The 123,009-nt window shown below is 39.0% G+C and overlaps 5 protein-coding genes across 19 annotated transcripts; 2 read left to right on the top strand and 3 right to left on the bottom strand.

Moving 5' to 3' along the window:
• The first annotated feature begins 7,894 nt into the window (after positions 1 to 7,894).
• On the top strand, positions 7,895 to 22,556 carry LOC102105404 (arylsulfatase D-like). 10 transcript variants are annotated; one of them, XM_014252916.2, is made up of 11 exons: positions 7,895 to 7,994; positions 10,298 to 10,347; positions 10,879 to 11,028; positions 12,821 to 12,942; positions 14,423 to 14,545; positions 17,626 to 18,049; positions 18,836 to 18,972; positions 20,046 to 20,180; positions 20,565 to 20,727; positions 21,009 to 21,130; positions 21,420 to 22,556. In XM_014252916.2, the coding sequence occupies exons 2-11, from the start codon at positions 10,322 to 10,324 to the stop codon at positions 21,785 to 21,787; spliced, it is 1,770 nt and encodes a 589-aa protein (XP_014108391.2). In that variant the 5' UTR covers positions 7,895 to 7,994; positions 10,298 to 10,321; the 3' UTR covers positions 21,788 to 22,556. The 10 variants fall into 10 exon arrangements, 9 of the variants coding, with proteins under 9 accessions (XP_014108391.2, XP_087907969.1, XP_014108382.2 ...); XR_015771946.1 differs by lacking the exon at positions 7,895 to 7,994 and adding an exon at positions 8,217 to 8,443 and having other exon boundaries at positions 20,825 to 21,130; positions 21,420 to 21,437; XM_014252907.2 differs by lacking the exon at positions 7,895 to 7,994 and adding an exon at positions 8,217 to 8,443.
• Positions 22,557 to 24,703: 2,147 nt separating this feature from the next.
• Positions 24,704 to 41,621, top strand: LOC102111426 (arylsulfatase D). Its single transcript, XM_005516490.3, has 11 exons — positions 24,704 to 24,772; positions 27,521 to 27,590; positions 28,664 to 28,804; positions 29,565 to 29,686; positions 30,592 to 30,714; positions 31,581 to 32,004; positions 32,817 to 32,953; positions 34,711 to 34,845; positions 36,272 to 36,434; positions 37,232 to 37,353; positions 40,684 to 41,621. The coding sequence occupies exons 2-11, from the start codon at positions 27,538 to 27,540 to the stop codon at positions 41,040 to 41,042; spliced, it is 1,779 nt and encodes a 592-aa protein (XP_005516547.2). The 5' UTR covers positions 24,704 to 24,772; positions 27,521 to 27,537; the 3' UTR covers positions 41,043 to 41,621.
• Positions 41,622 to 49,472: 7,851 nt separating this feature from the next.
• On the bottom strand, positions 49,473 to 67,523 carry GYG2 (glycogenin 2). Of its 3 annotated transcripts, XM_088051354.1 has the most exons (10): positions 67,385 to 67,523; positions 66,825 to 66,959; positions 61,060 to 61,201; positions 58,921 to 59,095; positions 57,544 to 57,706; positions 56,893 to 57,019; positions 55,788 to 56,013; positions 53,480 to 53,620; positions 51,737 to 51,847; positions 49,473 to 50,083 (listed from the first exon to the last, which is right to left on the bottom strand). In XM_088051354.1, the coding sequence occupies exons 2-10, from the start codon at positions 66,829 to 66,831 to the stop codon at positions 49,922 to 49,924; spliced, it is 1,254 nt and encodes a 417-aa protein (XP_087907480.1). In that variant the 5' UTR covers positions 66,832 to 66,959; positions 67,385 to 67,523; the 3' UTR covers positions 49,473 to 49,921. The 3 variants fall into 3 exon arrangements, with proteins under 3 accessions (XP_087907480.1, XP_014117763.2, XP_087907481.1); XM_014262288.2 differs by lacking the exons at positions 66,825 to 66,959; positions 67,385 to 67,523 and adding an exon at positions 62,479 to 62,525; XM_088051355.1 differs by lacking the exons at positions 51,737 to 51,847; positions 66,825 to 66,959; positions 67,385 to 67,523 and adding an exon at positions 62,479 to 62,525.
• Positions 67,524 to 69,001: 1,478 nt separating this feature from the next.
• Positions 69,002 to 90,011, bottom strand: XG (Xg glycoprotein (Xg blood group)). Of its 2 annotated transcripts, XM_014263508.2 has the most exons (10): positions 89,675 to 90,011; positions 89,345 to 89,551; positions 79,676 to 79,717; positions 79,292 to 79,348; positions 75,471 to 75,506; positions 73,017 to 73,082; positions 72,071 to 72,118; positions 71,413 to 71,451; positions 71,019 to 71,138; positions 69,002 to 70,817 (listed from the first exon to the last, which is right to left on the bottom strand). In XM_014263508.2, exons 2-10 carry the CDS (start codon positions 89,403 to 89,405, stop codon positions 70,801 to 70,803), a joined length of 486 nt encoding a protein of 161 aa, XP_014118983.1. In that variant the 5' UTR covers positions 89,406 to 89,551; positions 89,675 to 90,011; the 3' UTR covers positions 69,002 to 70,800. The 2 variants fall into 2 exon arrangements, with proteins under 2 accessions (XP_014118983.1, XP_087907723.1); XM_088051597.1 differs by lacking the exon at positions 89,675 to 90,011 and having other exon boundaries at positions 89,345 to 89,627.
• Positions 90,012 to 93,860: 3,849 nt separating this feature from the next.
• On the bottom strand, positions 93,861 to 122,643 carry CD99 (CD99 molecule (Xg blood group)). 3 transcript variants are annotated; one of them, XM_014250816.2, is made up of 10 exons: positions 122,470 to 122,643; positions 104,649 to 104,687; positions 104,273 to 104,323; positions 102,823 to 102,864; positions 102,615 to 102,647; positions 101,189 to 101,260; positions 99,801 to 99,845; positions 99,185 to 99,295; positions 98,318 to 98,371; positions 93,861 to 95,748 (listed from the first exon to the last, which is right to left on the bottom strand). In XM_014250816.2, the coding sequence occupies exons 1-10, from the start codon at positions 122,528 to 122,530 to the stop codon at positions 95,723 to 95,725; spliced, it is 534 nt and encodes a 177-aa protein (XP_014106291.1). In that variant the 5' UTR covers positions 122,531 to 122,643; the 3' UTR covers positions 93,861 to 95,722. The 3 variants fall into 3 exon arrangements, with proteins under 3 accessions (XP_014106291.1, XP_087907985.1, XP_014106300.1); XM_088051859.1 differs by having other exon boundaries at positions 98,318 to 98,374; positions 122,470 to 122,640; XM_014250825.2 differs by having other exon boundaries at positions 98,318 to 98,374; positions 99,807 to 99,845; positions 122,470 to 122,637.
• Positions 122,644 to 123,009: the final 366 nt, after the last annotated feature.

Genomic DNA, 123,009 nt, shown 5'->3' with positions numbered 1-123,009 from the left:
GTTCCCTCCCTTAGAAGGATGCAACTGATCTTCAGGTTTCTTCACAAAATACATGAACCATGTCTCTGTGAACCACGAGAACTCCCACATGTGTGCAGAGTGCAAGTTGACAGACTGTTCAGATATTTCTACTGGCAAATCCAGCAATTTTGTTGCTGTCAGATTAGCTTTTTCACTGGCCTCATAAGAAAACTTGTCTTCTCAAAATTAACCTGTTTCTGCACAAAGCTGAGCTTTAACAGATCAGCATTTTCTGATCAAAGCATAAAGAAAAGGAGAATAGTTCATCCCTGGTCATTCTGCCAGCAAGCTGGTGGTACAGAAGGTAGCAAAGTGTATCCAGACCACAATCACACATATACTTCAGTGAGTGGGAGTTAGTGAAGCATTCTGCATTTGGGAGATATTTAAATAAGTGTGATGGGTGGTAATTAGTATCTAGTTGGTTCATACAATATTGCACATTTTTATCAAGCATATATAGCATTTAAGACAGGTTTCTGCAAATGCAACAAGCTATGTGCGTGCTCTGGTTCTTTTTCATGTGGTGTTAAGCAGCGGTGTGGCAAACATAAGGGACTTTTTCTTTCCAGTGCATTTTAACAGAAAGTGTGAAGTTGTGTCATTCTTTCCTTTTTAATAATGTGCAGTTGACAGATACATAGCTGCTTTGAATTTAATGTATGTAATGTGCATCTCATCTCTTTTATATAATGTGCAGTCACACACCCTGCTAACATACAGAGTATATTCATTTTGTGACTCTCCTATATCTGACTGTTTCTCAAATTGTTCAGCATTTGCCAGTTTAAGACTTCCATTTCAGAGGTCCCATAGTTTTGCCAAGATTATACTGCTGGAGCTGACAGTTTCTTTGTCTCTGGTTTGTTGTCCTTAGGTTGAATTATCTTGGGCTATCTTTAGCCCTCAAAGTTCTACTCTTCTAAAGATGAGATTAGGAAAAATATGTTCTTTAGATTTTATTTTAAAAATGTGGCTACTTTTTTTTTTTTTTGAAAGGTCTAGAGATTTTGCTTTGAAAGAAGAAATGTGTGTAATGTGGGTTTTGCTTTGTTTTAAAAATATTTTTCTTCCTTCCTCTCTTTCTTCTGGACTCTCACAAGATCTATGCTTTTGAAGAATATTTTATGCTTTCTCATATTAAGCATATTCTATCTCTGTGGAACTTTCAAAAAGAAGAGGAAAATGTTCCCAGCAGTTTGGTGTCTGGATTACATCAGTAAGGTCTAAGCTTGTTTTTCCAGGTCAGTCCAAACATCAGCGAAAAGGAAGTTAATGTAAATACAGGGGAGAGGGAAGCTAAATATTTGATGCAGAAAGACTCTCATGGAGTTTGCAGGTTACATAGATCCCAGCAGTGATGGGGAAAACAAATTAGACTTGGAGCTGGATGGCAGGAACAGGAGAGACCCTAGATGGGATTTGATTGATTGATTGACTGGTTGATTTCTAATTCACAAGCTCTCTTATTCACAGCTCACAAACAGTAACTCATGCACCTATGAGCAGGACATAGCTGCTGGGGAGAGCTCTTGCTCTTCCTCATCTGCCATGGCACAGGTATCACACTGTGGAGCATGAAAGCCTCAGCACCCCAGCTGCTGCTGCTGCCAGTTTTGCCACTTCAAAAACTGTTTGGGTAAGCTGACACCTTCCAGCTTGGACATTTGGTCTGCACCATCTCAAGGAGTCAGCAGGTTATGAAGAGATTGCCAGACAAACAGGCAAAGACAATGGCTGCAGGTGATAATGGCTGCATAAGGACCTTGAGCCCTTTCTGGCCACTGTGTCGAGCATACATGTTGCCTTTGCCTTGGCTGAACAGCACTGACCCAGCATACATCAGGGGACAACATACAGCATGAGCCATGTGTTAGCCAAAATCTGAGCAGGAAGTGAGTGAAGAGTCACACCATGGGGAGTGCAGTCAGCCACTGCAGCAGGTTGTTCACAGATTTCCAACACTTTTTTTTGATAAACCCCTGAGCAACATTGTCTGAATTCAGTGTTGATCCTTTCAGCAGGATGAGATACTGGCCTCTTAAATGATCCCTTTCCCCTGGCTGAATCTCTGATAAGAAAGCAGGAGTTGTCAGAGGCAGAGAAAGGACTGAAAGTGGTGGGTCAGAAAAGGTCCTGCTGGGGAGGGAAGGATGTTCATTTCCTGAGTGCAAATGAAACATAGGTTCCTCAGTGTGTGCTTCAACAGGATCAGCAAACATTAATGTACTGAGCAGGGCAGGTTCCAGTTAAGCACAGCAAGCTGCTAGTAGTCATCAGGTACTGCATGACCTCAAACCTAAGAGTGTAAATTGAATCAAACCATGTGGCCAAGTAATAACCTTCATTCACTCTCTTGCAAGTTCTCTTTGACTTTTATTTTTCCTGCCCCCCTCCCCAGTTCACTCAGTGGATAGAAGGAAGATACTTCATCCTGTGGAAAATGGGATATCGATGGAAAGTGTTTTAAACTGAAGGCCACAAATATATTTCAAAAATGTTGAAAGGAAGTAGTAAATGAGGCAGAACATGCAAGAAGAGAAATTACAGTATCCTGTTTAAATCAGAATTGCATTCCCTTTCTGTCAGTGAGAGCTGGCTGAAAAGTCATGTTTACTTTCCACTTTACAAATGTTGATTTTTTTTTTTCCTTCTTTTAAGGCTAGAGTTGTTTCAGTTTTGACTTTAAACTATTTATACAAAAACTTTTTTTGGCCAATCTACAGATCCTATCTCTAGTCCTGATGAATGTCAGTTATTCCAATGGCTGCAGGAAATCTTGTAGCACGACATGTATGTGAGTTCTTCTTCCCCACACTGCTCAGGGTACTTGCTTTCCAAAGCTTCTCAGCCTAGGGAGGAGTGTTGATGAGCTCCTTTGAATCTGGAGATTTCCACTTTCAATTTCCCTGGCTCATCAGCCAACAGCCCTTTTGGAAGTCTAAGCCAAGTTCCCCCAGACATAATTTTCAGTTTCATAGCAGTTTGTTCAGTCTGAAATATTTTAAGGAGAACACTCCACAAACTGTGGTTTTGACAAAGCTCTGTTTTGTCTGAAAATTTCCAGACTGCCCTAGCCTTTGCTTTAGAGTTCCTTAAACAAGATTTTTTGCAGGTGGTCACTGAGTGAGTGTTCCTCATTCTCTGTCTGACTGACTGACTGATGCCCTTGTGGTGTTATTTGCAGAAGTGTTGAAACACACAGCTGCAACTGAAATTAGCAGGAGCATGCTTTGAATACATGGAGGGCTGTATATTTCTGCTAGAATTCTACTGTGGAAATGCTACAGCAACAAATATTCTGAAAAAGCCCCAGGGGAAATAAATTCTGATCTGGAGGCAAACATAGTTAGGAGTGTGCAGTCAGCCTAGAGGCGTGCTTTGGAAAAAGTGTGAGGAAAAGTTCTTAAATGATTGCTTGGGTACTGGATATTGTGTGCACTGAATGTGATGGGGATCTTAATGGGAAGGGCGATGTGCAAGTATATAAAGTAACTTCTGCTACAGGTGGTAGGACTGAGACTACGAAGAAAACTTTGGCCCATCTTCACTATGAGCATTTAGCTTTTCATTGAAACATTTGGTGGAGGTTGGAGACAGGTTATCCAGGGGCCTGTTTTATTTCCTCCACTAAAAAAGGGAAACTCCACTCCCCACAAACCTCATAGAAACTACTTCATGTAACTATGGAAGGGCTGGTGACAGTTCTACCTGTGCTTAGAAAGTGTTTGTCTTGACATTAAGGGAACTTTAAAATAGCCACTTCATAATTCCTGGCACCACTGGGGAGCAGACCTAGCAATTTTAAAGGGGGAAGAATAAGAGGGAAAGTTTTGCCAGAAGACAGCAGATAAGCACTGTCTGGTGGCAAACTGCTGTCTCAGGATTTCTTACCTAGCTTTGTGTGTCTTCAGAACAGGAAAGTCATAAGGGTGACAGGGATTTGAAAAACTAAATTAGTCTGTTTTGCAATAAACACTGTTGATTTTTTTTTTCTTTCCTTCAAAAAGTAGATTTACCATCTCTCCACCAGCCCAAGAAGGGAATATTAAGAGCAAATTGAGTGGATGGGATGAAGTGACCAACTGATGTGATGGCAAGTGGGAGAGGTAACTGAGATGTAGCTGTGTGGAAGGGGTGAGTGAAGATGAGACAACGGCAAGAAGACTGTCATGCTTCTGCTGCTGCCTCTTTTCCCCTACTGACTCCATTGCTCCATGCAGCCTTTCAGTCCTGTGTTAGTCTGGCATTTAATGGCAGCTGGTAATTTTTTTGAGAGGAAGTTCATGATGAGTTGTACTTACATCTCTATTCAATTATCAGTCACAAATACCAGCCAAAATTACCAGTGCTCAACCTGTAAGATAATACTGGTGATGCTCTGTTGGGCTGCTATACTACGAGTGAGTCAGGGCTGATGCAAACAAACAGAACAGGCTGATGAGAAACGAGGTTGAATTTGACATTCTTTGTCTGTAAAAGGATGATGGTACAGTTCCCTACCTCTTAGGCAGCCAGAGATAAATCTTCCTCCATCATTGCATGCAATGAGTGAAAACAGGAGAAGAATGTAGTCTTCTACTCTTTCCATCACTTATTTTTTTTCTTTCTGTACTTTTTCTATCCAGGATCCCTTTGTCCAACTTTATTTATTTCTGTACTCTCTTGCATTTATCACTTAAAAAAAAAAAAAATATAAAAAAAAAAAGGGGGGGGGGGAACAGATAATTTTACTGTCTCTGTCGTTAGTTTTTGTTGGATAACCTCACACAGTCATGATGATGATGATGATGATGACCGCTCCCAGAGCTGGAGTCTGGAGCAGCGCGGTCTGTCCCCGCCGGAGGGCAGCAGCTCCCGCCGCTTCCCATCTCATGCTCCTCTCCTCTTCATACCCAGCGCATCACGTCTCGCACTGCAAACGGAAAATAACGAGAAAAACAGAAGGGAAAAGGGAAAAAGAAACAGAAAAGCTTCGGGAGCACCAGTGCCAGTGAAGCGAGCTTTTCTGCCAGATTCTATGATTAATTGTGAGTTAGTTCTACTAACAACCACTGAATCATAGAATATCCTGAGTTTGAAGGGAGTTATAAAGATCGTCAAAATCCAACTCCTGGTCCTGCTCAGGACAGCCCCAAGAATCACACCCACACACACAAATATTATAAGAATTTTGATCACTATTCTAATTTGATTAGGCCCACCTTGTTATTAATTCTCTCTTCCCTCTACTTGCATACCTGAGTCTACAAACTGTCAATGTATATGTAAGATCAGCCTGGTATGAGAAATTATAATTTTTTCACCCATAATTTCCCACCATGGATCCTTCTCCAACCTCTGAACAAATGCTTTGTTTTGTTCTTTTCTTGCTAACCAGGTTGAAAAACAAGGGTGAAAAAGTAATTTTTTTTCTGTAATTTAGAAGCCAATCCTTTGAGAATTTTTCTATAAATCTATTTCCTCAACTTGATTTAATATCATGGAAGCAAGAAGAAAAAGAAGTCCTTGTATTGCCATAAGTATCTTACCTCTTTGAAGGCATTACTTGAGTGCATGTAGCTATCTTCACGTTTTCATTTGTTTCTAATACACCTTTCATTTGAGCTGCAAATCTCTTTTCTGTTAAACAAGGAATAATGCAAACCCCATCTCTTTGATCCTACTCTCTAATTCACAGCTTTAGAGCTGATACGTTGTTTTAGTCTGCTCAAATATTTGCTTCTTTGGAGATGGTGACTGCTTATATCTATTCATTAGTTCTCTTCACAAAGGAATTGTACTAAAACTGATCCCTTAGGATGCACAAACTTCTGGTCTGTGCAGAAGAGTCAGGCAGAATGACAACGTTACTCACCATTGTGGCTAAACAGTGCCTTATTGCTCAATTTTCTTACCCTAATGGTTATGAATACAGGAGATCACATCGACTTTCTTTAAACACTCAGAACAAGGTTCTTCTGACTTAATGAAGACATCAGCATCTGCCATGAGGAGGCCTCCATGTTTTGAGGTAACTATCTGGTACCCAACTGTAGCCCATGGAGAGAAACAGGCACTTCTGTGTCAGTTTGACTTTTACTTATGTAAATTATTCATAGCTGAGGTGAATCATACTGAAAATTACCTTTTTTTCCCCTGTGACTAAAAGACACTCAAATTAACACCTCACACAATGTAACTATCCAAATTTAGAATAAGCAGATAATGGCATATAAAAACAGGATATAAAAACATATAAAAACAGGATAGTCTTCATGGCATGATTTGTAACTTAGCATTGCATGCTCCAGGATGACAGGTAAGGCTCTGCAATTGTCCCTGGGCATCCAGGCCCTGAAGACCTAGTGTGAATCAGAGTTCCAAGAAACAACATCACAACATCATTGTGCAATCACTTTTAGAAAGGCAAGTATGGCTCCACTGTACTTGGAAACAAATAGGAGGTAAAAGTCGCTAGAGGGAGCCCCTTAAACATCATATCCTGCATCAAACCTCACTACCTTGGGCCTTCAGCTCTTAGATGTTGAAACACTTTAATAGCATTACAGGGTATTACTGCCGCCAGTACTCAGTAAAGAAAACGGGGGAAAAGGACAGGACTATGCAAGGCTTCTGCAAAATTCGACATTCGTTCCACATTCTGAAAAAATACAGGCTATTTAAAGATTTCCATGCAGAAAACCAGCTAGTGCAGATTCAGTGCATTGGTTGGGAACAGAATTAGCTTTGCCTAGACCTTTTAAAAATGTCATTTTTAAGCAGCATCAATGAGAGGGCTCATGACCTTTCCCTCCTTCAAAGATCAAACACCAAAATGGGCACAAGTTGTTGCTCTGAAAATCTTTAGACCACGAGCACAACCCTTCTTCCTTTAACTTCACACTGTAGGTATGCCCAGTGACAATTCCCAGCAGCCAGACTTCAACAAGCGTTACTTGGAGCAGCAAACTGGTCTCCTCTCTCTGTGTTTAAAGAGGGCTGTGTAAAAGACAGCAAAGGTTTGTTCCTATCGTGTAACTGCAACCATGCATTCAATATTCTGCTGCATTCTAAATTTAGTAAATAACATAGAAGTTATAGTTTGTGGTTCTCAGTTACAAACTCTGTGGAAATTTGCAAGAAGTAGAAGTCCTGGAAAAAACACAAGGATATGAGAGCAGTGGAGATGGCCCCAGTTGCAGAAGAGGCTCTCTCAGTCAGCAGGGCCCTGCAGAGATTGATTGCAACCTGGACAGAAAAAGCCAGAAAGTGTTTCTTTTTAGAAAATAGGCAGCAGTAGAGGGCATCAGACAACAAGAAATCCTATGGACCTTAATGAATCCTTGAAGTACTCAAGTCTCAATGAGGGGAATGGGAATGAGAGAGGTACAGATTGGGATTCTGTAATGCAGGTGGGGATCAAAAAGCAGACCCTGAGAGAAGTAAAACCAGACACACGAATTCTTCTGTGCATGTTGGCTGTAACCACTCCAGCATGCTAATGTTGTGGTGGGAGGGAACAGGGAAGGGATCACCTATGGTGCTATAACTTGCCTCAGAGGGTCTCCACTAGCAATCCAACCTGAGCATTGCGATTGATACCAGCAACCCACCACAATATCTCCCTTCTCTCATAAGAGACAAAAATGCAGGAAACTCTCTGTTAGTGAAGCAAGATTGCTGTTGGTTAATGCCTCATGCTGTCCCAAAGCACTCAGTACAAGAGGACTCACATAAGAAAAAATCAATATAACCTTAATTTGTCCATCTGAGTGAAGGCTAGGAAACAGGCAGCACTCAGAAGTGGAGCTGAATGACTCATTTTCTGAAAAAGAAAATTCAAGCCTCTTACCGGCATTTCCTCCCCACCCTAGAACTATTTCTCCCAGCGTGTGCAGAGACAAGCACCTCACTGCAGCATGCACTCAGGGTTGCCATAAAGTGAGGCAATTAGTTCAATTTCTATTTCTACAACAAAGAACTGCTGCTCTGTAAGTACAGCGATTTTCTCTTTTCCTTGGTGTAAGTGTGGAGAGGTTTATTGGGAAGTGTTATTTATAGTACCTTTCACGGAAGTGTCTCAGACTCAAAGGAGATCATTCCCATCCCTTGAGAGACTGGTGGTTAGGCAGAGAGCATTTTATCTGCGTCTGCAGCGTTCCCCAGCCTGACCCTCAGTCCCTGTGCGAATGTCAGAGCTGTGCAAACAGCAGGGGGAAGTGCAGCTTGAGACTCCATGACAAGCCAGAACGTCCAGCTGCTTGGAAGCTCTGGCATAGCATGCTTTTCCTGTGGTGAGCTGTGGGACGTGCAGCTAGGGCACATTTCTGGACTGCCTTCAGAGACGCTGCGCAGTAGCAGCAGTCCTCGTGCTGAAAAGTTTGGAATCGTTTTAAGTCACCAGTCTATCAGCTGCCTGCTTTGAACATAACTTTACCAGGTACTTTTTTCCTCCATTACTATGTTGGGAAATACACAGGAAAATGTTATTGGCTATTTGGAATTTATTTTTCCTTCTGTAGATAAAAATATCTCAGGGAAGTTTTCAAAATACTTTTTCCTTTACAACAACATTATTCACGTACAAGACTATGTACAAAGCGAGAGCTAGAATCTATGTGTTTACAAGTCGGGGGTTTCTTTTATCTGTATCAAGTCTACAAAACAGTAATTTTTAAAAGAAATTTTCACAGACTGAACAGTACTGAACTGAGTGGTATTAACTGTGTGACTTTTCACCGAGTGTTGCCAAACTGATGCCACAAGTATGTACTGTTTTCAAGAAGAGTGTATATGGTATGTCTGAAAACGTGAATATTTTCTCTTATGGGATTTTAGTATCTTGTAAGTATTTTGTTGGAAAAGTAAAAACTGATTATAAACTTTGACTAAATACAGGAAAACTATTGATAAAATGATTTTATTTCCAAGCTATTCCCCCTAGGATTATTAAAATACATGGAGAAAGGGACAAAAACTAAATACTTTGGAGGAGGGATTAACAGTGGGAGAGGGAGGAAAAAATTTTGCTTTAAGCCAAATTCAGTTTGGATAGCACAGGGACTGCTTGCTTGCAGTTTCTCTGCCTGGATTCCCATCACCTTTCACTGAGGAAATGGTTTGACAGGGATAATACCAGTCAGTATATCAGCCTTCTGCTATTTTACAGGCAGCTTCTGGGGAAGCTCAGCCTCGAGCTCCAGGCTGTGCCTTAAATCTGTGTGTCTACTGTGAAACACAGGCAGTCAGTGACAACCCAATGACACAATTAAATCTGATTATTTCCAACTCCCTTTTACTTCAGCTGTTTTGGAGGCTCATAGCGTGTAAATATTAGAGATGGCTGAGGTGTTCCTTGTACATTTCCTATAACTACTTAGGATGCAGCAAAGGCACAAACTCACATGCAGGAAACTGAGTATCTCTAGATAGCAATGCTGCATCAGCTCTGGCACTTGTAAGCAAGTGTTTGGATGCCAGTTTTCTAAGCACAGAAATTTAATTTTTCCCATTGAAGCTTTTAGTACTGATGGATAAAATGCAAGAACTATTAAACTATTAACTAATATTAACTAAACTGTTTAATACATCATTTCTGGAAAACAAAAATAAATAGGAAACAAACATAATTCATAAAACTGAGATGCTTGACACAGTTCAGCCAGATGTGAGATAAATTTCAAATAAGTCTGTTTTAAAGCTTTAGAACAAAGCTGACTTGGCCCCTACTTCAAAGTCTTCAAATAGTTTATCTCACTGTCCTGACAGTGAAAGGAAAAGTCCCAGAGAAACCTCTTTATTCTCAGAGTTAAATAACAAGAGGTCACAAATTCTTCCAAGAAATTACAATTGTTGGAAAAAGATGACTAGAATTTTTACAACTAAAAAAATGCATCCGGATTACAAGCCTGAAAGGAAACTTAGCACATTATGTGAAAAAGCACAATGCTGCTATTGTCTATGATTATAGAAAAATAAATTATATTGAGGACTGTATTTTAAAATATTTTTTCCTTTCTGAATAGTATTTTTTATATAGATGATTCATGTAAGAAAATAGAATTATTTTGAGATAAACTTCTTTACACAAAAAGAAAAATCCCTCTGATAAGTGAAGGGCTAGCAATAAAAATATCATTAATGCTTTTACTCTTCTTCATTTAGGGTCTGATCTGAGGTGCACTGGAGTAAATAAAACATAATGTTAACAGGCTTTGAGTAAGCTTTTAATCTATTTCTACTACATCTACTACTAGGAAGGTGTAACTATGACAAAGTATTCTTCGTTTTGCAGGACTTGAACACTCCAAATGCAGAAATGATTTGGCAACTAATGTCTCATTGGTAAGAAAAAAGCCATGAGTTACTGTTTTATCATACTTAGATCTAAAGTGAGTGAAGCTTAATAATGACGTAATGCGGTGTTACAAAAGAGTAGCATTGTTTATCTCACCATGTGATTTTTGCTTGTTTATCTTGTTATTAAATTTTTCACAACCCAAAGATCCCAGTCCAGGCAAAAGCGATGTCAGAGGAAGTTGACCCCATTCTCAGCTTCCCAGAACAATTCTTCATAAACATCCAAAGCCATGAAGCAAAATCACTTGTATGCCATCTGCTGCATGTAAATTCCAATGTGAGACCGCTCACAGGAAACTTGGAAACAATCAGGAAAGGAGATTTTAAAGTTATGGTCCTGACATTTTCCTCTTCATTACATCAGTTTGGGTGAATGATAAACACTTAGCACACCCTCTGTGTCTGGGCAGAGTGGTCTGCTCTGCAGCCAAGCTCACATTTGAGGGTCTCTGGCTATGTGCAGGAGCAGTGATCAATGGCCAGGTCACTGGCTTCTTTCCCTCTTCTGTGTTTCAGGTCACCCCTGGTTACACCCCTGATTTTTGGTCTGCTTCTGCAAGCACCATTCACACAGCCTTCCACCATCACACAGCCAAACTTTGTCCTTTTGCTGGCTGATGATCTTGGCATAGGGGATGTAGGTTGCTATGGGAATGATACTATCAGGTAAGGAAGCTGACCTTAAGGGTGAAGAGCTGGTGTGATATTTAGTGTAAACCCAAAATCCTCTGCCCAGTATTATCTCATAGCCTGGAGGGCATTCCCAGGGCCAGCTCTGCTGTGTGGTGTTGCTTTACTATGGGAATATGACAACCATTTTTGTGTATTTCTTAATTGCCTAACACTTAAAAAACAGCTATACCCAAAGATAGAAATATTGTCCCCTCTTTTAACACACAGGCCTCATTACCTCTTTTTAATTCTGTTACTGTTCCTTCCCAGTCTCAAATCAAAACACAGTTAAATGATTGCAATGAGTAATGTTACCAGGAACTATTTCTCTTTCCAGCATCAAGGACGGAGAATTTGCCTTCCTTTTTGAAAGTTGTGCCACAGTATTGCCTCCTGGCTTGTAAGCTGTTTGAACAAAACCAAATTTGCTACAATTCCTCCCCTCATCCAGCAAAGTTCTGGGAATCTTACCCTGAAAGGCTTCAGTCAGCAAGTTCCTGACAGGCAGCTGGTGATCATAGGTAACTGACAGGGCTCTGCAGAGCCAGGCCTCCACAGCATCGTTCCCAAGGCATGGATTTTCTCTTTACACATTCAGGGTGTACCAGCAGGGTGACTAAGTATCTGGGCTCTCTTAGCAGCTGGTTCTCTGCAGTGCAAAGAATAGCAGGATTTTGAAATAGCAGTTTAGGAAGAGACCTAGTGCTCCCTTGAGGAGGAATATTTATCAGCAAACTGAGATGGCAATTGTGCTGAACTACACCAACTGCTTTGCCAGGTTACCCCAGACTGGACCTCTGGCAAAAGGCTGTAGAGAATAAGAAGTCTTGTTGCAGATGTTTCCTGGCAATGTGTCTTTGAGAGAGGAATCCATAACAGTACAAGTACAAAGCAGCAAAACATCCAGGATCTTTCAAAATCCTACTGAAGGTTTTGCCTACTTGTGAACACCATTGAACTGACAAACATGAAATCAAAATTGTAAAATTGGAGCTCAATCTAATTTAAAATAAAAGTACACTCTTCTCACCTACTTACTCACACTGTGGCTTAATTCATATTGCCATGAGAGATTGCCACTACAGCGTGAAAACACGCAGGATTTCTTTCCATTTTTCTCCTTTTCCCTACAAATGTCATGAGAAGTACCTTGTTAGCTTCCTTATCTGTACTGTAATTCATGTAGCGTCTTGTCTAGTCAACCACTGTCACCCTGTGGCAACTAAATTACCATTACGCTGATGCACAGGCTGATACACTGCTCTGTAAGAAGCAAGTTTAAGAAAGGCAGCTCTGGAGGAATTAAAGGTCTTTGCTGTGAGGGCGCTGAGGCACTGGAGCATGTCCCAAGAAGCTGTGGATGCCCCATCCTTGGAAGTGTTCAAAGCCAGGTTGGATGGGGCTCTGAGCAACCTCATCTAGTGGAAAGTGTTCCTGCCCATGGCAGGGGGGTTGGAACTTCGTGATCTTTAAGGTTCCTTCCTGCCCAAACCATTCTACAATTCTATGATTTCTGCAAGGCTTTTCATAGGATGGGGAGGAATGGGGGGGAAGAAAAAAGAATGGTTGTCTTTTTACCATTAATTAATCCAGATACTGATTTTTAATTAAGAAAGAAAAAAAGAAATATTTCCCAAACACTTGAGAAAATTAAAATAAATTATAAAAATATTCCCTGGCCATCTTCAAATAGAAGAAACTTCCAAAAATAAAGATAAGTATATAATTTCTTATTCCCTTGAAAGACTCTCTGGATGATATCTGGCAGCGCTGGTTGCGTTTTTAGGACCCCGAACATCGATCGCCTGGCAAAGGAAGGAGTGAAGCTGACCCAACACATCGCTGCAGCTCCACTTTGCACCCCCAGCAGAGCAGCTTTCCTCACTGGCAGATATCCCCTCCGATCAGGTTTGCCTTGCAAAGCCACACACCCTTTAAACATTGCTTTATTGCTGGAGAGAGCAATGTCCTACAATGGGCACAGAAGAAATGAGGATGTGCCAATAGGGATGTCACAGACACTCCATCCCTCACTGAGACACATGAGGTGTCAGACAATTATTAAATTATAATTAATGTATAATAATATTCTATAGTTTATATAAATTTATAATACTTTAATAATTAATTATTAAAGGCTAAGTACCTTTGAGGTGGCTTCTGTATTTGTAGGGTATTTGTGAACTGATCTGGGAGAAGCAGAACGGAGAAGAACCAGCTCTGCAGAGCATCTTGGTCTCCCACAACACAAAATTTTGGTTATGTTTTGATGTTCTGTTGTACAGATTGCAGCCAGAATTGACCCAGAGCAAACTGTTACATTCTAAAAAGTCATTACACAAAGTATGAAGAACTTACAAAGCACTAGTTAAATTAATTTCTGTCATAGGTGACTCCTCATGAGATGTCAGAAGCAGCTCAGCCCTGCAGGGATCAGGGTAGGCCTGTGCACATGTGTATCCATTCCCTCCAGTCAAGGTGCAGAACAAGTCATTCATGGGAAAGCTTTTTATGTGTCTGTCAGAATTAATCTGTCCTAGCACATAACAGTTTGACAGCAATATTATTTTTCCCAGTTGTGTTTTTGAAGAAAAAACACCATCCTCTCAAAATGCATCCCTGAGATGAAGAGGTATGAAAAACAAATAGCTCTACATGTCTCCAACAGCAACCCTCAAATGTTTGTTCTATTGCAAATTATCTTCAGAGCCTTCATTCCTGAGGCATTTTGAAGCTCATATGTCATCCTACTTTTATCATGACAGCTCCCACTGAGACTGGGAGCTTGAAAACACACACGAGCACATACAGACCCTTTGCCACTGTAATAACAGGGCCAGAGATGTTCAGTGCTACAATGACAGGCTGAACTTCACATAGTGCTGGATGATGGGGTTATGCCAGGATAAAATACTAAATGGTAGGGTGTAAACCTGCAGGTGAAGAGAAGATGGATACTTGGTGGGGCTCAGAGATCAGATATCAGCCATGTCACTGTGCAAGGAAACCCTGAGCTCCCTGGCAGCCCTCAGTGAGCTGGAGTCTGAGACTGACAGGGAGTCTCCCCACACTCCTTCCTGCCCTCACACCCACACTAAGCAAGTGCATTTCATACTGCCTAGGTGCCACCGTAAAATATAAAATCTCCTACATGACTGTGCCATTCCAAATGAAATGAAATAAAAAAAATAAAATCTCAATATGAGATACAAAAAAGTAAGAATAGGTGCTATGGTGAGTCTTAACTCTTTCTTAATCTTGTCCAGGGTCTTAGATTCATTTTCCCAAACAAACAGCATTAGGACAAACATTTAACACTATCATTTCAATGAGATCAGGAAACAAAAAAGTATGTACTTACTCAGATTGTTTTTTATTGCATTTTTAGGGATGGATGCTATAAATGATTACCGTGTTATTTTTTGGAATGCTGGCTCAGGAGGGCTTCCTCCAAACGAAACCACTTTTGCCAAAATACTGCAGCACCAAGGCTACAGCACAGGACTGATAGGTATGGGGGTGCTCTTCTCCTAAAGATGTTCTTGAATGTGTTTCACCTGCACATCTCACTCAAACTATTTGTTTTAGTTAGGAACTGCTCATACTTCAGTTGTAGTATATTTATTTCCTGATTAAGAATAATATGTAAAAAAAATGAAAAGTACCTCTCTTAAAAGAACAAGGATATGATGAAGATGGAAATTTTTACCATTGACCCACTTTCAAGCACAGCTGTGGTTGTTAAAATACATAACAGAAATTATGAATATTATTATACCAGGTATAAGCTAGTTATTCCAATATTATTTCAGTAAAGAACAAAGTAAAAATATCAGTGCCATTTAAATATTCATGATGATGTTTTACACAGTTCAAAGCAGATTCACACAACAGGGAACAGCTGCTACTGAAACATTAGAGACAGTTAATAGTGTCACAAGATTGGGCCTTTCAGAAACAGAAACAAAGCAATTATTTTTTTCTTCAGTCACAGCCTTCCACTATAGCTCACCAAGATTTAAGTACAGCCCAAAACCACTGCCTTCTTCAGCATCAATGTGAATTTTATTTTACTTCATGTTTTGTAATGATATTTTTTAGTACAGTTGTAACTTTTGGTCATCATCTTGTTTCAAATAATTATTTACCTTGAATGTGTCATATAGTCGCACAAGCTGATAAAGCACAAACATTCCTAGCTGATTTTTATCTGAGCATGTAAAATGTCAAAATCCAAAATCTGTACCTGGCACATAAAAATATTAGCTGCACAAACCAACTGAATTTATTAATAAAACTTCCTGCAGAAACATATTTATATTCATTCAGCAGAATAAATCTAAACCACATGGGACAAAACTAAAAGAAGCCTTCCAAGCAATTTAAATTCTACATTACTGAAGCTCCATCTCCTGTTAGTTTGGTAGCAATTTTATTTCAGTTGTTTTAACCGGCTCATAAAACATCTTGGTTTCAGCATGTTATCACTAGCAGAACAATCAGATTTGTTTCCACTCTCCCCAGGGAATTGCCCTGCAGCTGAGCTGTGCTGCTTGCCTCGGAGAAGCAAAATGGGGAGGCATCTTCCCTGTGGGCATCTCAGCTAAAAATCACACTACAGATGCCAAAAAGCATCACTTAGATTAACCAGATTGACAGATCCTGATTAATTGCACCACGGGGGATGATGGAAATCCCCAATGATAAGTGACACACAAAATACCACAAGAATTTTGCATTCAAGTCATGAAGCAAAAAATCTTAGCATCCACCCACGTCACCACAGCTGAATGAGCACTAAGTAGTCTCACCTGAATTGTTTGTGATTGTTTTGCCCTGAGCACAACCAGTTTAATTGCAAAGTTAAATCCTATTAATAACCTGCAGCTTGAGGTGATAATGAGATTTTTTTGGAAATGCTTTGAAGGTTCTTTGTAGTCAGAAAACCAATGCTGTATAACTAATGCCCTCAGAGATTAATTTATCTTAATTATACACTTAGTTTAGCTTCTGGAGATTTGATTCTTTTCTATCATGTCAGAAACCTTTATCGACCTCAGCTGGAGATTGAGGTGTTGGAGTGCATCTGAATTCCAAGAATACTTTAGCTGCACCTGTGTTTATGACCAACACATCTATGTATTGGTTACAAACCTGTTTCATTCTAGAGCTAGCTCTAAATGTGTCAGGAGGTAAACTGAGTAGAGATTTTAGCTGAAAGCAATTCATCCCTAGAACTTCCATCCTTTTTTTTTATTTTTTAAATACTTACAGCCAAGAAGCAGCAATTTTTCTCCTCTGGGGTAGTTTTTCTGCTCCTATTGTAATGCATTGCAATTCTATTGAAATGTACTCAGGGTGGCTACTTAATATGTACAGTATTTACATATATCAGTATTTATATATATATATATGTATATATATATACATTACAGTATTTATATATATCAGTACATTATATGTACTGATAACACACAGAACCATTTCTTGAGGATAACAGCATCCTGGAAGTGCACAGTTCCTGTCTCCACAATAAGAATTAGTTTCAATTTAGTTTTAGAGTAAAATTTTTAATGTCCATTTTGATCTGACATCCAAGATCTGCACAAAATTCAGTTAAACCTCTGATGAATGGTAGATTTTGTTCACTCAGTTGAGACATTCTCATACCTTAGTGTTTGAACAAAATGAGCCAACTTGCTATGTCACCATGTAAGTTCCTAATCAGTCTATTTGAATAGACTGGAGGGGAAGAAAAAGCATGGTTTTGATGTGCCATTCAAGACAGTAGTTGGTATGTTCATAATGAAGAACAAATTGTGTTGCAAAAGGTCAAAGGATGGTCCTTCTTGTATATGAAGACTTCAGTATTTAAAAGAAGTAGGCTTTAACCTTTTAAAATTTGATTAAATATGAATAAATGGAAAAATATTTAAAAACAAACTCTTATTCTTATTCAGTATATGGAGCTATAATGACCATCACACTTACAAATGTACAGCTTCTTGAGAAATCCTGATTTCCTGAGCTCAAATTGTTCTGGATCCAGTAGTTTGTCTGGCAAACAGTTGCTTGACTGCTCTATCCGTATCTTCCCTTATCAATCTGGCACCAACACTGAGTGTTGCTGTAGTCCTGACATCAAGCACTCACAGGAGCAAGTCTGTGTAGCACTTTGAAGGTAAAAGGAACAACAAAACAAGTTGGTTTTTTTTTTCCCCTAAGCTTACAAAAGGACAGCTTCCTCCTCTTTGCTACTTGACAAGTGGCCAGGAAGGCTACAGGAATTTTTTGCTCAGTTCGGAATTTTTCTCAATTTCTATTTGCTTTTATAGGCTTTTTTTTTAAATGTTTGATCAAAACTATAGGGCATGAGTATATATACAGAACACAAATAAATGTGCTGAAAAATTATAAATTATAGAGGTTTACTTTAGTCAATCCCATTGTATAACTACATACTTGGTATATTTCTGTGTAGGATGAAGAAGCAGAAAACAACCAACCACTTTTTGAGAAATGTTTTGTATAAGGAAAAGTCCATTATTTTAAAATATTATCTCTTTATATTTTAATAACCTCTGTGTTCAGGGAAGTGGCATCAAGGTGTTAACTGTGAATCCCGCAACGACCATTGCCATCATCCTTTGAAACATGGATTTGACTATTTCTATGGCATGCCTTTTACACTAATAAGTGACTGTCAGCCAACAGAAACACCAGAGATGGACAGAGCCTTTAGAAGGAAACTCTGGCTTTCCACTCAAATGATTGGCCTCATTACACTCACCGCTGTCCTTGGACGACTGACCGGCTTGATTTCAGTCCGCTGGAAAACACTGACCTGCCTTGCTGGGTTTAGTCTCCTGTTCTTCATATCCTGGTTCTCAAGTTATGGATTTGTACGGTACTGGAACTGCATTATGATGAGAAACCATGGGATAACTGAGCAGCCAATGGTGACAGACAGAACTACGTCCCTTATCTTGAGAGAGTCCATTTCATTTATTGAAAGGTGAAGTGGACTTTCTTTGACCACAAATTTTCTCATCCTTGCACATTTTGCTACTTGTAAAGAGCACTTTCCTGTTTCATGTCTTCATACATTTTTATAATTTTTATAATTTCTTTTATAATTTTTTATAACATTGTGTAGGATTATAAGTACTTTTATTTTTATTCATTTTAAATAATATCAATAGTTATATCATGTAATTCAAAAGAAAAAAAACAACCTACTGTTTAAAGGATGCCCTTTATTCCTAGGTTCACTAAAGCTGATAATACTTACCAATTTCCATGGGCTGTATTGAATATTCCTAGACTGTATTTAAGAAATATGTATATCTACCAATGAGACCAATGCTATATCTATCAATGCTAAAGCATTGCAGCTTTAAGGAACGGCAGGTGATGTCAGAAATGTGTGTGTGGGCCAGGGAAGGAGAAGCAGAGCTCTGATGTAGTCTTATCATATGGACTGATAAGTGGGAAACAGCTGGCAGGAGATGAACCTGCTGCCTTTACTTCAGTAGCACAATGGTACTTTTGCGATTCCAGAAACTGGATCTTCAACCTGGAAGTTTTATATCTATGACTCAGGGTAGAAAAAGAATAATTTTATACAGGCCCAAAATTATTCTATGACATCCTAATCATTGGGTCGTAACATCTTACAAAGTAAGGTGTTTCTGAAGGGATTGTTGAAATATCTATACAAAAATAGTATCATTTTTCACTACAACTGATCTGCATTGAGAACATTCCTTCCAATAACACAGTGTTGATTTCTTTTTTGTAGAAATAAGAACAGACCATTCCTCCTCTTTCTTTCCTTTTTGCATTCCCACACTCCTCTCCTCACCACGGAGAAGTTTATTGGGAGGAGCAGACATGGTTTATATGGAGACAACGTAGAAGAGATGGACTGGATGGTGGGTAAGTTAGCATATAGTAATGTCTCCATCCATCTAATATCTGTATCTAAATAAAAAGTTTTATTAAAAGGACAAGAAAGATTATTAAAAAGCATGTAAAAAAAATCTTAATAATTTAATGAACATCTGTCAATCTTGTGTGAGCACTGTTGATTTGTAGTGTTGGTTTGTTGTTTTTTTACTTACTCCAGTCTTGGGCCAAATGTTCACTTTTCTTTTTTTTTTTTTTTTGTCAAGTGTTTACCAGTTTTAACCATGTCCTCTTAGCTCCTGCCAAGGAGCTCTCCTGTTCTTCCTTCTAAATATGTGAGAATTATTTCATTTTCTATGATTAATAAAGACCAGGTCATCTCAGCCTCTTATGATCATTTCTAAATAGGACATGTCAGAAGGTGATAAAACCGATAAGCAAATTAATTTCAATTGAAAAAGAGCAGGCTATTTATTTGTGACTGCTGTATTAAGCACAATACTAAATATTTTTCAGTCACAATCATAAATACAGAAATGTTCATCAGGATTACCTGGTATGCCCCCCACTATAAGATTCATGTTATTTTTCAGCCTGTTTTTCTGGAGGGGAAAGAGAATTATTTATCATTCAGTCATGAGGGACAAAAAGTACCCACATTTGCAAAAGAGAGTAAAGTCAGGTACACATACAGAGAGGAACTGGTTTCAAATCTAACAGTCAAATAATTAGACACTGTAAATATAACTGAGGACATCAGAAACAGCTCAAGAATTACTTTTCATTTTAAAGGAACTTTGTTATTAATGCATATTATATCTATTCAGTAATGTAATGGAAATCCTAACTTTGGTCTAGACAATATGAAGGTAACCTTATGTTTTTTCCATATTTTTCATGATGGCCACCAGCGATGCAGCCACTAACTTTTGGGGGCTTTAGATCATAATTTCTTTCCATATGATAACTACAAATCTCAGTCTTAAAAAATATTAAACAATGGGTGGCCTTGACTTGTAAATGCTCACAAGTCAGAGGTTAAAATTTATGTAGTATGAGGGATATTCCTGCTTTTTAATATACCCATATTCTTGCACTTATAGGCCAGGTTCTAGACGCTGTTGACAAGGAAGGCTTGAGACATACTACACTGGTTTACTTTGCCTCTGATCATGGTGGATGGCTGGAACGACAAGAAGGCAAAAGGCAGCTGGGTGGCTGGAATGGAATATACAAAGGTAAGAGCTGCCAGGGACAGTGACAAACCAGCAAAAACTAGTTGAAAAGCTTAGGACACCCCTAAGGCTTAAGAAAGACTGTACACTCGAGAAGTAACACTGGTTTGTTACCAAGAAGCAAAAATGTCTTGCTCTAATCAAGCATGTAGCAATGTAGTAAATTCTAATCTGGACAGGTGTCCTTTTTAAGCATGAATTCTCAGATTGTCGGGGTCTGGCCTACTGAACACACTTTCGTTAATGCTCAGTAGGAGCTTAGCAGCAAAAACAAAAGAGTAAAGAAGGCTCATCAAGATAACATGATAATACAAAAAATTGTGCAAAAATTCTCTTTATTTTAAATCAAATGTATTTTTTTTTTCTTTTTTTTTTATTTTATGAAAGGTGGAAAAGCTATGGGAGGATGGGAAGGAGGAATCCGTGTCCCAGGGATATTTAGATGGCCAGGAGTGTTACCTGCAGGCAGCGTTATTGATGAACCTACAAGCCTTATGGATATTTATCCTACAGTAGTTCATTTGGCTGGAGGGACAGTGCCTCAGGACAGGTACAAACAAAAGCATCTTTCTTCTTCCTTCTTTCCCAAAACAATGGAAAATCTAGTTTGGAAACACATTTTAATAATTTGATGTTTTCTTTTTCAGTCCTGCTGCTTTTCTAGACACATCAATGTCTACGAGCTCTGTCACCTCTTCTCTACCTTTGAGATTCAGCCCCTACCTGCCATCTCCTGCAATCCTCTTTCTTGTCCAGAGCTGCCTGTTGCAGCTGGAGGTGTGCAGAGGAGGCACAGCTCCCCTCAGCCCTGTGGTCTGTTTCTCATGCTAGGGTGATTGATGGCCGGGATCTGCTGCCCCTACTGCGAGGCACGGTGGCGCACTCGGAGCACGAGTTCCTGTTCCACTACTGCGGCACTCACTTACACGCTGCACGCTGGCACCAGAAGGACAGTGAGTACACAGCTTCTTTCCAAAGAGTTGGATCCAGTCTACAGGAGGGCACGTGGTTCCAACAGGTTGTTTTTTTTCTGGGATTATGTTTTTCCAAGTAGTTCAGGTGTAACGTGGTAAAGAACTTGCTAGCATTGCCTGGATTGTACAGCACCAGGAAAAATTACAGTATGACTTTAACTAATAAGTGCAGAGCTCAAGTGCATCCAGAAATGAACTTTAGAAAAACATTCGTTCTTCCCTGTGATAAATGATAACCAGCCTTCTGTGATTCTTTCTTTCCTGCCAGCTGGAGCTGTTTGGAAGGCTCATTATGTGACTCCCATCTTCAGTCCTCCTGGAGCTGGGGCTTGTTATGACAGAGGATTTTGCCCATGCTTTGGGGAAGGAGTGGCCCATCATGAGCCTCCATTGCTGTTTGAGCTCTCACAAGACCCTTCAGAAGCCAAACCTCTCTCGGCTGACACAGAGCCCCTCTTTGAGACTGTCATAAGGAAGATTGGCAGAGCCATAGAGGAGCACCGCAGGACTCTGACTCCAGTGCCAGAGCAGCTCTCTGTGTCCAACGTGGTGTGGAAGCCATGGCTGCAGCCGTGCTGTGGGACATTCCCACTCTGTTGGTGTGATAAGGAAGATGACAGCACACAGATTTTCTGAGATGCATGTCTAATGACACATCCTGTGCCACTGAGTACTCTGCTGACAAAGATATCAGATAATAATTGAGTTTTTTCTTCTCCTGGGAAGCAAAGTGGATGAAAATAAAGAAGAAGAAAAGGAATATCAATCAGAAGTTTTCCCCTTCGTTCTTTGCCACTAGCTAAAGGTTTAAGGAAATCCTGGTTTTGCAGATTTGAGTATAAGAGAAAACTGTAGAGGTGTGTTCCCAATATCTGACTAATTTATGCCTTCTCAAGGAACACAGTTGAAAAATGCTGCAGAGAGCCAAGTGCACAGTGCTGAGCAGGCAGCAGTAAGAAATAAAAATAAACCTCTAAATGTTTGCAGTTGTGTCTCTATAGCCCACAAATCACAGTTCTACTCTATTTAAACATAGTAATTGTAGTCATTACTGCTTCCTGTACTGCTCTATTATCTCTGTTGAGATGCTGCTCCTCCTGAGGTGGAGGAAATCTGATGTAGTGAGGGATTTTCCTCGAGTTGTGAACTTGTGATCTGAGCTTTATCTGGGTAAAAATAACCTATGTCACAGATAATATGAGGTATAAAATATTAATGTGCAGTATACCTCTGCAACAGTTATATAAGTGAGAGAAGCATTCTGCCCATCAGAAAGAGGTCCTGCAGCATACTGATTTGGCAAAACAATTTTATTGCATATAAGATGCTAATAAAAATGTTTTTAATTAATAATTTGCAGTGTTTTAATGTCAGTTGTAGAAAAATAAAGTACATTTGAGAGTCATATTGGAGTAAAAAAATATTTGGTAGCAATATATATATTTTTGCAAGCTATAACTTGTATAAAGGGATCGTGCCAGTACTAAAAAAACACATATACCCAAACCAACAGAACAAACACCTTCAGTGGTGTGACCCTAGGCAGACTTTCTAAGGAGATATGGCTTTGCACTGCATTTTACAATGAAATTACATAGATTTTAGGGCTTTGAACTATATTAATGGCAGTATTTTTTTAGTAGTAGATGAAGTCCAAATTCATAATAAGCGTCCTGCTAGAACTCTAGGAAGACTGCTTGTTGAATTTAGTAAATGGAAAAAGGTTTTTGTAGTTTGTTGTTTTGCTTCTTTTCCCCCCTTTGAATATCCCTGCAAACAGTTTACTTGTTTGGCCAATTTAGTAGATTAACACTTGTCTTCTTATCTCTTAGGGATTTTTTTTTTTTTCCAAGATCTGAGATAGAAGCAATTTTATGAAATTTTGTATGTGTCATTTCAGTATTTATGTTCATGGCTCTATGTTCACTCAGAAAGCTTGTCAAAGGGAGAAGGAGCTAAATGAATGCCAGCGTTTGCTTTTAGTACTCAGACATGAGTGAAAAGCCAGAAAGAAAACAACAGTATAAAATACACAGTGACTCAAAAAAAAAAAAAAAGTTTTTGCTGGAAGAGAATTTTCCTATTTACAGCATGAAGTAAACAGCAGCTTTCTGTGCTCAGGGGCAGTGAAAAACTGGTTAGCTGAAGAGGAGGAAATATTGCTGCACAGATAAAAATCATCTCCCTCCTGCTTTGGTGTTACTTATTTGCCTTTTTTTCGTTGTTAAAAAAGGGGGTTGTTTAAAATTTAATTCAGTGGAAGACAATAAGTAATCATGGCTGTTATTTCAGTGTAAGGTCACTAATGTAGTGGGGAGAAACAGAATACAAGGTCTGTGCTTCCAGATGGAGTTTTGCTAGCAAGGAAAAATGAGAAGGTGTGAGATTTATTTTTTTTGGGGGGGGTGTGGATGTGGAGGGCTGGTGAGGATGGTAGGGACAGTGTAGTTTCAGCTTGCATTTCTAAGTCGTGCCAGAAGGAGCATGGGCCCATCTTCAGTGGTGAACACTTAGAGGGAAAGATGTAAATAGTAGAAGAAATGTTTAGTGATAATTTGGATGAAAGCCAGTGAAACTTAACACTTGTGTTATTAGCAGTTTTCAAAGATCTGCAATTCCATAAGCACAATGTAATTCTTGAGAAATATAATTTGTTTCAAGTCTTTGCACCAGAAGCATCACAAGCTGTTAAGCAGTCACACAAAATAAATATTACAGTCAAATAAATATGAATAAAAGTAGCCCAGTGTCACAGCATAAAAATAACTGAATATAGTCACAAGTGCAAGGAGGTAAAAAAATAAAAAGCTGTCTCCAACCCTGGTTATCCCTGCCACTGGATTATATGAATCTGATAGTTTTAGCTGCTTCATCTTTCCATATCACTGACTCCTACTGACTTCTCTAGAACACAGTCTTAAATTCAGCAATAGCTGTATTCAAGTAGCCCAGAGAACCAAAATGTCAGCAAATAAATAAGGCTCCTCCAAGTAATTGCTCAAGACCTTCTGAATTGTAAAATGTATTACACCAGAGTAAAGATCTGAAAGAAGGGGATGTATAGTAAACACTACAAATAAACACATCTTCAGCACAGGTATGCCTTCCTTTCTAGAAAATTCAACAAAAACAGAAGAACAACTTGACAGAAGAAGAAGAGGACAAGCTAGTCCTTTTATCTCATCTGGAAGGCTGGAAAAGCTGTGTGGGAGAAAGAAAACCATTTGTAGCATATCCTGTTATTATTTATAGAATATTTTCTGAAGCACTGAAACTGAGCAGTGACAGACTTTATACGAATTTTCTCAGAATTAACTGGATAGGGAATCTAGAAGAGACAGTAGCCATGTCGTGCTAGTATTTAAACAATAAGGACTTTGTACTTTGCCTGGAATTCATGTAAAATCTGCATAGCTGTTCCCATTTGATGGCTGTTCCAGTTTAGTGGCTGTTGCTGGCAGGGATCCCAGTGTGTCCATGCTGGAGAGAGGGGGAAGGGAGAGCAAGAGGAACGGGAGTGAGTTCCTGCCTGCTTTCACCTGCAAACCTTATAGCAAATCAGGACTGCTGAGCACATCCAGGAGCAAGAGGGATTTCAGAACAAGAATAACTGAGAAGAGGGTTTGTTTTCCACATTGTTAAAAGGGGTTGGCCTTTTTTATTAGTCCTGATGATCATTTTGTTTTGGCTTACTAGGTTACAGTGGGAACTATTATCAAATGTATTCTTGGATTTCTGTAAGAGATTGCTGATTTTTAGTGACTGCTGTTAGATTTATAAATTATGTTGTGTTTTCTCATTTAACAGATAAGGAAACTGGACAAGCCCTAGGGCCCAGTAGTGGTTTCAATGCAACTGTCAGTGAGATGTCTGCTTTCAGAATGAATCAAACCTTAACAGAGAAATGTGAATACGTATATTTAAATAGTGGTGGGTTTTTTTAGTTAGTGTGGTCATTCTAGTAGTCTTTTAGTAAAAGAAGTGCTCCTAAAGTGGCTTGCAATAAATCAGCTAGTGCCACATCCAATGGTATTTAGATCTTTTTATACTACCAGTATGCCTCTGTTCAAGTTCACAGTTTTTCTGTGGGACTCTACATAAGTTTTCTGTCTAAATACTCATGTGCCTGCTATGACCAGCTGGCTGTGATGCAAAAACCTCTGGGGAGAAAGTGGAAGACAGCAGCACTGTCCAAGTATGAGCTTAGAAAGCTGATCAACACCTTGGGAAGTCAAGGGATTTCCTAGATGTTCAGATCTGTCTGGTTCTTTTGCTCCACTACAGCTCACAAGGGCTGAGCCTCAGCTACTTGGTGTAGACTGAAGATTATCATTGTAATAGTTTTGGCTTAACCGTGTACCACAAGCTCTTTAAATGTAATGCTGCCTAACAGTGGCTGGGAAGGCAGAGGTCTACCTGTTGTTAAAGCACTGTGAAGATACTGCTATTACAGGTGATGACCACAGCCATCAGCCTTTCCTTGTTGTCACAGATTAGTGGCTTCAGGCACTTGCCACATCATTGCTCCAGCTCTGTCCTACAGGACCAGAGTTCACTGGGGCCTCGGGGGAACTGCACCCAGACTGTGGCAGTGAAACACCACTACACTGCCATCTCAAAAAGGTTTGACATCCTGGTAGCAAGTCCTTTCCTTCATATTAATACGGCCTGCCTTTTTGATAGTGGGGTCCTGGCATCTGCATTCCCAGCAAGTTCTTGCTTCAAACAGCCACTGCATTGAGTCAGAGAGACCTTGTGCCTTCCCATTAGTCTGTGACTCACTATGCAGGGAGGATGAGCTTTCTGTAGTGCCTTTGTTGTTCTAGGGGGTTTTGTTGTTTGCTTGAAAGGGTTTATTTTTGTTTCGCTGAGGGATTTGTTTGTTTATTTGTTCTAGTGCTGGTGGGTTTTGGGTTTTATTTTTTAGTTTTTTTATTTCCCTTATAGTCTCCACCATAGCCAAACAAACATCTAGATGTTGCCTGAAAAAATCGTCAATGGGCCGCAGGTTCTTACTTTTTTAATACTTTCCTGGTCAGAATAACAATACTGCACTTTTTTCGCCTTATGGCACATCCTCTGAAATGCATAACGCAGGATTATACTCAGCTCTGGCTAGTTTAGTATTCCTCAGAAATTCAAGGTAAACTGTTGTGTACTAAAAAGGCAGAAAAAAAAACTCTCAGAAAATGCTGCATTTTCATTTTTGGAGAAAAAAAGCAACAAGTCTTTCATTAGTCAAGACAGAGCTTTTCAGTTCTCTGTGTTTAGCAGTGACTCTGTGTTTACAAACATCTTGAGTTGTTATAGCAAGTAAATATTCTTATTACTTTCAATCTCTTCCTTGGTACAGGCAACAATGTCTTTGTTCTTGTGATGTTTTGAAATAGAAAGAAGTGTGGAAAAGCAGGGGTATTGCATGGATGGGATATTTCTAAGTTTTTTTTCTCTTTTCTCAGTAATGGAATAAATGGAATCTAATTTAGCTCAGTATACTCCACAAAACTGAGCATGTGACAGTCCCTGCTGGAGCGAGCTTACCATGTACTTCTGCAGGACTGCTTGCACAGTCCCAGTGCAACATTTTCTGCAGATCCCTTAGGCCATTCACAAGGAAAAGGAGTGCATTTCACAAGCCATTCTTTTTCCAAAGGGACTAGGTGTGCTCTCTAATTCAGCAAGCAGGGAAAATCACTTCCACTCATAAAATTTGCCTTGCCAGACCAAAAATAAATATTTAAGAAATGAAAAGATTGTTTCTAGATTTTTAAAGTCCAAGTTGACTTCATAGAGTTGGCAAGTAGAAAAATTGGCTTGCTAAGTTAATAAATGGCGTTAAGCTTTGGAGTCCTTTAAGAAAATAATCACAAAGGTATTTATGTTTCTAGTAACTTCTAGTTTCTAGAAATTTTTAGTAACAATTCAGATAGAAACACCTTCTTGAATGTACTAGATGGCATCTAAACCAAAGAATAATACAGCCTCTTTCCTCAGAATAACAGTGACAATATTAGTTTCCAGAATGGCTTTTATTTGATGTATTTTTTTAGTTTATAAGGACACAGTAAAGGTTAGATTCTTTTCCTTAAAGTTGGTCTGAGGTTAAATAAAAAGTGAGCTCTCAGTTTTATGCCATTTGTAAAATGGTGAAAACATTCATCTCAGTGGACACCAACAGTTCTGTGCATGTATTGAGTAATGGGCACCTCTAGCACTTTTTTAAAGCCACTAACATTTTGTCTTCTTTCCAAATTCTCACAAGTCTCCCTGGAGTTAGCAGCAGCTGGAAAAGAGGCAAGACCTTGCAAAACTGCATGGAAAATCACCAGAACTTCTGGGGTTTGATTTTTTCTTTTCCTTTTCCATCAGCATTTATATGACCAATTATGTACCTGTTTCATAAAATGGAAAACTATGAAGTTTACCAGGGAAAACAATGGTAAGAAAGACATTCACTGAGGCTCTTTCCTGGATTTTAGGTGTTGTGCTTAAGAAAACAGATAATTTATTATTAACAGAGATATATTAAGCAGATAATCTTACATTTTCCCTGTTACCACCACCCCAACTCAATGAGGAATGAGTAGCTAATACAGGTTTGGCTCCGTTGGTATTTCAAAACCTATTAGCCTACTTTTATAAGACATGGAGGTTTAGGAATATGTATAGTGTATGGTATAGTTACTATACATTTATCATGTTGTAGTATCTACTAATGAATTAATGTCATATCTATTAATGAACCAGAAGTCAGAAGATGTGTTCTAGCATATGTATTTTACTTCAGGTGAGCATCTGTAAGCTTCCAATTGCAAACACTTTGAGCACCAAAACATGCAGAGATATTCTTGGGGTCTCCTAGGAAGATAATCGAGTTTAAGCCTGTTGCTGCACCTTGATTTTGCAGAAGGTCCCATGGCTTGAAGAGCACTTTCCCGACACTGTGTATAGCAGAGGGTGCAGTAAATGCCACAGTCAAGACATTGCCATAAAGACCAGCATGACTTCACACCAATCACCTTTGTGTTCCTGTCCCACTCATTCCAAGAGCCTTAACTGGAGCACCCTACAGCTCCATACAGAGGGTGCCTCAGGACACTTGTAGTATCCAACTACTCATTCTAGTGGGAACATCCACAGAGAGCAGTGCAAATGTCAATAAAGAAATGCAGACACAAAATTCCTGTGTGAAAGAATAGTAATAGTAATAGTAATAGTAATAGTAATAGTAATAGTAATAGTAATAGTAATAGTAATGGTAATGGTAATGGTAATGGTAATGGTAATGGTAATGGTAATGGTAATAACAACAACATCCCCAGAAAATAATACTAATATTATAAAACTCAAGGACTTGTGTATGTATTCAGGAGCTCCATCTGCTGGCACTCTTTGGTTGCTGTTTGCACCTATACTGAGTCCCCATAAAACTTTAAGAATAGTAGTTTAAAGTCTATTGTAAAACTTACAATTGTTTTTTTTGTAATGTTACCTCTTTACTTTTGCTTTTAGGAGCTACCTAAATATTTGGCTAATTTTATACCTGTTTCCAAAAATCTGTGTATCAAATCCTTCAAAACCTAACTTTTTACTGATACTAGCTGATGATCTTGGTATTGGAGATGTGGGTTGCTATGGCAATGATACAGTAAGGTATGAAATAAATTATCCCTTCATGGTAAACTTTATTTAAAATATCTACAGATGATATTTAGCATTAAAATTCATTATTAATTTATTAGTTTATTCAGATACACTTCTTTTCAAGCTATGTACAAAATGCATGTTCTACAGTAATTCCTACAGGAGTCATAATTATGCAGACATGCTTGAGAAACTTTCTAGGACTTAGAACTTTTCAAATGTGTTTGTGCACTCTACTTACCAGGCATGACAATAATACATACATTTACATAATTCCAGGGTTGAAATATGAAGGAATGAGATTAAAATTTAATATCTGTCAACAACTCTAGTAGACTTAGTATGAAATGACAGGTCAGTCTATGCAATATATGTATCCCTAGGGCAATTATCAATCTGTATATTGATTGATTAAGAGAATGATGTCTTTGTTCTAGCCTATTATTGTCTTGGATATTGTGTTGTGAACAGGCTCTTGTTCCCTGTGGTGCTTGGGATTCTGGTGTGGGACATACCTGAGATACCTTGCCTTTTTCCACCCTTTTTTTTTCTAGTTATTAATAAAAATATTTATACCCATTGAAAACTCATTTCTAAGGAGTCAAGGTACCTCAAAAATACATATAAAACACAGAACTTTTCTAGCTGAGTAGTAGGTAAACAGGTATTTGTAAATTTGACGGTGACTGGCTCAACAAAACTAGGGGGAGCTGTATGCCGTGAAATGCTGTGCAATATGTTTTATCAGAGGTGGGATTTTTCTCTTTAGGACCCCTAACATTGATGGCCTGGCAAAGGATGGAGTGAGACTTACTCAGCACATTGCTGCAGCAGCTGTCTGTACTCCAAGCAGAGCCGCTTTCCTGACTGGCAGATACCCTATCAGATCAGGTTGGGCCTCTCTCCAATGGTTTGCTGCAGTTAGTCTAATCACTGTTGAAATTAAAAATCCCCTTAAATAAACCTTGTTAAAGAACAGTTAATCTTGGGATTTGGAGTCTCAGTGAAATGGGCAAGAATTAGAGATGACTAACGATTGACTTCTATTGGAAAATCCCCATATAAAACACATTATGTGCAGCTAAATGACAACACAGAAATGGACAAAAATCCAAACAGTTCAAAGCACTCAGAGGTAGAAAAAGAAATAAAATTGTGTGATGTCGAATGTTCAGCGGCACTAGGATTATTACTATGAAATGTAATATTTTTAATATCCTGGCAAAACTTTTCACAGTGAAATATGTCAGACTGTAGAATAGTTCTCAGCAATTGTGCCTTAAAACAGATTTACTTCAGCTATGTAAAGTTATGACAGAAGACAGAAGACTTCAGCCATTCCATTTAGCAGTAATAATCAGTGTATCTTCTAATGTAATTCTGATTCATTTAAGGAGAAATGTAATTATGCACTGTACATTTCAGAAGTGTCCTCCCCTAACCCTATAAGCCTTCTGTTCTAGATAAATCTCATTTGCTTTCTTTGTTAACATCATATTTTGACGGAAGTTTGATTGTAAGAAGTTGCCTAATATCCAAATGTAGGTGTCTTCCTGCCATTTGTAGACACCCCAGCATAGCTGAGGTGTCTGCACTGGTCTAGCATATAACGACGTGGGACTTGGAAAAGACATAATTTTGGAGGTCAAGCAGAATATCCTAGGACATAGGAACTGATTTATAAAAAGGTACTAGACTTAGGCAATGGAGTCCCATTCATTAGAAAGCACAATCTGAGAAGACTGGAAATCTGAAATTTGGCTTGTTTTATTTTAAAGACTATTATTCCTCTCCAGGCATGGCATCCAGCACTCAGCGGCAGGTTCTCTTCTGGAATGGTGGTTCAGGAGGGCTCCCGCCAAATGAAACTACTTTTGCCAGAATACTCTACCAGCAAGGCTACTCTACAGCACTTGTAGGTATGAGACAAAGAAAGTTGTTGCCTTTTGTTTGTTATTCTAATTAAGTTACTTCTCTAAATACATTTTTTTGTCAAAATGTCCAGGATCAGTTAAACAGTTTTTTTGTATGCATAACTTTCAAAATCAGCGGGATTTTTAGAACATTGTCCACAAGTCCAATGTGAGTACAGTGTATCTGGTAAATCCAGAATGAGGTGCATGTAATATATAAATACACACTGCAAATGGAAGTAAATTCAAAGGAAATAATCTTGTTTGCCCAGCACAGATTGCTTTAGGATGAACCAACAGAGACATTCACTCGTGTTAGAGCAGAAAAATGTCATCTGACAGTTGGCACTGAGACACCACAGTGGTCTTAATTATATCAATTTCAGCACAATGGTTAATCATATTGACTTCAGCAAGGTTTTTAACACTGTCTCTCACAACATCCTCACAGGCAAACTCTAGAAGTGTGGACTGGATGAGTGGACAGGGAAGTGGGTTGACAACTGCCTGAAGAGCTGATCCCAGGGGTTCATAATCAGTGGCACAGGGTCTAGTTGTCACCAGTGGGGTCCCCAAGGGTCAGCACTGAGCCCACTATTGTTTAACTTATTCATCATTAATGAAGATAATTAGGGGACTGAAGCATCTCTCTTATGAGGACAGGCTGAGGGAGATTGGTCTGTTCAGCCTTGAGAAGAGACGGCTGAGAGGAGACCCCTCAATACCTGTCAGTATCTGAAGGGAGGGTGCACTACTGTTCCCTAAGTCTGTCCCCATTCTACACCCACTCCTCCCTTGGCTGCACTTTAACTGAGAAATGCAGGCAGACACACCCTACTACTGGATTTAAGATCTTTGTTTTTTATTTTCAGGGAAATGGCATATGGGTGTGAACTGCAAAACCAGCCATGACCACTGCCACCATCCTTTAAATCATGGTTTTGATTACTTTTATGGCATGCCTTTTACCCTTGTGAACGAGTGTCAAGGCACAGATGACCCTGAATTGGCCAAGTCTTTACAAGAAACATATTGGTTTCATACTCAGATGATCATCCTTGCAGTATTTACTCTTGTGATTGGAAAATGTGCCAATTTATTCCCAGTAAAATGGAAAATAATAATCTGTCTGGCCATCTGTGGTCTCCTTCATTTCATCTCCTGGTTCTCCAGCTATGGTTTTACCAAGTACTGGAACTGTATCCTGATGAGAAACCATGATATCACTGAACAACCGATGAACCTACAAAAAACTACTTCTAATATGCTGAAGGAGGCAATTACATTCATTGAAAGGTAATCAGCAGAGGTGGAGCAGACTGGGGGGAGCAAGTGACACAAAGGGGTCCTGGCCAAATACTGTGCCTTCTGCCTATAGGAACATAAAAATGATCTTAGGGTGGTGAATGGACTGTCACAGAAAGTGTCATATGAAGTTAATGTTTAACAAACAGAAGAGTGAGAGTTTTAGTTTTGTGGGCTTTGGTTATTTTTTTTTCCCAAAGGTGTCCTTCATTTATTATCAGTAACCTCAATTAGAATTGAAAAAAAACACTAAGTCTTTAAAAGTGTGTTAAATCTGGGCATACCCATATTTCTGTCAGGGTTTAGGGGTAGTGTGCTTGTTTTTTAAAGGAAATTTGAGGTAATATAAATTCCTTCACTAAAACATTGAGCATAGGTAATTTCAGGTTCCTAGGATATCCTACCTGGCTTGATGTTGAAGTGATATGTTTTCACTATGGGTGATATCTGCCCCTTCCATGAGGACACTTCAGATGCTCAGTGATGCACATCCATGTTTAGGTTTAGGCAAGTGAGTGCTGTCCTCCTTGTTTTCAGGAATGTGTCAGTCTTTTCTGCACATGTCTAATTTGGAACTGGAAAAAGAAAGGATCCTTTACTCTTTTGGTCTTAACATAGAAAAAAATATCTTTGTGGGATATGTTTTAACATCTCTCTGTCTCCCAAAACCTCAAAGCCAAAAAGATGTCAAAATAAAAATTGTTTAGATCACAACAATTAAGAGAGTAACTGCAATACCATTGTTATATTTTGGGTTGAGTGACAGTTTGAAGAGAAATTACTATTGTTTTCTTTTATTTCAGAAACAAGCATAGACCATTTCTTCTCTTTGTTTCCCTTTTACATGTTCACACCCCTCTCATTACCACTGAGAAATTTCAGGGAAGAAGCAGGCATGGCCTGTATGGAGATAATGTGGAGGAGATGGACTGGATGGTGGGTAAGTGTTGGTCTTGAAGAAAATTCTTCATTCACTTGGATATAGAAAAGATATTAAAGGGTTGATCACCAGACTGCCTTTTGGCATATGTAAAAATCAGTGAATTCACCTTGGTTACACAGTTGGTTTCAGAGATTGTCATACCATAACCAAACAATACCTCTTTTTTATTTTCTTAAGATGAAAGCTTAAACTTTCCTTGTAAGGATTTATTCTTTATCTTTTTTTAAATGACATGCTTCTACACTGAAGTGTTAAATGCAGTCAAATAGCCAAATGTGTCCCTGATCATGTTTTTAATCAAAATTTGTACAATATTTCTCCAGCTCTGGTCTTAGATGTAAAGAGTTTTTGCTGAATATTAAGTTATATGATGGTTGTTTTGTGTACTTATGCATTTTTATTAAAAAAAAAAAAAATCAATCAGAACCCTCTCCTAGCCAAAAGTCCAAGTTAGAAAGTTATGGAGTTTCACTTAAATTGTATGAAGTCAGTGAAGACTCACTTAGGTCATAATCTAGGCTCTTGAGTACTAATCAAGTTAAATTTCTGATTGGTTTAATTTGGTTAAAAACTTAAACTTTACTTAGTTTTGCTCTTTCAATGAGAAGGAGAGAGATAGCTATTGTATTTTGTCAAAAATGAAGACTCTATTAACAAAGAAATTGCCTCCTATCAAGGCCATGATTCAATTCCTGAACTTTTTTCCCCCAATAACCATGTGTACAAAATCACAATTTGAGTGGAACCTGGTTGCTTTCAATGGACAGGCTGAAAACTCCTGCAGGATCCAGTTGAACCAAAGGGCCCAGCCATGCTCCTGTTTCCTCAAGAAAGTCAAGATATAAAGAACACGTAGTTGAAACAGGATAGAAGCTAGTGAGGACAAAACTCCAGAATTGGACAGCTCTTGATTTGGTTGCAATTCAGAACCAATATACCTACACTCAATTGAAAGAATTTTTGTGTTTGGTAAGGTAAATAATTAGTTTCAGCAAGGACAGACAGGAAAGGAAAGGAACTGTAAAGTGGTGTTCAATGGCTTTTGATTTTTTCTCGTGCAGTTCTGCTTTTGCTGCTGCTTCTGTAGGTATGGAAGGTGTTCTTGGCAAATATATTTGATACAGAAGATGATGAAGACAATCAATTGAAGATAAAACACATTCTATATAAACATATGATGGGATCAGTACAAGTGACCTCAGCCACTCCTTATAAGGCTTCCCCTCAAGACCCTTCATCATCCTCATGACCCTTCTTTGGATGCTCTCTAATGATTTTATACCTTTGTTATACTGTGATACCCAAAACTGCCCCCAGCACTCGAGGTGAGGCTGCCCCAGCCCAGAGCAGAGCAGGACAATCTCCTCCCTTGCCCAGCTGGCCATGCTGTGCCTGATGCCCCCAGGACAGGGTTGGCTCTCCTGGCTGCCAGGGCACTGCTGGCTTGTCTTCAACCTGCCATTGACCGGGACCTCCAGGTCCCTTTCTGCAGTGTTGCTTACCAGCATCTCCTCCCCCCAGTGCATGCACATAACAAGGATTGCCTACTCTCAGATGCAGAATCCAGCACTCTCCCTTGTTAAACTTCACATGGCTGGTGATTGCCCATCTCTGATTTGTCAAGGTCTCTTTGTATTGAACGTGGTAGATCATAACAGAACTCACTCAGGCAAATGGAAATACTCAGTCTTCACTGAATGTGGAGTCAAGACCTAAAAAATTATTATAATGATGATGTTTTGCTTTGTTTATAGGCAGGCTTCTGGATGTTATTGACAAAGAGGACTTGAAGAATACCACATTCATTTATTTTGCATCTGATCATGGAGGATTCTTAGAAGCTCACAGAGGAAATTCTCAGTTGGGTGGATGGAATGGGATATATAAAGGTAAAATTCCTATAAAGGCATGAAACTTCCTCTTAAGAAAAGATGGAAAAATATATCCAAAGAGACTATATTAAAAAAATTACATGATGAGATTATAATATTGGATTGTAGAGCTGAAACAAAGGGCATCTGCTATTCATAGGGTTGGAGCTGAGTGGAGGGGCAGGACCACTTCCCTCAATATGCTGGCAAAGCTCTTCCTAATCCACACCTGGATACCCTTGGACTTCTTAGTCCCAAGGGCACTGCTGGCTCATGGAGAGCTCGTTGCTCACCAGGACAGATCCTTCTCTGCAGAGCTGCTGTCCAGCAGCTCAGCTCCAGCCTGTAATGGGGCTAGTCTTCCCAAGATACAGAGCCCTGCATTTGTCTTTGTTGAATTTCAAAAGGTTCCTCTCCACTGATTATCTGTGCCAGCACTGGCAGATACCATGATGTCTATTTTTCATACTACAGTTCTCCAGTTTCTCACCCACCCTATAGAAGTTTCTTCTAGACCCTCTATGACTGGCTTGCAACACAGTGACAAAAGCTCTGTGGAAATGAAGATTTATGGTATATTTTATATGTTCTTCCTCCAGATTACTAAGCCTTGAAAAGCCACTGTAACATCCTGGGCAGCTTGGTACTTACTGTATAATGAAGTTTGAAAGCTGCAGCCATTACATGTTTCCCCACAGAAGAGTCATGTGCACATTGACCTTGCTCAGCATCACAATTCACATTGTCTAGTACTAAGTTACTTGATGAGCCACACAATCAATGTTTGATACAGTTGGGATCCACCCACACACACAGTCATAAATGTAAAATTCACCTTTAGTTCTTAATATGAAGATCCCATGCCAGTTACACATGCAAAATGGCAAAGAATCTCACTTGAATAGCTTAGAATCTGATCTAAGGAATTCACCTCCACTAGGGGAACATAGTATTATTAGTATAATATATAGTATTAATAGCAGGAGAGTCCAGAGGGAAAAGACAAATGCCATTAGGACGTTCAGGATGAGAGGACAATGATGAAATCATGACTGCTTAGTGAGAAGGCAAGAGGGGATACAATATCAATTTAGATATCAATAATAGAAAGACATAACTATTTATGTCCACATACAAGGGATATGCCAGTGGGACAAACTAGCAAGATTAAAAAATACAGTTTAATTAATAAATATCTATAAAATTCACTCTTGCTATTGGGAACTGTATATTAAAAACAAGCAGATAAATAAGCCACACATAGAAATAATGAGAAGAGCCACTACTGAATCACAGTCTACTGTTTTCCAGGATTTAGTATGTTTTCATTAAAGATGCATGAAATATTCTGAAGTTTTTAAACCATTTTCTTATATATGCACAATAAACATCTGGTATCATCTATTCTTTTATATTTTTCACACTTCTCCCCCTTCTATAACAGGTGGAAAAGGAATGGGAGGATGGGAAGGAGGAATCCGTGTTCCAGGCATAGTTAGATGGCCAGGAGTGTTACCTGCAGGGACAGTGATCGATGAACCTACAAGCCTTATGGACATTTATCCTACAGTGGTTCAACTGGCTGGAGGGGCAGTGCCTCAGGACAGGTACAGAGGTGGCTTCATAAACCATATTGCTTCTCTTACTTTATTTAGACAGAAGCTGACTGTGTCATCCTAACAGCCACACATTAAACTCTCTTTGTTTCTAAAACAGGCAATTCTCTAGCTTTCTTTTTGCACAACTTTCTCCATCTTGTCTGCTTATGTGAAAAAGACAAAGAAAAAAACCCATATGTTTTATCAAGGGTCATTTAGCTAACTCAGTTCTCCTATGACTGAAAAGTAGTTTGGTTGATTTGGGACACTAGGGTGACTGAAAAAAAAACAAGACTTCTCTAAAGGACATGAGAAATTGAGGGTGGCTAAGTCATTTTAGCAAAAGAGCATAAAAGTACTGGTAAATTGTAGCTAAACACAGTTACAACCCAGACTGCAACTGAATTGCTAGGAAATTCAGTAAGTGGCTTCTTTTTTTATTATTATTTTTATACAGTCTGGAGGTCACAGAGCTGTCAGAGATTTCCATTTCAGGTGGCAAAATTAAAACCTGTGAACTATGCCCTCACTATTGTTATCACTTCCAGGAAAATTACATAATGGTGACTGATCTCCCTAGGCAGGATGTGTGAACTAGCTGTAAATGCAAAAACTTCTAGTAACTGTTAATTACTTGTCACCATACATTCACCCAATTAAAAATCTCAGGGCTCATTAGCTAACCAGTACATTGGTTTAGTGATGACACTTGAAATCTTAGTGCTGAACACACAGAGTACTGCTCATGCTTCAGCTGCAGACTTTAAATTCTTAAGCTGTCTGGTGACTCTGGTCCTCTCCATCAGGGTCATGGATGGGCACACCTTGCTGCCCCTGCTGCTGGGGACAGAGCAGCACTCCAGGCACGAGTTCCTGTTCCACTACTGCGGTGTGTTTCTGCATGCAGTGCGCTGGCACCAGAAGGACAGTGAGTACAAACATCCCCCTCCTGCGGGTCAGACATGATGTAATGTCCTCTAGCTTCCAATGGAATATCATGTAGAAATGTACATGTATATACAGATATATATATATATGGAATGTGTTCACTGCCTCAAATTTCCTGTTCTTCTGCAACACCTCATTGTTAGTTGTCCTGCCTTGCCTGAGGTGAAGGAGTTTGCTTCCTGGGAAGTAGACCTTCAACAATCTCTCACTATTCTTAGAGATCTCTCTTTGTTTCTCGATAGTGCACACCATATTTTGTGAACACAGAATGTTTCTGATCAGAGAGAGCTGTGTCTGACTGCCCCAGTTCCTGCATATTTCTGCTGGAAGAGTCATGCCACACTTCCTTAGTGAAAGGCTAAATTCATACTCCAATCACATGGGACATTTGCAGAATTTCTTTTCAGGTTCTCCTGATGTTGTCCTTACCTAAATTGCATTGCTTGTTCTTCTAAGCTATGTAAGTTCTACTTCAGTAGCTATGCATACAACATGCAGATGCAAGGTGGATTTGGTGGCATTTCATGTTCTTATGAAGCCACGTGCACACCTAGATTTCTTATGCAGGACTTGCTAAAACTTTTCTCATCGAACTGTTTATGGCAAGGGGCCAGAAAACAATGCCATGTTTTGCATACAAAAGACCAGCTAATCAAATACGTAGCTCAGCTTTCAGTCAGGCCAAAAATTCTGATTCTTTTTTCTAGCTGTAATTTCTTCTGACTGGGCTGAGCAACAGTCTGTTTTAGTTCATTTGCAAGTATGTCACCCTCATATTACATATTTATTATCTGTTAACATCTTGATCAGCCTAGACACAAAGCCATTGTGTCTTGATGTCACCCAGGCAGGACCTATCCTTTGAGACCTTCACTGAAGTCAGAAGAATCCTTTGTTTATATGTTAAAGAGTCCTTTCCTTTACCTCTGCACCATGAGCCTTATTAGTGACAGTCCATTACTTTCTGCTAATTAAACTGATTGATTGTTACGAGAGGGGTTTGAGACATGTTTGGAATGAAGCAGCAGGATTCCTTTCTCTTGGATATATTAAATTAACACGTTGTCCTAACATGCACATGCATCCTTCAGATTCTGTCAGAGCTACCTCAGTAGCAAATTGTATATCCCTCTTTGCCCCTTGGGGATCAGTAATGCGTCTCTTGCTTTTATCACCACTAATTTCAACTACCTTTTTTTTCCTTTTATCCTTCTGTAACCCAGCTGTCTACTCAGCTCACCAATACAGGTTAATTAAAATCAGCCTTGCTCTATCCTTCAAAGTGAGCTAACAAGGACTTATCTGTCTCCTACTCTGCAACTCCAGTAATTATTTGCAGCTGTGAAAAGGGAAAGTTAAAATTTAGAATCAGAAAAATTCTCCCCAGACACTCTACACTCACTACTCCAAATTGCCATACAGACTATAAATTATAAAGAATTCACCTAACTTATTTGTGGAAAAGAATGATTACTTCAGTTTTTCTGAGTGCTGATCACAATTCCTGTGTACATCTGGATAAATCTATCTGTACATCTCATATTTAACTAATAAACAGTTATTTTAGCAATATCACAACAGCACTCCAACCAGAGCCAGATACTCAGAAAAAATGCATGTCCCAGAGAGTGCTTGTTTAATTCCTTGCAAAAAATATCTATACTACCTGACCAACAGACATAAGAAGCAAATCCCATGCTCTGGGCACCCCTGATACCACAGAGGATGCTTGCACTTCCGTCATGAGACAAACATTCTTTTAGTAACAAGACAGGGATAAGCTTGAGGATGCAGAGGACATCCAGCCAGCAGCAAAGCAAATACTCAAGGAGTATCAGCCCTTGTAAGGTGTCAGAAAGTTGAAATATTTTATCTTTATTTCCTGATCCATGATATTTTGAGCTGGAAAGGGCCCATAAGGATCATCAAATCCAACTCTTAAGGAAATGACCCACCTGGGGATTGAACCCACATCCTTGCCTATAGCACTACCATGCTCTAGCCCTTTTTCTTTCAGAAAACATTGTTTTTCCCTTCTTTCACAATTTCAGAAATTGAGATATCAAACATTCATCCTCATTTTCTTACACCAAAACATTTCAGAACCATTGAGAGAGCATCCCTCTATAAAACCTCTATAAAAGCACAGCTGCAGGATGTGGAAAATGCGTGGTGAAAATAGAGATACAAACCCAGCCAGCTAACCAGCAATGGGATATTTTAATATAAGATATTACCTAAACTTTAATATCTGTTATTTGTTCCCCTTCACCTTTTAAGAAGTTTTTAAATTTATTTATTCACAAAATACTGTTCTAGCATACTGACAAGAGAGAGACTGGAATAAAGCTGCAGGCTTCAGACATGAAGAAGAACGCTGGACACAAGAGAAGAAAGGAAGAAAAAGTTCAGCTGATTCCATTGTACCAAAAAGAAAATTCCATGTAGGGACAATGCAGCTGTCAACTCTTTAATGCTTTGAGCACAGAAGTGACTCCAAGCTGTGAATGTCCCCTTTCTTCTTGTCTCCTTTTTCAGACATAGTGTCTAATTGCTGTCCTCTTGTTGGGCACATCCTGGCTTCTGAGTTCAGTGTAGTGCTTTCTAAATATGGGGTAAGGAACAGGAGAAAAAGGAGGAGGGAGGGAGAAGTAAAATATCCTGATGAACTGCATTCAGCTGTAGTCCTAGTAATTTACCACTTTTTCACCACAAGTTACAAACCTGCACTTATCCCATGGTCAGTACAAGAGTTTGATAAAGTACAAGCTCTAAAGCTGTGAACTATTTGCCTTCTTCACTTTAACTTAAAAGCTAGAGTCCAGATTTTACTGTTTTAAAGGCCTGCAATTAACCTGCACCCTTTCTGGAAGTGTGCTGGAATATGAGCAGAAAAATAAGATGTGATCAGTTTCTGCCTAAATGTACTTCTTCACTCAGACAGTGAAGAAGAGCCTGAAGAAGAGCCACCTATCAATATATACACACAGAAATTGGGGACTGCATTCTCCATTTCCTCCCCTCCAAGAGGCATGAAAATTTTTAAAGGGAAACAAGAAAGTGGGAGACCCATTGTACTGCAAACATTGGGCTAACCATCCATATACTGCACATGGTTCCCAGAGCCAAGGTGTACCCATGAGCCACAAAAACCATTTGAGTTCCTGCCACCTTTTCCCTGTACACAACAGCCATGACATAAGCTTCCCCTTGGAACAACAAACATGAACAAACATGAACCAAGCTTTCAGGGACCACCCACCAGCTCCTAATGACATTAAGCTGTTTAAATGTGATTCTTCTGTGACAGGTGGCACCGTATGGAAAGCTCATTATGCTACTCCAGTGTTTCAGCCAGAAGCTTCTGGGGCCTGCTTCAGAAGAGGAATTTGTCCGTGTTTTGGGGATGGTGTAACCCATCATGACCCTCCACTGCTGTTCAATCTCTCACAAGATCCATCTGAGGCAAATCCTCTATCAGCAGACACTGAGCCCTTGTTTGACACTGTAACAAGGAGAATAAGGAGAGCTGTGGAAGAGCATCGCAAGACACTGACTCCAGTCCCACAACAGCTGTCTCCTTACAATAACAGATGGAAGCCATGGCTGCAGCCATGCTGTGGGACATTCCCATTCTGTTGGTGCCATGAAGAAAATAACAAAGCATAGTCTAATACCAAAGTCAAAGTACAGTTAGCTTTAAAGAAATTCATAATTTTTCACGTTCATGTGACTACAGTCATAAAGAGATTAGAGATAAAGATTAAATTATAATAGAATAACTAAAAGGGACATTATTAGTCCCTTAATTAGTGATCAATTAAATTAATTAAATTTAAAATCCCTGTTAGTGATTGTTTTTGTTCAACCTTTTCTCTTACCCACAGAAATTAAGTAAGCCTGTGGTTTAAAAAAAGATTAGGGGTCATCTGTATAATCTATCCCTGAAGTGAATAATTTAGGATTAAATACCAAATAAATGAAACAAAATTTATTTTCTTACTGACTTACATTCCAAGCAAATGATGACTGATAAAAAAGTAAATTTTTACTAGCAGATGTTTATACAGAAAATATGCTTGTTGAGAGAACAGGACTGAGCCCAAGAGGGTAGGCCTATCCAGGCCTTATCTATTAAATGAAAAAACCTGTTGCACAAAGATGAAAGGATGATGACAATGAAAAAAATAATGAAAAATAAAATTGCACATTTAATTTGGAAATAAACCAATATGCATCAGAAACAAACACCTACTAATTTACAGCAATTTTATGCTTTATCATCTGTATATTTGTCTGTCATGTAAGAATTCCCAGGGAAAACTGAACTGACAAGTATGTTTTAAAAATTAGATAGCTGAAGTTAGTATCTCAAGATCAGCAGCAAAGTGCCTAGCTATTCTGAAATGTTAAACCACAACAATTCTTACTGAAAAGTGTTATCCACATATTTAAGTCATCTCACTTATGAGAGCATTGAAATCATCACCCTGCTGCCTTGCGAAGATTGCGAAGCTGAGAATGCTTGGGACCCATCTGAGACCAGTTCATTAAGCCTACGTGTCCCACTTGAGTGACAATGCATCTGATTTCATAATGCCCCATGAAAAATATTCTTTGTTTTGTCAAAAAACACCTTGTTTTCAGCAGGAGGTGGTAAAAAATTTTACCTCACAGAATAATCGCTTCTGTGTCCAGGTCATCTTCCCCAAGCCAAAAAAGTGCCAGCACTCTGTACAGTTATTACAGAAAGGGAGGGAATTAAAATATCTAATCCTCTCTTGCTGCCCTTAGTTTAAATAAATTACTCTCTCAAGATATAATCCCAACCATGGTCTTGCATGGATTTTGTGTCAAATCAGATTTTCAAATGGAGGTTCCCATAATTTTTCCTCCCCCCAAAAAGTAGATTGTGGGCAAGAGACTCTGAGTCAAACTTCTAAGTCTTCCTGAACACTGTAAATTCAACTCCTACTAACAGTCACTCAGGCTTTAAAAAGTAACAAGGGGTGGTAAGAGCTGCAGAGCAGGTACTTTAGGTGGTATTTCTTTGCTTGCTGTCTTGGGGAGCCACACCAGTGCAGCTCTAGTCAGGACCAAGGTAACCTGTGTGTCATTTTTTTGCCTTTTGGAAGCAGGAAGAGACAAGAAGGCCCATAGCAGGTCTCTCTCTCAGCTCCTGATCTGCCACAGCAGGTCCCTTTCTGCAGCTTTGGGACAGAGGAGAGTGCATGTATGGATTATACACCCTTTGCAGTGTTTCAGGGAACCTCCCAGCTCACACCTCCAGTGTGCTGGGTCAGAGGTGTAGTGAGTTGCTGCTGTTTAAACATCATAGGTTGTGATCATGATGCAGCACCAAATACAAGTCCCAAAAAAGCTGACCAGGCATTTCTCCAGGTTATTTGCCATTTCATCTTTTCTCTAAAAGGTCACCAAGAAAGTTATGTGGAAAACATTCCACATAAATCATAGGGCATGCATGAAAATGACCTGATTGGATACCTCAATGCCACACTTAATAGAAATATCTCAAAATGTGTTTGTTCTCACTTTTGATAGTGTTTAAATCTGCCCCAGCATTGCCACACTCTTGTCAGATTTGACACTTTTCTGTGGCTAACAAGGACTGAAACCAGAGCAACTGCATTTCACTGGATTCATGCAGGGAGAAAAGAGCATAAAAGATCACACATTTTAAAGCCAGTTTGGCTGATTCAGAGATGGAGATAAAATCCTACTGCTCGGTGGGGAACAAAGTCAAAAGCTGTCAAGCCAGTCAGTTCAGTAGCATCTACATTACCAGTTAAGTACAAGGCTAAGGTTTTCTTTCTCAGTTCACTTCACTGGATTCCCCACTCACCTACTCCAATCATTAAGTTAGGTATCAGGAAAAAGTTTTTCACACAGCAGGAGGCTGAGCACTGGAACAGGTTCCCCATGGAAGTGGCCACAGCACAAAGCCTGCCTGAGTTCAAAAAGCATTGGGACAATGCTCTCTGGCATATGGCGTGGCTCTTGGAGCATCCTGCACAGGGCCAGGAGGTGGACTCAGTGATCCTGCTGGTCCTTTCCAACTCAACACGTTCTATGACTTACACACAAGAACATGCCCAGTCCCACACTTGGCCATGATGAGAGCATTTACCAGAGGATGGGACAGTGTTCAAGCACCCACTCAGCTTGCAAGCATAGATCCAAACTTTAGGAAACCAGACTAGGAAGGCCAGTACTTCAGCAACACTCAGAACTCCATCTCCAAACACAGTGTGAAAAAAATCACCCTGTATAAATGTAAACATTAAACATTTGTCTTACACCTCGTTCCTCTGAAAATTAAATTTCCTGAACTGCTGTATAGAGTCAGATGCTAAAGAGTCATGTAGATATCCACACTGCCTTTCTGACATCCAAACACAGATAAAATTATCTTGGATGGCATCTGTGGAAAACTAGAGGCGCTTTCAGGCAGGAGGAGGAAAAATTAGGGCTGACAGCATAGAGAACCAGCTTTTGTCAACTGTTAAGAGGCCTCAGCCAGGCACAGGGAAAAGTGCTTTTCCCACACAGAGAGGGAGAGGGCAGACACTGCACATAGATGATCTGCAGGCGAGAAGTAGAGCAAAGTAATGGGAAATTGCTAAGTAGGATGCACACCACTTCAAAAAACAGGGGGAGAGGAGAGAAAACTATTTTCACTCCTAAGTTCCTCTCACTGTCTAAAGCTAAATGTATCTTAAAGCGTACAGATTTTGAGGAGACAGTGGTAAGCAGGAAAAGGAGGTTAATTATTTTACCTGTTTCATGCATATCCTAGCCATGGTTTGGTTGCAAATCTCTGTCTGTATACACTTTCAGAAGAACATGTAAGCTCTGCAGAAGCTGTTCTTCTGATCTTCTGGAAAATGTATATTTCCCGTAAAGCAGATGAACGCAACATCACACTTGAGTTGTCCTCATGAACCCTTTCATATAAAATGCATTAATAGGCAAAAAATCTGTCACAAAATCTTCTTGAATAATACTGGAAGGATGAAACTCTAAATCAATTCCTTAGGTATCCTTGAAAAATCATCTATGATATTTCTCAAAATATATTATTAGAATAAAGCCTAAATTGGATGCTTTCTCCCTTCTTTTCTAATGGTTTCCCCCTTTGCAGAAAGGTACAAGAACTACATAAAATGGCCTGTTGGGAATACCTGAGACAACTGGCCAATCTCCAAGCCATTGTTAGCTATACAAGAATATGCCTACACATGGTTTAATATAGACACCATAGAGAGGGAAGTATTAGCCTGCAACAAATGAAGTTTGTTTTACTGAAAGAGCTGTGGCTGCACTGTGTAAATGTTTGACATTCATGTTGTATGAAGCTGACTTCCACTTAACTCCTTTGATCATTTTAAAATGACATTTAGAATTGTTGCATTAGACTGACTCAACAGAGCAATTGTCAAGTCTCACAGGAGTGAGACAATAAGCTCCTGAGAAGCCTCACTTCACCGTGTTTAAATATTAGACACATTGCTTTGCTCCCTGCTGGGACTCAAGGGAGTGCCAGCACACAGATCACAAGATCCTGTCTTCTAAAGAAGCAAAATTGTTGTGTAGCAAATAAACTGAGAACGGTAATTTGAGCTCAAAAGTTATCCAGGTTCATTCCTAAGATTCCTAAGAACTCTGAGTACCCTGAGAGGAATTTACATAAATGACCAAGGAGAAAGAAAAAAACTTTTGCTCATGACAGGTTGTAGGTTAAAATACACACACACACAGGCATACACATAGTGTTGAACTCAATAAGACACTAGAAGATTTTTGTAGGGTGTTTTGATTGTTATGTTAAATAGAATCAACTCCATTAAAAAAATGAGATTTATTCAAAACCTAGTTTCTTATTGAATTACCATACTATTGCATCACTTAAATTTTTTGAATGCCAGAAAAGAAAGCTTAAAAAACAAATTGCAACTCCCCATGTTGAGATAAATGAGGTTACTAGAGGATCCAAACAACCCTGGCTTCTGCTCTGGCATTTGTCTAAAAGCTGTAAGTAAAAGGTTTGGAAACAGAAAGAATTAATGAGGTTTGAAAAGAAGAAAAAAAAAAAAAAGCCTCTAAACTAAACAGAACGTAAAACAGGTGCCCATCCATGACATATGATTAGTTTTGTTCCAAGTATCTAATCCTATGAGAAGGCTCTGAAAATCTTACTGCTCTAAAATAAACAAATTTTCTGTTTAATGCATTTATCATTGTTCAGAATGATGCACTGTGGCATAAAATTGAACAAACGCTTCTCCAAGGCAGTTAATGTTATGCCATCCTGAAAAGTATTAAAATTACCACAACTAGGAGACTGGCTGTCTTGGAATTTTAAAGTTTTTATACCTCTAGTTTGTTGAAAGGGTTCTGACAACAGTCAGAGTAAAATTCAATAAAAAAGTTCTTACAACTCTATTTTTTTTTCTTTATTAATATAACTCTCAGTTTTCTAGCAACTATTATTTATACATTTAAGTCAATTATATATTATTGTATTTTTTAGCTACCTTTGCTATAATTATGGTATAATGTTATTAGAAACCAAAAGTTTACCAGGATGAAAAATATAACTTGAGTGTCACACCTTTTAATTTTTAGCTCAAAAGAAACTATTTATAAACCACCCAACTCAGCATAAACAGAATTTTAGCTGAAACATTTTGCAACCAATATACTGACAATGCAGACTACTTCAATGAGCAGTCTAAACTGGAACGTATTTTTGGAGGCTATTTAAGAATTCACTACCATACATTAAATCTCATATATTGGGTTGATAAAAACCAACCAACCAAACAAAAAAAACCAAATCAACAAAAATTCAAACCACATAAATAAAATCCCAAAATAATGAAAAGAAAACGTGGGGGGGAGACTGGAATGTGAGATTTGAATTAATGAGATAAGAATTAAGAAAACAGGAACATTTAATGTTATGTTCAAAGTCATAAGAATCAAAGCAGTTTAGATTAGGAAAGCAACTGAACCAGATCCATTAAGGAATAAATAGGCATAGTGCAGACTTATTGGTGAACAACAAGCTGTTTATAGCAGCACACAAAAGTATCAAACACCTGCTACTAACCCAGCCTCCCATTCATGGATAGAAAAATCAAGGTGTAGAAAGCCAAACAAAACAAAGCATTTTTTCAAGTGCCAGCTTTAGAAAAGCCAGTGTTGTGAGCTGACTGATACAGAGAGACAAAGAAAACTTATTTTGAAAGAACAACCCAGATGGAAATGTCCTCACAAAGCACTAGGCAGTAAGTCAAGTGATATTTCAGGAAAACCAATGTCCTTTTCCCGTAGGCTAGGAAAGTGCATTAACCCACATGTCTAAAATTTTCAAGAATTTCCCTTGTGGCACACCCACACTATCTCCTTCTTTTACATGAAGAGCACCCAATAAAATTGTTGTATGGCAAATAAAAGCTCTGAATAACTCCAAGCACATGACAGAAGAATCAGCATGTTTTGTTTTAAACACAAGTTGTCCTTTCTAAATACAAAGTCTACAACAGAAAGCCGTAGTCTGGCCTTGTTTAAAGATGAATAGTGCCACCAAAAATCTTACATTTCTTAACTTTCTTTACCCTAAAAATACTCGAGGCTATACCACAGTTAAATATGCAAAAAGAATTCCAGGTGAAGCTAGGTAGTTGTTTTTTTTTTTCTCCTCAAGACACATTTTGACTTAGCAAACCTCGGTGCTGTGGCTCATGGCCACATGCATCCCCTAACGCCCCTCAGACCTGCCTGTGACCTCAGGACTTCAAAATGATGGCCATAAAAGCCCAGAATGCTGCCTGAAGCACAGCACTGCATTCACATAAAAAATTGTCCCTTTTCACAGCCCGCTGGCAACAGTTGTGTGCTAGAAGCACTACAACACTACATTACCAATAACTAGTTCAGTTTTTTGTGTGTGAAGACAGGACACAAAAATTAGGGCAGGGCTTTTAACAGCTATACTTTTCCATGAAATACAATAAACCAACTACTGTTTGCCAATTCAAGAGATCCTAAACATCATAATTATGCATATCTGTAGAAATAATCATTACTCTCAACTTCTAATTCTGCTCAGCACGTAATGCTAGCATCCCAAAAGCAATTAAATAAGATTAAAAAAGAAATTAAAGTAACTAGTTATTCACAAGTAATATTCCCTGGCACAATGTAAACAACCTATAGCTCTTCATCATCTGATAAGCACGTCTTCATATGTCTTTTCAATTTCTTTTATTTCCATTACATTATTGTACTACAATTCTTTGCAAAACATTGTATAAGCCACACCGAGTACCATTGTACATATTAACAGTCTGAAATGTACTCAGTCATGTATTTGATTACATTCATATGCATATTTTTAAAAACCTTCAGTTGCTGATTTCACATCAGTAATTTTTCTTACATAATCTAATCAGTGTACCAAATAAGTAGTTAATGTAAAAAGCACAGCTGTATGAAGCATGAGTTCACATTGCTGACTACAGCTTTATTTAGTCTTCAAAAGCTATTAGGATTGTATTAGCCATGATATTTATAAAGCAGAGGACTTTCTCAGCAGTGCACGAGGATCACTAAGAAACAGGGATAATCAGAAGATCAAATGCCAGGTGAGTGAAGGTACACTGCAGCTGTCATCTCCACCTGCTGCACTGGGCCACAGCACCAAGAGGTAGAATACACCCACCTGTGTTAAAGTGTGAAGGTCACCTACCCAGGAACACGGGCTATAGAGGGTGCCAAGGTTAGTCAGAGAGAGAACTGTTCTCAATTTCTCTGCTGCCCTTAAACACCTAACTTGACCTAGAAGATTGTATTCAACAGACACAACAATAGGATTCCCCATTTAAGAGCTTAAGGGTAAATGAGAACTAGATAAAATCAGAAGTATTCTACAAAAGTGAAAGCAAATCCATTAATGTGAATATTACAAAGTAATTCTAAGATACTCAAAAGTACTTTTTTTTCTTCTTTCAAGGGACCTTTTGATTCTTTCATTCCTTTCCTGATTTGTGCACTTATTCCCTGCCCCACATTCTCATCCTTTTTGATGGAAGAAAAAAGAAGTAAAAATTTTTTCTTCCCTCCTATCCTGCCATCCTTTTATCCTGCTAGCATCTGTGCATAATGGTACACCATTGCTTTTAGACAGAATTCCCAAAATGTTTCATTAGGTGTCTGTCTGCCAAAATTCGTGATGTATTTAAACCAAAATATTTCAAGTCCTGCAACATCACTGCAGAATTCTTATTCCAGTATTGAGCTAGGTTACAACTAACTGTCAAATATATTATTATATTAGCATAACTGTCATGACTCTTTATTTAACAGTTTTTTGCTTTGAAAAAAGTATTTTACTTGTTTGTTAAAACAAAGTCACTGAGATGAGTCAAGTACCCAAATACAAAAATCATTCCCCCATAAGTGTCCTTAATATAAAGCAGTCTCATCAGTAGATTTTCTTCTGGAATTATCCTCAGAGATTTATTAGTTCCCACACACAGCTATTGTTTAAGAGATCTTCAAAGGGCCTGTTTATTAAAACAAGTACCAATTTTGCTTTCAGTTGCACTCAAATTGCCTTCAGTATGGGGCAGTAATGGTAAGCCAAAGAAGGCCTTTTGCAGCTGCAGTTTGAAGTACTGTAAACAAGTTTATAAAAAGCACCAGAAGGTTTACACCATGCTGTCAGCATTTCTTCTCCTGACCACACAACTCAGAATATGCAACTAAAGCTTACAATATTTAAAAAAGCATCAGTATCCTATGGCAACAATATAAAAGGTTAGCATACATTATCACTTTGTTTTGAAGAGTTTTAAGCCACACTTCCTCACACTTGCTATGGAACTGAGCAGCTTCCTATAAGTAGGTAGAGCATCCACCAGTGATCTCAGATGGACTCTGAAGTTCCTCTAATTGTGTCTAAAATGTGTTTAAATTAAAAAGTTTTATTGCAGACTCCTATGAAGTCAGCTTTTTATCACTTCTTTCCTGAATTGAAGCCTACATCACAGTTACTCTTGAAATTTGTGTAAATTTGGTTTCAACAATAAGTTCTTTTTATTTAAATACTTTATAGCAACTTCTGGAAGTACTTTGGGAATAATCTCAATTTGGGAAAAGTCCAACTTCCAAAACAATTTCAATTTCCAACATGTTTCCTACACATGACTGTTTCTGCAGAATGCAGATGGTACACCAGGGAAGTGTGATAAATACATGAGAGTTCATACTCAGAAAGGTACCATTCATTATGCTTTAGAAGGCACTGTGTGAGTACAATGAAGATGAGACACATGTAACAATAAAGTTGAGGCACATTTATCAGTTAAAAACCAAGATTCTGTATCTTTTAAGGTCCTCCAAGAATGTATAAGGATCCATAAGAACCTCTAACTGGTGTCAGCTAAACTGGTTAAGCCAAGTATTCATGAATTGAATTATAAAAAAAATCTATCACGATGGGCATAACAGTACACCCCGTCTTAGTGTAAAAATGCATCCAATTTCTTTTTTATGTGTTCAAAAGCATCTTTCCCCATATAGTCCATGCGCCCTTCCTCCCATTTTCTCCGCTCGTCTTCTGGAGTTGGTTTTGCTGGTTTGAAGTGAATAGACAGCTCTGAAACACAATGTGCAACCTCGTTCTGTGGGAAGAAAAAGAAGAGTGAGAAAACAGTCATTTGGCTGTTCTTATTTCAATATTGTGAAGTTAAACCTTAAATGATAAACTTCACTGTACACTCCCAGTTAAAACAATAAAATAATCAATATTCAAACATTCATTCCTGTTTTAATAATGTGACCTTATTTTCCCACGGTTTTAGTACTTTCTATGACATCATTGAATATACCAGATCTTGGCATACTCAGCAACAATACAGTGAAAATATTAAAATACTGACTGGTTAGAGTAGAATATCTGCTACAATAAAGAATTTACAATTTATCTGTTTAAATCTTGTCTCCAATAGGCTTTCATATTAACATGCATTTCTAGAATTTTTGGTAATTTATTTTATTTGAACACCAGTGAGATCAGAATTATTTAGCAGATGTCAGACACCTAGTTCATTAAATTAATTCAAAAGATGGACACTATTCATTATACCAACAGCTGGTTCATTTTGAGTGACACTCCAAAATTGTAAATGCTGGTTCAAAGTCACATCATCGTAGGTGCACAAATGCAAGACACATTATTAGTGATAATTTCTACCACATAAAAGAAAAACTGTGTCTGCAATTGACCAATGACAGCAAAAGGGGAACATCCCAACAATTATAATCTGTAATAAAGATGAGCTGCAAGGACTAATCAAGGCAGCCACTGAAAACCTGCTTTCAGTGGTACTCTAAGATGCTCATAGGAGAACACGTCATGCTATAAACAAAACTGAAATCGACTATAACAGCTTTCTAGCGAAGCTCTCACAAATTCAAGGTAAAACCATTTCAGAATAGAATTTAATGGGCAGGAAACAATGTCTGAAACTGCCTAAATTCCCTGGAAAATCCATTACTCTGCCATTTTGGGGCAGATAAGGCACAGGATTGTGCAAGACAAGGTAACCTATTTCAAACAGCCAAAATGCAGTAAGGTGTGAAGATTCCTTTCTTTATCATTGGCAAGATTTATCAACAGCTACCAAGACTTTATTGAGACTACCAAAATCATCATGTTTTTAGAAATTAAGAATTTTAGCTTGGGCCCAAACACCCCTGACTACACAGGAACAACAGGTTTTTTTCTCAGTCTTAAGGTATTTCACCACAGTGTTTCAGAATCATACAAAAGCCCTCATTCGGAAAGTGTCTGTGTTGCGTACCTTACAAATCCTCGACGCCAAGTGTGCCCACATGTGCAAGTGCAAATAAATACAGTGCAAGATCACAAAGGAGAGCCTAGTCACTCAGGCTCCTGCACATTCCCTTTCCACTTGCTTGGAAACATCACTTCAGCAGGTAAAAAAGCCCACAACAAAACAAAACAGAGCTAACAAACACAAAATACCCAAACAGCTTTGCTTGTGTTAATATTGGAGAACTAAAATTAACAGCATGCACTGACTACTCAGGGGTTAGCACAGGAAAATAGACATTTAAAAACTCAAAGTTTTGAAAAGAAAACTAGAAAGGGATCACAACACAGTATTAAGTTAAGGAATTACACGGCTAAAAGATTAAGGAATTTATTTGCACATTGCATTAAAATTAGTTGAGCTTTCCCAAAGTTATATTGGCAGCAAAGATGTACATGCAGCTATCAATAGATGTTCAATGCACAAAGCTACATGTACCATTTCTGAGGTTTCCTGAAATGCAGGTTGAAATACAGGTTGTTCTGAAGGTCTGTCAGGCTCAGAGAGATGCACGTTAGAATCTCTTGGTTCGACTTCATACACAGGTTGCTAAAAATACAGCCACTGAGGTTTTATTAGGAGAATATTTTATCATAATTTCTTTTTCATGAGAATTTATACATTACAATAAAATCACTTTCAGTCTTGGGGTAGGGTAAAGCAATGGATGGGGAGAAAGCAAGGAAACACATTATCACCAAGGAGAAAATTCCTGTCACCCAGCTTTAGCTATCAAAAATGTCACTGAATCAAAGCTCCTACTATAATCAATCTAGGATAATTACCTCCAGAAGGCAGCTCATCTCATCCTAAAACTAGTTCAAAGTACTGTCATTTTTCAGCAACTACAAATCCAGCCTGAATGAGGCCAAACTTCAACAAGAAAAATCCCATTTCAGGATATTAGCTTGCTCTCACATAAGCTTTTTATATGCATGAAATAAGAAGTATTCCAAAACAGAGGTAAAATATATTATCAAAAAAATATTGTCCCAACTATTTGCTTTTGACAGACAACAAAACATAAATTAGTAGAAAGACCTCATTCTAGAGTCTTTCCCCCCAAAACAATCCCACAAGACTATTGACACTGAGCAACAAAAAGTGGAGCAATGGTATTCTTAAGTAAGAAGGGAATCAGGCTATTACTTTCCAATTAATATGGTCTAATAAGCCAATCCTAGTAATCAAAATAGTAATAGAAATTTATATTTTAATGAAACTACTGTAGGTGAACGTTATGATTTTTTTACCCCAAACAAACATGTCCCTCTGTAGTTTGAGCCTTTCCAGTGAAGTCAGATGCATAAGGCACGCAAGAAAATACACTCTTTGAAAATAAATTATTCTTAAGTTATGGAACTTCAGCCCCTTCACACTCAGAGGGGAAAGGGAAGAAGGGAGAGGAAAGAGGGGAATAAGGGAATACTTTATAGAGTAACTATAGTCTAAAGAAATGAAGGAAAGAACATCTTAAAAGTTGTCTTCATCGTTCTAGAGTGTAGTTCACAAATTACTATGCAGATGACATTAGAACACTATTTTTTTTTTCTCCCAGTTGTACCATGGGGTAGTACGGTTTATCACCCAATATGTAATGACTTACACCTGCAGAGGCATTGTGCTATTCTCTCCAACTTAATTCTAGCATGCAATAAGGAGATTCAGTGCAACAGAAACACACAAATACAAGAAAAGTGACAAAAGAAGCAGAAAGACTGCAATATTCATTAGTGGATTTTTTCAACACTCTCCTTGTTGCTCAAGTCACAGAAATTTGTGGAACAGTTTGCTGGGTCAACACTTGTGGGAAAAAAACTTTCTACAGAGGAATGATAGAAAGGATTCTAGTTTTAAATATATTAATTCACAAAAGTATTAATATTCAAAATACTACTTTGGTAGCAGATTTTTTTTATATTACATTTGATTAAGTACTTAACAACTTTGAATAAATAACCTCTTCCTAAAATGCAAAGCAAACTCTTTCAACTTCCAGACACATCATACATGCATTACTAGAGATTAAAGAAAATACGTAGGCTTTAGATTATTTTTAATGCTAGTGAGAAAATTCAATAGGTACTGCTAAATTGAAGGTATGATCTTCCAGATCAGAAGTATAATGAAAGAATCTCCTTTGACTTTGTTACTGCATATAATAATACACAACACACTCACAGCTTTGAAAGTGAGTTCCTCAGCTGAGCATGCTGTGGGATTTACTTCATTTGTCTGCTCTGGGAGCTCAGGCTTTTGCAGAGAACTGGCCACGTAAGAACTGACCTTCTTCAGGGTAACTTCAACTCCATTGAAAGCATGCTAATGAAAACAAGAACATCTTACCACTGAAATACAATTTTTCAGGACAGTAATAAATCATTTACAATAGTTGCACTTCCTCACAGGGTTTTCACCATTAAAAGAACATTTTAATACATGCAAAAAAAAGTATATGGTCCTAGATTCAGAGCATGCTGCAATTTAGGTTTTTGCTTTTTTGCACTCATGAGTACACCAGCACCATGAAGTAAATCCAACAGGTATTTCTACCTTCATTTAGCATAGTTGAAATATTTCCTTAATACTCAATGACTTCAAAATTAAAGCATGTTAAAGTATAAGATCAAAAACTACCCATTCCTTCCTCTGCTTTCCAATTTGCCATGAGGTTAACAAGTCAAATTATTCTCAGAGGCTTTGATGGTAAATATTCAACTGATCTTATGGGACTATGCAATTAGTTAAATTATGCTAATAATTTAATATTACAAAACATTAAGAAAACATTTACATATGCATAAATAGGAACTAATTTGTCGTGTCTGGGTACAAAATTTAAAATTGTACTTCTATACATTTCTTCATGCTACTGGTTTCTAAGAAATCATCTATTTACAAACAGATGGTTTTTATTCTGTTCATGAAAAGCACACATTGTTGCATTTCCTTTGAAGAAAAAAAAGCATAGAGTCAGTAAATGTCTGATGACATAGGAGTACTATACATAACATCTTAAATGCAATTAACACTGCTTTTGCAAACCTGATTTATTTGTTATGATGCCATAAAACAAGTTATAATGTAGTTCTGAAAAAGTAAATTTTATTACAGTTCAAGATCTAGTTTGATGGTCTATATCAATTTAGCTACAAGAAAAACAAAAGTCTGATTGTTTCCTGGACCAGATTGCCCCTTCTCTGGCTAATTTTTGTCATACTTTTGTATGCACATACATTACCTAAAAACTTTATCAACAAAGAAGATGGCTGCAGGATATCTTTGGACAGCAAATAGTACTAGAAATCCTTCCTAAGTGGCTACTTTGGTACTAGCAATCAGTGCTACTACCAACCAAAAGACCCTAAGTTTTCCCACACATATTGGGATTGCATGGCAAGATTTTGGTAGCAGGGTGATTTCAGGAGTAGCTTCTGTGAGAAGCTGCTAGAAGCTTCCCCCAAACCCAATGGAGCCAATGCCTGCTGGCTCCAAAATGGACCTGTCACTGGCCAAGGCCAGCCCCATGGGTGATGGTGGTGGTGCCTTTAGGATAAGAGATTTAAGAAGGAGGAAGTGCTCCAGGTGCCAGAGCAGAGATACCCCTGCAGCCCATCATGCACCAGGATGTCCTCCTGTAGCCCATGGAGGTCCATGGTAGAGCATAGATCCAGCTGCAGCCCATGCTGGACCCCACACCACACCACAGCAGGCTGATGCACGAAGGAGGCTCTGACCGCATGGGAAGCCTGTGATGGAGCAGGCTCCTGGCAGGACCACTGGACCCATGAAGAGAGGAGCTTGTAGTGGACCAGGTTTGCTGGCAGGACTTGTGACTCATGGGTGACCCACACTGGGACAGGCTGCTCCTGTGGGACTGCATCTCACAGAAGGGAAGTCTGCACTGGAGCAGTTCATGAAGAACTACAGCTCATGGGAAGGATTCATGTTGGAAAAGTCCATGGAGGACTGCCTCCCGTGGGAGGGACTCCACACTTGGAGCAGGGAAAGAGTGTGAGGAACCCAACCCCGGAGGGAGAAGGAGCAGCAGAGACAACATGTAATGAACTGACCATAGTCCTCATTCCCCATCCCCATGTGCCATGTGGGGGAGGAGTCAGAGAAAACAGGGAGTAAAGTTGAACCCAGGAAGAAGTGAGGGATGGAGGCATGTGTTCGAAATTTGTGTTTATTGCTTGTTACTCTATTTTGATTTGATTGGTTATAAATTTGATTAATTTCCTTAAGTTCAGCCTATTTCACCATTGATGGTACCTGGTGAGAGATCTCTCCCTGATCCAGACCCATGAGCCTTTCCTTACATTTTCTTTCCCCTGTCCAGCTTAGGAGGAGAGCAATAGAGTGTTTGTGGTGGTGCTTGGAGTCCAGCCAGAGTCAGCTTACCACATCATATAATTTCTTCCTCTAGCAATTTTCAGAATGTTTGGTTTTGATTCCAATATATTCCCACTAACTCCTTATCAGTTACCTTGCATTCCTCAGATTCTGATTCTTCCATCTTTTGAACACCTTTTTCCAACAAAGGCAATATACTGGCACTGTAGATATTCCACCAGAGGGCAAGAAACGACAGTTGGTGAAAAGATCCAGAGGTGGTGCCATCCTGCATAACTCTCTTTGTTTGAAGGTTGTATTTGTAGTTCCAGGGCTTTGTTGCTCCCATGAAGTGAACAACTTTGGCATCTCTACCAAAACTGTAGAGATCAAACATACAGGTCTTTTTTATTTTTTTAGCTTACATAAACTCCTAGAAGGAACATGATTACTCACAGGTGAGGCAATTTAATATTTTGCAACAGCTATGCATTTGAGATGATACATATTTTTTTTCTTTTTTTCTGTCTTCCTGGTTTAATTAATCTTGTTTAACATACAGAAGACAAAAAGCTGCATTGCCATTTACTTCCAGCTGCTGATTCTAGTAGAAAAGTTCATGAAGGCTTATGCAGTACTATTTGCAGTCCTCCTTCATTCTCTATTCACTAACAAATACATATCACTTCAAATACTTAATCACCAAAATTGGGTATTACTGATTACATATTAAAAATTACTAATAAATACATTGGCCTAAGTTCATCTTCCAATGAGAGTGTTTTGTGCAACTGGAACAGAAATTCATGACACCCTAAATCCTACTTGCCCTTTGCCTGAAAAGTTTCTCAACTGCATTGTCTGGAATCATATAATTAGTAGGACAAATTTCATGTCATAGAAGAACCTAGGGAATGGATCAAAAAAATTTAAGCAACGCCAACTGCTTCTCTAAGAAATTACTTGAGAACAAAGGAATGAGTTTAAAGGTAAACCTGTCAGAACCTAATGCCAAAGTAATTACATTTTGTCAAAAATGAAAGAAGCTTCTTGGAAAGAACATAAAAGACAGTGTAGCCAGCTCTGAGACTCTCCCTGTGTCCCATTCACATTAAATTTAAGCTTCTATTGCATGGTTTCTACATAAGATCATTTGTGATACTGTAATTTATAGTCAACAAAATATGCCATTATTATTCTCTTACAAAAAGGATGTTTGTTAACAAATTACAGAGGTTTACAGAAGTGTGGTTACTTACTGAGTGAAAGCAGGAACATAGGTGTATACAGAGCTGCTGCTTAAGTTATAGAGGAAAGGCAAGTGTTTGCCAATATCTGCTGTTGCCCAGTTGCTGAAGAAGCTGTTCAACAAGCCTTGATCACCTCCTGAAGAATACATAAGAGAGGATTACCAAAACATGTGTACTCTCAAATTTGTATAAAAATTTCACATCCAAGGATGGGAGTGAGATTGAGGATCAAGACTGGTGTGTTCATGGGACTCCAAATTTGACTTGAAAATATGTCCATATGAGCATGTACAAGTGAATAATACCTGATTCACTCTGGTGCAAGTTCAGTGCAAATGAAGTCCTACTGTAATATAAGGAGAAAGGAATAGTGTTTGGTCTCCCTCAGAGCAGAAGACTGAAGATCAGCTGTATTTCTCTCTCCTAAGCCAGACAGCAAAATTAAAACTTATGGAGCAAGACTCAGACACAATGTCCCTTCACTGCCCTTTTCTGGGAAGCACAGTCCAGAGTAAGTCAACAGGTCTTAAATACAGTCTAAGAGACAAAGTTCTGCACCTTGAATTCTTACATAAAGCCCAGAGAACCCCTGCCTTCCTCTGTTCTGCCTGATAGCACGGAAACTGTCTTGCACTTCATCCCTTTCACCCTTCTCCTTACCATCAAAGCTGCCATGTTCAGCAGCAAACTGGAGCAGCAGGTTGTAAGTCTTCAAGGAGGGCTGGAACACAAATACACCGCTATTGAAACAGTCAGGCCAGCCAGAATCAGGAGCTGCAGAAAACTCTTCCCAATCAAACAACTCATCAATGTTGCAAAGTACCTTATGGAGAGTAGGAAAAGAGAAAAAAACTCTGAAATGTTTGTCTAGAACAAGCATTGTCAGATTACCAATGGAGTAAATTGATAGTTTGACCGAGTGTATGACTTTCAGAGCATAAAAGCAGTGCCACTGTAAAATATGTTAGGGGTCAGAACCTCTGTTTTTAATATAATAAGGCAACATTAATTGTGATTCTCCATGATTTTTTTGATAAAATGCAGAGCCTGTGAAATTATTTCATGAACCTTGGAGACCATCCAAGGTCCCTTTAAATACTATACCATGAAAACACACAATTTCCTTCTTTCTTAACTCACCTGTCCATAGTCCATTATTTTTGATAACTATAAGAGAACTGAATGAAAATTTGGAATCTAAATCATTTTAGTAAGTAACAGACTGATTAAAGGGTAGTAGAAAAACTGTCTCTTGCTGTCAATTTTCTAACTAACTTTTTTTCTTTCAAGCTTCACAAGGAAGTGGGAAAATCAATCAGGTTAAGGTACAGAGAAAGTTTGTAGAAAGACAGCTGTGCAGTCACTACAAGTCAGGACCCCACCTACAACTGAGCCACTATGAAAACCAGAAGAAAATTTTTTAGACATAAAATTATTTAATTGAATTTTTGAAAAAGACAAAAATTTGCCTTCCTCCTTTAGCATTAATGTAAAGGAAGAAATAAAACTTCCTCCTTAAGAAGAATAACTTAATTTGGTTTCTAATTCAAATACAATCCTATTAAATTAAGATGCACCCCAGTCTTTCAAAGTGAGTCATGAAAGCTCAAGAGAAGGCTGACATGATTGTCCTAGCCAAAATTATGACCATTTTTATCTCTCTACGTCTAAAAACTTTTAAAAAAAGTATTGTCTGGGATTTTTTTTTTCTCTTTTAAAACCATCCTGCCTTCCTGACCAGAATAATTCCATATAAAAGCATGTGAGAGAGATCTATTTTAAACTTCTGTCAGAAGACCCAGTGCATAGACTGAATCTGTGATCTCTTTTGGAGGCAGTCCTGAGGCTACTTTCCAAACTGAATTTATTTTTATGCAGCCAGCACAACTGTTAGAATTGCTGAAACGTGCCAGGATGGAGGTCCTGTGACCTTGTGACCACCAGTAAATTGGGTGACTTCACAGGCCACTAGGCTGCCTGACAAGGAAGCATCCCACAATCAGAAACAAATGTTTCCATGGCTCCCACTCCACTCACCAAAGTGTCTGCATCCATGAAGACACATTTGCTGTAATGAGTAAGAGTCCAACAACGAAGCTTAGTGAAGGTTACACCCAGTTCTGGCCTCTGCATCAGAGCCAGATGGACTGAGTCAGCGCTGTCAAGCACATCCACCTCAATCACTTCATCAAATACACTGCTGAGGACTGACCTACCAGAGCAAGCAGTGGAGAGAAAGAGGGGAATTTAGACAAGTTCATCAGAGATTGCTTCAGGCCTGAAAACAGTAACACACATCATGACATTAATTATGACAACAGCCAAAAACTAGATTGATTGTTTAGAGTAAGAAGTCAGAAGCAAAAAGTCTTTGCAAGCAGCCTACTGAAGAGGCAGCTATCACTTAGGCCATAAAACATTGTTTCTTCTGCTATGGGGGCCAGCACATCTCAAAAGTGACAGCTGCTGTTTGAAGGAAAAAACAATTCTTATTTTAGTCTCTCCTATAGAAACACCTACAGAAATTAAAGCAGCTTTCATCCTGCACAACTGATTCCAAAGAACAGCACCATACTGTGCTCCCTCTGCATTTTACAGGATGAGTGTAGTAGTTTAGATTCGCTAATTTGAGTTTCTTGGCTAATGCACTAAATAATGTGGTGGGTTTTAGCACTGGTTAAAATCACCAGGGCACTTGCTTATTTTTTGCTGTGAGATATGGATTAAGGAAAGGGCAAACACACTTAAAATTTAAAAGGTATAAATAAACTATATTAAAAGGATTACAAGAATAAGAAACATCAGAATAAAACTTTTAGAATACTTTTCCTCCCCCTGCTTAGACATGCACTGCCAGCACACTCATTTGTTTTTATTGTGCCCAAGTAAACACTGCTTCAAAACTGCACGTTCTATAAGGTGCACATATACTTTCTCACCATATATAGTTCCTCACTACTATGTAGCATCTCAAATGAGACATTAAGCTAAACATTTTTTTCCTATGCATGTATTTTATGGGAATTCTATAGGTAACACCAAAGTAGGCAATTTTCCTTCAAGAAGCAAGAAAAAAAAACCTTTAAAACACAGCTTATTTACTTACACTACGTATTATAATCAAAGTCCTCAATGTCTCACAAACACAGACAAAGAAAACCTGTGCTGTTTGAAATCTGGATTTCAGGATCATTAGCTTTTGCCCGATTGATCTTCAAGGAACAGGAATTAACTGGCAAAGAACTAAGTGAAGTACAGACTATTAGAAGTTTATCTCAGTGATCTACATTTTTTTTTAAATGTTATCCTTGATTTAAAATACATAATTTAAATCCTTTTATTCCCACTGAATGGACATGAAAAGAATTACAGACTTATTATCAACCCATGCATCAGATGGATACAGTATTCCCTTCAGGAAGGTTACAGTGTTCTGACAATGCCCATATTTCAAAATTCTTTAAAAACAGATTGTTGTGCATTCAGTCATAGCAAAAATGTGAAAATATATTTATTGAGCCAGATCCATTGCAAATAAATTCACATAGCATGCAGAAAACAGGAGCTTGCACACTTCCTAAGACACAGCAGAAGTAAAAGTTTAAGTTGCTATGGCATGGCATGTGCCTTTTAACAAGTGTCATAGTCCTCCAGATAACAGGGCTTGAGTGCAGACTTAATAACATTTCTGTAAAAGCTATTCTGCAGTGCTTGTAAAATCACAGCACAAACTGCAAAGTGATTTATACAAAAAAGCAAAGAGAAAACAATTTCTTATCATGATAGCTGTGCACCAATATTTTAAGAACGTGAGTCACGTGAAACAGAGGTTTATGTAGAGATCTGACATCACAGGTGGTTATGTATTTTGCTCTAAGAGAGAAAAAGGTGGGGAAAAAACAACAGTAGTGCAAGACACTAAAACCTTAGTTCCAAATTTTCAGGTTAAGTTCTCTATCGTAAGAAAAATTCCAGCCACAAGCTCTACTTCTGCAAGCTAATTCTTAGTAGGCTTAGGAGCTTATAACGGATGTTATTTGAAATCACTAGCCAAGAGAGATGTTCTAGTCATAATGCTGTGAAATTCACAGAAACCTATTAAAATCTTTCATGCTATTGCTTATTTTTACACTGAAGAATTTCCATTTAAACCTCCAGATACACATTAATACTTACCTCATCCCAATGGAAACCTCTGGAGTAATTAGAACTGCCAATTTTCTGGATGTCTTATGGTTCCTCAATGACTGTCCGAGAACAAGAGCACCTTGACAGTACACATCATTAGTTGCAAGGGTCACAAAGGCTTGATCTGTTACTGCAAAAAAATATTCAGAAGAGTCACTTCACAGCTTTAACATAAACTCTTTTAGCAGGCTCCCTCCTCTTCCAGATAAACAACAATCTGTGGCTTATAACAACCTGCAGTTCCTGTGATGAGTTCTTTTCTCTCACAGACTCCCCTCAGAAGCCACAATTGAATAGAAAATCCAGTGAATGTGAGCACAGAATGTGTGTTTCTGATTTTTATTATTTTTATTTGCCTGATTTACACAACGGCAGGTATAAAGTTTTTGCACTAGCCTTAAACAGATAATTTTTTTTTCAGGTCTTATTGCCTAAACACGATGTCAATCAAAAAAGCTGATCTGTACATATTTAAATTTTATATTTAATGAACATAGTATAATACAGCCAATAAGGAAAATGTTCTTGTTTATACAGTGCAGAAAGCTAAGGAACAAGATGTTGAGTATTAGTCAGAAATATTCTTTCCATAACACCACTGAATCAACCCAACATTATTTTTGCTCTGCCTTCTTTGTACTGGTGTACCTGGTGCTGGCTGAACAAGTGCAGAGAAATCCCTATCAAGATCAGTACATCACCCAGAAGCAGAGAATTCCTACCTCAAGCAATTCCAGGGAATTTAGGAGTGTTCCTTATTGTCAGGAAACACATGAGAAAACAAGTTACAATAGAAAACAAAGCAACCTACATTCCTGCACAACAGGAGAAAATGTATTTTGTAGAGAATCCAGGCCAGTGGTATGGTCACAAGGGGCTGCTTCTTCAGCTCTGCCCTGTGACAGGACCACCACTATCAGAGCTCCCCTGGGGAGAACCTGAAACTCATCAAGGTGAACAGCCCCCCTCAGAGCAGAAGGGTGATACACTCTAGTCTGCAAAATTAACCAGAACAAGACGAGCAGGTCACACAGATGAAGGGAATTCCACTGACCTCTACAGAACTTCAATAAACACTTGTGTTGAAATACTTCTTCAGAGCAACCATCATCTTAATGGACAGGCAATTGCATTAAATAAATTAAAACAACCAAACAATACCAACATAAACAACCTGTCATACAGTTTCCAGGGTCTGTGAGAAACACTAGGAAAGAATCTCACAGAACTAGTTGCAGAGAACTCAACAAATGACTTCATGGCTGCCTCAGCCAGAGGCTGCCAAAATGAATGAGTTCTAATCCTCAACCGTACCGTAAAGTATGGTTGATGCCCATGATAAGCTAACAGATATTAAGTATTTTTATCTTTCACATCCTCCAAATCCAGACCAAAACACAGACTCACCAGTGTGCTGCCTTTTCCCCTCTACTTTTTGCCCTCTTTCACTCATGTTCAGCCAGCCAGCTTCATCTCAAGAGCATATACCTTACATTTGCTGACATTGCCACACATCCCTGCACCTAAGAAGAATCCCAGTAAGTGTCAAACTTGGCCAAAAAAACCCCAAATCATCCACCCAAACTTAAAATAGTTTGCATTGCCCACAGCTGAGCAAACTCCAGTAACATTTCCAGACAAAGCAAATGAAGAATTGAACTTTCAAATCTCCCATTATAATAACAGCTCAAGCAAGTTTCGGGTGTTCCAAAAATCAGTGAATAAGGAGTTGCATTAAAACAACAGACGTGAAGTAAACTGCTGCTACCGCAGTTTTCCAGAAGGTTAAAGGAATGAATATAAGCATCCCTAAAAATCAATGTAAACCAGAAAACCACTGAAGGCTACTTCAGCAATAAAATTACTCTGAAAAGACACAAAAAGTCAGGAAAGCAAAGCAGTTTTATGTTAAGCAACAAATATCTTCAGCCAAAGAAAGGTAATAAAAGAACTACTGAGAGGAATATCGGAGTTCAGTTAATATAAAAAACAAATTGTGAAAAGAGTGGGAGTTCCTATCTTAAAATACTGAACACAATATTCACATGACTTCTGCAAATTCTTTTGGCTACAGAAGCTGAATCTTTACTTAAGTAATACATAGAAAAGTACACAAACTACTCATTAAATGCTTCAGCAAGCTGGTATGGAAAATTACCACATCCTCCAAATGCTTTCGTGCCCTGCACCCCTGTGGTCATAACCACAAGGAAGCAAACTGGTAAAAAGCTGCTGCTTCTAAGAAACTCTTGCTGATACCTCACAAAGAACAGAAACTGTCTGTTTTGAGAATCAGATGTGGGATACATCTTACGGCTTTCTTAATACAGTGAATCATCATAGAGATAATTAAATAGATAACCAAGTATTGACTAAAAATATTTAATGTTAAAATATTTCTGGCACAAAAAGAGAAGCAAATCCTTGTGATTTTAAAATCAAACAGGGGCATCACTAATTTATTAAGGATCCATAGAGAGTTTAAAACAAAAACATTTTATCATTACTTTTTCTTTCATCTAATCCTTGCTTTCAAGAAAGGAGTGTTATTTGACTTGTCTTGTTTATAAATTTTTTTGAAATATAGCCTATAAGTAAAAATTTTATTTTTATAGCTGAAAGTAAGGATCAGGTTTTTATATACATTTTTGGAAGTAAATGGTTTACCTGAAAGTTTCCATTTAGCTGAAATCAAGGACAGCACATTAAATCTACTCTACACAGAATTTCACTTATTGACTTTAAAAGAGCAAATCATCTTTAAGTTTGAAAGCCAGAGGTGTAGATATTTAAATTCATTGCAACTGGGTATTTTTTTTTTGTTTGGTTGGGTTTTTTTGGGTTTTTTTATGTGTCAAGGAGACAATTAAGCATAACTTTAATTCTTGAATGACTGAATGACAATATATATATTTTTATGGACAACACCTATTGTTAGGGGAATTAAGTTTTCAAGCAAATTGTTTTCAAGTTGTGGACACTTATGGCTAATACAATACCACTGGCTATCAGTGAACTATGAGAAAAGAAAGTGTATGATTAGAATCCTGTCATAGGAGTTTATAAATCTGCTCATTTCTCTTGTCTGGATTACCACAAATCACATGATAATGCAAGTAAAGAAACCATTAACACCAGTAGTGGCTCCTCAGTTTTATTACCTAACAATATTTTCTTAGAACAAAACAAGGATCTTCAAGGAATTAACTTGTTGAGTTATTCTAGAACCTGCTCTGCAGCTACACAGAAAAGGCAGCAAAAGTAATGCGAATCACCACAGTCAGGGTGATCTTATGTGGAACTTGTTACAGCTTTTTTAGACAAGATCATCAACTTTTTATGCTACTTACTCATGGAAGTAGTACTTCTGACACTGCCAGAAGCAAAATTCTTCGACAGGCGTGAAAACTAATTCTAGGGCACCTAAAAGCTTTATTTAGAATATGAAAAGAGCAAACAGACAGGGTGGTGCTCACTTTCATGTTCAAAGAGAAAAAAAGAATTAAAAAACACCAGATACCCATTTTTAGAATCAGGAGTGACTGACAATAACAAGCTCTGAGTGACCCAAGTGCACCTTCCAACTTCAAGACAAGTTTAAGTAGGTTAGGGAGGGTTTTTTTCATAATCCATTAGATATAGCTTTTAAATCATATTTTTATATTTCTTCTGATAGACAGGGGAAGGATAAATGTAATGCAGCTGTAGCTCCTAATGTAACAATTCAAATTTGCCAGGCTGCCTACTGCAAAATGGCAACGTATCAGACACTCCTGTTATGATTTTTCTGTAAGAACATCCTAAGCAGCACATTGTGTCATCTTATGCATAAAAATAAGAACAGATAAATCAATAGCTAAAAGCCTCCAACAGTCTGGTTAAATCCCCAGTGCCTACTGCCATTCATACTAATCAACATTATACAACTGCTTTCTTAAATTCCTCCCTGATACTATCTGTTACTCTTTTGTCACTTCCCTGCTTCTACTCCAGAGACAATCTGCAGGACGAGCAGGCTGCAGCCTGGACAGCACTGAGCCAAAGCACCTATCTGAAATCCCAAGTGACAGTGACACAGCTCCAAATCACAGCACGTTTCCTGACAACAATTCCGTTACTCCATCTGCCACACGAAGGGCTCTGTGGATCTTCCCCCAGCAGCACCCCATGAAGGTGTGTTAGACTCCCAAAAAGAGAACACAACCTGTAGGCTTCTCACTTCTCTGGTCTAGCACAGCCATATCCTGGAACAGAAAGCTCTGCTCCTCCTGGCACCCACAACTTCATAAGCACTCAAGAAGTATTTTGTTGTAAGTATATAAAATGAACAATAGTATCAGACAATAACCTGAGTCAGATTCCTATCAAAAATTATTATGCAAGTTTCCAGCTAAGAGGCAGTTCTTGCCTAAGTAAACAAATGACAGCTGGCAGTTTTAATTCCTGTGCTTTCTTAGGTCCAATAGTAGAAACATTAACATTACTAATGAAATTAAACAACACTTTACACAGACCTTTTTATAAGAGAATTTAAATTGACAATGAATGGGATACAGTATTTCTCTTGGCCTAATGAAGTTCTGCCTCATCCAAAACCAGATTCTTTCTCATCTTTTATTAAAATTATACTGAATTTTAGTAGGCAAGATTACGGCTGTTGTGTTGGAAGAGCACTTGACTCTAGCTCTTTGTAGCTTTTATTATGTGCCTTTCAGTTAAAAACTGTTACATTCTGCTTCAAGATTCTACAATGTTATTCAACAGTTGGTAAATGATCCTCATGAAAACTCAAATGCAACAATATCTTAAGATGCAAACAAGCATAGTGCCCAAAACTAGTCCCAAAACAGTAATATTCTGGTTTGAAAATTAGTAATAATTGGTAATAATTATTAGAAATAATTGCTTAGGCAATCCAGAGGCAGCACAGGGAACTTTATGATATGTATCAAGTCAGATGTTTCTATTCTTTCCACACCTTCCTTTCAATCAAAAGAAAAAACACAACAAAAATCAAACAAAAAACCCAAACTTAAAAACCCCATTCAACCAAACAAAACCACAGTGCTCTAATGCTTTTTTTTTGCAGATTCATTTTCTGCATCTTCCCAGTGCTGAAGTGCCACGTACATGAATTCAAACTTGGCAATCACCAGTCCAGATGACTGACACCCTTCAAATGGTTCAATAAACCAAGATTTGTGGGAGGTGGTCCTCTCAAAACCGAGAAGAAAGGAAAAAAGTTGAGTATGTTCAAGAACCAGAACAGCACCTGCACCTACCCCGTGTGATTACCCCAAAACCAAGTAACTCATGGCTTTAAGGATGTGATTAAGACCAATACCACTGCTGTGTAAGGAGGGGCAGGAGAAAAGTTTCTCTGAATCTGCTTTAGGCTGAGGTAGCCAGCCCCAGCCTGTCACCCTGGGGAGCCAGCAGGAAACCATGCAGAGACCTGAGCAGGCCAAGCTGGACATACAAGCAGAGTACGTCAATGAGTTCACCTATTTCACCCCATCGCCCAGACAGTTAAAATCCTCCTCTGGAGCTGCTCGTGACAGCACAGCTTTCTGCTGATCAGAAAACAGCAGAGGCCCTCCGGCACGTACGAAGGGCATGTAAGAAGGGCACCGGCATGTAAGAAGGGCAAGAGCCCGGTGGGGGCTGCAGGCCGCGCTGCCCATCGCCGCGGTCAGCCCCGAGAGGCTGCTGCAGGCCGGCCGGGCGCGGTGCTGGCTGCTGGGGGTACTCACCGGACATACTGTGCCGCCGGGGCCCGGCCGGGCAGGGCTCGCCGCCTCACCTGCGGGCGGGGGGGGCGCTGACCGAGCGATGGGATTAGCCTCCTTCCTGCTGGAGCGGCAGGTGAGCTACATCCGCAGGGACTCCTGCGCAGCAGCAGCAGCAAAGGCATTAGCGGCGGAGACCATGGCGGGGGGGGGGGGGCGGCACGACCCACCCCGCCCCCGCTGCGGGCTTTACTGCCAGGGGGGCACGCTCCTGCCGCCCGCTCCCGGGGCTGCACGGCCCCGAGCTCGGCCCGGTCCCTCAGCCCGACCCGGCCCGCGCACCTGCCCAGCGCCGGGCGCGGCTCCTCCAGCGCTCCCGCTCCATTGGCCCAGGCCGGGATGGGGGAAACCCTCGCTCCCCTTCCTCCCGTTCCCTCCCGTCCCGTTCCGCCCCCTGCGCGATGCTCTGGGCTCCCGCCGAGTCTCAGCCGCTGCGACAAAGGCTCCGCGCCACGCAGGTCCCGAGAGGAAGAGACACGGGCTGGGGACGCTCCGCAGCGCAGCGCCCAGAGGAAAACACCGACCTCTGAGATGGTGAAGGCGGCAGAGCTTGGAAAAAGGAGCATGAGTAGGGTGATTCCAGAGTGGTATGTGGTCACCCAGGTACACGGGGGGCACCGTGAATGGAGGGAGTCTACTCCAAACTCCCTGGGGCCTTCGTATCCCCTACGGATACACACGGTCTGATAACTTGTCACCCAGATAAGCAAGTAGATGTTTTCAGTTTCAGGAAACTTCTGCTATTCAGAAGGCTGTAAATATTTTCACAAGTGCATAAACAAATGCACACTTGCTTGCACAGCATGTTTTTGCCTCTAGCTTAGAAGTCATATAATTGTGACGTAATTCAGCCATACAGTGTCTCTTCAAGGTAATTTTAGGCCAATGTGGTTCAGCCAAGGCATTTTTGTGTCAAAATATGCTGTGAACATCAGTGTCTATGTAGCAGAGGTCAACTTTCAGGTAGTGTGCTGCTGAAAAAAAAATGCCCAGTGGTAACACTCAACTATTTAAAACTTTATTTCCAAGAATTTGCAAGAGATCTCTGTTGCCATTCCAAGCTGAAGCTTTTGTTCTATCACACCCTGGGAGAATCCTAAAGGTCCACTGGAGAAGAAGGTGTCATTGTTCTGTAGTCATGGTGAGGTGTTTAAAGGAAGGAAGGATGGGCATAAACACATAGGAAATGAATATTTATTTATCCAAGAGAAACAAAATTCTCAGGGATCTGTGTTCACTGTTGGCTTATGTAGACAAGTCAATGAGACAACGTGCTTATCACCACCATGATTACTGTTGTAGATAATTTTACTGGCAGATCTATTTCAGCTGGGGGACTTGGTGACTAAAAAAAAGCATTTTCTTAGTAATAAAAGTGATGTCTACATTTAGATGATAATCTGTTTTACTTGTGTGCCAGCAACCTTTTTTTACAGTATAGAGTAGATTATAAGTATCAGAGCCATAACACAATCTAGAGTTCTGATGTTCTAACAGCCAGGTAATATTCCTTCCTACCTTCCCATTCAAATTTAAATACACTAGAGCTCCCTTACATAACCCCTCAATTACCTGAAGTAATAGCAATAGAGATAGTTACTACAATAATTATAAATTTGTTTTTATCATCATCATCATCATTCTAGTTAAAAGGGATATTAACATCTAAAAGTCTACCTTGCACACTGGTATATTGATATATTGGATATATGCTGACAAATTAGACCAAAGAGCTTCAGGGGGCTAAACACTTGGGTAGTCAGGGTTTATCCATTCTGATTCATGAGTTCTGCTCAAATTGTCCATAATAAATCTGGGTTTTGGCTATTAATATCAACAAATAATAAATTATTTTGAAAATATTATGAAAAATGTTAAATAAATTGTCATAGTATAGCAAAACCAAAAATGTTGCACATAGATCCTTCTCTAGACACTTAAAAAAAAAATAGAGAAAAAAAAGAATAGATAGTTAAGCTGTTTTGATTATACTGGGGTTTTTTTCTCCTTTAATTTTTCTTTAGTTTGAAGCATTTCCTTCTTTTCCCTAGTGGGACACATTTGAACCTGTATATAGAAGGTACCAATCCTCATATGTCACAGAAGGTAGCAAACAAAACAAACAAAACTTGGGTCATATCTTAGATAAAACACTGTAGGTGTTTATTGAAAATATTGAAGAGAAAGAAGCAAAATATATATTTTCATGGTTGAACAAACAACTGAAGTTGTAACAGCAAAACACTTGCTGTTTGATTTCATTAATCAAATCTTCATGTCTATCTGAATAAATATATGTCAATCTGGATTAACTATTAACATGGAAAATTAATATTTTAAAAGAAACATTAAATGTTCTTGAAAACCATATTAAAAATATTTTTTCATTCATAAGTTGAAAGTGATAGCCACAAAGGTTGTTTGTACGTTTTTTGTTGTATGTTTGTTTGCATGTTGTCAAGATGTTTCTATGTTTAAACTGATGTACGTCATCATTTCTTCCAGGATCAGAAGAAAAAAAAAAAAAAAGTGGCATCTAAGCAAGCAACTGATATATATCCATTTAAAATACAATTTAGATAAATAGTATTTTATTTTATGAAAAAGTATTTTTTAGTATATGTCTTCCTCTCAGTGATGTAATAAACACAAAATCACATTCATCTTCATTTAAATGGAATTGCGCTAACAAAAACCATGCTCTGCTATAAAATGAAGATAAAACCACACCAATTTCCTTATGCTTCAAAAAGTTAGCTAAAATGGTTGTGTTGCAGAATTATGTCAGTAAACTGCTAGCTTTGCCAGCTTTCATCTGTATTTCATTCACTTGCTGTTTTTTTGATCCAGTTAGCTAAATGAAGATAGAGAGACAGGAAAAGTGTCAGTTTTTGTGATAGGTTTGTCTACATTGTTAGCATAGCAAAGTCAGTCAGGAATGAGGGAAAGACATGAAACAGTCTAGCTAGAAAAACTATGTCAACCACATCTCCACATAGTATGAAGTTTAAAAGTCATTATGACTTAGATTTTAGAGGCTGAAGCATCACACACTCATTCTAAATGAAACAGAAAAAGTTTTGTACCAATTTTCCCTCTTCAGAAGTTAGGAATAATATGTTTTTTTTTTTTAAAAAAAAATCTTGCTAAATTAATGCCTTCAAAGGTTCCTAGAGTCAGGCCTAAGTTTTCAAGAAGAGAAATTAAACTTAAGTGAAATTCTAGTTCCTGAGAAGAGCCAACTACTATTTCAGTAATTATCAAATAAATAAATAAATAAAATTAGCATGTCTTTCTCTCTATTGTATTTCAAACAGTGGTTTGTCAATATACATAATCTTTTTTATTATTTATTATAAAATTAAGAAGGAATTTTCTAGCTACAATTCCTTTCACTTTGCCAGTGTTTAGACATAAATACAAAGTAAATGCATTCAAATTTTTAATCCTTTTGACAACTACAATTTTTCTTTAAACGTAGTAAACATTACAGAAATATACTGGAGAAACCCAACAAGCATGAAAGGAAATAGCAAAGTCCTTATCCCAATTCTATCAGAAGAATTAATTTTTTTTGCTAATTTTGAAAACAGAAAAAAAAATTATTTGGTGACTCAAATCCTCACAAACCCAAATCTTTCAATTTTTAGCTTAAATCAAACTTGATTTCTTTGTACTTAAGATAAGTTCTGAGTCAAAATCTGTATCCAGCCCTTATGAACGCAGGTCAGAAAGTTCAATACAATCCCTGGATGTTTTAAGCATATCTTTGATGACATAAAACTCAAGGTGCAAAAGTGACATCAGGTTAGAGAGAGCAGGATTACAATGTCTCCAGAAAACGGTCATTAGAGGAAGATTTTCTTCTGTCAGAATGGCAATGTAGAATGTCACCAACTAAAGGAGCCTGTGATCAGACAGGAACTCTTCTTGCAGTGGTTTACACAGTAGCCCCACCTGAAAAATGAAAATTGAACATTCAGTATTTCCACTGTGGGTGTTCTTTGCCAGCTTTTCTGAGGCTGATCTGGGCCACCCAGGCTGGTTTCCACACAGAGAGCCACAGCTGTCAGGCACCTCTGTGGTGGCAGAGACAAGTGTTTGTCAAATTCCCATCTACTTCAGCACTATATCAGTGGAAAACTCTTTGGGCCTTACCACGTGGTTTGAAACAAAGTTTCTTATTCTTGTAGGCGCTGTAGGCTGCTATTGATCCAACAACCAGTATTACAAAAGCAGAAATTACAGGAGATGTAACTCCAGCTATTAGACCCGAATCTGTGAAAAAAGAAAGAGAATGGGTTTTTTTTCAGAGGCACTCGAATGGTTTGTCTCAAGTATATTGTCTACTAAAGTGTGGCTTTACCAAATTATGAAAATAGTTTGGTGAAACTATAGAATTAGGGAGATGAATAGAAATTGTGTTTTATTACAGCTGATGTGAAGATTATGTCTTAAAGCCTAGTTTATTATATATGCTACTTTATCATTGTTTTAATATTTCATAAAGATCAGAAATCAATTGTAGAATAATGTAAATTATTTACTATACCTGTGTTCCCTCCATGATTGAAATGATGCTCTTCTTCTCCTGGAACAGAGGGTGAAGTTTCATCAAAGAAAAATTTGTCATCCCGTTTTGAGAACTAGGTATTTACTCAGCAAAGTGTGACATACAAAGGGCAAAAGGGGTGGCCCAACAAGTCTACAAGAGAGGAGTTCCCCTTCCACTCCCCACTGATGGCTGGCAGAGGAATAACTGTTCATCCTCTTGACGCTTCCTTTTTGGGAAAAATGTTATCATCTAATAGAAGGACCATGTGTAACAGGCTACATCAAGCTGATTTCACAGGGAGGCCAGTGTACTCTATCTCTTCTCTACTATCAGACAATCAGATCATTTATCAGTAGTTTACATCAAGATTGTAGTCTTGGTCCATCTACTTCAGCATGCCCCTTGCTTTTGGACTTGCTGAATTCAAAGAGATAAAAACCCACAGGCTTCTGGCATATGCTAGAATGCTAAAAAATGTATTGGAATACTCAGGCTCAAAACCATGTTTTTTCATGGAGGATAGCTAACCTAAATAAAAATAGCAGAGTCTGGTCCTATACCTTCAAAGACAAACAGATTATCACTAAAGCAAAATCAACCAGCTCCAGTTTACAGGTGCTAGGAACACGTTGCAAGGGAAATAGGCAAATGTTACCTGGTGGTAAAGGCTTTCCATCAAGGAGATCTGAGTCATCAAAACCTCCTGCAAGATAAAGATTCCAGTTGCAAAATTATCTACAATGGTAGCCCCTTCACCTCCCTTGTCCACTCCTTTTGTAGTGCTCTAGGGAGAGGTGAGGGACCTTTGAAATCCCAGGACCGACATGATGGATGGGTCACATGTCTTACACTGAACAGCCACCTACCAAAATTTACCTGAAAGCTGAAGTACTGACATTATTGGTGTCTATGTATTCTGTGTCTGTTTTGGGCACTTGTGGGATATGTGGGCTTGGACTCTCTGTAACACAAATCCTTATGTAATATGGAGATCTGGAGTCCCAGTGATCCACAAAGCAGAGTTGGTGGGTCCTTTCCAGGAAAGACTCCTGAAAGACCTGTCCACAGCTCACCACTACAGCCATGCCCAAAGTATAGGTACAGGGTGAGAGACAGAATAGATATGCCACATTTACTTCATTTAAGCAAGTGTCTGTAACCAAACCCAAATGCAATACAGGCTGCCCAGCCCCATCTGCTGTATGTCCCAGGGCCACCTCAGATGCACATCTCAAACTGATTTGAACACAGGTTTATCCTTGCCCTGTGGCTAGATGTCAAATTTGAACCTTTGCATAGTTCAGTGTATACATGCCCAAAATGAAAATGCAAACAAGATTAAATGTTAGTCTCATGCCACTTAAGATGCAGTGTCTCACATTTTGAACAGACAGAAAAACTTTGTGGTATCAACACTAACATTTAGAAAAAAGCTTTCTCAACTCTGGGTCAGAAACAGTGACTACAAAAGCAATATGTAGGGAAAGGATGATGAAAGCTATTACTAGAGAAATAAGAGATTAAAATATTTAAAATGTCTGCTCTGAGTAGCTCATAGATAGCTCATAGCACTACATTTTCTTAAGAGGAAGTAGTCTTACCAGAATTACCGTAAGTTCCTGGGCGTGGTGGAAGAGGTGGGTATAAAGGTTTTCTTGAGATGTCACCTATTAATAATTAATATTGTTAGATGATTAATAGGCAAAACTGGGAACTGTAAATAAAAACATTTATACCAATTTCTAATTTTTCCTGCCATGAATTAAGAAAAGCACCTGGTCAGTAGTTAAGAAGATTTAAGCGCTATATCAACAAATAGCTAGCTACAAAAACTGACTTGGAAGTGAACAGGGAATAGTTTCAAAAGAAGAGAACGATTCACAAAAAAAACATTGAGGGAAAATATTTCATGTGTATCTGGCAAGTGCTAACATTGTTTAAAGGTGACAGCTGGGAGGTGCAATGTGCCACTGTGGGTGTCAGTGGTGCAGTTATTTAAAGCTAACAGAAAGCTGATGTTCTAGTTTGAACAGGAGGCAACAGGTTATCTCATTGCCATCAGCAGGTATTTATGAGGCCTGCAGATTAGTTTCATCTAATGGATGCTGAATTTATCTAATGCATAATGGATTTTCTGCTCTTAAACTGTGCAAAATGAAATCAGACTTCAGCTTTGCTGTTGTTTAGGACTTTGTGCTAGCATTTAGCCTTAATTTCTTGACAAAGGATTAGCAAGAGATGAATTGGATAGAGCAGGAGGTCTGATGATTAAAAATAGTTTCCAAACTGCATATATAATGCTGAAGAGCTCACTCAGGTCAAAGCTTGACAAATTTAATATCATGGGTTGCTGCTCTGCATGTATAGAGTCGGTCTTCTCTTGCCATCCGTTTCTCAACAAATTCAACCACATATTTCACTATTCTCATAGCCAGACAGTGAATCTAACTCTGCACTGATCAAAATTAGGTCACAGAAATAAATAGCAATTTCCCTCTCCCTCCTTTCACCTTTCAAACATGCCAGTTGCCCTATGACTATGTTTTCTTCTTGCCTAGCTGCTAAATACAGTGTTTCTGTTTCTGAGCATCATTTAGGTTCTGATCCAGAAAATTATTTTGGTGTATGCTTAATTTCAAGTGAGTTTAGCCTACAGCCAATGGGTTATAGGTAGAGTCATAAAGCTTTGCTGAATCACTTTGCCCAATTAATTGTATTCAGTAGAGGAAGGACTTGTTCTGTTCCAGCTCTCCATGTAATAAACTAAGACTCACTGTGGCACACAAGCAGAAAACCACCAATCCCACATTTAATTTCTATCATGATGCTGCACTTAGTCTTCTCTAAGCATAAGAAGACATATTGTGTGGCACAGCTGGTGAAAAAATGTCTTCAGAAGTACTGATAACAAGATACATAACTTTAACCTGATTATACCATGTATGAAGGTCAGTTAAGAAACTGAACTGAAAATGGAACAAAGAAATAAAAAACAATGGAAATACAGTTCTCCCCTTGGAATGAAAATATTTGGTTTCGTTAAGATACTTAAGCTATTAATTAATATTTTAGTCAATATCTTTAATCTCATTAGAGTACTCAATAAAAGCTTGCAGAAATGGAAGAATTTTTACAGGGAAGAGTACATGAAAATATAAACATGGCAATTATTAACAAAATTAGATTCAGCTTGGTAAAATGTGGACTACTATGTCATTCAAACAAAGGCATGAAGTGATACAGGGGAACTTGGAAATGGGAAAAATCCTCCCAATATTAAAGTGTTCACCCATTCTCTTGAGACTGAAATGTGAGTAAATCAGATCACTGCAGCTAGTTCAGAGGGTCTGTGCAATTGGCTGAGAAGCAATTTTTCTTTTGTGATTAAAAGTGAATTTAAGGCTGTGATTAAAGTAGAATTTTAGGCTTTGATTCAATACTAATTGCACTTCGGGTAACTGCAGTATTCAAGAACCTTTCTAGAGTACTTTACATCCTTGGTATATCTCTAAATACCCTAAATAAAATTTGTTGTACAAATTCCCAGCGTCAAGGATTTCATGTCTGCGCTGCTCAATAGAGTAGTGTGAATACTGCTGAGGTCAGGTCTGGGTGTTATGGGAATATCTGGAAATTAACAGCATGTTACAACAGCTTGACTGCTTCAAGCTAAAGCTGTATTTACCAGTGCTCATCTCTGAAACATTCCTTCCTGAATTTCTCATTTGCCATCAGCAGAGCTACAACTGGGCCATGTTTGCTCTCCCCAGCCATGCCTGGGGTGCTCTGCCATGGTAGATCAAGCCCCAGCTAACTTGAGTTCATGCAAGGTAGGGCAGCTGGAAGCTCTCAAAGGTAGCTGGGACCAGGTGCTGTCCCCACTCTGCATGACGGCCTCAGGCAGAAGGGCTGCATCTACATGAGTTGTAATAATGCTCATGACCATAGCACCTCCTGCAGTATTGAAATCACTTTTTAAAGATTAGGAAGAGGTCAGAAAATGACTATGAAAGTAAAAAATCCCCTTGTATTCAAGAAAACAAGGGAGTACTCACCCCCACCAAGAGCATCTCCCAAATTCAGATCATTGTCTAAAAATGAATAGGAGGAAGATGTAGAAAAGTGAGTTACAAACAATTATTGAAGGAAATGAAATGTTATTTTCATTAGAATGTGTACAACTGTATGTTTGACAAGCACCTTTTTCAAGTCAGTGCCACAGATTCAAATAACTCATCACACTTTTCTTGAAAGCTCTAATAGACTCTAACATCTACCCACACACTGACAAATACCACAGTATTTTCTACTCAAAATACCAAAAAGTTTTTTTTCTGTTTTAAATGATATCAAAATATATCTTACTGTTGAATAAAGATCAATACCTCTTTAATATATTTGTAAGTAAAAAAAAATAAAATTAGTTATGTTAAAATATGTAACTGTACCCATTCTTAAAATATACTTAATTATTAACATTTATATCTGTGGTTAAAATTGGTATATGTATGTTTGGCTTAAGTGTACTTTATTGAACTGCAAAAACTGAATTCCCATTTCAAAAACAAATACTAGGGAGCAATAAACCTACCTGGGGAGAGATTGAATCAACTAATTTATGTAGCACTGAATACCCATTTCAAAAACAAATCCTAGGGAGCAATAAACTTACTCAGGGAGAGACTGAATCAACTAATTTATGTAACACTGAATACCCATTTCAAAAACAAATCCTAGGGAGCAATAAACCTACTCAGGGAGAGATTGAATCAACTAATTTATGTAAGGGTCATGGTGACCCCTTGCTTCAGGCAATCATATACTCCTGTCTGAGATTGGGAGACACTCTGATTTTATTTGCCTGAGCTGTAAAGTTTTTTAAATAGATTTAAATGTCTGTATGTGAAAGTTACCCAGTAAACCAACAGGCTGTGACCATTACCCAGCACCATACACGTGTCTCGCTGTACCTGGGATGGAATCATTCCATGCAATAAACAATTTGTCCATGAGCTGCAGATGCGTAAACAGGGGCTCTGTTTCTGACACACAGGTGTGGAGACGAGTATGTGGGTGGTATTTTAAGGTGTGTATGGAATGATGATGTGTTCTGAAAGAAATACTTTAGATGAATGCTGTAACTCCAAAAATCTCTTTCTTGATGGTTATATGTGTGGAGTGACACAGTGAATCAAAAGAAAAGGGATAGCAAAACCTATGTAAATTTTGGTAACAGTGCTTGTTGCCACAGAATATTAGACAGACTCTCAGTGAAACAATTTTTTTCATTATATATGTGTCAGAATTCCTGAAACACAGGAATGTCACTATGCAGAAATCTGCTTTCTTCTGTTCTTCATACCTAGGAGGAGTGGGAAGCTGCTTTTGCTTAGTATCTAGTCTCATTTGGGTAACAACTCAGAAATGCTTTGATGTCACCAGGAAATCTGGCAGGAAAATAAATTCATAATACATGACTTGGTTTGTTCTTGTCAGGTGTAGATCCTCCCTGTGTCTGCCCAGCAGAGTTTCATTTAAAAAATACCTTTACCTGTCAAATATTAACACTGTAAGAAGCAATAAATTGAAAACTGGACTCAATTTATTATTGAGATGAAGAAGTCGGGTAAAATGCAAGTTCTGCTCTGGAGGGTTCATGTAGAGACCTGTTGCAGAAATGCTAAGGTTGATATGAATGACATAAAAATGGAAATGCATGTGTGTACTGGGACCAGAAAAAACAGCAAAGTGTTAAAAGAATAAACAATAAAGGTCACTGTACCCAGCAGTAAAACTGAGGAATGTGTTGTTTCTGTCAAAACCAGCAGGCCTGTGCTCTGATGACAGCACAGATGACTTATCAGCAGAGGAAAAGCAGAAAGGCATTTTAACACCAAAGGTTACAGCATATCACTGCTTTTCTGATCATCCACACAGAAAATAAGTCTGTGCACGTAGCCTGTGTACTCCAAACAAATGAAAAAAAAAGATAGTGGGAAGCAACCTGACCAAACGTCCAGAGACACTGGAGTGAGAAATATTATGAGACAAAGGACCTCTCTATAATATCTGATTACTCCTAAAGGATATAAAAGGTCTGTGGATTCTACTTGTCATTTCTGAACGAGAAGAAGAACAGAGACAGGATAAGAGCTCAGTAGGTGGCAAGCTTTGTCTCATATTGCACCAATGCTCACCAGACCACCTAAGCACACACATCTTGGTGCTCACGAGCATGTAGGTGTGAGGATATGGCTGAATTAAACAGAATGCAGAAACAATTCGAGATTTTGTAAATAAACATTACCTTCCATTAAATTTTGTAATGAATTTTGCTACACAAGGGAGGTGCCTACAGGAGAGCTTCAACTCAGGCAGAGGTGCATGGGATGCCCAGTGGACATTGCCTGTAACTGGCCTCAGCTGAACAAAAATCTCAGTGAGCCTCACTTCTGAATGAGACATAGCAGAAGTTAAGATGAAACATTAAACAGATGCTAAAACATACTTTTGTACCATCTTCCTGCACTTTCCAAATCCAATAATTGATTTGTAACACTGTGGGATTGGGTTTTTAATAAGTGTTAATTGCTTTTTTAAACTCTCTGCAGTCCTCTGTAGAACTGAAGGAAACTCTGAAATAGTCTGAAAAACATGGAGTTCTTCCTGCCCAAAAATTAGTGGATTTGGTTAGGGCAGATATTCATCTGATCATATCTATAACATATTTAGGAGTCTGTAATAATAAAAATTCCTTTCATCTGACTGAGGCAGCTTCAGTGCAGATATTGACACCCTAAGCTACCTTTAAACATGACCAAGGATAAAGTATTTTAGGGCACAGTTCAAATAACTTGAAATGTTTACATTAGGATGGGAACAAATCCACATTTGGTGCCATATTTTTAAAAAGACAGATATTTCTAATTTAGGCCAGACAAAAATTTTCACAAATGAAGTGGGAAGGAAGAATGCAGCCATTAAAATATATAATGGCTACCACTTTCACAAAATACTGCCCCGTTTGTTCAAAGAGGGCACCAAAGAATTGTGTGGAAAGTGTCACGACTTTCATGCACCTAAAATCTTATAGCAAAGTCTGTCCAGAAAAAGACCTAAAGTTATTGTTTGTGGGGGTTTTTTTTTGTTTTGTTTTTTTGGTGTTTTGTTTTTTTTAAAATACAGCATCTGCCAAGCATTTTGTTTGATAGACAGAAAGTTATCCAGTGTAGTTTAGTTGAAAAAAAAAATAAAAATCTGTGTTGTCCTAAATTGTTCCATCACAAATGAAATTTTGCTCTTGTTTGGAATTTGAATTTTTTCAAAATTAACAAGTGTTCATTGGAATTCGTTGTTTGGCATTCTCAGGACTACAGCTTTCCACTGTTCAGAAACTTTTTTCCTTTCTGACAGAGGTGGTTGTAGCAATCAATACTAGATAATATGGATCAAATACACAGTAAGAAGAAAGAATAGAAATTTGGATTCTTTTCCAACTCTGTTATCAAGTGTCATGAATAAATATACAAAAAGTAAAGATAATAAGGAAAAAAAAGTAGAGGAACCGTTAGCCATTTTTAGCGGCAGCTACCCACTGTTATACTCTCAGGGAGTTCAGAACAATCTAGAAAAGTGTGAAGAAGGTCTTCAGGAAATAAAACACTATCACTTGCCACCCATGCTTGAGCGCCTTACTGGAAGCAGTAAAGACATGTAATTGGTAATTGTCAAAAGAGCACTTATTTTACTTTAAGAAGACAGCTGTTATTCACACATTATCTCAGGTAAAGCATAGCAGAAAATATGATAAAGAATCTCATGTGAAAGTTTCTTACATATACAGAATCAGTTTTATGCCCCAATATTTATTACTCACTGAACACAGGTCTTGTCGGTCTTCTGATCACTGTAGGCTTCCTGGTAATTATGTCATCTGTTGAGCACAATGACATGCCAATAAACATTAACAGCTTCAACTTTAACAAAAGCAGCTATCTGCAAATGTAGAGAGATACTTTCAATAAATCTTTATGTGTCACAGCAGAAGCCAAAAATGAAGGAATATGTTTTCAAAACAATTTTTTTTGTTTGTTTGTTTTAAAGATTTTAATTTCACGATAGAAACACTGAAATCTAGCATTCTCCAGTTCTGTGTATCTTTAACACAAGTAGTAGCCACTTCATATTCCATTCCTCAAGGAAAAAGACTTATTATTAGATGTAAATGTCATAGTAAAATAAGGATAGAAGACTTACATACCAGGGTGATCAAGGGCATCAGCTAAATCAAAATCACGTTGACCTAGAAGAAATGTGACAGAAGATACTTAAGTCAGCAGGAAGATTTTCAAGACTTCCAGACCTGAGGGCTCTGCACAGAGCCTCTTACATCAGTAAGAGGCAAAAGAAAAACCCATCCAAAAAGCAGCAGGCTCAGAACAAGCTGTCAGTTGTCATCACTGTGCAGCACAGTCCCGAATGACTGTGAGAGGAGCTCAGTTAACTCAAGGAAGTTATTTGTTCAGGTAGGCCAAAGAGAAGCTGCTCTCTCATGTTATCATATTCACCTGCTGTGCGAACACCCCTTTGAAGAAAAACAGGTTGCCAGTTAGAGGGCACAGGTTTATTGCCAGGAGACAGCTGAAAGTAGCATTCAGCAGAGTACTTGTGAACCAAAATCATTAGGTGAGAATTTTTAATATCTTCATTATTATTTTACTGGCTCAGCTTAGCAAGAAGATTTACTGTCAAGCCTGCCTTGTGATCACTTGCAAAACAAATCAACTTTGTTTTTTTAAATCTTACTGTAACATGGGCCACAAGTAAAACTTATCAAGATGTGTTTACCTAATTTAGTTTCCTCCATAAATTAAAAAATCAGAAAAGGGAAAAAAATTCTTCCTTTTCTCTGTTAGGTTACAACAACGTCTTTAAATGTCACAGCAGAGTAATTAGCATCTGTAGTTTTGAAGTTAGCAGGCAAAGAAAACTGAAAAATATTTTTAATGTATAAAGTGAAATAGATGACTTTGAACTGAACACACTCAGTTATTCATGTGAGTTTTACTTTCAGCTCTACAATCTGCCACTTTCCTTGTAATATACAGGCTTCATGAAACACATTCGCAGAATATGTATCCAATAGTTTTCATCCAGGGTGATGCATCATCCTTGTGTTTGCATTCCAAATATAAGATCAGCCTACACAAACCCACAAAAATTATGACATGCTGTGACTTCCCTAAACAGAAATGCATTACTGTGCTCTACCAAGTAAGCCTCAAGCTGCACTTGAGCTATATATGTCTATCATCCCTTTTAAAAGGCTTAATACCAAACTGTTCATTGAGGAGTTTTTCTTGGCAAGTCTTGAACACTTCACAGCAAGAAAGGCATCACTGTTGAAGTGCAGAAGCTGAGGAACAGAAAGAGGCTGCCAGAGGTTTGTCAGCACAGCAGTGCTCAAGGTTCAGCTCAGCTCCTTCATCTTGACAGGTCCTGTACATCTTCATGGCATTCTTCTCATTAATCACTGTTCCTGAATAATAGCTCTTGCTTGTGTTAAAGAGCTTCTAGAAAGATTAATTATCAGTGGTGAAACACTGTGTGAGCCTCAAATAACAGTCAGATCGGGAACACAAAGTAGAAATGTTTTCATTCCCATGAGGATTTTAATGTAAGTCTGTGAACTTAATTATAGATGGGGTCTGATTAAGAGATAAAACAAGGCTGGAATACAAAGTAGGAATGGCTTCTATAACAAAATTGTCCCAATAAAATATTAAGAGGACTATGTTTGGTGAGTAAAAACAGGTAACAGCATAAGACTTTCCCAGAAATGTTATCAGAGTGGCATGTTATCTCTTTATTATTTGATTTGTTCTTGCAATGTTGCCTTGTCTGGCCACCTCTCCCTCCTCTGCCCAGGCCCTTCACCCAACATTGCCAATTTCAGTAACTTGATTGGGTCTTCAGGTGAACAATATTCATGGAATCATAGAATCACAGAATGGTTTGTGTTGGAAAGGATCTTAGAGACCATCTATTTCCGACACTCTCTGCCACAGCCAGGGACACCTTCCACTAGACCAGATTGTTCAGCGACCTACTCAACCCTGAACATCTCCAGGGATGGGGTATCCACAACTCTGGACAACCCCTTCCAGTGACTCATCACACTCACAGTAAAAAACAAGTCTTCCTAATATGTAGTTTAAAACTATTCTCTTTCAATTTAAAGCCATTATTAAAGCCATAATCTAAGACACTGACAAGTTGGGTTTTTTTAATATGAATCCATTGAATATATAAATATGTAAATTAAACAAGTTGTCTCATCAGAAGATACTTTCTGCTTGAGCCCTGAGTGCACCACCAGCCCTTGCTGGCCCTGAGCCTCTGCCCATGGGCTGTCACCCCGGCCATGGAACCCTTTGATCTTGATGCAGACATGCTATGCACAGGTAGACATCCTGGCATTGCCTTGGCTTATATGGTCAAATTATCTTTTTTCTGAAGCATTTCTTCAGTGCCAGAAATACAAGAAACTTAAGCTTGACAGTCCTTTGATTTTGTCCTCTGGTAAAATCCTCATTTTTGATCAGCATCCTGAGTACTGGAGGAGGCTGTCTGAACTGAACCCCATTGCCTCAGGATACCACCAGCATCAATGGCTAAAACCATTTCTTGTTTTAGTGAATCATCAGGAATAAATTTTGTAGCCATAATGAGAAAATGAGTCATGAAAAAAAATTTTGTAATACCAAAATGCTGTTGACCAAACCAGCTTCTTTGTTACAGGGCATGACATGCAGGAACTAACAATATGGAAAGCAAATACTGAGGTCTTAATGCTGTAAAGAGAATGTGCCAAAATCATCTTGTGAAGGAAGAAATACTGTGGAAAAATTTCAGGTAGAATATTTATTTGAAGTTAGGGAAAAATAAAAATAGAAGGTGGAATCTAATCAGATTATGAAATTCAAGCAAGATGATGCAAATGCTTTCAATTGCATGAGAACTAAAGCAAAACCACAGACTGAAACCATTATTTTACATTACAGTAACCATTACAGTAATTTACATTACTGCCTTTCTTCTGGACAATGCAAACATTTCCCTCTCCTACTGCATGTCTGTTCTGTTATGAAAACGGTATGAAAGGCAAAAGATGTTTTGAGACTTCAAGGGAGAAGCAGAAGAAAGCTACAGAAATTTTAAGAAGAGAAAAAAGAAGACTGAAAATCTCTTGCAGGAATTATTCAGATGGATTTTTTCAAAAATTATTTCTGATAATAAATCAAGCAATAAAAAAAAAGGACACCAATACAGAATGACTGCCTGGGAGCAAGACAGGAATCTCTTTGACTATGTGAACATAAACTTTGACAGATGGGCAGTTTGTGCAGCATGGTAAATTATACTGCAATAAACCAAAAGACTGCTTGGACTTAGATGTCAGCTTCCTCTGATAATAACATCAAATGACCACAAGGAGTAGGATTCTGTGGAGCAGAATTTTAAATGCTCATTTCCATTCCTCACTAGGTACACAGACTGTACCTAGACATTTTTAAGAATCTTATTTAAGGAGGATAATGGTTAAATAGCTGAACAGCTCAGACTTTATCCACACCAAACCATATTAAAGTCTCAAAAAACAGCTCTCAGTAGGAGCTGCAGTCACTTCAGAGAACTTTGAAATAAATGACAATGGAAATGAATTAGTGAAGCTATCCACAGAACAAACAGGCTGAAATAAATTAATTCTCCACTTTTTTTTTTTTTTTTTGATTAGCTTCCATAATAGAAGGAGTTGGGAATCTACTGATGATAATGAGAATGAAAGAAATTTTACTGAGGCAAAAAGAGCTTTGTTCCACTGGTTTATTTTTAATTGGCTGGGGTTTTTTGTTTTTTGCTGTTAGCTTTGTTGTTTGTTTGTTTTAAGTTTTGTGCAGGTGGTATTTCAGAGTTATCTCTGCTATTACTGCTTTTCAGCTAGTTCTTGGCATTACTTCTAACCTTTCTTCTGGGAGTATCTCTGTTTTGACAAAGACATAAAATGACTGTAATAAAGGTTTTTGTGGGTGGTCCTCAATGATTCATAACAGAGAATTTGAGAAAAATGCTCGTAAGTCTTGTCCTCAGGCATGACTGCATTTAGTGTTCACAAATTTTGAATATTAGTTTTCTGAAAATGTGACCCAAATATCCAGTCACTAAAATGCAGACAGCAGCACCTTTTGTCCATGGTTTAATTTGTTATCTAAATGTTGAATGGATCCACCACACTTTAACTCTGCTTGATCACAAGGGTCTGAGGTCCCACAGCTTTTGAGTTGAATTTATGAGGAACAAGGCTGGATTCTGCAGGTGAGTGTTACCAGTTTGTCATGACAACAGCAGTCAAGTTTTCTGACAAAAGTCTGCCATGACATCACTGCAGTTTTCAATCTCCATATGAACACAGCTTGTGGCCCTTAAAATGATGCAGATTTAAATAAGGCAGCAATGAATATTTCTAAGTGAGGATTGGATTATTTGACAAACAAAATTAACGTCTCAGATTTTTAATTAGCATAGCCTAGTATTAATAAGGAAGCCAAATTCCATTAGAAAATGTGTTTGTATGTGTTTATACATGTTTCTGGACACACACCTAAATGCATATATGTACATGTGTGTTAGATAAATCATTTTGTCATTAACATGATTAAATTAATTGGTTTTGGGTGCATTGCTAGTAGTTATATGTTTGGGATGAGATTACCTGTGTGACAAATAAATTAGAAGCAACTAATTTCTAATTCTGAGCAAGATAGAAAGGAAGAATAAGTTGATTTTACAGTATTTAAAGACTTGAACAAGTATGATTTCTTCAATGTAATTAAATAGGAATTGTGTACATGAATACAATGAGATTAAAACATTATGAATCTGACAGAGACTGAGAAAGAAGTCTGTGACTTAAAAATGAAAAAAAAAAGTTTTCTAAAAGAGATCAATATGTTACCAAAATCACTCATGAGACTCATTTTATGTTTTTTTTTTTAAAGATGAAATTGTAAGTTATTCTTTGCACAGGCCATTTCTGATTGTAATACAATCAAGAAACCTATTTTCTCCATAATGAGAAAATAGGATGTATTTTCCCATGTGTGGGACTTAGAACATACCCGTGCATTGGTCCAACTTTATTCAGGAAGCAATTATGTTTGTTTAAAGGAAATTACTCATTTCTGGGAGAACACAAAGGTTTACGCCCCAGAGTGGACACTGTGGACAAAATCTCAATAAGCAGGTACTATGGCTTTCATGTAATAGCGTCACAATCCATATGTCCTGATGATGTTACTGTAGCTTGTTTTTCCTTTAAGGACCTTTAGTTTCATAAACAACAATTTCCATTACAACCCCTTAATGCTGGGGTGGAAAATGAGTATGCTTTAAAATCTATAATTAAGATCCAAGGTCCAGTATACAGACCACAACATGTGGACCTTATTATTGGCTTCATATTTTTTGCTAGGCCACTTTTGGTTTTAGTTTAAATGCAAGGGAAATGAAAAGGACTTGCTTGTTTATTCATACAACAACAGATTTAAATAATTACCAGCCGGTAAGATGCATTAATAAAGGAGTGTCAGTACTGCTTCAGCTCTGTGCAACATAATCTCACCAAACACAGAAGAAAATCTTTTAGTTCTGTGATACATGCCTTTCTGTTCAAAGGTAACTGATGTTCTTTATGATCTAATATGCCCTGCATATATAAAACAAAACAGATATAATTTTTTGTATTTTGCTTCAGAGTGAGTGCAGATGGTGTGTGCTGTAAAATTCTAGGCAGAGTAAGAGAATTGGGATCTCCCATGAAGGAACAACTGCATGTTTCTGTGCACCTTACTCAGATTTTCAGCTTTGTGTCATCAGGCAAAAGAGCTTAGCCCATGGTGTGGGCTCTTAATCCAAAGCTTCTCTCTGTCACTACAGCTTCATGCAGCTGCCAGCCCTTTTCAGCTATTTGGTCTGAGAGCTAATGATGTTTGGTCAGAGGGCTTAATGATGGTCACATTACATGAGAACTGTACTCGAACAAGAGACCTGTATGAGTATTCCTACTGAAATCCTTAGTGTGGCACAGGCAACAGCCGTGTTGGGCTCTCGGAGTGGCCACTCTCTGCCTAAGTACTAGCTGGCTAATCCCTGCTTTCTCCAGTGAGCAGTCTGGAGACAACAGAGGGAACTGAATATAATATAGAGAGTCAGGGAGATGCCAGGCTTTGCTATTTCTCTTGCTCACAGAGTGTGTTTTAATGTTCCTCTTCCCACTTTCACACCAGGTACACTGGTAAAATGCATGCAAAATAGCTCTTGACCTTCAATATGGTTAGCCCCTGATTCCTTCACCATTGGTGTAACCAGGGATGTAAGGAAGGACTTCAATTTATCTGCTAATCTTAGTGCCTACTCTGGCATTTGCATTCATTTTTTTCTGTAGCATTGTTGTCCTTTGAAAATATATTGCTGTGATTTAACTTTTACATAAATTCTTCATGAATTAAAAATCTACTGATAACAGGCAAAGCTGATTCAGTGGAAGTGGGACTGTTATATTTTCATAATCCATCCAAGCCCATTCTTTCAGCTGGAATGGTGTGTTTGCCCTCAGAAGACACTGTACTACAGGTCAGATTTAAATAATTTTAGTGTTTTCCCACAATGTTCATAGATGTCAGCCTGTGGAAAGGAAGGAAGAAAGACTCTAATCAAAACAAACTGTATCTCTCTCCTCCTACTATGACGCAAAATGCCACAGAAAGGTTTATTTTTATTGTTTTATAATCCTGAAAGAATTCTGACATTTATTTGTTATTTATTACCCTCAATGGGATGGAAATGGTTTGGCAATTGATGGTGCAAGTAAGTTAACAATACACACTCCAGCAGGCTGATCACTGCTGCCAGGCTTGCAACATGGCAGTGATGTTTGAAAAGTGAACCTGAGAAGCTGAGTAACTACACCAGTTGTTTTCTCTTCCCAAGCTCTGATGTTGCAAGAGTTCTGCTGTTGTTAAGTGTTTCAACCAGTTCAGGTATGTGGATTTTTCAAACTGCAATCACACCCTTAGCTGATAACACCGATGTGACTATGGATAATCACAGTTCAGGTCTTGGAAGTGACATACTTTTGTCAGGCAGCAAAAGAGAATGTGTTGAATCTGTAAGTGTTTCTGCACATCCACACACCTCACACAGAAGTCCTCACTGAGGACTGCAGATACATGGAGCAGTAGAAGAAAAACAGGACTCTTATCTCTCCTGTTCTTTAAACTCAAAACTACATTATTCACAGAACTAAGTCACATAGGGTCTCAAATTCAAACAGGTCTACAATTTTCTCCCCATACAGTGCACAGCTGATTAACTGAGACTACAACTGATTTTGAGTCAAAAACTTTGTAAGCCTTATTTGAACAGAGGTGCATGGCTTACAGACTAGCAATAAATGCTGCTCCTTTTACTTATGTAGCATTCAATAGCTGATGGAGTAAATGTAAACCATCTCAGATATATGCACTGTCTTTGTTACTGGCTAAACATGTGATCTATCAGTCAGCATTAAAGACCATGGATATATAGATTGTATCTCATTGGGAACCTGAGGAGCATTCTGAGCAGTCAGGTCTGAGTGAGAGTCTCAGCTGCCTTCCAAGTCCACATAGGGGAGAGCCCAGAGGTTGTACAGCTTCCCCACTGCAGGTGTGCACACGGGTTTGTGGCTCAGATGGGACCTATGTTTCAAAGAGATGCATGATCTCAGTTACCAGGGAGCAACCTGAGCTGTATCTGAGCACACCTGAAATGGGCAGTGTAGACACAGCCAAACCTGAATTACTAGAAATCAGCCAAGCTGCAGGAACTCATGAGGGCTGTTACTGTGAAATTCAGTGGAAGAGGTTTCTGTGAAGTTTATTTCATTTTGATTGGGCTAAAAGCCTCATAGACAATTAGTTGTTGAAGCTCAAATACATAGGAGACTTCATGCAACCCAAATCTGAAAATTCCAAAAGCTAGAGTGCAGCTAAAAATGGAATACTGCAGTGAGCATATATGTTTCTGAACTACATCAGATTTCACTTTCCTTGTGCAATATGGTTCTTGGTTCTGTTATGCTTCTGTCGGGATGTGTCCATCAAGGTAGTCTAGCCAACTAGATAGCTGGACATAAAGGAAATGCTGGATGGTCAGAGGAATGGTGCCATCTGTGTGGTGATCCAGTACTTTATAGATGCTATCACAGAGGATTACAATTTAGAAAATAATTAAGCTGCCTATAAAAGGGTGAATCATGCCATAGACATTCTTTTCATAAGAACTTAGACCAGCTTTTCACCAGCACTGCCAAGCCTTTCTCATACCATGTCTTGATTGGGACTGAGAAGAGGTTCTTGTAAATATCCCCTGAAACATAGTAAATACTTTGATGATAAAATCCTGTGGCTGTTGCCACAGACTTACAATAATTAAGTTTGCTTGTCAAAATGGATTAAATAGTTTCCAGATTCATAAGGCTGTGCCCAAAGCCCACAGCAACATTCAGCAACGACTTCTCCCCCAAAGCAGAGCCTGAACTGACTCTAAATTAACACATGCATAAATGAAGAATGATTAGGCTGACTACCCTTGTAATTAAAATGGTAGAGTATATGCAAATTGGCCTGCTCATGCTCAGATTGTCTAAACAGAACTATTCAACATATGACAGTTACAGAACAAGAAAGTCTGCATGCCAAGAGGTGAGAGACTGCATGAATCATCACTGCTTACAACACAACATGCAGGCTAGCACAATCCTACTGCTCAGCTCTTTCTATGCCATGCTAATTGCTGAAGACCTCTAAAAAATTCCTCATTTGTTAAAATCAAACCACTGAACTAAGTTAGGAAAGTATTTTTCACTGCCCATCACTGCAAGATATCCTAGGGACTTCGTTTAAATAAGGGGTGGTGGGGGATCAGCAGAAGGTGCTATTTTGGAACTAGTGATTAACAATTGATTTCATCCTGCAGCCAACACTGTACTAAAAATTTCTGCAGAATTGCTAATATACAAAAAGGAAAAGGTTATAAGTACACCACATAGCTGATGCACACAAAGATAAGTCTATCTGGTTTGACCTCAAGAAAAGTTTGAAGAATATTTTGCTGAAAGAAACTACGTTTGAACATAGTGAAAGGACTCAGTATGAAAAGGCTACATTTTCCCTCTTGCTATTTATTACTCAAAAATTATATACAAAATGTATTCAATTCTCAGTCCTGCATGAAAAAGTATGTTTGTGTGTGGAATACTTTTACTAAGGTTAATAAACTATTAGTCTATAATTATTAAAGCATATGCACCAATATAAAAGCATGAACACCTTTAAACTGAATCAGAATTTGTTTTTACAAGAAAACTCACAGGTTTCAAAATATAAATAACCAAGAAAGGCTTTAAAACATGCCATCATAATTTGACTAAGGATCTCTTTGGAAACTGTAAGTTCCCCTGGAAGCTCTCATTTTACAGCTTCCATTTAAAGAAGTTTACAGTCGAGCCTAAGCTTGTGAATCATTTTAGGGAAGCAACACCAGCTAGAAAATAAAAAATTATAATGAACAAACTTTAAGCAGCATAGCTATTATGAACAATCATCCTGGAGACATGTGCCTCTTTAGAAACTGGTGAAGTACACAAACACTTCTGAATGCTTCTCATGAAACAGCAGCTACAAAAAACCCAAAAAATTCTAGCAAGCATTTCCAAATAAACAAGCATCCCTTTGAGGGGTAGGGATCTTAGGCTTGTTTTGTTTTTTGGGTTTTTTTTTCATTTTTAATAATCTAGCCTTTGAAATAAGCCAAGGTAAAGGTCACTTACCTCTTACATAGACTAGAAGGAAGCCAAGGCACAAAAGAAAAATTCTTCTGAATTTCTCCATGCTCCTTTATTCAGTGCTTCGATTGCACCAGTTGTTTTTTTACAAGCAATGATAGCAGATGTTGCAGCTGCAGTGCCAAGGTTTGAGGGAGACACCTGGAATCAGCAGCTCTCTCCGAAGAGGTTTCTCACCACCACACCCAAACTCTGCAAGAGAGAGAGAAACCTTTTTGTGTACAAGGCAAGTAAGAAAAGCAAGCAACTCTGCTAGAGCTAAGCTGTGAGCAGCACATTAGGCACCACCTGTGCTCCAAGAAACTTATTTATTACCCAGGCAGGAAGCACAGAGAGCTGGGGAAGCAGTGGCAGCACCCAATGAGGAGGGTGCCCAAACACTCTGGATCCACCTCCTATCCAGAGGGGAAAGACAACCTGTTTGACATCCTAGCCTTCAAAGTAGGGTGTGGTGCTGTGGGAGCTCAAGTACCTTGTAAGAGAAGACTGTCTTTCTCTGAAGCGTGCTTGAAAGAATCACTCAGACATACTCTGTCCTCAAAGCAGCACTTCACTTCTTGTTTCTTGGCTCAGGAATAACAGCTGAGAGAAGCAATCCTGTCAGCCTTAACCCCTTACTCGGGCCACCAAATTAAAGATAAATTAAATTAAATTTAAAATATGATGTTGGACTACTGAAATGAAGCATGCTCCGCTCCCCAGTGGATGCTTATCTCCACATTGCCCATCATGATTGTTTCTATTGATCTAGTTTGTTTATTTTAAATATAAATATTCATGCATATCCTACCTGGCAAAAGATGCCTGCTGACTGTGATGGTATAAAGCTTTGGAAAATGAAAAAAAACTTGCACCTATCTGTACATGGACAAACTTTTAAATACTGATGTGGTTTAAATCCAGTTTTGTCATAGCATCATAGTTATCTCGTGCATCTCTCTAGCAAGCACATGTGCCTACAGTCTCGTCCTTTGAACTGGATTGCAGCCATCACCCTAGTGCCCAGCAGCAGCAGGGTGACTGGTGTGCATCCTCCCTTGTGCTTGGGGGAGAAGCTGCAGGGGGTTTTGTCAGAGCTGTTTTGTCATAGGGCAGCAAATAGCTGAGGACTCTGCCACCATGAGTGGCCAGTCTGAGCACTCGAGGTGTTTCTGGGTGATTCAGTCTGTGGGGCACAGGCTGCCCCCAGCTGCATTTCTGTTGAGTTACCCAGAATGTATAACTGAACTCCTGCTTTCATGCTAACTACAAAAAACAGATGCAACAACATAAAATGGACAGATAGAACTTGGTGATACTACATCCTCAAGAAGCTTGATATTCAAGTAGGTCAGCTCCCTCCCTCTCCCCTGCTGAAATTTGAAAAAACAGAATGGTTTTTAAAGGTCTGGTTTATAGCTACTAACAGAAGCTCTAAAGTTTAATTTGGGTACAATCATTCCCCATGTCAGGGCAAATTGCTGTCTCAGAACAGTTAAGGACATTTAGGCTGAAGAGGTGACTTTTTCAGACAGTTAAAACAAGAATTGTACCATGAAATGAGCAATCCCATAAAGCCACTGTTGTTGTTTGGTTTGTTTTTTTCCAGAATGGCAAAAGCAGGCCCACATGTGCTGATCTCCATACAAGTGATGAATTTGCCCAAAGGGAACAGGAATGTTGGCAAGGTTAGGTACTAGTCCCAGGCAGGTCCAAACAGCTTACACACGTTCAGTAGCTTTACTTCAAAACAGTTGTTCCTGCAACTGAAGTCTTCCCAAAATGCATTGTCTCACCTGTCTGCTGATACAACTTCGTTGTGATATCGAAAATTCTCAGATGAAGTTTGAAGATGATGCATATTTTGTTCAGTTCTTCTGAAGCCAGCTATTGTTCTATCTAGATAAATAACAATATGAAGGTGGGTGGCACTGGAAGGAGCAGATCTAGTGTAGGAGTCAGGATATATTGAATGCTTATCTCTCTCCTGTTCTTGGGAGCGTTACAGGAACTTCTTAAGTTCCTGCACCTAGAGGTGCTGTCAAAAACATGAAACAGCTTGCCCTAGATAACAAGTGAAAAATATTGTATACTAAAAAGAAATGTAAGAGCTAATACCTGACCATAAATCACAGTTTTAGCACTTGAAAAATCATTGACCCATCTTTTCCTGTGTAAAAGAAAACAAAGTTCTCTCTACGATCCATCTGAAAAGGTGGATGAATTGCCTATATATTTTACTTGTCTTTTAAGGAAAACCCCAATATTTTAGAAGGGCAAATGGAGGTAGGAAAGGAGCCTGTGTGCCTGTCTATTCTCTACACCACATACTTTCACCACATCATGCCTCTCTGAGATGAGAAAAGCTAAAAGGGAAAAAGAGTTCAGTCACAACTCATCACAATGACATCCCCATCTTGTAGTCAGAGGTCAGACATTGCTCTCTTTGGCATGGGTAACCTGCTGTATGTGTCTGTGGAGATGAAAGAACTGAGTTATACACTAGAACTACTTGGGAATGCCACTAATATCCTACACTACTCATCTTTTTTCATAAGAACAGAAGTACTTTAATTAAAATACAGAAGCATCCAGATATATAAGCCATTAATTTAAATGTAAGCCAAACACACAAGTGAATTGGTGATACAATTTCTTGGCAACAGAAGAATACAATTACTGAGTACTAGGTAAAGCTTCAATGATTTTTGACAAGCAGGTGGAAGATATTTTATTCTTGTGGTTATTAAAGTACTCCAAATGCAGAGATTTGGGAAAACCATGGGTTTGCTCCATTTAAGTCCTTTTCCCACTCCTAATGTCTTCATTCCTTTAAATGGGTCTTTATATCTGTGTAACAGAAAAGAGCAAAAAGGAAGTAATATTTTCAGCCTATGAAAAGGTTATAGCTTGCTTCATAATATTCTCAAGGGAAAAACACACATAGAACAGTGTTTTTGAGGGGGTGACCAGAAGTAAAAAGTGAAAAAAAAACCCAAAAAAACAAACCCACAGAAAAGCATCACTGAAAGTGTAATTCAGCCCAAGATACACTGAAAACTGAGTGCACTAAAATGTTTTTCTTAGCATTCAAGATTGGGCCCAGACACTGAAATATGCACAAGAGCTACAGCAAAATGCTGCCAAATGTTATGCTTAAGATTTGTTTGCTTTCATTTGCACAATCCAATGAATTCATCTGGATATCTTTGAATAAGTATTTGAAATGAACATTGCATTTGAAAACCATCATAACATTTTTGAGGCAGTCTTTTCCACCAATAGGATGAATAAACTGCCACTGCAGCTATCTTGAAGAAGCTAAAGTGACATTTTATTCCACAACAAGATCCTGCTTTGATTATTTTTCCTCCTATTTGATGATTATTCCTCCTATTATGATGGTAACTCCTCCTCCTGCTCAAAGGGTTGAGAAACTGGGATAAGAAATGGAAGTGGTGTGCCACAGGAATGGTACCATGCTCTTTGTTGCCATCCATTTTAACTCAGTTTGATGGTAAAGGTGCCTCATGGGGATCAACTTGGACCTAGAAAGGACAGTATTTTTTCATTCCACTGTAGTCTGATTGAAACGTGTATAGAAACTACGTTAATTCCCATATCTGAAAGTCAGTAGCAGCTCATAAAGCCATGATGGGCAGCAGATGATCTGTGGGACATGACTCTAGAACTACTTCAGTAGAGTGGTGAACAGTGGTTAACTGATAATGTTTCCTGTCCCAACCAGAGGGAGAAATAATAAATTAGGATATTTAGCTCTACTAAATACATTCTGCAATGTAATGGCAGTTGAGCAAGAAAGAAACAAGATCAAAGTTTCTGTGGGTAGTGAGGCAAATAGAAATGTAGCAATTAATACCCCAATAACTGTGAGTGAACTGCTACCTTTTATCCAGGTGGCAGCAGCCAGTCTTTCTTCCTTCTTCCACAACTCCAGAATGTGGAACCATAACTGGACAAATCAGTAAGTTGGAAAGATCAGTAAATGTGTTGCTATTTAGGCACTTGGCAACCCCTGCTTTGCCTTCCCATTCAGTTATGGTCCTCTCACATCAGAAGGTGAGACAACACGTGGCCCTGCAAAAGCATCCACTGCTAAAGGATCTGATGTAATTGGATGAGGAAAACTGAATGCCATTAAGTTTGCCCATACTAAGATGTCTAAGTCTTAGTTTCAGTATTCTGAAATAGCGTATTTAATTCTATAGCATATTTTCAGTAGATTCTGAGTTACCAAATCCTTTTCTTCAAAAGCTATGCCTGTCCTTCACACAGACAGATGTCTTCTCTACACTTCACACAGGTAAGCATCTCCTGTAAGTAGCTCAAAGCTTTCTTGCTCCTGGCCAACTCCATTCCACAATGATTAAAATGTCTGTACAAAATAAACCTGAGCTGCTAATGGAGAGGAAGACAAACTATCTATCTAAAGGATCCTTCCCTAGGTGAGTGAGCACCAAGTTTTTTATTTTCAGAACTAGTGAGAAAAAGAACACCTAAATCTTTTTATTTATTTATTTATTTTTAGAAAAAACACAATGTTGATAGGTCTTAATAAGTAATTTTTAGGCTCACAAAAGCTGAAAAAGGATTCAAGAGTCCTGGTTAGCTAAAAGCTAGTTTGAGGTCCTCCTGCCATTTTATCCCTAAGAAACATCGACTTATTTTTATTTACTCTACACTTGGCATAGATATATCTGTTTATTCATGTAGGCAAGCAGTACATTTCTTTTCTTTTTATTTACATAAATCAAATGTTTATGTAGGAATCACTTTTGCACTCTGAAACACACTTAAAGGCTTTAGCATTTTATACTAAAAACAGACCTGGGGCAAAAAAGAGACTTAGAAATTAAATCCATAAGAAAATACTAAAAATTGTGTAAAGCTTTGTTGCAAGCTAAGAAACATGTACAAGAAATTCTCAGATGAATTATCCTTGGCATACATTCATATTTGAATGTACAGATATATTTACAGGTTTAATATCCAAATTCATTAATTTCTAAGTTCTAAGATGTTCCATGAAATGTCATCTTCCTGTAGAACTTTGTCAGGTGGCCGAAGCCCATTAATAAGACACATATAGTAAAACTGCATAAAAATTTAAAGCAATTAGAATGAAAGAAAATCAAACTGGTCAGACCATTCCTTCCTGACAGAACTAATTATTATTACAGATTTAGTCCTTTAGCTGTTGTGAGTTGTAGTTTTCCATGTTTCCACAGATCCTTGAAACCTTCCTGTTGCTTTCAAGAGCCACAGCACAGGCCACAAGTGCTTTCAGAGGAGGATGCAACCATAGGTGATCTTCCTAGGGGAATCCTTCACAAGTCCAAAAGCACTTCTCACATGTTTGTTATTTCTACTGTTCAGTGGATGCCTGTGGAGTGAGGTTGACTTGTTCTAGTCAGACTTGCTGTAGTTTGGAACTGTGGTACTGTTTCTGTCCCTTACACAGGTATGATAAGCCTTCTGAATTCAACACTATTTTCCCGTAAGCTTTTTGCTAGGGAAGTCTGCAGATAATCCCCACCCCCAAGTACTCTATCCACAACTGTTTAGACAATGCCAAACATCAATGTCACCAGAAAGTCCAATTATGCTTCTGATCTGCAAAGCAGGCTTTTCCACAACTGACCAGCTCCGTACTTGCTAAGCAGGAAGAGCCAGAAAGGGTGAAGGCTTGGTGTGCATTGGGTTTTCTCAATCTGTACCAGACAGATGCAATGAAAAAAAATCTAAATACAAAACAGAATTTTTGTCTCCTGAATGCTCAAGCACAAGCATCTCTTCCCTGGCAGCTGGCCCAGGCAGCTACGCAGATTGGATCAGCAGCACCCGCACCCAGATCCACCATCCATACACAGTGAGCCGCTTGCTTTCAGGTGCCCACAACATACTCCAAGTTGGTTGGTTGGTCCACTCACTGAGTACAGGTTATTTAAAAAATGTTTGTATTGTCTGAGAGCAAAAACATAACAAAAAACATAACTGCATATTGGTTTTGGAGAGGTAAGGAAAAGTTAAACACACTGAATGCACTTGACAAACACCCATTTGTCAGAGGAGTCAAGGAAAGATGTAAAGGCACAACATACTTCTATACTCCTGTCATTAAGGCCATGTATTGGTGTGCAACAATGCTTCACAGGGCTAACCATACAGAATTACTCAGGTCTAAGTCACAGTCCCAGAGGTGTTTCAAACTAGAGCTGTTTTCTCATGAAACTTCAGCAGGCTCTGCTGTTCATATTATGCTTTTTGGTTTCTTTTTTTTTTTTTTTTTTTTTTTTTTTTTTGGCAGAATGCAGGTTGTTTATCCAGTTCCAAAGATCTGTTCCTCACCACTCTTTCCTTAATTTAGTTCTCCAGGAGTGTGCACTGAACTGAAAAGAGAAAAACAATTCTAGATTAGTGCACGAAGTTGGCATACAATGTATGTTATACATTATTATGTAACAGTTTATGCAGTCAACAACTTTCAGAAGATGTCTGACACTTCGCGATGAATTTAGGTAAGCAGAGGCTTGTTTCTGTGAATCCAACAGGCTGCCTAGCAAGGGATATTACATCCCAGATTTCTTACTCAAATAACCACATCCTACTACATCAGGGAAGTGATCTACACTTGCAGAGTAACACAGTTCAGCATTCAGTTCTTGCACATACAAACAGGCTGCTCATTCAAAAAGTAAGCTACTGAAAGCAAGTTCCTGGGTTCAGGAAGTCAAAGATAGGTTTACATAAAATTTTAAAAAGACAGACCTATTCTGCTATGCCATTTGACCTGGCTTAATGAAAGACTGCTTCTGACTGGAAGCCATGTAGGTACATCTATTACCAAAAGCAGCCCTAACATCTGCTGCCTCCCACAACTCAGATCAGGAGCAGCATGATGACCATGGCTGCCCAGTCTCTTATCTCAACACACGATCATGCTTGTCTGCAAAATATAATAGAGGTATGAAATTTGGGATGTAATACGACATCAATGTGTAGGTAGAAATAACCATATTTGGTAACATCCCAAGTGTGACTTTACGGGTTAAAATAAGGTATGCATCACCTGATGAATTTCACTTTTGAGTTCTGGTGGATCTCGGCCAGAATTTTAGCATAACCCAATGATACCTCGTATTTTAACTGCCTTTGGTAGAGGACTTTTCTTCCCTAATGCACAGCTGAATTGAGGATACCTGAGTCTCTTCAGTCCTTACAGCCAATCATAAGAAAATGTTTTGTACTTGAGAGTTTTATATATTTAACAGTTTTAAGTATTTACAAAGAAGATAATGAACCAGATAAAAGTTTGTAATAAACTGATGCAATACCTGAGAAGAATAAGGCAAAATTAATTTTTTAACTATTAAAAAATACAGAAATAGTTCTGCAGGTTTAAGATTAAACTCCCAGAAGAATATACTGCAAATATATACTGCTTTGAGATTTTAATACTCAGTACTCCAAAACCAATGTACTTCAGCATGAGATTATAGTGCTTCTTCCTTTGTTGACCAGTCACAAGGGCTAGAAGGCTGAGTTTCCACCTGTACCATTTCCTCCATATCTATCCACAGATTCCTGGAGCTTATCACCTGCTCCATTAGCCAAATCCCCTACACAACCACATATGGAAGGGTTCTCAGTGTTTGTTTCTTTAAAAGAGATCCTTCCACAGCTCTCACCTTTGTAGAAAGATTAATTGTATTATGGTTCTTTCATACAAGAATTATTCTCTGTTCACAACAGAGAATGCTTTAATTATAATATGCTAGTGAGTTCAGTCCACTTTGCCTCCAGTATAGTTTAATCTGTGTCCAAATATCATAAATTTTTTAACATACATTCTTGCAGTGTTCTGTATCAGTTGATAATTATAATTAGAAAATATTCTAATCAGAAAAAATATACACTAATAAACTTCCAACTGCAGTTATTCATCACACTGACAGGGCAGGCTTGTATTTTCACAATTGCCTATAATGATACTTTTGCAGAGAAAATTAAATTCTTCACTTTCTCTAAGCTCCTACATTTCAACACATTCTCAAGGCAATAAACCAACCTGTTCAACAAAAAAACTAGAGAAAAGTGGCCATATTGTCAGAACCAAATGCCTGATTCAGTTCTAAGTTTGTTGTCATGGTAAAATCATAGAATCACAGAATCATTTATGTTGGAAAAGACCTTTCAGATCATCCTTTTTAACTCTTACCCTAGGACTGCCAAGTCCACCACTAAACCATGTCCCTACATGCAACATCTATATATCCTTTATATATCTTTTCCACAGATGACAACACCTCTGCTTTCATGAGGAATTTCTGAGCAGCCAGTTCCAATGCTTGACAACCCTCTACATGAAGAAAGTTTTCCAAATATCCAATCTAAACCTCCTCTGACAAAGTTTGAGGCCATTTCCTCTTGTCCTATCACTTGTTACCTAGGAGAAGTGACTGACACACACCTGGCTACAACCTCCTTTCAGGTGGCTGTAGAGAGTGAAAAGATGACCCCTGAGTGATCTTTTCTCCAGGCTGAACATCTCCAACACCTCCAGACACTCCTCATAACGTCTGTGCTCCAGACCCTCTCCAGAACCACTGCCCTTCTCTAGACATTCTGCAGCACCTCAGTGTCTTTCTTGAAGTGAGGGGCCCAGAGCTGGACACAGCAATTGAGGTGTGACCTCACCAGTGCCAAGTACAAGGAGACAATCACAGCCTGTGATTGTGGCCTGGTGGCCACACTATTGCTGATACAGGCCAGGATGGCACTCACCTTACTGGCTACCTAGGCACACTGTTAGCTTATATTCTGCCAAAATTGTTAATTTTTAATTTTTTTTTAACAAAACAACACAATTCATTTTCTCCAGTATGTTAGATGTCAATAAAGCCCATTTAATAGGATCCCCACCAAAGAGCTGAACTTCCATAGAGATTCTTGTCTTACCAGGTGGCTCAGATTGTGCTCCCCTATGGCTTTCCATATTCACATTCTCTTCATCTGCTGGAATAAAACCAGATATTTAGCATTCAAATTCTCTTATATTTGAGGTTCTTGATAGATAGAGATAATCTGAGAGAAGAAACAGCAGTGAAGAAAATGGGCTACTGATAGTAGTTGAGTTGCCCTGTTTTATCTGCACATTAATTGAAACATGCATAGTAGAGATGTTATTCAGTTTCCAAATTTCCCAAGTAACATAACAGCAGTGCCTGACCGAATGACTGCTCTAGCCCTTCACTAAACCGAAAAACTGAAACAGACAAAACCAAAGCTTCTGCCCCTCCTATCACCCACAGTATTCCCCCCAAGCTCTCTGATCCAAGCTGTATCTTACTTAGGTGGAAAGGAAGCAAGCAATAGATGACTGCAGAAGAATCATTTGGGGATAAACATTGGGTAAATTGTCATAAAACTAGAAATAGGCAAGCATCTTGTGAAGATACAAATGCAAAATTTAAAAAATTAGAAACTACAAAGTATTTTTCAGCATGAAAAAGTCTCTAATCCCCAACCTCCACTTGATTCTCCTTAAAAAGTACTTTTTGCAGTCTCTCCTGCTTATCTTTTAGCAAGAAGTACTTTTATTCTAAGAAATGTACAGCTTTAAGTCCTCCTAGTTTTGAAACTCTAATTTTTGGGCAAAGAATTCTTCAGTCTTAGATGACTAGCAGGAAAGGTTACTCCCCGTGAACATAAATTCACTGAGCTATTACAACTACTTTATGCAGAGGATCAATTTATAGCCCACATATAAATACAAAAATGCCTCTCTTTAGACAGTAGGAAACAAAACTAATTTGGAATTCTTACCACTTTGCTTGAAACAGAGTTTCTTCTTCTGGTAAGCAATGAAGCTAGATACTGTTCCAATTAGAGCAGCACCCACAGCACTTACAATTCCAGCTATTGCTCCTGGAGAAGCTAAAAAAACCCAGAGACGTTTGTATGCATTTTTCAGAACTGAAAGCCATGTCAAAGTATCATCTCAAAATAAACCCTGTGAACACTTCCAAAAACCATTAAACTGAAATTACATGAAATTGTAATAACTCTGTGCATAATGAAAAGGGAATCCTCTCATTTATAACCACTGATTTCTTAGCAATGTCCATTGTTAAGGAACTTAACCATGCCTGTTTTAAATTCTACTAATTAAAAAAGCAACCCTTTCATAGCCATATCTACTCTGTATGCATGCAACCCCTTCACCAGCATCTCTGAGACCTTAACACTTAGGAGTCATTTGTAACACAGAAATGTTAAAGCACTGAGGAAGCAGAGCTTAACAGCAGAATTCCAGATTGCACAAGCTTTTTAATTGTAACCCACTCCCAGTAGTGACCATTCTAGCAGAAGATTAGCAACCAGAAACCCCGAGAAAACAAGCTTCATACATCCAAACACCATCATACACACAAATTCATGCATTTACCCTCTTCTTGGTCAGTTTTTGGAGTTGGGCCCTTTCGCTCTGTAAAAATGAATGGAAAGTTTACATTTTATATGTCTAAAGAACACTCATCCATTGACAAATGTTTTGTCAATTAATTATGCAAAATTACAAACCATCTATTACATCCGTACAGTGCTAAATTGGCACTGAAACTTTCTGTTTTTCAAACCATGGCTCAGAGCAGTGCCAACTCCAGCCTTGAGTGCTCAGCACTTCTACAAAATGAGCTCATAACATTTGTGAAATCTGGTTTAATAAGCCTGTGCACCACCACAGAGAACTCATACAATTTCAATTTACTAATTTACTAATTCAATTTACTAACTCTATCTGTCATGTGCAACTCGTAACACTGAGGCAGGAGCCTGTGCAGATGAAACCACCACACAAGTCTCCACAGATGTTTCTTGCCCCTTCCAATTTTCAAGTACTGCCCCAAAGGAACCTTGGAAAGGGAAAGCTACCAAAGAAAGCGGCACCAGTAATCTCTATCTAGGACAACTCTCCAGAGAGTTAGCACATCCCAAACCTCATCAAGATACTTAAACTAACTCTGATCTGGAAATAGTAAAATTGCAGCAACTCACCAATTAGACATAGCAAATTGCCAACAAAAGTTTGTCAAGCTGTGAAAATCAGGTTTTATACTGCTCAGAGTATAGAATCATATGGTGGGAAAAGGACCTTAGGGACCTTAGCCATCACTGAGCTTCAAACCTCCCACAGGCAGGGACACCTTCCACTAAACCAGGTTGCTCAGAGCTCCTTCCAACCTGGTCTTGAACATTTCCAGGGATGGAGCATCCACAACTTCTCACTTCCTCACCTCTCACCTATCCTATCACCACCACCACAGTAAAGAAGTGAGGACAAAGCATCACTTGGAAGTGAAAAGATCAGTTCATCCTGTGGGACAAAGGAAATCCTCGAGAACACAAGGTGGACCCTCTTCTGGCCCACTCCTAGACTTCCCGACTACAAGCACTAAAAGACACTGAGAGTATGTCATAGAAGATCAAAAATAGCACTTGAATGACCTTAAAAACTGTATTTATGGTTAATTTTGAAATAAGTACTGCATTCACATTTCAGTTTTAGAAGCCATCTTTCTTAGTGTAACAGTAAAAATCACTGAAAATTTTTGCTCTAGACCAGTTTTGCCTCTTAAATATTTGGGGCTTTTTTTTTTTTCGGCAGAGACAGAGCATATTACTTTTGAACTTGAAAGTATGCTCTTAAGTTTCAGATACCAGAACCAGATGTGTTACAAATTGGAGCATGTCTAACCAGCTTGTGAGCAAGCTCTAATCAAAAGCTCAGATAGCCATAGAAACAATATGAAGCACAACCTGCTATCTTACCATTGCTGCCACTGCCATCACTTCCTCCTTTTGGGGAATTGCCATCCAATAGATCAGAATCATCAAATGTGTCTATAAAGTAATGCAAATAACATTGCCATGTTTCAAGTTCAGTGAATAAGACACACCAAGGCATATAATAGCATGGAAATTTTCTCAAGACCATTCAACTGAATTTGTGGCGATTTTAGGCTCAGCACCAGAGTCACAATATTTAACTTTTTACAACCCCTCACGATGTCAAGTCCCTTCAGCTCAGCACTACACAGCTTGACAGCAGAGCTCCTTTCTCTGGACTTCCTGAACAACTGAGAGAAGTCAGTGTCCAAGAGCAGGTAGTACTGCACAAATCAGGCTATGCAAGCAAGGAGCGCTATAAGCCGCTTAACTCTAATAGCCCAAATCTCACTGTACTGCAAAAGCAAAGAAAGAACGTGGACAGAAAAGGACCATTTACTTTTAAGGCTGCAATTGAGAATGATTCTTCAGAGTTGGGTCTTTAAGTCACAAACAGTCCATATGTACTTCCTTTCTCTGATGTATTGCAGGACACTGAAGTAGTCCCTCTCCATTTCCACTAAACCCTACCCCGTGGAGCTTTCCTGTCTCCCTCATGGCACCTTCTCCTCCTTCCCTCTGCTGCCAAATGAATATTTAGTTCACACAAAGCAAATGTGTTTCAGGCAGAAAAACTAAAAATATTGCATCAGAGGATGTTTTAGTTGGGTACCAAAGGCACTGTACTGAGGCATGCAAGACTTAAATTCAAGTACCTGCTGCAAATCAGTCTGGTGAAAGAACAAGAACTGAGGCTTGCATTCCAGGGCTCTTTACTACCATGTTTGTGAATAATGGCATCATCACACCTGCACCCATCTGAAGCTGTTTCATTCTGGGTTAGGCAAAGATGGAAAGGACCTCTAAAGGTAGAGGGAAGGACATGTATTTTAAACCTATCTTTCAAACACAAATATTTGTATTTCTTGATGGCGCCTTTAAATTAAAAAAATGAAGCAACCCTTTAACTTGGAGCTTTAATTTTGATCCTTTGAGAATAAAGATCACAGGCAGTTGCTACTTACTTTTGAGCATGACTAGAAGGGATTCAGTTTGTAAAGGAAGAATTCAATCCAATATATGGGTGCTTCACCAAAGGCAGCCAAGAACAGCACTGCCCCAGACACACACACACACTGTCCCATCCTGCCTCTTCCCCACATCATCCTGTTTTTAAGTGAAAGTGACTTAACAGGTTTGTTATGGAATCTGAAGACTTGTGCAAAGCCTATTTGCAAGACAACTTTTTCTCAAACTTCCGTGTTTGATGTACGCCACACCTGACATACATAGCAGGCAATTATCAAGGATCAATTATTAGCAGTGTAACTGACACAGTAAAATCAGAAGTTTGTGCTAGAAGCCTTACCAGAGCCTTTAGGTCGATCTTGCTTGGGGTTATCTAATCACAGAAGAGAGATTTAGGAGAAAAAAAAACAAAACAAAAAAACACAAAAACACAAAAGAAAATGTTAAGATAACAAAACCGGACTATAGTACAGTAATGTTCAAAGGGACTAGGAGAGATTAACAAACACTCTTTTGCTGTTCAGAAATTCCTGTTAGATCAGTCTTACCAGTGTCTCTAGGATTTGCAGGAGGTTGTGGCTTGGGATCATCTGTAGACAAATAAGTGTTGGAATAAATGGAACAAAATTACTAGTGTGAAGAAACCAAAAGCAAAGCATGTAGTAACCTTGAAAGATGATCTGACCTAAATATTGTATCAAAACTTCCCTATGTAATTTTCCTTTCATTAACTAATGCTATGTTTCTTTGGTTATTTTAGCTAAACACTGTGTTTTAATGCCACTAATAGTTTTCCTGCTACATTAACCAGCATGTCATATCCTTGCTAGGATGGAACATACACAAAAAAACTCATTAAGTCTTTTGCAGCATTTTAATATGCACATCTGATTTCAAAGGCTGAACTTTAAATTTTTCTACCAGGTACAGATTACTTGGCTGTTTGTTTGGTTTTTTTTTTAAATTACCAGGTTTTAACCAAATATAATGCTTGATACCTCACTTGAAAAACAAAGTTCATAGAATAGAACTAGACATATGGTCCCCACAATGACACTTCATTCGGCTTGCCAGAAAATAGGAAAACAAGAGAAATTATCTCTCTACATCTTTGTCACAGCCTTCACACTAGAAAGAGTACTTTCCTTCAAATTATTTATAACTGATTAATGTTTCCTTGTGCTATGAAAAAATACTTCCTGAAATGGGAGAGATTATTTTGAAACTAACATTTACTTCCAGAAGTAATAGTTTATGGAGTTAGTGCCACCTAGTGAAAAAATAGCAATGAGACAAGTAGAAACTGCCTAAGAAATTATTGCAATTCCTACAGTTTTGATGATTCAGATCCTTAATATTAACAAACATAACTAGGCTTTAATTATTTTTATTGATAGTCTGCTAGCTTAATCAACTCAGTGCCTTATACTTAGGTCATAAAGGATGGATAGACATTGCACCAGGTACATTTGAGCAGTACCCAGGAAAATATGATACTTCCCAGAATCATGAGCATGGAGTAAGTCAAAATCATCTACAAAGAAAGAAGGGAAGTTTTAATGCAAAAAACTGAGGTAGTCTTAGACTATTTTTTAAACAAAATGGTCCTCACAATGTTTTCTCCAAAAATAAAAGCATGCTCAGTCATCAGTGACTCACAGAAAAACCCCACAGAGCTACCAGACATTACCTGCCAAGTGACTCGCTGCTTTTGGAGGTGATGGGACCTGTCAAGGGCCAGCTCAAGGTGAGCAAGTACCAAACATGTATACTGAAAGCCAACAGAGGGGATTCTTGCAGGGTTTTTAATCTTGCAAAATCACAAAACACATTTCTGAGAGCAGTATCCAAAATGAAGAAATCCTTTTGCTGTTAGGGAACTGGTTTTTTTTTTATAGAAATATACCTCACTGACTTGAAAAATTCAGGATCTCAAATTGGTATGTACACTACACTTGATTTTACAGTAAGAGGTGTTACAAGCCAATTAGATCTCACCTGGATCTGATGATGGTGTCTTCTGAGTTACAATAGGCTTCTTTGTACTTCCTGTCAGATATGGTATGGGGAAAAAAATAATTAAATACTACTTAACACACTGTTCAGAAGCTACATGAAGGACCAAGGACAAACCTAAGTACATGTCTATACAACAAAATGCACAAGATCAAATCTATACAGCAAGACAATTTTGCCTCAACTTTAAGTCTTCAAAAGATAAATTTGAGTTCTATGTGGTCAACATCTTGACAAACATATGGCTGAATTGTTCCACTGAGGTTTAAAAAAACCATATGTAGCAAAGCTGTCATGCTTGGCCATGCAGTAATACTTAGAAATAAGTCAAAAGAGCAGCCACAGTTTTTCTGCCTACCTTCGAATAATGCATCTTCTAAGGAGAAGTCACCTTGGCCTGTAGAAGATAAAAGAAACAGTAAGGACACTGCTTTTCCTTACTCAAACCAAATATTCAATAAAGTCATAAACTTGTCTGTGATCAATCTTGAGAGATGTTTTCTGCTTCCTGAGTCAATCTTGAAGAATATTTTGATTAAGGGTTAAAGACAGACATTCTTCCAGGTCACTATCTATATGTCTTTCCAGGAAAAAAAAAAGAACCACACTAAAAATTGGCTCTATAGAAATGACCTGAAGGATTGGAACATACATTCCTGAAGCCAATAACACACTTTATTTTTGCCACTGATATTGTATGATTTCTTAGTGCCATCCACAGCATATTCTTTCCCACCCTTCTTTCCACTGAACAACAAAATAAGCTGGGGGACAGCTCCAATGCATGAGAACATACAAGACAGGAGTGTGAAGAAAAGCCTTGGAGCACATTAAAGTTATGTAATGGAGTTAATATCTTGGCATTAAAAATTAATTTTCATGGGTTTATAAGACCTGCATGTCCCCCTAACTAGGGTTACCAGTATGAAGTTAAGATATTAGCACATATGATTTTGAGCAGCCTTTTCAACCTCCTAAAACACAGTTAAATGTAGCTGGCATCACTACGGGGCCTCCACTCCAGGCAGATTAGATTCTATTTTCAGTCCTTAGGAAAAGAACACTGTCTCTTGCTGTATTAAGGTGGTTGCTAGAGCTACTGCTGCTTACCCAGCTAACTGCAAACACACCAACTCAATACAATGACACAAACTGGTTTCACAGCACGAATGTAGCGGTGTGATCTCAGCAGCAGAGGCTTGTAAGGTAAGTTGATAGCTAAAAAAACTGCTTGGGGTGTTTCTAATTTTTCATCATCCCTACTTTCACTGAGGCACGGAATAAGAAAAAGGCCTGAAAGTAGGTATCAGCTATTCAAGAGAAAGTCATTCAAATATATCGCTTCAGCTCCATAGAAGCTGGAAGACTTTTTCTACCTACTGAGTATCAAGCCAGCCAGAGCACAAATTATTTCCAGACAGAAACTACCTTAATTCAGAAGATACATGCATAAAACATTTATGTGTTTGGCTTTTCCTCTAAGAACGTAACCACCAAAGAGGCATCAGAACCAGCTACTGCAAAGTCTGAAGAGAGGAATAAAAACTAACATCAAAATTAAACCACACGCATCTTTGACTTACGTGACAGACCAAGTTAAGACAAGTCATGAGTCTAATACCAGGCAAGGCATGATGGATGCTTATATACCTGGTGACTTTTTTTTTTTTTTTAAATAGGGAAGCAACCTGAATGGAATAAAAAAAAGTGTGCACTCTGGCCAACTGAACTGCTACAGCAGAAACTGAAATCTGAAGTCTAAGAAGTGATCCCCATACTGTAACATTTGAACTAAACCCACCTTACTCATAGTCCAGTAAGGACACAGGCCTGCCTCGTCTGTGACAGGCTCTTTCATGGAAACAGAGGCAATTGGTGGCTTTACTGTAGTGCACAAGCAAAACACATTTAAAATCTCCTGGATAAAACAAGTAGGTATAGATCTTGAATAGAAAGCAAGAAGATATTTTACTTGGTGTTCCTTATTTCAGGTGGAGACTACAAGCTGTGTTAGATCACGAGAAACTACTTCACAGAATGCAAAATATTTGCAGGCCATTTATCTGAAGTCTACATCAACTTGCAATACAATTTTATAAACCTCTGTAAAATTAGCAGGTGCTAAGACACAAATACCAGTTACTTCTGAGGTTACTCCTTTGGTTAGACTACACTGATAGTAAAAGATTTTAAAATCATAGAGATTTGGAGAGTTAGAAAGAAAGTTAGGCTTGGCAAGCCCTGGGAAAAGTGTTAAAAGTAGGCCCTGGGAAATGTTAGGCCTTGTGCTTGCTAAGATCATGTGAAACTGCACCTGTGTAGTCAGTCTATGATAAATGATACAATTGTTAGATGTGATTAGATACAATTACTGTTTAAAGAATCATGAAAAACTATGTTAGGGGTTTGAGGGGGATCACGAGTAAACCATGCTTGGGTAAAATCAATGTATACAATAGAACAATGTAAGTTTAATAATTAACATGTAAGTTATATAACGACAGAGTATAAAACATGTTCAGCTCAAAACCAAGGCAGGTCAGATTTGGGTATGTGTACCCCTGACACCCAGAGCTCTTAACAAAGCACCTTCATATAATCATTCCGTGATTATGTGCTCCTGAACGCTAACAACACCAAGAAACCTGCATACTGACAGGCAAAAAAAGGCCAAAACCCTAATAAGAAATTTTAACAGGCATTTCCATAGTTGTTCCTCAAACCCGAATTCTATCTTGCCTGTGTTCTCAGGTACATGCATCTCTCAGGCTACAGTCCCCTGGGAAGCATGCCTAAGACAGGACCTGATCAGAATTTGGTAGTCTAACTCCAAGAGGGCAGGCAGAGGAATCTGTTGAAAATGCACACTCCTCAAAACACTCTCCCAGAGTAGCAGCCAGAGGAGGCTGTAAATGCCATCTGTCTCAAAGCCAAAGGTGTATCACCAACACAAGGAACATTACACTGGTTTGTGTATATTTCAAGAGTCCTGTTTCCTTTCAGGCAGATGGAAAAACAAGCCCATACACTCAACTTTATGCTTTGGTGAAGCTGAAATTTTACCTGGATCAGAAAATAGGCTATATAAAGCATTTCCAGCATGAAACTTAGTCCAGGAACTCTGAATGGCTTCAGCTGCAGTGGTTTCCCTCAAGAAGAGGAAACCTTTGTAAAAGGGTGTGTTTTCAGTGATACTGCTCTTTTAGGGGATTTTGCATATAAGCTTCACAGAGAAATAATTTAGGATGAGATTGCTGACTGCCAAGCTCATGTAAAAAATGCTTTGACAGAGAAATAAACAAGTTTGAGAGTCAATACAATAAAAAAAACCCCATAATTTATTGACTGGAATTTTTATTCTGAACCCAAAATTTTGCTTTCCAACCATGCAGCAAGATATCAGGTTCCTCATATATATTACTGTTTTGAGATAAAGTAGCAAAAAATGTCTAAACTTAGCTTAAAGAACTCATTACAATAATCTGCACTCTAAGGTGCTGGAAGTCAGCTTTTCCAGCAAAGAAAGGTGTTTCTCCACTGTTCATGACAAACCTTCCTATGTCTTTAAAGCAGTTAATTTTATAAATGCACTCACTCCACTTTTGCTATGAGTAGGTCCAACTAAAGTAGAGCTTCAGTGACTTAGTCTAAAGGGAGAATATCTCAGTATGATTCAGCTGGTTCCAGGAAAAAAAAGAATTAGAAAACAAGAGATAAGGCTACAGAACTAGAACGAAGGTACTATCAGGGTCCAAGAAGGAAAATTCAGCAAGAATATGCTGCACTCCCTACAGATTTAAGGAACACCCAGAGCAACTAAGCTTATGAACATTTTCTTAGTCTAAACAAAGATATTTACAAATAAAGCAGATATTGTATTGCATGTGAAAAACAATACAGCAGGTATTTCTAGCCCCTAAGGGCATGAGCAGATTCAAGAATACTTCAGAAGTGTCTGCACTATTTTCTTTTCATGTCTGTAGCTCAAATACCTGGATCTCAAGAGACAGATCTTCAGGCCGTCCCTTGTAACCAACATAGTTTGTGTTAGCTGTGTGGGAAAACAATATGTAAAACAAAAAGAGCAAATATAGGCTTTGAATAGCTGAAGAACTAGAGGGTATTCAAGAGATCCAAGCAAAGAAGAGTGCAAAGATCTTTGCAAAGACTTCTCACTGCTCCCAGTTGCTTCCTGCTACAGTATTAAATTAGTCATATTCACATTCCACTGCAGAAGGCAACAGGAACTTTGGAAAGTTTCTCCATTAGTCACATGTACTAGATGACACACCAAGAAAGGAGATTTGTGATGAATGTTATAAAAGTACCTTTCTGACTTGAGCAATAGATTGCCTCAATTCTGTTTTCCTAAAAATTCCAGGGCTCTTCTGCTTCCTTCCCTCCTTCTCTCCCTAGGGCCTTGCACACCACAGGGTACCCACAGACCTGAATGTTGCAACAGGTCTTCCAGTTGTAGGCCTATGAAACAGGTGACAGTGGTCATCTTGTCTCCATCCCACAGCTGGACATTATCTGCTAATCCATCAGTGGCTGACTTACCATCACAGAATATCTCCAGTTAGAAGGGACCCGTAAGGATCACCAAGCCCAACACCCTGCTCCTCACAGGACTAACTATAAATAAACCATATGGAGAAGAGCCTTATTCAGACATTCCTTGAACTGTCAGACTTGGTTCCATGCCCAATTCCTTCCTGTTTGTTCCAGTGGCCAACAACTCTCTCCTCATGTCCAATCTGAACTTCCTCTGAGGCAGCTTCATTCCACTTCCTTATGTCCTTTTGGAGGTAATCAGAGAGAGAACAGCACATGCCCCTCTGCTTCTCCCCCTTGAAGAAGCTGAAGGCTGTTGTGTGGTCAGCCCTCAGCCTTTTCTTCTCCAGGCTGAGCAAACCAAGTGACCTCAGACACTACCAGTAAGTTTTACCCTTGAGGCCTTTCACCATCTTGGGCACACTCTTAATAGTTTGATCTCTTTATTGCTTTGGGGCACCTAAAACTGCACACAAGGACTCGAGCAGAACAGAGTGGGACAATCAGCTCCCCCCCTCCCTCGAGCAGCCACCACTGCTGTTCTTGATGCACCCCAGGGCACAAGTGGTCTCTTTGCCTGCCAGACTGTTGACTCATGTTCAACTTGCCATCAACCCAACCCCCCAGGTCCCCTTCTGCAGGCTGCTTTCCAGCTTCCTGTCCTCCAGTTTGTACAGAGAACCAGGCTTATCCCATCCCAGGCATGGAACCTGGCACTTGCTCTTGTTAAATTTCATATGGTCTGTGACTGTCAAGCTTGTGTCTGTTGTGCTCCTTAGCCCCTTATTTTTGTGACCTATGCAAAAATCTTGAGCTCAAACAGGCCTTTCATGTCTGTAGAGTGTACACGAGGTCTGGCAGCCCTCTTGCAGGACAAGGATATTGGTACCCACACAGGCAGCATGCAGGCAACCAGGCAAAAAGCAGCTTCTCCAACTTCCAGAATGAAACTGGATAACTGGAATTTATACTCCTGTGTCTTGTGCTCCTTCTTCTCAGAGGACCGAAAACACAAGGATTAGAAATATTCAACACTTAACCATAAGAAAAGCTGTAGAAAATGCAAAAAGGCCAACACATTGGAACTTGCTCAAGAAACACTTTGAATAAGAGAATATAGACAGTGCATCCCTTCCAATTGTTTTTATGCTTACCAGCACTTGACTTCAATCCAGGTTTTGCCCCATCAGCATTAGTTACCTAGAATAGAAGACTTCTACTGCTCAGCTCACATTCAGACTATTATTTTCTTGAATGTCCTATGCAGGCAAAACCAAGAGGGGTAGTTTAATTTTAGAAAATCTGTGAGGAGGGTGACTTGGTTCTCCATATCTTACTATAAGGACTGTATCACTCAAGGCTTTAAATGGAGATCCTGGAACATGTAAAGTACACACAGGTAGGCAGCTATTGGAAGTACTTAAAACTGGATTCTTTCCTCTCAGTCATTGCAGAGGTTTGCAGGCAAGATCTCTATGCCAAGCAATGCTGATACTCCCATTTGTAATTAGCCCTGCCCAAAGTCTCATGAAATTAAATCCCACTGCTTTTTTCAAACCCTGTACCCACCTATCGATGCTGCTTTTCAAGTTTGGTTTCTCTGCAGAACAAGAGAAAACAAAAAACTTTGCATAAAATTCTGTTTAGCAAATGAAACCCCTTCCTACCTAAAAGAACTATGCCCCAAACATGAATAATAGCTGCAAATCAGACAAAAAAAAAAGCAAAGATAATTTTTTACATCTGCGGGAGTGTCTGCTTTCCGTGCATCTGGAGCATTCACTAATGCAACCTTTGGGAATAAAATCAGCTAGATCTCTGCTGTAACCAATAAAAATATTTATTTCTTCTTCAAAGAGATGCATAAGACAAGCCTAGTAATGATTGTATTTGTTTTTTGTATAGTCATACAAAAGCTGCTTTCCTGAAAAGTTACTTTATTTGCACCTATCTTAAAAACACAGTATATAAATAGCACTGGCCTACTCTTTTCCTGATCTGACTGCTAGCAAAGAGTTTTTAGACTTGTTTAATATTTGAATTACTGTTTCTTCTGTTCAAAAATGGAAACATAATATTTTTGAAATGCCTACAAGGCCATATTTTTACTCAAAATTATTTATTTAAATAATGAGTAACAAGAGGGTTTTTTTAACAAAACATGGTAAAATAAGGCACTTTGAAAAGAAAAAAAACCTCATATTTTGAAGCACAGTTTGGGGAATTTTGCTTGCTTAAAAGTGTCCCGTGGGCTAGGCAACTTTTGTTGCCACTTTAAGGTATAGAAAGTAGGAAAATACAATGGAGCTCTTAGAGCTTTTACACACTATAAACAGTTTTTCAAGGGAGGATTTGACATAGGAATGAGAGGACAGAATGAATAGCTCTAAATCAGCAGAAAGCACACAGAAAAACTGAGTCAGTTGCAAAGCTAGAAAAATAACATGATGGCAACAGTCCTGCCAAATGCTGGGCTGCTTATAAGAAGGGGTAAAAGAGAACTATGCAAAACTAAGGACTCCTGTGAGTCCTTTCAATCCAGCAGCGAGAATAAAAGCAAATATATGACATGTTAATCACAGCCCAACCAGGGATGAGTTGTCTACTGCAGTCTGGTTTATTTCTTACAGTTTGTAATTCTTCATGCCTGTAATGGATGTGACCACTTTCCCTTCAAACTGCAGCTGAGATGTTTGGTGATAGCACTCAGTGGCAAAACAACATCAAATAGAAAAGCCACAGATCGCAGATCTTCTCCTTAAAATTAAAAAAGCTTCCAAGCTTTCAGAGGCACTGAATTCCCATCCTCTGTGCAAAGGAGCCCAGCTGAGGGGCCCCTTCACCCAGGGAAAAGCCTGTCCACAGCAGAAGGGGCTGCCATGGCCCGTCAAACGCAAACCCAAGGGGTCCCCAGACCCTGCACCAGAGCACTGCAGATGTTGTAACAGATCCACAGTGTGGCACGGGGCAGTGTCAAACCTAGTCCCCCTCAGAGGCACATGGGCACTCCCACCTGGCCCAAACATGTATTAATCCATGGGATTGTAGACTTTTTTGCATGGTGTCATGGCAGGGAACCCTCACCACCAAGAAGACCAGGTGGAGCAGAGTGATAAGACATTGCTGGGGCCCCCAGAAGGGTGATATGGTTTGCCAAAGACCTCCCATTCTCTCCCTGTCCCCGAACCCGCCCTACACACCTACTTTTCTCTCTCTCTCTTTCTTTCTTTGCCTCTTTTACTATTAAATAAAATATATCTTTTTTTTTAGCATCTAACCTTGCTTGGTTTTAATTATATTTTTCTGGTATTTCTTAACCTTTCTGGGTCCAATCCATTTTATTCGCAGAGGTTTAGTTTCTTTCAGTCTTCTGTGTTAAACTGGTTTGTAACATGTGCTTTGAGGCAAGTTGTTTCCTGCAGAGAGTACCATCTCCACATGTTCAATGCATACAGAGCCAGATCAATACTGCTGTTTTATTGCAGCACACTGAAATGAAGATTCATAGTAAGCAGAAACCCTGTCTGCTGATACTTGTAAGATGACAATTTCACAGCTTGTTTCTTTTACCTTCCTCTCCACAATTCTTACTAATTCAATACAGTTTGTATCCTAGTAGTAAAATTCAAACAAAATCTTTAATCTAACCAGAAACATTAACTGAACAGTAAAATTTATGTAAAATTGATCTTGTTTTTCCAGACTCTATTTTCTTTGTGGCTTGTTCAGTTATGGCTAAAATGACTCTTCAGGCTTTTCAATTAATGTACTTGAAATGAGCTACAACCTCTTGTACTAAAAGAAGGAGGACGACTTTGGGTTTTATGATGAGGGTTTCCTGTGGGGAAGGTGTGGGTTGAGGAAACCAGACTCAGTATAGTGTTTGCAATGATTTGAATCACAGGAGTTGGCACAAATATATGGCAAGCCAGAAACATGATTTAAGTTTTGTTCCTTATTTAAAAAAAGGTTGAGAGGTTTTCCTTTTAACTTCCTATCCTTCAGTACTTGAGAAAAAAGGCAAGTCTTCCCTTTTGCACCAAGACTATGTTCTTAGTAGTTTCAGTGTGTTCATGTGCCCTGCAAAACAGCTGGAATGTGCTCACAGTGGAACTGCAAGCATTTCCAGTTCAAGTGGATCTTGTGAAAGTACTACTGTTATATTTAGACAAAACCTTTAACAAGACTTCTCCATGTCCACTCTAAAAATTATTTTCATCTTCACTATGATTCTGTGACACCTCCTAAAATCAAATTAGATTTTATGTTCCAGTGTTAGGCTGCCATTACACATGCCAGACTTCAGTTTGCACTATGAATTTACTCATTTATTAGAAATTTAATGATTTCATAGAACACCACAGGAAAGCAATGGGAATGGATGCAGAGCAGGTAAGAATTGCCAACTGCAGGAGCTGTGGCAGGATATAGGACTGGCAAAGAGCCAGAGACAAAGATACAAAGGGATAGGAGTAGAAGTAACAGCAGCAGGGAAGAGGAAGAAGAGAGAGAGGAAGAAATCTGGATGCAGAGAGTTATCAGCTCACTACAGCCACAAGCTTCAGAATCACAAGTCCTGCCTATAGTCTGGGGAAAAAAGGTCCACATCTCTGCTTAGTATACAAAGAAAAGAGCTGACTTTCACAGAAGGCAAAATTAAAAAAAAGGAAAACCAAAAGTTTTTTATGAGAATGGTGGAGACGAATATTGTAAATCAGATTACAAAGTTGCTGGCTAAGACAAACAGTGACAGCTCTGAGGTGAAAAAGAGATGTCTCAATAACTTTTTGCCACATTTGGGGAGGGAGAGAGCAGGGGATAGATGGTGAAGTAACTACTGAATTTGGGATCCAATTGCAAGTTACCTGACATCCAGGATGGAATGAGAAACACAGAGTAGGCAGGAAGGCATTTCTGGTGTTGAAGAGAAAAAATACAGACAAGTATGGGTAGCTGGAGGTGAGGGAAGAATCAGTAGATTGAAAGATAATGATATAAAATGTAGAAAAATGCAGCCTTATCTAAAATCTTTCTTCCTAGGCTTCTCCAAGCTCCTCCCCCAAAGCTTATCCTGAAACTTTTTTCTTTTTCTTGTTTCTAAATTTAACAAGGACTTGTGTGACTCTAGAGCTGTCTAGTTTGTCCAACAATAGCATCAGCTCTAATAATCACTGTATAGTACCCAACACATTTGCCTCACCTTTTATTTACCACATCCCATTCTACTACTGCTACTATCACCACTAGTTCCTGTCCTCTTCCCATAGATTACTCTTCTGCTCCAAATCACAGGGAATGAAAAAAAGTGGTGGCAAAATATAAGTCTAAATACTTTTTCTGCACTTTTTCCAGAAAAATAAGGTTTAGAGTGCAATATTTTTGTGTCAGTTATAAAAACAGTAACCTACTAACATCATTTGGATCTCCTGGAAATATCAGAGTTTAAATATTTTTCATTTTATGTTAGATTTCTTCACAAACAGAAAATATACAAGCAACATTTTTTTGTGGTTAAGCAAAAAAACATGCAGAGACAATTTTATAATTAAAATCAGATTTTTACCAATTAAATTGACAGGTGTTTAATCAAAAAGATCTTCTATTTCATGGAAAGATTAACTTGTATATTGAGTTTAATTTTTAACCGATGAAAGAACAACTGCTATCCTAAAAACAAAGTTTGATTGTACCATGATTAAAACTCTTGGGCTCAGAGTGAAATGAGCTTTGTGGATACTTTACTGACATCAAGAAATGGATACTATTTCCTGTGAAAAATTTGGAAGCAAGAAGAGATCCAATGGGAGTTTTACAGGATGCAAGCTATGAGAAAAGTAGAGCAGAATTAACATCTGCATTTAACTAACCATTGCCCCAGTCAAGAGGCCCTCCTTTTACAAGTAAGGATGTCATTTTTAGATGTTTATAGCATGTGGACACTTCACAAGTGATGAAAATGTACACAGAGTAAACCAAATGCATTTGTCATGCAGCCAATGACGTTGTGTGATCAGACCCAACTTAAAATATAAATGTTTTTCTTCAAAATGATCTTTTTCCCAAAACATGTTTGAATTACTCCTGCATTTGGCATGACAACTATAGATTTTAAAGACACTGTTCTACATCTAAAATACCTGTTCAGATTTAGGAAAACTACTATAAACAGGCCTTATACCACAAAGGAATAAGTTCTTGGACTTTCACAGGAATTTGCCTTATGACTTCTTGGAAACCTTTGTAAAAAATACTCTGGATCTTATTATTCTGGGCTTCACAGTCATATCAAATGCAGAGACTAAACCAGTTTAAAAGGAAATTGTGATGATTATCACTGCATTTATTTTCAACAGGTGAAAACTGTTGAAAAGGATGGAACAAATTTTCTGCAGCGACCTGGGAAATCTTTCCCAGACTAAAATTTACAAACATACAGAGAAACAATTTTTTTTTAAAATCAAAAATAAACTAAAACTACCTTGTATGATACCAAGCAACCTTCCAAACACTAGCTTTGGGTTCGCCTTCACTTGAAATGGTGTGCAATATATCTGGAATTGGCTGTTAAAAGGGGTAGGAACGCAGCCCTACCATCTTCCATGGCATCATCCACAAAGGTTCAAGAATTTTTCTACTGTATTGACGATATATTAATTGAAGGAAAAACCATCAAAACAGTACTAAGTAATGAGCACCACGTAATCTTTGTCTTTTCCCCAACCTGAATGATTAATCTGAAGCCAGCATGAAGGCTGAACTCCTCAGGCTATAAAATGCCCCAGTGTACGACATGTTATATGCTGAAGAGGCTGCCATGAATTTGCAGAAGTAATGGCCTTTTTTCACCTTAGAACATGTTTGGGAGCCTCAGTGGCCCTGAGAATATGTATACACAGCCTCCTGAGTGCTCAACAATGTAGTACAGAAATGGCTCAAAGCCTGGTGTCGTTTTAATTAGCAGCAGTGAGGAAAACATTTTCAGCATCAGAAGAATGGAAAGTAACACAACAGCTACTCAGAGAAACATCTATGTGAACACGTGATGTAAATAAGAATACCTGAATTCAAAGGTCATTTAAGAAGCATAGTAACCATGCTCAGCAGTTAGCCAGAGAGGCTTATGGTGTGGGCACAAAGTAAAGCTATTTTTAGCTAGGTAGGTCCATGAAATTTCTGCTCATGTACTGAGGAAGAAAACACATCTTAGACTTGTCTCAGGAAGCCATAGTGCAAGCAATCAAGCTGTGTGAAATCAGTGGAACAAAAGGACATGCATAAAAAGTATGAATGTTGAAACAGTAAATGTCATGGGAGAAAGGGAAGTTTGAAGAAGCCTGGCAAGTAGATCAGCCCCCTTTATCTTTACAACACCAGTCTGTGCAGCAGCAAAGTCATACAAGACTTTCTCCTTGGAAAGATAATATAGGTGGCATCCTAGGTGCAATATATGACTGTGTTGGCATGATGGAATACAGCCTTGCCTAGTCTTAGCAGTAATCATTTCAAAAGCACAGCTGTCGAAGAATGAAGGGAAGATTGTGGAGCAGAGCAAGCGTATCATATTCCTTCTAATCCCTTGGCATCTGGAAAGGTAGAACTGTACATCTCACTTGAAACGGCACTCCAGGAAAAGGGTATCTCAACTCTATGAAGCTGGGGGAGAGCCAGTTAATACAAATGTAGGAACTCATCATAGCACTCCCACAAAAAGCCATTTATCACAATTTCAACTGGGTGATAAAGTACCAGCCAGCCCCTCGGACATCAGAATTAGGACACAAGGTTGTGTCTATCCTCCTGCAACAATTGAAATCCCTAAGGAAGAAGTCCTTATCACTTGAGGACCAGGAATTACCTACCAGGCAGCCTTTGAAAGAATGATAAAAAAATTATATATGCGCTGTTAAGACCATAAATAGTCTTAATTTACTTCAAAACCATACCATGTGTTTTGGAGACACAAGATGTAGGTATTTGAAGGTTTATGTCCAAACAATTCCTGGCTACATGTTGCTCAAGAACATGTTGCATGGATGATCCATTCCTGGAAATGTTCAGGTTGGATGGGGCTTTGAGCAATGTGGTCTCATGGAAGGTGTCCAGGCCCATAGCAGATGATTCCAATTTTAAGGTCTCTACCAACCCAAACCATACCGTGGTTCTATTGCATTGGTCAATGAAAGAATTCGGCAGGGTTTCACCAGCAGGCTGCCATGTCTGGGAAGAGGCCATGAACTGTCCTGTGCCACTTACAGTCATGTCACGGTGGCACTGACACCGCTAGTGCACACCTGTCTTGGTTTGGAAGACAGATATCTGCCAAGGGAGGTGGGAACCTCCCTTGGAATGGAGAATATGGCCCCCTTCCCTCTGAATTATTATAACTCTGAAATGAAGGAGATTACAGGCAAAGATATGGGGAAAGGAGTAACAGTTCTTTGCTGGTATGAGTGCGTATAACAAGACAAACAACCGCAGCGGCAGCGGCCGCAAGCAGAGCAGGAGCCAGCGACCCTTCCCGGCCGCGGGCATTTCCCCTGGCTGCAGCTCCGGGCCCGGCCGGCAGGGGGCGCTGTGCCGCGGGCTCCCTCACGCCGTGAGGGCGGATGGGCTGCACGGCGAAACGGGCCTGCAGGAACCCCGGAGCTGCCGCTGGAGCGGCAGGGCGGACTCACCCGGGGTAGGTGAGCAAGAGGTAGCAAAAACGCCGCAGCTGTTTCAGGGGCTATGGGGTGTCCCAGCAGGAAGGGGGGTGTGGGTTAGAGAGCAGCAAAAAAGCCCGAGGCAGCAGCGGAAAGCAGCAGGGCTGGGCAGCGGCAGGCGGGCTCCTCCGCAGCAGCTGCCGCATGCAGCCAGGGAGACACACCCTCCGGGAAGGGGCAGAGCGTTGGGGTCTTAGTTTTTTCCCCTGAAGCATCCGAGCAGATGGCAAAGGTCCATTCCAGTGAGGCAGGGTGACAGTAAGGTCCCGGTTCAATGGCTCCTCTCCTGAGCAAAGGCGCACCCATGGCAGGAGAAAATAGAGCCGGGCTGGGCGAATTCCCCCACCAAGCAGCGGCTCGACCATCCTCCTCCAAAGTCGAGAGAGCAAGAGGGCTAAGAGCTGTTCTAGCCCCCTTTTTCCCCAGCTCAATTCTCGTGGTAGCTCTGCCCCTCCAAGAGAAATCGCTCAGCTAAGAGAGTAGCCAGCTACACCCTTCCTGTGGAAACTTCTTTCCTCTCTCTTAAGTTTATCAGTCGTTACGGTTTCTTAGTGACAGATGGGACAAAATTCCATGAGAGAAAGAAAGAAGAAAAATCCTAAACCCCAACAACACCAAACCTTCAACTGGTCTCAGGAGCACAGAGTATTCTTGTTGGAGCACACATAAAGAGTCAGCCAACAGGGACAGAAGACACAGGAAGACATGGCTTGAGAGACTCACAGAGGGAGACTGCAGAGGGAACATGTGGCTGTAGATGTGCTCTGGGCAGTAGAGGTTCCATGCCAACAGGAGACCTCCTGGAGGTACTGTGGCAAAGTACTCCCTGAGGGAGCATGGCCACTCACACCAGGGCTACCCATGACAGAACAGGGGCAGCCCTGAGGGACCATAAGTGACCTTCATAGTGGGTGGGACACTGAAGAGCAAAGAGAAGTAGAGGAAGATCAGCAAGAAGCAGCAGCAGAAAGACACCATTAAGCTCATTACAACCTTCTTGCTCTGCATGTTATCCCAGCAAAGGAGCAGAAGATGGGCTGAGCACAACCTGCAGTGAAAACCAGGGAAGCTGAGATAGAGTGGGTAGGGTTGTTTGGGCTTAGAATTAAAGAAGGGAAGAGGGAGGTCCTTTAGGGTTTGATGGATCAATTTTTTTCTCTCAGTTCTCAAACCCATGATTAGAAGTTGGCATTAATTGACAGTAAGCTAATTTAAGTAAAGGTTCCATGAGTTGAGACTGTATAAGTGTTTTGCTCATAACACTCTCTCAAAACATTTTTACTAGACTCCAAAGAGCAGGTTCCTGTGCCAGAGCATGCAAAAGCAGTTTGCATAAGGCTAGAAGAAAGTGGAATGCTTCTGTCAAAATGATCTTAACCAATTATTACTCTTATCATTGCATTTTCTAACACAGCTGACACCTGATGAAATTCAAGGTGATTGCAGTACAAGACAACAAGAGTTAAAGCAGGCAAGAGTCTCAAGCACAGGAGACCCAAACATATGAACCAGAGTAACATCAGGAAAATACTGGTCTTGGTTTGATGGCAGTAGGCTGAGTCACACTTAACTCTTGCCAAGTTAAATCACTACAACTAACAGTTGAAGCTTAAGGAAAACTTAAGGACAGTTGCAGTGACATAATTTTGATATAACAGTGCAGTGGCCATTTTATATAACACATTAAAAAACTATTAGTCGTTTCACATTAGAGAAAATAGAAAGATGGAGAATTAAGTACTTCATTTTTAAAGTTCATGCTACCATGTATGCCACTCTAGCGCTGCTACTGAAATTGTTCAAATGAAAACTATGTGATGGTTTGCTGGCTTATTATTTGTTTTGTTTGGGTTTTAAAAATCAGATTTAAAAGGCAAACAATGCTAGAGTTCAGTCTCCAGGAGTCCCTGCAGCACCTCCCTGTCCCAGCTGAAAGCTCCATCTACTGGATTACAGACAGTATCATTTCACCATCTTTCATCCAACTAGTCATCCCTCTCAACTCTGAGTTGCCTTGACAAGAAGTCAGGAGCACAAGTGTTTCCTTCCCTTGCTCAGGACCCTCTAGTTACAGAGGTCTTAGAAAGAAGGAATCTCCACCTGCACTTCATGCCAGGCTACTGATCTTACAACATGGATACCTCATTTTCCAGCCTGTATTTTGCTCACCTCTGGGTGTCCTTTTGGAAATTGTGTTTCAATTCAAGCTCTTCCCAATTCTTGCAACAGATACTTAAACCATATATCCCAGTCCGAACTCTAGATCCTCAGTAAGCAAACAGCTTTTTATTTTCTACAGTAGATAAAGGAGACTTCTGGGCCTTGTATGTGAATGCAGCAGTATTTTGCTGTTCATCATGTGCAGAATTACTGAGACTCATTGAGATTGGTTTAGACCTCTAAGATCATCAAGTCCATGCATGGAGTATCATGCAAGGAATTTTGTTTGATTTTTCTGCTGTGGTCTTCATACACATTGTACAGAAGTCATGCTGCCTAATGCTTTTTATTTGCATTGTATTTTGAAAACCACATGCCTCAAATTAGACACTGGGCAAACCTGATGATTTTGCAGGTATAAGAATGGGTGACACAGCCAGCCACAGCAGGAAGCCTTCTGCCCTTTCCTCCCTTGTTTCCACCTCACTTCCACTATCCCATGCTAGGCCAGCCACTCCCTTGTGCTGGCAGGAACACCCATCAAACACTCCGCAGAGCAAACTCAATGCAGATTAGTCATTTGCTGATTTATCAAGCTGAATCATCTTAGTACAGGCCTCGATGGGCACCAGACCAAAAAAAAGGAAGAAGAGAAACAGAGATCCCACTCCTCAGCAGGGGCATGTTGCCAGACTGCCTATAGAAACTGATGATAGAAAAACTCACATTCAGTCTTCTTATGGATACAGCCCCAACAGTATCTAAATTCCAGCTTTGCCAGACTGGCAGAGTTCATACTTGGCACACAGGACAACCCTTAAATAGCAGCTTTGATGTTAAAACTGTGAGCTCTAAGCAAGCTCAAATAACACAGTTCACCCTTGCTTAATAATACATTCAGATCCTTGTTGATATATTGAATATTGATTTAACACTAGCAACTTTCCTGTGCCTAAAATGGATGATCCCATAAGAAGTTATTAGTCCAGAGCACAGATGCTTCTGCTTGAATCATGAAAGCAGACAGTCCCAGTCACCTCCACACAGCTCCATGACAGCTGAACTGCTGATAAAGCAAGACCCTTAACTTTCTGTAGCAGTTCTGTAACTTCTGACTACAGACAGCCCACCAACAGTGAAATTAAGTTTTTCAAAAGCATATAACTGAGGTTTTGCTTTTGTCATTTAAGATTGCATGAGCACAAATCTGAAATTCCCCTGGAGGGCCCCGCCCTCTCCACGCTGACAATCTCAGCATTTCTCAAATTCTTACACATTTTGTTTAAGGAAAAAGTGTCCAAACTAATTATAACCTATCTACTCAGGCTGAATTATTGACATTAACCAATACACGTATAAATTAACTAGCTTTCTAAAAGCAAACTGTTTAAAATGTGGTATCATTTTCCTCAGAATTCAAAACAAAACCCCTAGAGACACTTGTGCTCCTTCCCTCCAGTAAAGCACAATCCAGACATCTCTTTTCATCTCCACACTTCCTGGCAAAAAGTTTAGGAAGACTGTTTCTCAATGGCCCTAAATACTTCCAGTTGTTAAGAGCACCACAGCAAAGATCTCCTTGTCCACAACCACTGGGACTGCTCACAGAAAATTTTTCACACAAGTAGTAAGATGATAAATGTAAGCAGCCTAAGTCATCTGTCAGTTTTAAAGCAAAATTTCTCTAAAATTGTACTATTTTTCAAAGAGCTCAACTCTTCTAACCTACCAATCAAGACCACAATAGGACCACAGCAGAACTAAATTTCAAGCAGCCTTGCTGTCAAACTGCTTATCAGGCATCATGTGTGCACTATCTACAGCTTCCAGTCAACATTAGGAACATGTATTTTTCCTTCTCTTCCACAGTGAAGAGGTAGATATTTAAGATTTGAGGTGTTGTTTTTACAAAGTACCTGAAAGAAAAAAGAACAATCTAGGCACAGCAGCAAGCATGCTTATTAACATAGTACAAGAAGAAAGAAATGTCTTAAAACCAAGTCATATAAATGGGAAATGACAGTTTGGACTGCATATTCCAGTTCAGCAGTCCTCCGCCTGGAAAAGAATAAAAACGTGGTACTGGGGACTTTGCTACTTTCTCCACCCCCAAATGTTTCTTTTGACCAAATACCAACGTGCTATTACATACAGACTTTTTTGATCAGGGTTCAGGAAAATCGTCCCTGATACACACTGAAGCAACGAGAAGCTTATCAGAAAACATACTATTGTGTTTCATTCTGTGGTTTTGCCATAATTATTTTTTAAAGACTGTCGTGTGACGGCAGACTTTCTGGTGAGCAACTATCCGCTGTCCTGGGACTGCCGGAACTCCGCTCTCTTTCCTAAAATGGAAGCTGTGCTCCAGCCGAGCTCCCCAGCACCCGAAACCCCCTTCGAATCTTCTTCGAGAACAACCCTGCACTCAAGGGCCCAACTGGGGCGGGGGAGGACCACGTATTCACCGCAAATCATAAATCAGTCCGTTTCCAGTGCGGAAGGCGGGCAGAAAAGTCAGGAATACTTTTCCAGCGAGTTAAATGAGAAGAAAGAAGAAGTAGAAAAAAAGAATACAAATAAAAAAGGCTGGAAGGAGAGAGCGCTGTTTCCCCGGTCTGGGCAGACAGAGGGACACGGCTAGTCAGGGACCGCTCCGCCGACCCGCCCTGCTGCCCCGGCTCCGTGCAGAGCGGCAGCCCTCGGCCCCCGCCCCAGGGGCTCAGGGCAGAGGAGCGCTCCTCAACTCCCACCCCTCCTCACCTCTGACGGAGATCAGGACGGCGAGGAGCACCGGCAAGAGAAGGAGCGTCCACCGCCTCATGGCTGCCTACCCCACAAACCCAGACACACAGCACCCGCTGCCTGACAGCCACTCCCCGTACCGCCGCAGCTCTTCCAGCGGCGGCAAGGGCGGCACCGCGCCGGGGCCGGGCCACCGCCCCAGCGCGCTCCGGTCGCCGCGCCCCGGGGCCCCTCCTTCCAGCTGCGGCGGCGGAATAGTTCTGGGACCTGTCGGCTGAAGCCGGGAGGTGAGCTTTCACTGTGGGCCGAGATGAAGGAGTGGGGCTTCGTCGTGCTGTTGAGCCCTGTCCGCTGCCGTGCAGCCTGCTTGCGAACCGAACGGGGCTCTGAAAGGAGACTACGGGGCTTAAACTCTGGTCCCAGGTTTTAATAGCAGACATGAATGCTCAAGTACCGCTGCCTTCCCTTAAGCCACGCACTCCCTTCCATTGTTTTTCCTCAGGAAAAGCTACCCAACATTAAGCACACCAGGACACCTAATAATGCTGCCCATGGCAG

The sequence above is a fragment of the Pseudopodoces humilis genome, chromosome 2 (assembly GCF_049639895.1).
Source record: "Pseudopodoces humilis isolate 2021_Gansu_Grassland_sample_001 chromosome 2, ASM4963989v1, whole genome shotgun sequence".
NCBI classification, from domain to species: domain Eukaryota; kingdom Metazoa; phylum Chordata; class Aves; order Passeriformes; family Paridae; genus Pseudopodoces; species Pseudopodoces humilis.
The sequence above is the reverse complement of the archived record's forward strand: the minus strand, read 5'-3'. Positions and strand labels throughout refer to the sequence as shown.

What these genes read in the sequence shown, in the direction of transcription:
- LOC102105404 (XM_088051840.1), top strand. Translation starts at nt 10,838, where the DNA reads ATGGCCAGGTCACTGGCTTCTTTCCCTCTTCTGTGTTTCAGGTCACCC. An exon ending in TCCATTTCATTTATTGAAAG is followed by an intron (nt 18,050 to 18,835) that starts GTGAAGTGGACT and finishes TCTTTTTTGTAG; the next exon opens with AAATAAGAACAGACCATTCC. An exon ending in AGAGATGGACTGGATGGTGG is followed by an intron (nt 18,973 to 20,045) that starts GTAAGTTAGCAT and finishes TTGCACTTATAG; the next exon opens with GCCAGGTTCTAGACGCTGTT.
- LOC102111426 (XM_005516490.3), top strand. Translation starts at nt 27,538, where the DNA reads ATGTACCTGTTTCATAAAATGGAAAACTATGAAGTTTACCAGGGAAAA. An exon ending in GGAGATGGACTGGATGGTGG is followed by an intron (nt 32,954 to 34,710) that starts GTAAGTGTTGGT and finishes CTTTGTTTATAG; the next exon opens with GCAGGCTTCTGGATGTTATT. An exon ending in ATGGAATGGGATATATAAAG is followed by an intron (nt 34,846 to 36,271) that starts GTAAAATTCCTA and finishes CTTCTATAACAG; the next exon opens with GTGGAAAAGGAATGGGAGGA.
- GYG2 (XM_014262288.2), bottom strand. Translation starts at nt 62,524, where the DNA reads ATGAGTGAAAGAGGGCAAAAAGTAGAGGGGAAAAGGCAGCACACTG. An exon ending in GAGGTTTCCATTGGGATGAG is followed by an intron (nt 59,096 to 61,059) that starts GTAAGTATTAAT and finishes TTGCTCTGGTAG; the next exon opens with GTCAGTCCTCAGCAGTGTAT. An exon ending in AGGAACTCACTTTCAAAGCT is followed by an intron (nt 51,848 to 53,479) that starts GTGAGTGTGTTG and finishes CTGTATTTTTAG; the next exon opens with CAACCTGTGTATGAAGTCGA.
- XG (XM_014263508.2), bottom strand. Translation starts at nt 89,405, where the DNA reads ATGGAGAAATTCAGAAGAATTTTTCTTTTGTGCCTTGGCTTCCTTCTA. An exon ending in TGATGCCCTTGATCACCCTG is followed by an intron (nt 79,349 to 79,675) that starts GTATGTAAGTCT and finishes TGTGCTCAACAG; the next exon opens with ATGACATAATTACCAGGAAG. An exon ending in TGGAAAGCCTTTACCACCAG is followed by an intron (nt 71,452 to 72,070) that starts GTAACATTTGCC and finishes CCTCTGTTCCAG; the next exon opens with GAGAAGAAGAGCATCATTTC.
- CD99 (XM_088051859.1), bottom strand. Translation starts at nt 122,530, where the DNA reads ATGAGGCGGTGGACGCTCCTTCTCTTGCCGGTGCTCCTCGCCGTCCTG. An exon ending in CGTCCTGATCTCCGTCAGAG is followed by an intron (nt 104,688 to 122,469) that starts GTGAGGAGGGGT and finishes TATCTTCTACAG; the next exon opens with GCCAAGGTGACTTCTCCTTA. An exon ending in TGACCAAGAAGAGGGTAAAT is followed by an intron (nt 99,296 to 99,800) that starts GCATGAATTTGT and finishes GGGTTTTTTTAG; the next exon opens with CTTCTCCAGGAGCAATAGCT.